The following is a 140,898-nucleotide window of genomic DNA, read 5'->3' on the forward strand; positions in this document are numbered from 1 at the left end:
CCCCGGCACCTCTGGGCCCGGCAGGTCAGAGCCCCGGCACCTCTGGGCCCGGCAGGTCAGAGCCCCGGCACCTCTGGGCCCGGCAGGTCAAAGCCCCGGCACCTCTGGGCCTGGTAGTTCATGGTCCCGGAGCCTCTGGGCCTGGTGGTTCAGAGCCCTGGAGACTCTGGGCCCAGCAGGTCAGAGCCCCGGCACCTCTGGGCCCAGCAGGTAAGAGCCCTAGAGCCTCTGGGCCTGGCAGTTCAGAGCCCCGGCGCCTCTGGGCCCGGCAGGTCAGAGCCCCGGCGCCTCTGGGCTTGGCGCATCAGTTATGAATGTAAAAAAATTGCTTGAGCCCCAGCACCTCTCACTGGAAGTTAAGCACTGATCTCATGGGCGTTCTCCTCCCCTCCCTGTTTAATGGCCAGTGGCCTCTGTATATGGCCTAGGGAAGACTTCCTGCCTGGCTGGGGGGTGGCATGCCATTGGGGGGAAGCACTGTGAGATCTGACACTGGCCAAACGGGCAGAGAAGGGGGCAAGCCTGGCAGTCCTAAGGGATTCCAGTGCCACCCCTCCCGGGGCAGGGACCGCAAGGGGCTCACTCTCGTGGAGGAGCAGCACGGGCAAGGGGCTGGGAGGGGGCTCTTGGGGCGGCCATTAAGAGGTCAGGGGAGGGGAGAGGAGTGGGAGCTTGCAGGAGGGTTTCCGTGGAGGCAGAATTGGAAGGGAGCCCTGGGGGGCTGTGAACACAACTGGGGATTCAGAGCTGGGAGGAGACAGAAAGCTCCTGGTTAGAGGGAAGATGCGTGGCAAGGAGGGGATGAGGCTGGGCTCGAGTGATCGCCTCACCCCAGACCACTGTTCCCTCTAAGCTGTGTGTTGTGCACACAGATCCTAAACCCCACGCACATGGTGAAACACTGCACGCACAAAAATGTGCACAGAAGAAATTTTTCATGCACAGGGCCTGTCAAAAATTAGAGGGATCATTGCCCCATACCTGGGCGCCGGGCTTGGAGACATTTCGCTGCCGTGTTTGGCCTGGGCAGGCCGGGCGCTGATGGAACTGAGCACTCGGGAATCCTCCTCAGGGAATGCAAAGACCCTCGCTGGCTGCAGACTCTCCCTGGGGGCAGGAGAGCAGTGCCTGGAGCGGGGGCACGGCATGTTCCCCCTTTTCTGCCCAGAAATGATGGCCATGGGCAGCACTCAACGGGAGTCAGAGGCAGATGGGGAAGGGGGATCCCCTGCAGACCAGGCCGGGGAGCACTGGCTGGGAACAGCCCTGCGGGGACTCTGGAGCACAGTGGGAGGGTTGTGTAGGGCCAGACAGATCATCGTGCAGCAGGTATTGGCCAGGTGAACCCCCCTCCCACCCACCGGGGAGGGGGCAGCACCACAGCATGGGGAGCAGGAAACTTCCCTAGACCCAAAGTCTCTTTCTGCTTATTGCCCTTGCCCCCCTGCCCTCTGCCTCATGCCCCCTTGGGGATCCCTGCCTCTTTGTTCTGTTGCCCAGGCCAGCCACAGCTGCAGCGAGTGGCCTCCGTATGCCTCTGGCAGCATGTCCTGCCCTGGCAGGCAGAGGGGTGGGCAGGGCCTGGCCCCACCTGAGCCCCGTGGGGAGCTCGCCGGGTAGGGGTGGGGGTGTGCCTGCCTTGCAGAGGCCGGATGGAGTGGAGCTGCGGAGCGTGTGGCCGGTATGTGCGTGGGCGGCAGGCAGGGTGGGGGGAGAAGCGGGGAGAGGAAGCTGCAGAGGCAACAGAGTCTCCTTGATAAGCAGTTTCCTGAACACTTTCAAACCCTGGCGCCCGACCCACTGGTGCACCACTCGCAGCCCTAGTGCTGAGGAGCCGCGGGGCCGGCCCGCTCGGGGCCCCAGGTAAGCGCCCGGAGTGATCCTGGACTCGCCTGCGGAGATGGGGCAGCCAGGGCCCCGAGCTGGGGATGGGTGGGCAGCAGGTCCCGGGCACCTCTGGGCTGCAGCTGTGTGCAGAGATGATGTGTGGGGCGGGTCTGTGCCTTGGTGGCTTCCCGTGGAGCAGGGCAGCACAGATACCATGGGGATGGGCACAGGATTAGGACCTGGACTGCAGCGCCAGGCGGAGGCTATGGTGGGGCCTGTCCCGACATGGCGCCCGGGTTCGCCATGCATGGCACCAGCCGGGTGCTCCTAGCTCAGTGTATCTGGAGATGGCTGAGGGGCTGCGTTGCCATTAGGAGGCTAGTGCCCTTTACCCAGTGATCACACTCCAAGGCTGGACTCCTCTGGGGGCACCCACCCCGGCCTGCCAGTGGGGTTCCTCACACAGGCCTTGGCGGGAGGAGTGGGGAAGGCAGGAATGGCTGGGATGCCAGAACTCAGCCCCTCCCTCCCTTAGCCAAAACAGGTGCACCTGGGGTATGTCACGCAGGGGAACTCCTCCTGTCTCCCTGGGGCCGTTCAGCCAGGCACGGACCCTCTGGCATGGGGCTGGGTATAAACCTGGCAGGGCTGGGTTCCACATTCCACCACAGCATGGTGAGCCACCCTGGCCCCCTCCACAACAGATGGGTACCAGCCATCGCCCCATGAGGCCTGGGCACTGTTAGGATCTGGGTTCGGCTTGGTGCGTGATCCCCAGCTGCCCATGTGCAGAACCTCATCCCCACACTTTGGGACACAGCCTGCTCCAAACCCCATCCCTCTGGGCTGTCCTGCCCTCTAGGCCCCCTTGCTATGGGGAGGTGCCAAGGTCTAGTCCTGCCAACCTGGCCTTGACTTCGTCTTTAATACCAAGAGCGGAGTGCCCGGGGGAGAGGCTCATAGTGAGGCCTGGAGATGGTGGGTCAGATCTAGACTAGCTTGCTAGTTATTCTGAAACTGGCTCCAAAGGAGGATCTGAGCCCATGAAGAGGCTTTACCCAGGCCCAGCCAAGTGGGGCCTCTGGACCCCGCCCCGTGAGAGCCAGAAGGGGCTGCAGGACCCATGGGAATTGGATGGAGAAGGAGAAATATAGACCCCCCACCTCTGATCCTAGCCCCCTAACCTCTGTTCCATACTCCATCTCTCTCCCTCCTGATTCCCCATTGCTGGCTCCTCAGTATTTCGGATCACATGAGGTTGATAGGCAGCCCCCAGCCTTGGGCTGGCTAGTCCCGAACCCAGCAGACTGGGGAAGTAGCAGAGCGACACGTTTTTGTCTGCACAGGAGAGCTGCACCAGGCTAGCTTAGGACTCTCTCCAACCAGGTTAGTGTAACCCCTGTGTGGACGCTCAGATTTCAGGCTAAAAGCAGCGGCTTGCAGTTTGGCTTCAACAGCTTCCCACTCAGCAGAACCTACATTGACCTAAGCCTAGTTAAAGTGGAATAAGCCTGTCCACACAGCCTAGCGCACTGCTCTAACAAAACCGGCCTAAAACCTGATTTAAGTTCAGCTGGTGCAGCTTTCCCTTAGCCAGGGCCCGAGAGCCCGCGCCAGAGCCCGCGCCAGAGCCCGCTTCATCCGCTCCGTCAAAATGGCGGAAAGAAGGAAGCTTGTCCACATGAGAACGTCACTCTGGTTTCATGCAAGTTTCCCCTCTCGCTCCCCTTAGGGGAAGCCTGGAGTGTCTCTTTTGGGGCCGTAGAAGTTACTCCACTGACACTTTAATTATAGGTTTCGGAGCGGTAGCCGTGTTAGGCTGTATCAGCAAAAAGCCCACGAAAGCTTGTGCCCAAATAAACGTGTTAGTCTCTGAGGTGCCACAAGGACTCCTCGTTGTTTTTGCTTAATTATAGGTGCGGCTTTAGAGCCAATTGTGAAACCTGTGTCAAAGACTACACAGATGCTCAAATGTCGGGTTTCCACTAGGCTGATTTCGGTCGAGCTTAGGTCAGCTGCACGCAGGTTTAATCTAAACCCAAACAAGCTGCTTTTAAACTGAAATTGGAGCCCACGCAGGGGGTTGCATTAGCTGAAGTGTCTCGGTTTAAAAGCCAGTCTGTGACTTTGCCCACACACACAAACATCCTGCTGTCGCTCTCCCAGGCGAATGAAAGGGTGGGGTCAGCTGTGCCGGTACAAAGGGGTTTGTCCTGGTGTAAAGGGGTTTACACCGGGATTGCTTATCCCATACAAGAAGGGGAATAAGGCGCCTTTATCCCAGTGTAATGGTGTCTGGTGCGATCGGTGTAGCTAACAAATCCCTCCCGACACAGCCGACATGGCTATACCAGCATAAAACCTGGGTGCAGAGAAGGCCTGAGTTAAACCAGTGCAATTTCCCAGGCACCAAGGCAAGGAAGCAGGGGAGGATCCATCTCCTTGGCCCTTTCCAGCCTGCTGGCACGTCCCCGCTCTCCCTGTGTTTGGCCTCTGGTGCCAGCCCCCACAAGTCTCAGCCCTCCCAGAAGCTGGGCAGCCGGGGTGAGCCCGGGCCCTCCAAGGCTGGACCCTCCGCAGCCGGCGGCCATGCCAGTTGCACCCCGCTGCCCCAGCCAATCAGCCTCGGCGGCCCGCCGTCTTGCTCAACTGCATGGTTAAGCCAGCTTCCTCCAACGGTTGGTGAGGGGGCGGTGGCGGGGAGGGGGCGGGGGATCTCTCTGAGCCGGTGCCCTCTCTCCTCAGAGCTCCCGTGTCAGCCCGGAGGACGGATCCCCATGGCGCTGGAGAGCCTGGCCCGTAGGGCTGTGCTGCCCAAGGCAGAGAAGCCGCACCAGCCCTGCCCATTGCTCAGGAAGCAGAGTGCCAGGGAACGGTCGCTCCCGCTGCTTGCTTACAGCCTTATGCCTCCCCATTGCCTTTACCCCTCTTCTCCCCACCCCAGTCCGTTCCTACCCCTCTATCCTTCTCCTTCCCCGCCCTCCTGATGGCAGGGGGCAGGGAAGTGGCACTGCCCCGGCCCCCGCTAGCATAGTCCCACCTGCAGCTTCACAGAGAGCCCCGATCCCTGGCTGGGGTCACTCGTTCAGCTCTGTTGGCCTGGCTGGAGCGACTGCAACTTACCCCACCGGAGGAGCTGGCCCGGTGGGGGCGTGGGGTGGGGCGGTCACTAGGCTAGTAATACAAAGGGGCAGACAAATCATTGCCGGAAGCTGAACGGGGGAGTGTGGGACTAGCCCGAGCCGTAAGCCACTGCAGCGGGAGGAGGGAAGGCCTGGCCGTAGGAAGGGGCAGGGGTCTGTGAGGGGATATGGCCGTGGGGCACTGGGGGGCTGACGGCGTAGGGCAGTGAGGAGTGTCACTCTCTGGCTAGCTCGGGGGCAGGGTTTGGGGACGGTAGGCGGGGGCAGGAGCGACGCGTGGCTCCGCCTGGAGGGGCAACTGCGAGCGGCATCGGGAGCATGGGGGCGGAAAGGCTGCTGCAGCACCTTGCGGAAGCTGTGACCCCGGGGGCGGAGGCTGCAGCGGGGCCATGCCGGCACCGTGCCCGCCAGGTCAGAGGCTGCAGCTGGGCTGTGCCGGCACCATGTGCCCCCCATGCTCTGGGGGCTACAGATCTGCTCTAGCAGGAACCAGCCAAAGGACTTAGGCCAGAGTTTTCAGCTGAGTTTGGGACCTGTTCCTGGGAGTCCAGCTCCATCCCCTGGGCCTGATTGCCAGGAGCGCTGTGGGCTGAGATGCTCTGCTCTCTGGACTGGGCTGACGCTGGGCCACTTGCCCGCTGGCTATCCAGGCTGCACTGGCCGGCCCCAGAGAGGAGCAGGGGGCCTTGCTGCGCCCCTGCTGGCAGCTGAGCGGGTGCCGTGCTTTGTGTTTTCCAGACGCCTTTCCCCCCATGGCTCATTGATCCGCTCTGAGCCTTGGCCCTCTGGGATCCGTTTGCACCCTCCGCGCCTCAGGGTGAGGGCTCTGCTGCTGGCACAGCATGGTCCAGGACTGCGCGGCATGCTCTGGAGTTCATAGCGCCAGTCTGCCAGGCCGGGCAGCCCGGGGAGCGATGGACGAGGTCGGCACGCCCGGCCCCTCTGCTAGGAGACATGTACGGCTGCAGGAGAGGTGAGCAGCAGCCAGGCCCCGATGGGCCTCCCGGGCCACATCCGGGGCAGGGGGCTCTGAGCACAGCGCACAGGTCGTCAGCAGGCAGCCTCGGGGAGGGAGAGAGCCTCTTGCTGCTCTGAGCCACCAGCCGGCCCCAGAGGGAGAAAGGCCCTGGATTTAGCCCCCAGTCAGGCCTAGGGACCCCCAGCAAATGCGTCCCAGCTGGGCTCAGCATGGGGAGAGAAGTGGCATCCCTGGGGATCCAACGCCCAAGCCGCAGGGCTGCGGGGCACTGGTGCCGGCCTGCAGGAAGGGTGGGGTGCTGCCATCTGCACCCACCACGGCCAAGTGTGGCCGTGGTTTGTGCCCGTTTTATACCCAAAGCAACAGCAGCATGGCTCTTATGTGCGGGTGCCCAGTCTGCTGGTAGGGGGCTGCGGGGCCCGGAGCAGGAGCTGCTGGGGGCCAGTAGGGCTGGGGCCTGCTCCAGGCTGGGTTGCAGGTGAATTGCCTGACTCTAATCCAGGGCCTTGGAGAGTCACACGTGGGTCCCAGATGGCAGTAAGGCGCTCCTCCCGCTCCTCCCGCCCCCCGCCCCAGAGCCTGGGCAGCACCTCCCCTCACATATCCTTGGGGATCCCTGCTCTGCCCCCATGGCATCCTCCCATTAGAGCCCCATAGCTCCACCTGGCACAGTGTCCTCTGCAGAGCTCTGCCCACCGCAGACTGGCACCCCCATGCCTATTGACTCAGCCTGCGGGCCAGGTGGGCGGGGGGCCACAGCTTCATCTTGACAAGCCGCTTTGCCTTGCAGGAGAGGCTCCAATGTGTCTCTGGTGCTGGACATGAGCTCGCTGGCGAGTGTGGAGCCGATCCGCTCCGTCTGCACCCCCCGGGACATCACGCTGCGGTTCCTCAGGACGTCCAGCCACGTCCTGACCAGCGTGGAGCTGCAGCAGCGAGCCAGGAACCTGGCACAGCTCCAGGAGGAGTTCTCGGTGAGACGCTGGCGCCATCCTTCGCCCGCCCCTCCCAGTCTCATCAGGGTGCCCCCCTGCCCACGGTCAGGCCGCTCCCCTCCCACCAGTCCTCCCGAGGGCACTCTGTCAGCCTGGTGTTCAGTACCACACAGGGGAGGGCACTAGTTCTACCCTGCCCGGGGCCGGGAGTGACTGGGCATCCCCGCCTCTGCAGAATGACCTAGGGGACTGAGCGTGGGATTCTCCGGGGCATGGCCATCACCAGCTTCCTGGCAGCCTCAGCAGAGTGGGCCCTGCTGGCAGAGCTGTTCTCCTTCCCCAGGGAGGCAGGGCAATATGGGGGAAGCAGGCACAGTGCTCTCCTCAGCTGTGAATCTGGATCATTAGTATGGGTGGGAAGCGTTCTCTGCCCCCTGGGGTGTTTGTCTCTGCTCTCATTACCTGCCCATGCCATGCAGGTTGTGCCGGGGGTCTCCATCCCTGGGGCAGTGGGAGCAGGTATGGTGCCCAAGGCTTATGCTCAGGTGCCCCGGGCATTGGCTAGGAAGGGCCCTTCCGTAGCCTGGTCAGGAACGAACTCTGCCAATAAGCCCTTCTCAGGAGGGGCCAGAAAACGGGTCCCACCAGAACCCAGTCCTGCGGGCAGTTTCCTGGGGGCAGCAGGTGTCTCTCCAAGCCTGGCCCAACCAGAGCGGCAGCGAAGGGATTTCAGCCGCCATCTCCTTCCCCTTCGCAGAAAATCCCCCCCAACTTTGTCAACCCAGAGGAGCTGGACATCCCTGGACGGGCCGCCAAGGACAGATACAAAACCATCCTCCCCAGTACGTGCTGCTCCCTCCCGCTGTGTGTGTGTGGGTAAGCTAGTGCCCAGGGGCGTCCGGAGAAGGTTCTGCTTGGGAGTGCGCATCCTAAGACAGTGAGGGGTGCACCCTAAAGAGCATCCCCTGGGTTTCAGCCCAGCTGCCCCCTGTTTCTCCTAGACACCTGACGAGCGATGTTCAGCCCATGGTCACTGAGCTCTGAGCATACCTGCGGGTTCCTCGATGGATTTTGCCCCTTGGTGTGAGGGCTTGGGACTGAGCATGTTTGCAAGGGATGGGAGGCCAGGCCGAGGTCAGTACTGCCCTGTGGGCTCCACTGCTCTGGGGCTAATCCCGGCTCTGTCTCCTAGATCCCCACAGCCGCGTCTGCCTCAGGAGAGCTGGCAGCCAGGAGGAGCAGGACTACATCAATGCCAACTACATCCAGGTGAGTGATCTGCCCATCCTGAGACCCACAGAGCCACAGGAGCCGGAGTGCTCCATGAGCCCACAACTCCAGCCCTGGGAACCCAGCTGATCTGATCTGCAGGGCTGGGCTAGGAGACCTGGTGGAGCATTTGGGTGGGCAGGACGTGGTGTCCCCTGAGTCAGTTTGGACCTGCGTGCCAGGGGGTGTTGGCTGCCGGCATGAAACCTCTGATGGGTGCTTTGCATCCACTGTCACACAGCAGCAGACCTGGGGCTAGAGCTGCAGCCATTTCACTCCTGTTCCTTCCAGCGTCCTGCCCCGGCTGGCTCACCCCCAGTCCCTGCTGCAAGCCAATGCACAGGGCCCTTTGCTGCAGATCACCCGGGTGAAGAGACCAGCCCCCTGGCCAGTGCCACATGGCCCGCGGGATCATGCACGCCCCTCGCATCGGACCGTGAGGCAGCTGCATGGCCTCCAGGCGGGTACAGGCAGCCAGCCAGAGTCTGCCTGCAGGGCTGCCAACTCTCACGACGTTCGAGGCATCAGAAAGCCCTAGCTCCTGGGAGCCTGGGATTGTGTGGCAATCTCAGTGTTCATTTAAAAACACTTCCTAGCCTCCGTGGTTGCAGAGCAGAGCTAGAAAAGGTGACCCTAGAGGCTGCTAACCCAGGAGGGGAGCCAAAGATCCTGCCATGTGCTTGCTGTTTTCCTCTGCAAGCCAGTCTCATGGGGTTGGGCACCTGACTCGTGATTTTTAGATGACAGGGTCTGGTGATGTTGGATCCCGGGAGGAGTGAACGGGGCGCCGCCCCCGTCCCATGGGGACACTATGACATGGAGCAGTCGGCTGCCCTGAGTCTACAAAGGCACACGGGCTTAGCCTGACACTGCTTCCCCACTCTGGCTCACAGCAGCCTGTGCCCCAAAGAGGTAGCGTGACGTAATGGATAGAGCACAGGACTGGCACTCAGGAGACCCTGGATTCTATTCCAGGCGGTGCTGCTGGGGCTGGTCGCTTTGGGTTAGGTTCACAAAGGGATTTAGGCACCTAAGTCCAACATTCAGGTGATGCTGCTGCCTAACCTTGCAGGCCCATGCTTCGCCCAGGTGACATAGGCATGGCTCTGTCCTGATGCTGCGAGCAGCTCAGAGCACTGTGACAGGACTCTCAAGTGAAGCATTCCCCTGCCTAGCTTGCCAGCAGGGCTCCATCCCACCCCAGCTCTCCCACATCCCAGGTGACGGCCCCATCTACCAGGCTTTTACCTACAGTGGGGTGGAGGGAGGCTCTCCCTTTGCAGTTGGGCAGAAAAGGGCTGGCCTGGACGCCTGACTTGGGGCTGAGACTTCCCCTGGGCGGCAGGCACCTAGGAGTTAAGGCATTGCAATGCACCTTTGTGAAGCTAACCTTCCTCTGGCTCTGTGCCTCAGTTTCCCCATTTGTAAAATGGAGATCATGGTACTGACCTCCTTTGTAAAGTGCTTTGAGATTTGCTGATGATAAATGCAAGAGAAGAGCTGTGTATTATGATTAATGGGGGAATCCCAGCTCTTTTGAGGTGGTGACCCCTTGGGGTGGACTCTGGCATGGTCTGGCCTGCTCCAGGAATGAGGTGGGGAATCTCCATTGGGTGTGGGGGGAGGACTCAGAGAAGTGGGTGTCAAGTAGGAATTGTTTTATTCCACCTGTTTGATCCAGCCCAGCTAGGCAGTGACTAATGTGCTCCTTGGCCTGAGTGACATGAGTTGATGGATCTCCACCCATCTGGGATTAGGTCCCCAGAACTACCAGCTAAACCAATGCTAATTGGTGTCAGCGATAGGATCCGGGAAGTAGGGAGGTGTGTTTGCTGGTTGGGAGCAGTGTCTCTCTCTAGAACTCTGCTCCCAAAGGGAGGTTCAGCAGACGGAGTTTCCTACCCGGCAGACACACAGCACATTACTGTAACCCGGGGAACATAAACGGGGGAAAACGCGCCAGAACTTTACAGGAGGAAACCCTAATGCAGGAACGCCCTCTGTGCAGTGCGATTTCATACTGATTTGGTGGCTGTGCCCTCTGGTGGTCAGAGGAGGTATTACACCCCCCACACATCCGCGTTGACAGGGTTGTGAAACGTTTCCCATAGGAGCCAACATTTGAAAGCAACAAACAGAGACTTATGGGGTGGGGTGGGGGGTGGGAGAATAAGGGTCAGTTTGTGATCCCCACTGAAACACACCAGGATCAGTTAACTTGGGGGGTGAAAAGAGAGGAGGGTAAAGGTTTAATTAGCACCTCAACGAGGTGAGTGCTCAGTTCACAGCAGCCCCAACCCCACACAGAGCACTTCGGGAACTCATCCCTTGGGTGAATCTGAATGGATTTGCTACCGAGTGAGAGAGGGATTGGAATAATAACACTTAGCAGGTCTCCTCTTCCCAGAGCTTCACAAATACTAATTCAGCATCATCACCCGTGTGGGCCAGATGGGTAAATTGAGGCACAGAGCAGTTAGGTGACTTGCCCAAGGGTCATAGAGCACATCAGTGCCAGAGTCGAGCTTAGCTTAGAGGACTCCTGACTCCCAGCCTTGTGGTTAGGCCACAGGCACCAAGCCTGAGTCTCTTGTAAGGTTGCAAGCCTCATTGATGCAGCTGTCTGAACACAGGCCGCAGCTGGTAAGGCCTCAAAAGGCGTTCAATGGGGCAGTCCAACTGTCTGCGAGACAGAGAGTTGGCTGCGTTTATGTCAGAGCTTGACCCAGCGTAACGCTGCATTGCCGTGTGAAAATGCGTCACGTCACAGGTACATAGCAGTCATGCCATCCGAGTGTGAGATCCCTGCCCAGCCCATATGTGGGTGCACACGTGTGCACACACACACACACTGCCCTTGTGCATACCCTCTCCTTGCACACTTACACATATTTCCATATCTGGATTCTGCACACACAAATGGACACACACACACGTTTCCATATTTGATTTCGGGGTTTCACAAAACCCACTGTACGTCATTTCAGCTTACGCCATTATATAAAAATAGCTGTAACCTAGCAGGGAACTGGCTAAGTTGTCTCATATTTGAATATCTGGCAGGGCACGATCTTTTTTAAAGATCTCTCCAACACATCTGATGACACATCAACCCCCACATGGAAATGAGCCTATTTCCAGATGAGATTTCATGGTGAAAACTCTTTCTGCAGCAAGTAGTTGGTGGGGACAAGAACTCACCTTGGCCAGACCCCCAGGACCTTCGCTGGTTGTCTCCTGTGAGCTGCCAACCTCTGTCCCCTAAAGGATGAATTCTCTACACTTCTCTGACAGAACAGCGCCCTGCAACTCAGCACTGTCAGCGGGTCAGAAAGGGCAAATCCTAGCAGAGAACCCCTCACCCTAGCCGGCAGCTGTGAGGGCGAGAGGCAGTGGATGGACATAGGTCCTAGGGGTAGTAAATCTGGGGCAGAGTCTCTTTTGCAGCCTGCATCCCCATCAGGCAGAGGTGCTGAGTGCACACAGTGGCATCCAGGAGCTGTGGGTGCTCAGTGTCTCTGAAAAGTGAACCTGGGGTCCCCGAAATGGAGATCCTCAAACCCGCTGCAGGCCTGGGTCACACCGGGAACCAGCGGTAGTGTCAGGGCTGGAGCCAACATCTCTCCTGGGCCGGCTGCACCATGCCAAGTGTCCTCTGCAGCCCCTTAGCCTACAGCAAAGAGAGCCCCTTACCCTGCTCACTACCAGCATCTCCCTGCTCCCAAAGCTCAGGGTCCAATGACATAGCTCACAGTTTGCTGAGTGGACGAAAGACTTTCCCCAGCCAGCGCCTGACGGAGCACATTCTTCTCACTGGGATGTGAGGAAAAGGCAGCTTCCTCCCCTGCCTCAGCCAGTGTTCAGTCTAGCTTAGGGGGCAGTGCTGTCCAGTGGGTAGAGCACTGACCTTGGTCTCAGGAGATCTGGGTTTTTTTCCTTGGCTTGCTGGGTGACCTTGGGCAAATCTCAATGCTTCACTTTTCCCGCCTGAGACGTCAGGATCATGACTCTCATTTCCTATCGGATCTGAAGCTGAGAAGAATGTGGGGTTATTATTGGTGGGGCATCTTCCAAGTGCCCCTCAGGCCTCTGTCCCATGTGACCTCTGCCAGCCCAGTGTGTTGGGCTGCTGAGCTCACTCCTGTGTGAAGCCCCACTGCACTATTAATATTGCTAACTTATGAACTATTAAATGCCCTGTGATGGGGGCCAGGTTCTAGTGTAGAGGTGCAGAGCTATTAGACCGATTCACCCTGACAGCTAGATCAGGGAAGTCTCAGTGCAGGATTATAAAAGTCTGGAAATGTCTCTAAAACAAAACAAGGCTAAGGGAAGGGATGGGGGGTCCTACAGGGAGAGCGCCAAAACACAATCAGCTCTTCAGGAGTTCATCCTAAAATAAAGGGAGGAGACAGGCACAAGCCATTTGCTTCTATCATCATCATGATCATTCTTCCCACTCTATCAGGTGCATAAGGCAGAGGTCAAACAGCGCCAGTCATCCCTAGCCTGGGCTCCTTTATCCAGGTCTTCTATATGTAATAATGCAGCTTCAGTCATTGTCATGCTACAGAGTGTGCCTTAGGTGGGCCCCTCCATCTCTTGCTCTGGGTGCCCAAGCCTAATATTGGGCATTCTTAAAAGACATTCCAAATAGGTCCCTCTCTTTGCCTTACTACTTACACTGTTGTAGGTAGCTGTGCCCATTCGAGGGCCTCCTCGTTGCTAATTCTCTCCGTTCATTGGACTTTGCAGACTCCACGCAGACACCTGCATTGCAAGCTGTTCGGGTTGTATTCGATGGACTTACGATTTTGCCAGCTCTCTGCTCCAGTGCAGAGGCTGGTTAGGACGGTGTTTCTACAGAGCTTAAGTTATCATGATTAGCAAAACTACTACCAATCTTCCATATCCACCACAACCCCCACCACAACCAGGGCGCTGTTCTGTTTATTGGCCGAGAGACACAGAGATTCCTGGCTGTTGTCCCTGCAATGCAGCTCGTACCTAGCCCTCTCTCCCCTTTCTGTCCCTCCTAGGGCTATGCAGGGCATGCACGAGAGTACATCGCCACGCAGGGGCCCATGCTGAACACGGTGGTGGATTTCTGGCAGATGGTGTGGCAGGAGGGCGCGCCGCTTATCGTCATGATCACCAAGCTCAAGGAAGGCAAAGAGGTACGGTCCGGGCTGGCTTCGCCCCTGCTGGCTGTACGGTATGGGAGACAGGTGGCATTTAGTCACAGCCCAGAGCTGGTGGCAGTGCGGGCTACAGCTAATGCCTGACGCGGGAGACCATACACAGAATGAGGACGAATCAAAACGGCTGTGAAATTGGAGCTTTTCACACATGGGGCCTGACTGTCCTCTCACGTACACCAGCTGTACACTGGAATGACACCTTTGGCCCCAGTGAGTCACTCCTGACTCACACTGGGGTGCGTGAGAGGGGACTCGAGCCCTGTGACCGTACACTTTGAGCTGCACTTACCGACCCTACCCTGCATCCCCGGTCACGCAGGCTCTCCGCAAAGGGCTCTCTGGGAAGCCGGCTTGCTGGTGAGCTAGTGGGATAAGGAGGCTTAGGGCAGCTGGCGGGAGAGGGAGCAGGGCTGGCAGCAAGCTGAGCCGCTAGCATTCCCCGGGCCTGGCTCTGGGAAGACGCTTAGCCAGCCGGCACAGCCACGGTCCGAGGCAGCTGGCACCATGAATGCCGACTAGGGGACAGTGGCCTGTTTGCCCTAGCCGGCCCCGGGTCCTGGCTGGTTCTGCTGATTCCAGGGCCTTGGCCCTGTTCCGGCTGAACCAGCCTAGACACCATCCAGCCGTCTCGCCAACTTCTGCCCCTGCCCCACTCCAGCCGCTGCTGCTGATTTCCAGGTGTCCTCTGCCTCCCTGCCCTGCGGCTTCTCTCCCAGCCATTGCCTCGTTGGACAGGAGGTGGGATGGCACAGTCGTGGCCGCCTGGGGGGAGCACTGCCAGGCAGGGGGGGCCCTGCACAGAGGCTGCTGCTGGGCCTGGTACCGACAAGGGCAGGAAGGGACATGCAGGAGGCTGGAAGATGGGGGCAGGGACGGCGATATGACCCTGTTCATCATGTGTCCCCATGCTCAGCACTGCCCCCTGCTGCCACCCGTGAGCCATGGTGTCAGCCGCGATCAGCCCCTTAGCGGGTGCCCTTGGCCTCTCCCTCGCCGTGAATCCCTGCCTTCCACTTCCAGAAATGCGTCCATTACTGGCCTGAAAAGGAAGCCATCTACGGCCCGTTCACCATCCGTCTTCAGGGGGTGAGCGAGTGTGCAGAGTACACAGTCCGGGATCTCACCCTCCAGGTGGGTCGGAGCCCCCCGAGCCCAAGACGGAGGGGGGAATGGGGAGTGTGGCGGTGGGGATCTGGGGATTGAGCAGCAGTGACATATGTAATGTATAAGTGGGTAAAAGAATCTGTCCCAGAAGGGAGGGGGAGGGGTTTTGAGGGGGTCTCTCCTCTCCCTGTCTGGAGAAGGAGTTCACCGGCAGAGCTCCTCTTTGGCCTTAATTCCCAGCCCAGCACCAGCCCTCTCCCCACAAGTGGCCAGAGTTAAGGGGAGAGCTCCGGATCCCCAGCCCCTACCCACTCCCTGCTCTCAGTGACGCTGGTGCAATCCGGGGTTTTGCCAGTGAATCGAATGGAATTGGTGTAAATCTGAAATCAGTGGAGTGAGTCCAGATTTACCCTGGTGTAATGGAGAGGAGAGTTTGGGCCATAGCACTTTGGGGTTGAATTTCCTTTGGCAAGTGCACAGCCTGTCAGGGCAGAGGGAGGGGGGCAGGGGCTGAGGATCCCGCCGGGTGAAGCCTCAGGAAAGACCTGCCTGTGTGCATTGTTGGCGATGTCCCCATTAGCCCTGACCCCACTGGCTCTGCCGCAGTCAGACCTTGCTGTCCTTAGTGCTGTCCTTAGCTCCAGTGTCTGGGTCCCTGTCTTTGGGAACAGGAGTCCCCCGGGTCTGGAAGGGCAGTGCTCACACTGTATCCATCCGCATGCCATTCAGATCAAGAACTTAGAGTCAAAGAGGGATTGGACATTTACATGGCTAGCAAGACTAACTAGTGTGTGAGTTAATGCAGACAAAGAGTATTGGAACCGAGAGAAACCCTGGTGCCCGGGGCTTCATCCAGGCTCTAGCTATTAGAGATCAGGAGGAGACCTTATCCCACATCTGCCTGCTCTGGGGTTCTTGCCCCTTCCTCTGAAGCAGCAGTTGCTGGCTACTGTTGGAGCCCGGACACTGGCCCGGATGGGCCTGGGGTCTGACCCAGCCTGGCCAGGCCATGTTCCTATGTTCTTGTTTCTCTTTAACTCCGGTGGCTGGGAAGCTCGAAGGTGAATGTCGCCCAGTGAAGCACGTCTTCTTCCCCTCCTGGCCCGACCAGCAGGCCCCCGAGTCGGCCAAGCCCCTGCTGCACCTAGTGTCAGAGGTGGAGCAGATCCTGCAGGCTGCAGCCAGCATGGGGCCCGTGGTCGTTCACTGCAGGTGAGAGCCTTCCCTGAACCCCAGCTTGGGAGGAGGGGTGTGGAGTCTGCTTCCGCCTGAATGAACAGTGGGGTGGGCTGGCAGAGGTGGCGAGGGGAGCTTTGGCCACCCGGCCGAGCCACTTGTAGGGGAGGAGCATGTGGCAGGAGCCTGCCCTCTTTCCCATTGCTCTCCTTGATGCACCCGCGGGTGTGAACGTTGGTTGGGAGTCTCTTCTGCTCCCTTCGGTTCTGGGTGCAGCGGGTTGGCTTCACGGCAGGACTCTGGGAACCGAGACACATGCAATGGGCTGAGGGCCATGAGCTATCCTGCTGGTTTCCCCATGGATCCCTCCCTAGGCGGGTGATCTCCCCACAGAGCTTCCACGCCCACTCACTAACTCACCACATTACTGCCGAACGAATCCTGGGCCGGTGGAAGGTGTCATGCTGCCAGCCCTGGAGAATGAGGTTCTCGTCATCCCCAGAAGAGAGACAGCCTAGGCTGGACAGGCTTCCACCCCCTTCTTCCGGAGCCTTCAGGGAAGTCGCCACAGCCTAGTCAGCTTTTGGCCCTTCAAGCTCCATGGCCAATTCATCAGCTGGCCTCTCTGGGTGGGAGGATGGCCTGGGAATTGGGAGACCCAGGTTTGAGTCCTGGCTCTGCTACAGACTCCCAGTGTGACCTTGGGTCAGTCACTTTAGCTCAGCGCCTAACTTCCGTTGACATCAATGGAAATCTGGGCCAGAGCCTCCCTGTGTCTCGGTTCCCCACCAGTACCTTGAGGGTAAAAGCACTGCCCTGCCTCCCAGGAGTCTGAGATTGTGAGGGGCTCAAATACTGCAGTGATGGGGGGCCCTAGACCCAAGCGAGACAGGTAGCTGATCCTGGAGACAAGGGACCAGCTGTGATGTGGACAAAAGCAAGGACCATAAGGAACTAGCCTCAGGCAGCTGATCAATCCACAGACATGACCGACCCGGGTCAGGAGGGAGCTGGAGACAAAAGGGTTTGTGCGCCGTCCATTGAGCTTTCCAGTGTCCCGTATCACCCACCCAGCTTCAGTTTGATCTGCCTTCTGTGTCCCATTCAGTGCAGGGATTGGTCGGACGGGCTGCTTTATTGCTACCAGGATTGGATGCCAACAGCTGAAGGCCAAAGGAGAGGTGGATATCCTGGGGATAGTGTGCCAGCTCCGGATAGACAGGTATGTACAGAGTGACAGCAAGGGGCCTGGGCCACCTAGGCATGAGCAGTGGGGCACAGCTGGGACGAAGCGCTTGGTGGTCCCAAAGCACTTGGGAGCTAGCTCTAGATGTAGAGAAGCAAGTGCAGGTGGGGGGATTGCCCTCGCATTAAGGGGGTCTGTGAGAGAAGCAGAGAAGGATTCGGAGCGGGGAAGTGGGATGGGATGGTTTTATACAAACACTGCAGGAGAACAGGAAGAGAACTCCAAGGAAATGATGCTCTCCCTCCTGCACAGCAAAGCTGCCTTTGGATCAGCTGCCCTACTGGCCAGGAAGGAAGCGACGGGTTTGAAAACAGAGCAATTCATTCCGGTCGGTGTCTCGCCGGGTCCTGCCAGTGGCAAGCCTGGTCTCCTCAAATGAAAACCACTTTCCATTGACTTTCCTACTGAGGTAGCTAGACCCAATGTCATTGGGACCACATTACTGGCCAGGCTTTTAAAAGAACCCAGCATCAAAATACGTGGCCAGGTTTGCAGAACAACCCGCCGGGGCATATAGAAAACCTGACTCTAACTGTGATCACAGAGCAAAAACTCACCCAAACTGCCTATCCTGCATTAAGCAGGATGTTCCACTAATGGATCTGACCTGCCTCTAGCCATATAATCATCCTCAAAGCACCGGGAATTGTCTCCAAAGCACAGCCCCGGACGTGTCAGCAGATCCTTGGCATTTCACCCCACCCACCTGGGCGTTCTATACATGGGATGGCCTCTGTGAGACAGAGCTCAGGGCAGCCCTTGCCACTAGGCCAGACAAGAAGCTATTTGGGCTACCACAGTCAGGGACAATGGACCTTAGGGACTTCAAGGTGTGAGGTTGTAGTCGAGTGACTGCTTTAGAGCTCCACAAAGAGATGCTCACTTATTTACACAAAACCGAAGAAGATCCCCTTTCAGGAGGGTCTAGTGCAACCCTTTCACCATCCTCTCAGGGCTTGTCCATTGGGAGGGCCCCACGTCCCCTGCTGGCTTTCCCAGGACACATTGCATCCAGGGATAGCCGAGATGCAGTCTGCTCTAGCTCCCCGCAACCTGAAAGAATTTCACTTGAATTCTGACTTTCTGCACTCCACCACCCCGCATGGAAGGTCCGATCATTATGGTCCAGTTCTAGGTATCAAGGGTTTAAGGCTGTGAGTTTATTTTTCATGTGGCCGCCAAACAGAGCATTCAGATCCCATGTCTGAACACTGCTGTCTGCACTTAGATGCTGAAAAGCAGTATTTACTTGTACCAGTAAGAATCTAGGGCCAGATACTGAGCCCGGTTACAGCAGGGGGATCCTGACTTCAGTGGAGTTACTCCACATTTGTACCAATGGAAAATCAGCAGAATCTGTCCTTTAATCCAGGCCGAGAACCGCCTGCTAAGGCTTCCAAATCCCCAATGCTGCTTAGAGAATTCCAGGTCAGCAAGGTCGTGTTTCACTGTTTGGGAACAGCAGGCAGGGCTGGAATGCCCACGCAGCTGAGAGTTCTCCAAGGAATTATTCGATCAGGCGGCTGCAGTTTAATTAAACCTTACAACTGACCATCTTTTCTTCTTCCAGAGGTGGAATGATTCAGACCAGTGAACAGTACCAATTTCTCCACCACACGCTGGCTGTGTATGCGTCACAGCTCCCTGAGACGACAGGCCCGTAATAATCCCAGCCGTCTGCTGGGCTCTGACTTGCCCCGGGGCGCTCTGAAGTCTCCAGCGTCTGAGCCAACAGTAGAGCTACCAGGAGAGGGCTCCAGCTAGCCCTGGCTCCTTTCTGCTTACATCATGCCACCATGGCAGCATGGGAGGAACTGCGGCACCCTTGAACGGCCGTGGCAAACCCGCCCTGAATCACGCTAATTACCTCACGGCATCTTGTAATTGGGGTAATTAATTAGAGCTGCTTAGAAGCGCCCCAACAAACAGCAATGCGTTGCTAGCACAGGTTGGGTTGTGGGCAGGTTTGAACAATGAGAGGGCTCCAAGCGGGTTTTTGTTGGTGCCATTTGCTATGAGCGTGAGGCCAATTTCACTGATGGAAAAGGGCTTTTGCTTTCTAAACCTGTGGCATTCTAGCCCCGAATTGACCAGCAAACTGTGCTAAGGACCTGGATATACACTAGGAGTTGGAGCATGGTGTGCATTTGAACCCTCCAACTAGTTACATCAAGTGCGGACTGGAGCTGGTTACATTACATTGCAAATAAATAGCACCCTTGATTCCTTTGTGAGTAAACGTTGATTCACAGGAGTGACTTTGCTCTTTGGAACGGCCTGGAGAGTTGATGTGAAATAATTTGAGTCCCAGGGTCCTTGCTAATTGCTCACTTTGACGATTTACTGTTCACAGTGTGTGGCCGGTCACCTGGGGGGGTGGGGGGAGGGAGTGAGCATTGCAGAGCTCACCTGGCCTCTGCTTCATATGTTCAAACCTCGGGAATTTGCAGCAAGGTACTAGGGAAATGGATGCCACATAGTAGGAGAGCCAGAAAGGAAGGGATTCACCAATATAGTGCTTGGGCACTCAAGTGATCTCTCACCATCTCCCTTGCGAATTCCCGTAGGCAAGGGACTGTGCAGGTTCCTCCCAGAGACTTCCACTCCCATGGGGTGCCCCAGGGCTTTTGCAGAGTGCCTTCCACACCCCCAAATTGCCACGCCTCTGGCGGTGTTCATCTCAGGGGGCCTGCCGGAGAGTTTATGCCAGGAGAGAAGCAACCTGGGGCATGCTCCTGGGGACACAGGTCCTGACCCAGATCAAACTGTCAGAGACTAAAACTTGATGCCTATTCAACGGCTGATGTGAACTCAGGTGGGGAGTCTCTCTCCACAGCCCAAAACCACAAGTGTCACTGACCGTCTGAAAAGAGGCTCCAAGAAGTGAATGGCCATGGAGATCAAACTCCCTTCTCAACTCTAGAGGTCGCCTGTGGACAGGGGGAGGTACACTGGAAGAGTGCCCTGCTGCTGCCCATGCTGTACCTGCCCTGGGAATACGCAGATCTCCAGCGCCCTGGGCTGTCAAAACAGCATTTTTAATTGTTTGCATGGCACGCAGCACACTGGGGTTCTGGTCCATGATGAGGGAGCCTCGGTGCTACCGTAATACACCTAATAATGTACAGCACCTAGCACAATGGGGTCTGGTCCATGACTAGAGTTCCTAGGCACTACGACAACAAAAATAATAATACTTTCATTAGCATTAAATTCTCAAAAGGAAAGAAGATCTCGCTCCAGGGCTGTTTGGGTGCAGGTCATATTTGGGTTTAATAAAGCAAGGCTCGCTTCCTGCAGTAGGCATTCCTGGGGAATGAGGATGTGTGTGGGGTCCCTGACCCTGCTGATACAGCACTGCAGGCCTTCTACACCCCTGATCCCGACCTCCGTGTTGTGTAGCCTCATCCTCCCCGGCAGCACTATCCCGCTTGCCCAGCACACCTTGTGCTGAGCTAAGGAGCTGCCTCCAGAGCAGTTCCCAGGCGTGCATAGGGGGAAGGCTTTGGAACGGCTTTCACGGCTTGCATGACCACAGAAGTTTTTTATTTCTGCTTAATCTTGCTGGTTCTAAGCAGCAAATTCAATGGGTCTTCAAGGACAGCTCAGGGAGCATTTTGGTCATAAAAATAGCCAGTACTACAGAAATTTTCATGTATCACTGAATCCTGTCATTCCTCATTAGCTCGTCCCACATGTGCGTGCCAATGCTCTTGCTAGAGTGTTTGCCAGGGAAATTATGATAACAGAGGATATAATATTATTTGCAGTGTTTCTGTAGCTGTGTTGGTCCCAGGATATTAGAGAGACAAGGTGGGTGGGGTAATATCTTTTATTGGACTAACTTCTGCTGGTGAAAGAGACCAACTTTCGAGCTTCTTCCGGTCACAGACCTGACAACGAGCTTGGTGTAGCTCCAGAGCTTGTATTTTTCTTTCACCAGCAGAAGTTGGTTCAATAAGAGATATTAGCTCACCGTCCTTGTCTCCCTGATATAATATTATGTCAATTTCTCGGTTTGTATCATCACGTCCTTGGAGGCAGAGAAGAGTAAAAACCGTATCAGTTCTTTGTAAACAACTTTTGAACGAAAGAGAGAGTCAGCCAGTCACTTCAGCCCTGGAGAGGATAGTCAGCCATTTGAGCCTCTCTGGTTAAATGGCTCTGCGTAGCTATTAAAATCGAAAGTGCCATCAGCACTGTTGGGTCCGGGTTATTTCCTATCCCGTAGCAGGCTACACCTCACACAGAACGGACATTGTCATGTGGACTGTTGCAAGAGATGGCAGTTGTCTGTAACTGTTGTTATGGACTCAGAAGAAGTGTCGGGCTGATCTGTGAGCTAAGCCAATACCAGAAGTTGGATGGTGAATTTAAATGGTTTCTTCTGTGTGTTTGTTTGTTCCTGGTGTGGATTCTAATATTAACACCCTCTTCACAAACACAACCTTATGAAAGCCCAGAAGCTTGTTGAATATTACTCTCCGCTTGCTATGTGTCCTAACAACTGCGCTCTGTGACTGGAAGAGAGATGAAAAAGCCTTGGTTTAATGTACCTTTCACTTAAGATGTGTTTAACAAGGGTTGTCTCTGTAATGGACCATTTCCTTCAGTGTGAGAGACAAATCTCACAGAAACCTCTCCTTCGTCTGGTTGGTTTGGGAGTGGAAATGGCTCAGGAACAGGAGTTCCCTGGAGATCCTGGGTCATTTTTCTTTTGAGTCAGGCCAGAAATACTGTAAAAACAGTCCCGCTGTGCTCTTGGGATGGTTCTGCTTCTGGTTCCAGGCTCTGCAGAGGGACGTGAAACTAGAGGTATGCTTGTTTGAAGGCAGGTTGAGCGTGGGGTGGACGTTGAGTCTGGTTCAGAGGTTAAGGACAACGCTCACTGTATCCATATCCAACTGACTGTCCGTGGCCATGAAAAGAATGTGATCTTTCCATGGCAGTGTCATGGCATGTGATTTCACCACAGGGCTGGAGCAAGAGCACAAATATCAGAAATAAAAGCAAAGAGGACACAGCAAAATACATAGAATCATGGAATCATAGAATCATGGAAGATTAGGGTTGGAAGGGACCTCAGGAGGTCATCTAGTCCAACCCCCTGCTCAAAGCAGGACCAACCCCAACTAAATCATCCCAGCCAGGGCTTTGTCAAGATGGGCCTTAAAAACCTCTAAGGATGGAGATTCCACCACCTCTCTAGGTAACGCATTCCAGTGCTTCACCACCCTCCTACTGAAATAATGTTTCCTGATGTAAGCAGTGTCAGGATGAGCTCCACCCTGACATCTGGTGGTGAGGTGTGGCAAGTTGTGGAAAAGAACTTCAGGGGCCGATCTCATTTGCATAGGCACACCCACCACGCCTAGAATGAGACCATAGCTGCCCAAATGGTCACTTTGGCTGCTGTGGGATCCCCAGTGTCTCTGTTATTGGGGCAGGAAGAATAAATTGTTATTACCCTGATTATGGGAACTTTGCTTGGAACTGTACGTGGCCTTTTGTTATGATGGAGGGATTCACCATCAACTAAGTAGCACTCGCTAGGCAAGGGTCATGGGTTCCAAAACTGTGTGAATGGAGAGAGGCTGGGGACAAGTATTAATACTTGGTGGCATGGGTCCCTTGGTGAGGGCCTTACATGCTGATTGCACTTCCTCCTCTCTCCACTGTGGAATATCAGAGCTAATTTTGATTTCATTAGAAGTCTAGTTATAGGCTGCTGAGCTCACTTTGGGCTGACAGTGCACCAGCACTGGGGCTCCCCTACTATAAGCTGAATTCACCTAAGAGCTGAAATCACTGAGTGTTGTGTTAAGTAGTGGGGGAGCCTGAAGATATATTGTGGAGCAGTTTGCGGGGACGGCTGGTGAAGCAGTTCGACGCGGAGCAGTGTGTGGATGGCAGGAGCTGCTTGTGGGCCGTGGAGCTGAGCGAAGGAGTTCGTGGGGCGGCTGGCGGAGCGGAGCAGAGCGCAGCTGAGCGAAGGAGTTCGTGGGGTGGCTGGTGGAGCGGAGCGCAGCTGAGCGAAGGAGTTCGTGGGGTGGCTGGTGGAGCGGAGCGCCGCTATGGGGCGGTCAGCTTCAGATCATGTAAGGTGCCTCTTACCCCTGTCCCATTTCCACCCAGGTTGGGAGGTAAAGCTCCACAGATAAACTTTCGAACTCTGGGGCCGCCCTGACCAGGGACAGAGACTTTTGGGGCATTGGACTTTTGGGACTTCTGGTGATTTGGGGTTGCTGGACTCAAGAACCAAAGGGAAAAGGGCATGCCCCAATTTGCCTGGGGTGGGGTTGTTTTTGCTCATGGGTTGTGTTATGAATCCTGTTGGTGGTGTTTCCCCAACATAATGCCACATTGTTTCTCTCTGTTATTAAAAGACTTTTGCTACACTCAGACTATGTGCTTGCGAGAGGGGAAGTATTGCCTCTTGGAGGCGCCCAGCGGGGGTGGTATAGATTTGTCCCAGGTCACTGGGTGGGGGCTCGAGCCGGTTTGCATTGTGTTATTGGAATGGAACCCCTAGATATTGAACCCGGCCCTTGTTGCTGCCAACTCTGATGGGCAGAAGGGTTACACTAATATCCAACCTAGACCTCCCCCACTGCAACTTGAGACCATTGCTTCTTGTTCTGTCATCTGGTACCATTGAGATCAGCCGAGCTCCATCCTCTTTGGAACCCCCCTTCAGGTAATTGAAGGCTGCTATCAAATCCTGCCTCATTCTTCTCTTCTGCAGACTAAACAAGCCCAGTTCCCTCAGCCTCTCCTTGTAAGTCATGTGCCCCAGCCCCCTGATCATTTTCGTTGCTCTCCACTGGACTCTCTCCAATTTGTCCACATCCCTTCTGCAGTGCGGGGGACCAAAACTGGACGCAATACTCCAGATGTGGCCTCACCAGTGCCAAATAGAGGGGAAGAATCACTTCCCTCAATCTGCTGGCAATGCTCCTACTAATGCAGCCCAATTGCCATTAGCCTCCTTGGCAACCAGGGCACATTGCTGACTCGTATCCAGCTTCCAATCCACTGTAATCCCCAGGTCCTTTTCTGCAGAACTGCTGCTTAGCCAGTTGGTTCCCAGCCTGTAGCAGTGCACGGGATTCTTCCGTCCTAAGTGCAGGACTCTGCACTTGTCCTTGTTGAACCTCATCAGATTTCTTTTGGCCCAATCCTCCAATTTGTCTAGGTCACTCTGGACTCTATCCCTTGCATTGGTGCCTTTTAATTTATTTTTTTCCCCATGTTTCTGCCAGAGTGAAAGTCTCTGAAACCAGAAGTGCAGGCTTCATTCACTAAGAGTTATCACTTAATGGTTGAGGAAGCAGGGTCCCTTCTAGGCCATCTCCTTTCTCTGAGGAGGGACTGTAAGAGCCGGTGAGAGCAACCATGCAAAAACCTTCCATTGCCACTTGGTTCTGCTGCTGACCCACCTTGACAGTGGACAAGCCCCTTCATCTGTAAAGAAGACTCAGTCTACACTATGGCTGCTACAAGACACAGCTATGGAGCTGCAGCTGGAATGTAGATGCTTCCTGCATTGACAGGAGGGCTTTTCCCCATCCATTAACCCACCTCTCCAAGAGACGGGAGCTAGCCTGCTGGAAGAATTCTTCTGACGACCTAGCTGGTCGATTAAATCCACCTAAAGGAAAACCCCTCCCACTGAAGTGCTACAGCAGTGCAGCTATGCAGCTGTAGCGTTTATTTTCAAGCATAGACAAGCCCTGTGTAGTTAGGGCGACCTAATCCCCAGTGTAGATGCAGCGAGGTCCATGGAGGAATTCTTCAGTCGGCCTCGCTACCACCTCTTAGAGAAATGAACTAACTACACCAATGGCAACCCCCTTCCATTGCTATACTAAGGGTCGGTGTGACAGCTGCAGAGCTGCACCTATACCCTGAGAAGGGCCCAGTGTTATTACTGATTAGAGTCTTATTTTCTGCCCTGCTTGTGGGTTCTGCCATAACTAGCGGCAGAATGGGTGGTGACTTGGGCATTGGAGATCAGGGTCTATGGCCAGTTCTGCCAATAACCTGCTGTATGCCTCTGTTCACACACCTGTCCTTGCTGTCTCCTCTATTTACACTGCAAGCTCTTTGGGATGGGGATTCTCTTACTAGGGCCTTGTCTATACTACAAATGCTTAGCTGTTATAGCTGTACTGTCGGAGCCGTCTAATGTAAACACAGCTTATATTGCCAGAAGGTGTTATTCTGCTGGCATAACACAACCTCCCCGAATGACTCTAGGGGTATGTCTACACACTACAGGGCTAGGGCGACAGAAGAATTCTTCTGGCAATGTAACTGCGTCTACAGTAAGGGTTAGGTTGAGCTCACAGCCCTGAATGATGTAGCTAGGTTGATCTAAGTTTTAGGTGCAGACCCTGCCCAACTATGTTAACAGAGGCAGGCTGATGTTGGTGTCCACACCAGGGGTTTTGCTGGCATAGCTCTGTTGGCTAGGGGGGTGTTTTTTTCACATCTTTGACTGACATAGCTCTGCCAACAAAACTTTGTAGTGTCGAGCTGCCCTCTGTGTATGTTCAGCAGCAAATACAATGGAGCCTAGAGGTGCTACTGGAATACTGCTACTAAAAAATAAAGCAATATCTGCAGACTGTGCCAACAGCTGTCATTATGAAATACAATTATGTACTGGGGACAGAAAGCAGCCAGCCAGACAAAATATTGGCATATCACAGCATCAAGGAAGGCATACACCCACGTTGTATCCTGTCTCTGCAACTATTCAACATATACGTAGAAGGGATAATGAGGGAAAGTTCTGAAGGCATTCACTAGGGTGTACAGCTCAAGGGTGTGTACATCAACAACATAAGATACATAGGATCCGAGCAGCTCACAATCTATAATGTAGTGTTGTGGGTTGAGTTAAAACCTCCTTAAAACTGATGAGTGTAACAGCTGCATTTCAGTCAGGTTAAGCGTTAAAAAAGCACAGCAGGCTGTAAGTGTATGTCTATACAGCAATCAAACACCTCTGACTGCCTTTGTTAGCTGACTCCAGCTTGTGGGACTTGGGCTATGGGGCGGTGTAACTGCGGTGTAGGTGTTTGGGCTTGGGCTGGGTCCTGGAACCCTGTCCTTTCATGGGGTCACAGAGCCCGAGCTCCAGCCCAAGCTTGGACGTCTACACCGCAGTTAAACAATCTGTAGCCCGAATCCCACCAGCCTGAGTCAGCTGACACAGGCCAGCTGCAGGTCAGCCTGGACAAGTACAGTGTGGGACCCTGATCCTGGGAGAAGCCCAGAGAGGGGGCTGGGGCTGGACTAACTGGCTAATGAGACTATTGTTTGGTTCCTCCTGTGTTTGTGGAAACAGGACTTTGGCTATTCTTTGTTGTGGTGGGGTGAGAGAGGCCCCACGCTGGCAATGAGGGGGTTAAGGAGGCTGACTGGTTCCCCACTGGCAATCAAAGGGTTAGGGAAAACTTGTGGACCTGTCAGGCAAGTGGCCCCGCCCCACTACACCTGCAGCAAGTGTCAGGCCTGGAGAGGGGAGATAAAAGGAATGGGCCCAGCACTGTTTGAGTGCTGACTAAGAAGGCAGGTGGAGTTCTGTTTCTTGGGGAAGAAAAGCCCAGTTCTAGCCCTGAGATGGCATTTGTTTGTCAGCTGGATCAATCCTCCTGGAGGGGATGACCAGATCCTGGGAAGGGAATTGGCAGAAGCACAGACTGTTTTGGAAACAAGCCCTGAATAGAAGGGTGAGGTCCCAGTGAAGGTCTGTGGGATGACCCTGGCTTTGAGTGGTTTGTTCTTGTTCTTTAGTATCTTTGAATGTCAATGTCCTGAAAGGGAGGCTTTGGCTGGAGGGCTCCAGTGCTGCTACCCTGACCTCAGAAACAGACCAGGGGAGACTTGCAGTGGGGTGAGTTTTGCCCTGAAGGGTCCCAAGGTGAGAGCTGCCCTAGCAACCCTAGTAAACAAATAAAATTGCATCAAAAATACTAGACTTCATCTTCATTTTTTCCTTCTAGCTGGAACAACCCACAGGACCCCAAATTTAGGTAGCTGTTTGGGTTAAAAGCACCCCTCTGTGTGGTAGGATAGTGCAGAAGGGACAGAGGCCCTGATCTTGAAATCCATAATTTTAGGTCCCTAATGCCTAAGTACCTATGAGGATCTGAGCCAGAGTGCCTAAGTGACTTGCCCAAGGTCATACAGGAAATCTGGAGCAGAGAATTGAACCTAGGCCCTAACCACTGGGTCATTCTGCCTCTTTCTTCCCTCTGCCATAGGAAAATCAGGGGTCACAGCACTTGAATTTGTAATGTAAAAAAACAAAATTAAACCCACCCCAATCTTTAAATAAAAAGAGGGTGAAATCCTGGTCTCACATCAATGGCCAGATCCCTATTGAATTCAGTGGGGACAAGATTTCACTCAAGGCTTTTCTAATCCATTGTAAAGATTCAAGAGAATAGAATTTTTTTTCCCTTTGAAGGTCACTTTAATTACAGGCTTCCCTTTATTGTGCATGTGATGTACATTTTTTAACTGACCACAGAGGAGCAGGAGGGGCTGGGAAGGAGACAGAAGATTGAACTAACAATGGAACCTGCAAGTGAACTGGCATGAATAGTCTCATGGCTGAGATGGCTGGCTAGCAATGAGAAAAGGAGTGAGGCAAAGAACTCTCATACTCACAGCTACACCCATGCAATGCTGCTTGTATAGATGGACAGACTTGAATCACATGTCTGCACCTGGAGGGCAAAATTCACTACTTGGCAGAGGGTTAGCACAAGGCTTAGGCTATACTTAAATTCCATGTAAGGTCTACAGTATTTTGAGAGCTTAATTGGGACTTAAATGGTTGATAATCCTTGGTCTGGCCTTCTGTATGGGGTTAATTTCAACCTCTGTATACTGGCTGGCTAAGTGATAATGCCCCATGCATTTACTGGGTAAAAGTCTGAATATGTGAAGCCTGAGTTCTAATCTTTGCTCACCCTGGGTATAATCAATGTGGTATCATATGCAGTTGTGGGTTAGTACAGTGTGCCGATTCATGTGGGTTACGTGCCTAATGGATTGTATTTTGTCAGGAATAATGGAAGAATCTGTTTGCTGCTTTTTTTAAATCTTAACAAAACTAATCTAGTCTAAATTCAAGGAGTGGAGAGATGGGGAATGGGTCTTCTAGCCAAAAGGCAATATATATCCCCATCATAGACAAGGGAATCAAGTAATAGATTGAAAAAACCTTTAAACTATGCTGCAGACACTGAATATATGCAGAAATCGGGACCAGTTCACAAACAATTTAGTACCCAGAAGATGAGCTAAATTTGTAATGAAAACTTCTACCAGCTGGGTCTGGTGACTGGGATGTTCTGGGCCACACTTATTTAGTAAGGAAAGGGATGGAAGGTTGGAACCCAAAAAGTTCTGTGTCGGTTGGAAACGAGACTGAGAACTGGAGTCCAGTGTCTGTGTGAACTTCCCTTTTGGGGGATAGAGGGTGAGATGGGGAGGTTAGAGGGGGCAGGGCACAGCATGTGATAAGAACATCACCAGGGACCGGAGAGTGAGCCGAATAGAGAAATGGGGATGGAACAAAAGAATTAACCATCACGACCAGGAAGAAATAGCAGAGAGGTGGTCTATAACTGATGTGTCGAGCAACCCCAGCAGTTAAGGTTGCACAAGTGTTTTTATTTCAAAGGGTCTCTTTCATTTCTTGTAACTGTTAAAGTTTCACCTTTATAGGATGAAATATTCCAGGACTGGTCTCTGCCTGGGGATTTGTTTTTATTTGAGCAAAACTGTCCAGCTGGCTTAAACTACAAAGCAATGGGGTGGAGGGCTGTGCACAAATTACATAACATATTGGGGCTGGGAGGAGATCCTTAATTTTGCATGTTTGCTTCAGTGTTAAAAGGGGTGTGGGTTGGTCTCAAAAATCACCCAAAAATGTGTAATGTAACTTATGGACCACCTGTCGGTGTGAAGAATGTGATACGCTTTGCCATTGTAACAATCTTGGTAATATTTTTTTAAAACAGCCCTAGTGTTGTCATGATTTGGGGTATGGAATCTGAAATTTGGTAGAGATGGTCCCTGTGCTGCACATGCTCATTTAAGAGGTGAGCAAAATCTTTTCTAACTCCTTCCAAAAATAAGTTCCTCTTCAGGCAGAAACTCACACTGGGAAACTGTAGCCAAAGTGTGTGGCTTTTTCTCTAGCATGCAAAGGAGCTACAGTGGTGTAGTCAAATAAACAACCCTATGCTTTCAGCCCAAAATTACGTATTTAAAGTCTCCATATGACAGAGCAGGAATTTCCTCCTCTCACTGGTTGCAGCAATTCTGAAAACAAAATGGCTGTTGTCTCAGAAAACCAAGGCAGCTTCATAGTGACTGATGCCACATAATGGAAATGTTTTTTTTTAACCTTAACTATAGCAGGCACTGTAGAATCCGCACTCTGATGCAAATACTGACAATTCAGTTTCTTTACCTTCAGTGAGTACACACCTGTCGTTCAGACAGCTAGCTGGCTCTGTTATGGCATAAATGAATTCAGGATTCTGTAGTCTAATGGCTAGGAATGCACCATAGTCTGGGGATATGGGTTTGCAGCCACCTCTTCTTCAGGTAGTTCCTCTTGGTCATCCAGCCTGAATTATAAACACACCCACATTTAAGTGTAGGGCAATAACTTATCTAGTAAGTTTCACTTGTTTGGACTGGCTTTGGGTTGCCACAAGGCTGATGGACAACAGGATTTTCCCTCATGTGAGGCCAAAGGACAGAAATCCTGTTGTGGACTGAGATGTTAGGTTTGGTTCGGAGTTGTCATGATCTGACAAAAGAACGAATACAAGTGAAAACGCTTTTTGCAGCCATCAATTTACAAAACGGCCTCAGTACCAATTTGACCAGAAATTCCAGTTGCTCTAGCATTTATTTACTGAAGTAGTAAATGAGCTTCTGCTCAAATGATTCCTGTTCATTTTACATGCCCCTTGTGGGCTCATGAATCGTGGAAGGAGATAGAATATCGGGATTGGAAGGAACCTCAAGGGGTCATCTACTCCCACCCCCTGCTCAAAGCAGGACCACTCCCCAATTTTTTTCCCAGATCCCAAACAGCCCCCTCAAGGATTGAACTCACAACTCTGGGTTTAGCAGGCCAATGCTCAAACCACTGAGCTATCGCTGGGTTTGGCTGATCCCTGAGAGACTAGGTGTGAGCCAACATTGTTACTATATGAAATCTAAGTGACAAAGTCTGCACTTCTCTAGCACCTTGCATTGAGGTTCACTGAATATTTGCAAAGCGCTCAGAGTCACAACACCCTTATGAAGTACAGAAGAGAGATTACTGAGATCACTCTGCACGGATATGGATTGCAGAAGTAGTTTAACATCCCATGACCCTGTAGGGCAGTAATAAATACCTGGCTCAATTTCCCAAAAGTGACTTGAGATTTGGGTGTCTCGGTTTCAGTGTTACAAGGGTTGGGGTGGTCTTGAGCACCCACTCTCTGAAAACCAGGCCCATTTGAAGTGTCTCAAATCACCTGCCACGTCTAGACAACTTGGTCTTAGCTCTTATAGTTCTAGATGGTTCTAGTTTTTTCATCCACAGATCTCAAAACACTTTACAGATGGGGGAAAATGAGGCAAAGGGGAATGACTTGCCCCAGGTCACACACGCAGACAGTGGAAATACAAGCCAAGTCTGACTCCCAGTCCCTTTGCCTTAGTCATTAGAGGCACTGGGGAAACACATGGATCACATTTAGTAGCTGCCATGTCAGGCAGCAGTAAGAACTAAACTGGAAATCTGCGTCAGACAGGTCTGATCCCTCTGCAGAAATTGACACACTGAGACTGAGGAGAGTTGAAGTTACTAACTCAGTCCCCAGCCCGTTTAAACGCTTTCTCCTTTTATTTCCTCAAGGAGGTTGTTAGATGTGGGGGGGGTAATATCTAATATTCAACAGCCAACTCGCCTCTTCGGGTACAGGTGCAGAGTATCTCCTGTAAGAAGGCGGCTAAGCTGCAATGTATCCGAGCCCAAAGCCTGGAGGACACTGGGCACTTTCACTAAATGCGATACAGTGACATCTTGTAAAAAGAAAAGGAGTACTTGTGGCACCTTAGAGACTAACCAATTTATTTGAGCATGAGCTTTCGTGAGCTACAGCTCACCAAAGCTCATGCTCAAATAAATTGGTTAGTCTCTAAGGTGCCACAAGTACTCCTTTTCTTTTTGCGAATACAGACTAACACGGCTGCTACTCTGAAACCAGTGAAATCTTGTGTAAGCGAAGCTTGGTTATCTGGAGGGGGAGGTGGGGGAAGGGGTTAGACCTTGGGTCACATTGTGTATGTTTGGGGGGGCCCTAAGTGTCTAGAGGGACAGGCCTGGCGGGGGGGGGGTTAGACTCTTGAGTGTGTGTGTGTGTGGGGGGGGGGGATTAGACCCTGGGATGGGATGGGCAGGGTGGACCCATGAGTGTGTGTGTGTGTGTGGGGGGGGGGGATTAGACCCTGGGATGGGATGGGCAGGGTGGACCCATGAGTGTGTGTGTGGGGGGGGGTTAGACCCTTGTGTGGGGGAGGGGCAGGGGAGGCTAGACCCTGGGATGGGAGGACCCCTGAGTGTGTGTGTGTGTGGGGGGTTGTTAGGCCATGGGATGGGAGGGGCAGGGTGGACCCCTGAGTGTGGGGGGGGGGCGGTGGACCCGTGTGGGGGGGTTTAGACCCTGGGATGGGGGGGGGTGGACCTAGGAGTGTGTTTGTTTGTGTGTGGGGGTGTGTGTGTGGGGGGGGTTAGATGATGGGGTGGACCCATGAATGTGTGTGTGTGTGTGTGGGGGGGGGGGTTAGACCCCGGGATGGGAGGGGGGCGGGGTGGACCTAGGAGTGTGTGTGGGTGTGTGTGTGTGTGGGGGGGTGTTAGATGATGGGGTGGGGGGTGGAGTGGACCCATGAGTGTGTGTGTGTGGGGGGGGGTTAGACCCCGGGATGGGGGGAGTGGACCTAGGAGAGAGTGTGTGTGTGTGTGTGGGGGGGGGGGGGTGTTAGATGATGGGGTGGGGGGTGGAGTGGACCCATGAGTGTGTGTGTGTGTGGGGGGGGGGGTTAGACCCCGGGATGGGGGGGGTGGACCTAGGAGTGTGTTTGTTTGTGTGTGGGGGTGTGTGTGTGGGGGGGGTTAGATGATGGGGTGGACCCATGAATGTGTGTGTGTGTGTGTGGGGGGGGGGTTAGACCCCGGGATGGGAGGGGGGCGGGGTGGACCTAGGAGTGTGTGTGGGTGTGTGTGTGTGGGGGGGGGTGTTAGATGATGGGGTGGGGGGTGGAGTGGACCCATGAGTGTGTGTGTGGGGGGGGGGGTTAGACCCTGGGATGGGGGGAGTGGACCTAGGAGAGAGTGTGTGTGTGTGTGTGTGTGTGTGTGGTGGGGGGGGGAATAGGCTCCGGGGACAGGCCCGCTCTAGGGGGCGGGCGGGGCAGGCCCGGCCCGGGCTGTGGGCGCGGGGTCAGTCAGGCCTGGCCCGGCCCGGCGCGCGGTCAGCCAGGGGCAGGCCCGGCTCGGCCGCGCGCAGCGGGGCCTCCCGGCCGGCAGGCGGCGCTAGCGGCGGGGCGCGGAGTCTCCTCCCTGGGCTGGGCCGGGCCGGGCCGGCGGCGCGCGGAGCGGCCCCACCCAGCGCGAGGCGAGCCGAGCCGAGCCGAGCCGAGCCGGGCGGGCGGGCAGGATGCTGGCGCTGTTCACCAAGCTGCTGGACTGGTTCCGGGCGCTGTTCTGGAAGGAGGAGATGGAGCTCACGCTGGTGGGGCTGCAGTACTCGGGCAAGACCACCTTCGTCAACGTCATCGCGGTGAGCGGGCCCCGGCCCCGGCCCGGCCCCGGCCCGGCCGGCTCTGGCCGGCAGCCCGCCGGGCCGGGGGCGGGGGGCTCGTGTCTCTGAGGGGGCGGCCGGCCCGCCTGCCTGCCTGCCTGGGGGGAGGGGGTTGACCCGGGGGGGTTGACGGGGGGCGGCCTGCCGGGGGGGAGGGGGTTGACCCGGGGGGGTTGACGGGGGGCGGCCTGCCGGGGGGGAGGGGGTTTGCCGGGGGGGGGGGGCCGGCCCGCCTGCCTGGGGGGAGCGGGGTTCGTGCAACGTGTGTGCGCGCGCGCGCTTTGGGGGGCGGGGGGGGAACCGCCTCTGCTGGGCTGGTGCCCCTGGGCTGTGTGGGGGCATCGCGGGGTGTCACCCGGGCGGGTGTTGCTTTTTTTGGGGTGGGGGGGTGACAGCCTACCCGGAGATACAGACCGGACCGGGGGGGGGGGGAAGACGGTCTCACCCCCTGTGCGGGATGGTAATTTCATCTCCATCCCCTCCGATCAGTACCGCCCTTGGCAGGGGAGGGCCGCCGGAAAGCTCTGGGGGGCTCTCTCTGCAGGGTGGGTGTAGTTTTGCTGTGGGGGGTGTTGTGTTGTTTTGCTTTTTTGTAATTAATGGGGTTTTCTGTGACTAATTTTTCAATACAGAGTCCGAGGAAAGAAGCAAAATCCTCGTAGCAGAGAATTTCCCAGCTGGAAAGATCTGATTTATTCCAGCCTGGGTGGTGGTTTTCTGTGTAGTCTGCAGTAATGGCTTCGGAGCGTGCATTTTAGGAAGGAGAATAAAGCCTTTGATAGCACGTGGGTAACTAAATGGATAGGGAATATGGATATCCAGTACGTGCCTATTTAAACTGTCAGGATGGAACTTAGGGTGTATAGCGGGTTATGCAGTTGATTTAGTATGAAATAATCTGTAGGGTTTGATCGTTTTGTTAAACTGGAGCCTGTCCCATTTTCTTCCTTCCTGGAAAGAGGGTTGCAGCCTGACACAGGCCAGAATCACAAGGCGCCTCCTCAGAATGCTAAGTAGTTTGTCAGCAGAGGGAGGTAGAAGGGACTGAAGTGGCTGGGCCAGCCTGTTCCCCTCCCCATGTCTCTCAGAAGTCTGACCCATCCTCTCTCAAAAGCCTTTCGTCCTGCCGGGCTGGAGATGGGGATAGCTAGGGGCAGAACCAGAATCTGAGTTTACTTGGCTGGAAGCTTGCTTTGTTGTGGCTGCCTGTTTTATTTCATTTTCAAAGGGGATTCATACTATATAAATCTATCTGCACCAGGAAATATTCTAGATAACACTAGTCATGCCCTACTTCAAAGAGGTTTTTTTAGCCAGTTGAAATAAGACATGGCAATTTCAGTATGGTTTGATGGGGTGCCGCACAGAGGGACTGCAGGTTTGTAATGCAATCCTGAGCAAGGTACTTAGGGGTCCTTCGTAGCCTTTTGTTGGTGGCTAAGGGTGGGGTAACATATTCTGTTTGTTTCTGTATACAGCCATAGCAACAGGAGCTGGCAATATGGCAAGATGTAGGCTGCTTTTTGGAAGAGCTGCTCTGTCATTGGCAACTGGTTTAGCAGTGTGTGCTGGACAGAGCTGTGGGCCTGATGCATGGTACACACTGCAGGTCTCGATCCGTGCACCCTCTTGATAGTCTGCCATCAGGGTTCACAAGCCACTCCCTATTTTCGCTGACTGTGTATCATGCCATCCAGGGCCTTGTGATATGAATTGTGGTTGGAGGGAAATACCTTGTAGTAATGTAGTTGTACTACCTTGTAGTTGTTCATGATGTAACATTAGCTGAAATGACTGGAAATGCCAAGGTCTGGGTGGTATAAAGGATGTGGAAGCTTTCACTTCTTGTTGGTTCAGTCCTCTCGCAAATCAGTGGTAGCAATTTAAAGTTGCAGTTATCTGGTGTGTGGTGGTGGTCTGTGTTCACTTCCTAGCAGACACCCTTAAAATTGGCACTCTTGTTGGCAGCCAACGTAGCCAAAGACTGATTGGCCAGAGGGCTTCGTCCCCTTTTTCGTGTAGAAACGGTCCTTTCTATGCCTGGGATGACTCACTGGAGTAAGGAGGAAGAGCTTTCACTGCACTGGATAAACAGAAGGCTTTGGTCTCCAAGGTGGCCATCTGGCATCTTCCCTCCTGGGCATTGCAGCATATGGTGACCCTTTCTGTTAGGGTCCCATGCCCCTGAGCTACGTTAGGCTTAGTAAACAACCAGCTTGAGTGAAATTATCCATTCTGTTTGCTTGTAATGTAATATTAATTAGACTAGGTTCTTAAATACTGTAACACTCAGGCTGTCCTACCTGAGGCAGCTTGTGCAGGGCAGCTGCAGACATGCGGCCAGAGGGATGCACTGCTAGCTCCTCTGAGTAATAGCACCCGAACGGTGCCAGTTCATCTGCAGGGATGCACCATGCAGCTCCACAAACCCTGGTACAACAGCAAAACTCATCGGGGAGCAAAGACAAACCAGCAAGTTTTGGAAGTCTTGGCTGAAGAAAAGGTCAGCGGTGGAAATGCTGCTCATATGGAATTGTCCTCACAAGCACACACTTGTGAATAAAGTCTTTTGGTAAGAAGGCATCCCCATCTGCTTCTAGGCTTTGTCCTTGCTATGTTTGATTCCCCCAGTGCTTTATTTTGGAGAGGACAGTTTGGTTTCCCTTATTCTTCCTCCATCTTTTCTTGATGGTGAGTGGATGTGGTGCTGTGTTTGGGCAGTCGGTGGCTTCTTTCAGAGTCAACACTAATCCATGGATCAGTTGTCAGGGGCCAGAATTAAAAAGGCAGCAGCACTACAGGGTCTTGCCTCCTTGATGAGGCTTAGTTTATTGCTGCCACAATGTCTGAGAACTTCATTGTCCTAGGCTGAGAGGAGGCCGATAGACTTAGATCTCTTGCAAGTGCAGCAGTACCTCTGGGGTATGTCTGCTTACTACTTCCTGTATGGTCTGTGCCATGTGTTTTTTCTGAGTCGGTTATCTTTGATCTGTAAAGCATTCAATATAGACATTGTTTATTCTCAAAAGACAGTCACGGCACCAGCATGCTTGTTCTGCCCAGTACATAGTTTAGAAAGCTTCTGTAACAATCACAAACGTTTGTTTGGATGTTATAGCTCTTTTCCAAGCCCCCTTGCCCTTAGCAACCATCATATAGAGGAGGGAGGGGGGTCTCCCTTGACGCTGGCAATGCAGAAACAGAATACTGTGACTGAGACCAGTTCCTGCCCAGTATTGTGGTGATGTCCACATCAAAGCTACCTTACGCTGTAAGCACCAAATACTTCTCATTCTGAAAATGACTCAGATTATTTGTCTGGTGCTAAAGGTGAATTGAAGAGGAGTTGAGGTTGTGAGGCATAAAGAAGGCTTTAACATCTAAATGTTTAATTTTAGAAATATCAGGAATGTCAAGTCTAGTCTTTGTTTTGGTGGCAGTCACCTCCGCTTTCTGAGCGCTCTCAATTACCCATTCTACAAATTATTATTCAGGTATTAGAGTTGAAGGGACATTGTCAACTTGAAATCTACTCAGGCTTGTTTCTAAAAAAACATGAATTAGAAATAATTTGAGGCTACTCTTGTTGAGTCCCTCTGCTAATGTTTGTGGTCTGAAAGGGTCCTGTTTAACTATAAAATATTTACCCGCACAATCAGGAAAACAGACTACCTATGGTGCTGTCAAATAGGGAGCCTTTCTATGCCCTGTTATGGGATTCTTAGAAGTTACTTTTAACAATAGCAAGTAAAGAGAAATTTCAGACCTGTGTAAGTTGAAATGTCCCTTTTTAAATAGGTATAAACAAAACAATTTTAACCAGGCCAAATATAATAACTTCTTCACCTTTCAGTAGTTAGTCAGGTTTCTGTTTTGGTATCTGATGTTATCCAACCAGTTGTTCATGGGCTTCCAGGAGAAACAAGCTAGACGAGACATGAATTTCAAACAAGCAGAACCTCTGAAAAAACCTTTTAGGCTGTCTTTATGTACAATAGCTAGTTAAGCACTAGACCATGGCAAAGCAGGAAGCAAGAGCTGTAAGATGACTGTACAGCTCTTATCCTCCCCCCCACGCTTCCAGCTCTGTTCTGGGGGTTTGTGATGGCCTTAGTTATGGCATGGGAAACCCATGCTGCTGAGCTTGGTTGTGTCTTGCCAGATAAGTAAAAGAAGAAACAATTTCTTGCTTTTGTTTTATAATGTGTATATTTATAAGTGAAGTCTGAACATCTTTTTAAAGAACTTTTTAAACCTTTAGGGCCAGATGGAAAGTACCTCAGTGAAGCAGTCTGCACTGGGAACTTAGAGTCGCTACATCTCTCTGAGGGTATGAAAAATTCACAGCCCTGAGAGATGTAGCTATGCTGACTTAGCCCCCAGTGGAGACAGTGCAAGGGTGATGAAAGAACACCTCCTGTCGACGTAAGTAGTGTCTACATTGAAGCGTGACAGCGGTGCAGCTGCAGTGTTTTAAGTGTATATGTACCTGGGACTGCAACTATCAAATGAGATCTTGTCTGCAAGATGGCTGCCAGCAAGCAGGCAGCTCCAGAATAGTCATCGTAATTAAATCCTTAATTGTTCAAGTCACATCTGAAGTGTGTGGGTTGGGAAGGCAGTAGAGACCTGAGGCCGGCAAGATTTTTTGATTGGTTTTGTCTCCCAACAGGTGAAAAACTTGCTTAGCAACAATGGCTGTTAGAGTAGAAATGCTGAAAGAAAGGACAGCAGTGTGGTGACGAAGGCACAGAGTTTTTGGGCGGGAAAACAATGTCCTTTTCAGATCAGACTCTTTGATGCTGTTAAATTTTGTGAATTAAAGTAGAAATTCAAAAACCGCTTTACATAAACAACCTTAACTCTGTTTCCTTATATGACCCTTGTATTCCTACCCTCTGTCTTGAAGAGCTCTTTCCAGATGCTATCAGGACATTTCAGGTATATCATGAGTGATGAGCTGAGATCATCAATTATGCACAAGGTGCTGATTTTCTGTTATGTCCAGTCCCCCACCCCCTGACTTGTCTGTTTTTTTTTTCACATGTTGCAGCTTGTTATAATATATAATAAAGTAAACATATGGGAACTTACACCATTAAAAGTGTTATCCTGTAGAACCTGAAGAGTTATGAACACAACAGTCAACCACACACCTCATTTGGAACCAGAGGTATGCAATCAGGCAGCAGCAGAGACGGACAGACAGACACACAGCAAATACAGTGCAATACTGTGTTAAACATAAACTACTAAAAAAAAAAAATTGACAAGATAAGGAAACTGTTTTCCATTTAAATTAAGATGGTTAAAAGCAGCATTTCTCCTGCACAGTAAAGTTCCAAAGCTGTAGTAAGTCAGTGTTCAGTTGTAAACTTTTGAAAGAACAACCTCCCTTCCCGAGGTGTTTGTAACTCTGAGGTTCTACTGTAGTAGCGTTCAAATCATATACTCTACACTCTGATTTAAGGTCGTTACGCGCTCTGCTCGTGAACAGCTTTACGAAGAGTCATGTATGCTAGTGGAGCTTATAACATCCTTACAGTGGAGTAGTTCAGCTGTCTGAACTTGGGCTTATCCACTACAGGTGTGTACCAGCTGAGTTTTTAAAGTCCACCGTACATTTGACAAAATCAATAAAGTGGCTTGAATGGTGGTTTGGACGTTCCAAATTCCATGGCAAGTATCTCTTAAAAATAAGCACCTGACCTTTTCAGAGTCCTGGGCACGAGGTCTTGTCAAGGACTATTAAATAAACCACATTTGAAATTTCTGGGACATGCTGTGTTTGACGTGGTGACACACAAGCTGTGGGACGGTAGCTGTAATTCAGACTTTGAAAATGATTCTGAGCTCTGTACTTCAGAAATGGCTTGTCTTATTCACCTTCTGTATTGCCAAAAATCTCTTCTGACCCAGACCACACAAGTGAAGTTTGAAATGTAAAGCTCTCTGATGGAGTAAGGACCCAAATCAGATTTACAGTGGAAAACTAGTCCCAACTTTTAATTACGTGGTCAGTACTGTGATTCCATAATACTGGAAGGTTATAATTCTATGTAAAGAAGGGATTATGACAAAATGGCTCTTGAATATGGAGCTTCTTGGGATAAGAACTGGAGAATAGGCCGTGAAGAATTTTCCCAAACTGGCAGCTGTGGGGGATAGACCAGAGTCATTCTTTAGGCTTTCCTAAGGTCTTGCCTACCTTAGGATTTTAGTCCGGGGCACAGCTGCACCAATGGAAGCCGTTAGTGAACAGTTGCATCTTATCCGATTTCAAGGCCATAGTTGGTCTTTTGTGGCAGCTCAGACAGGTGGAGCTGTCTTCCCTTCCAAGCAGGTGGAGACAGAAGGCAGGTACTCCTCAGGTGTCTTCTGTGTCCAGCAGGTGGAAGGTTTGCTGGCAGCTCCTGTGATGATAAGAAGGCCTGTTGTAGCCTGGCTGGAGTGGAAAGGGTGCATTCCACCTCCAAATATAGCCTATTCTTTGCCACACCAACTGTCTTTCCTTGCCTAGCTGCGGGGAGTTGAGGTTCAAAGAAGTATGTGTAAAGAAGGTCTGAAAAGTTTTGCAAAACAAATTCTGATTGGCTTTCATAAGAAATTCTAGTCTTGCCTACCCTGTTTTTCCTTGGAGAGACTGTGGACAATTGGAAAACTAGCAGACTTGGCAATAGATACACAAGTAAAATTTGATTGAGGGGGATTTAACTTGTCTTCAGACCTTAAAAGATACTCAAATGCATAAGACACACTTGGAAGAAGAAGGGTTAGGTTTTTTGTTAAAGCTTCAACCCTTCTTTCAATTAAGGGCTGAGAAATTTTCCAGTTTACATTAATGTGTCCTCCAAGGGAGATCTCTAGCGAAAACTCTTCTTCTTCTTCTTCTTCTTCTTCTTCAACTGCTGGAAGCATTGACGCAACATGGAACGATGGGATTTCAGCATCTGGAGCTTGGTATTTTTACCACAGGGCTCAGTGTCATAGATTCCACGGCAAGACAGGAACCAGTCTAGTCTGACCACCTGCATAACACAGGCCAGAGAACTTCCCCACATTTGAATAGTCTCTTTTCATTAAAATGGGCTCATTTGTGGACCGCTTGAATGGATGTTCATGACCTTCTCTTGTTGCTGGAAACCCTGTGTAGAGCCACCTTAGACTATGGTAAGGTTGACCATCATGTGTAATGTTTTCTTTTCGTAAATTACTGGTGGGTTGAGGCCTATATCTGTACTTCCCTGATCCCACACTTGAAGAACAGTGTTGCTCAGCTTTATCTAGAGATCTCAAAATACCTTAAAAGTTTGAGATTTTAGATTGCAAAAAAATCCCCCAAACTGCACCCCAGACAACAAAACGAGCTGCTGTACAAATTGTGTCCCTCTTTCTTGTGTGTTTCCAATAAGGGGTGAATAGGTAACAGTGATGTTTAATATCATTAGGCATCAGGATTAACACCCCAGTTATTTGATTCGAATAAGAGAAGTTTGCACCTGTGAGCTGCTGTTTCAGGTCATCAGCGGACATCAGACAACTGCATCGGCCCCCATTTTGAAGTCTTATCTTTGCAATCAGGTGGCTAGAGATCTTTTTAAATGAAACTTGAATTCACTGTCTTGCCTCGCTGCAGTGAGCCCACCCAATTTGATGTCAGCTAATTATATACATTAGTTGCAATGCCCATAAATAATAATCTCGTTATGCAAAAAGAAATTTTTAGCAGGGAGTTCAATTGACCCGGTCACTACATGGGTCAGTGGCAGAGTTCAGCTAGAAGCCAGAATTCCTGAGTCCAAGTCTCCCTTCTCTAATTGCTGAGTCATGAACCCTCCATGTTCTGAGGTGGGTTAATAATGTGCAATGCACCTAAATCTGAAGTTTTCAGATTCTCATTTGTATGCCTTGGCGCAGCCCTGCACAGGGATAATGGCAGGAATAGGCAAGTGTAAGCAGTCTAGACGAGATCTTGAATTGAACCCAAATAATGCATTTTGCTCAAACTATTCTGTCGATGTTGTGTTTTTCGCGGGTAAAGGGGGAAGCTCCCTGCACTGATATCCAAAGGTATCTGTGAAGTAGGATAAAAGGGTTTTTTTATACATTAGCTGAGGAAAAAACCCTTTTATCCTGTTCTGGAGACACCCTGAGAGGGCGGTCCCCAGTCTCTCCCACTAATAACAAATAATATAGATATTTTAACAGTGTCAGCTTTTCTTAATTAAACAAAGTTCTAAGTTGTTTGTGAAATCCCAGAAAAGTGCAAACATCAATAGCTGTAATCTTGGCCAGTGAAATTAGTGCTGCATGTTGAACTAAGGATTCAAAAGAGGGCCATAAGGATCCCGCCAGAAAAGGGAAGGGTCTGAGGTGGAAGGGCAGGCTCAGTCAGTCTGCCCTGGCAGTCGAGATTTGGAGTGGGGGTACTAGGCACTAGGACCCTGTGGCAGCAGTTGCTGCAGGGAGGCAGCATGGAGCTTCACAGAAGAGGCAGGGACCTCTGCTCCAGGGCCCAGGGAGGCGTGCGGCAGGGGATGGGGGCAGCAAGTAGGGGCTGAGGGACACCTGGGGGAGGCGCAGGGAGGAGGCAGGTGGGGCTGGGGGGGACACCGGACCCAAATATTGATGGAGTTGGGCCCCTGGGCTCTGAATATTGCTGGTGCTAAGGCACCACTTGGAGATATAACTCGCTGCCCCTGTCCTTGTCTCTCCCAGTGTCCCTTGCTCGATGCTTCAGTTACACACTTGCTGCTCCTCTCCTTTCTGCTGCATCTGATCCTTACTGTCTTCTGGCTGTCCATCAGAGAGCATGTGCTGCTAGGATAGGTGGGAGAGGATGGTGTGCCATTGGCTGCTTTCTGCAGCCGGGCTTCAGGTGCTCCTGGGGGCATGCTGAAAGTTGCAAAGAGCAGGGAGGAAGGTAGGCAAGTGGCTTGTCCAGGAGCAACCTGCCATTTACTCATAGCCTCAACAGTGAATTTGTACTGGTCGCAGGGCTGTATCGGAGCTTTTCCTGCTGTCCCCTCAGTTTTTTCCCCTTCTTTCCTTTTCCTTGCATTGTCTGCTCCTCTGTCCCCTGCTGGACTAGACTGGTTTCCCGCCCTTCATCCGGTTTGAAAAGCCTTGAATTAGGGAGACTTGAAAATGAATGAAATTTGAAGTCTCATTTAAACAAACAATGGAGCTCTTCAGCGTGGAGACAAGGCCTGTTGCCAGCATATAAAGAAGTGTGGGACACTTGAGAAAACGAACACTGCTTGCTTGTAAAGTAACCCACTGCTTCTCTAACTTTGTCAGATTCTCTCAAGACCCAACATCCTCCCATCAGTCCAGTCTCTCATTCTTGTTTCTTCATTTTTCTCATTCTGTGGAGCACAGTGGGGGGAAAAAATACCAGTTAACGTAAAGCAGAACTCCATTCTTCGTAAAATGACACGTACATGTTGAAATTTACCTTAATGTAAGGTTTAAATCTGCTGGCTTTCTCTTTCAACTTGTATCCAGAACATGTTTCTTTCTCCTAATTGCCCTCACTTACTAGAAATGACATTAAGTAGAAATGTTAAAGCTTCTACAGGTATTTCTTAATATCTGCTTTAATTTTATTTATCTTTACAGCCTTTAAACTAAAGGGGAATTCACTGATTATCAATTTCACACCTAATGCAACCCACCTCTTGCTTCCCACCGACCCCCAGGCTCCCCAGTGCCTCCAGAATGGAGAGAGAAGTAAAAGTACAAAAGTAAATTCACTGGTCTCAATGGTCCCTGTACACCAGCTAGTGACTAAACTGGAGTCAATACTTGCAGATAATACACATCTTCCATGCCTGCCCTCGAACCAAGAGCCAGGGAGAACCTGCTCAGGCCATGACATTGCTGAATAGTGCTGCTATCAGAGCTTGTAGCTGTCTGAAACCATTTTATGTATGCAGTGGTGCTGTAGCTGTGTTGGTCCCAGGGTATGAGACACAGGGTGGGTGAGAGAGTATCTTTTATTCAATCAGCTTCTGCTGGCTATAGAGATGCTCAAAAGCGTACATCTCTTGCCAGCAGAAGTTGGGCCAGTAAAATATATTACCTCACCCAGGGTGTCTCTCTGTACCCATTTTAAACAGAGCCTTACCATAGTCCCAAGCGGTTGCTTTTAGAAACAGTGCTGTATAAACTTCCTTGTAGTAAATCTCAGATTTTTACTAGCATGTTTGGGTTTTTTTAATCTGTTCACCCAGTACAGAGAGAAGTGTGCTGTACTCAGCCATATTGGAACCCAGTTACAAAACCTTGTTTTAGTAGAGCCATGTTTGACCACTGTATGAGATGTGTGGCAGGGTGTCTGTGTGTACCTGGCTGAAATACTGCACTGAAAGGCTCTTGTTACTGTTGAGAAGGCTGGCTGGCCAAAAAATGGAAGCTCCCTGGAAAGCTGCAGTAACTTGTGGTGAGGGCTTAATAAAATTGTTTCTAGTTGGGAGCATCAGTGATTTCATTTTTGGCCACTGTCAGAAGACAGGATAGTGGGTTAGATGGACGTTGGTCAGATCCAGTCTGGCCGTTCTTATGTTATGTTCTCCATCCTCCTAACCCTTTTCAAATGATGATTCTAACACTCGAAGAGGCTTGTTTTTCTTTTGAAGACAACTTGCTCCATTAAATCTATAACTGAACGAAATTCAGATGCAGTTGGTGCCAAAGTAATTCACTTATTTTTTTTCCTCACTTGGTCTCCTTTCTCCACCCTGTGATCCTTCCCTTCCTTAAAGGCCACTTCTTTCCAGATTATTTCCTGAGCACAGCAGGGCCACGTAACTGACGTCATCTGGGTCAGTTCCATTCGCTGGAGAAATGTGATGAGCTACAAAGGGGCCAGTTTTCAGCCAGAGCAAGGGAAAGGGGACTCTGATCCACACCTCTTTCTTTGACTCCAGATATGTCTTGTAGTATTGGAGCTCCCCAGCCTGCTTTTGCTTCAGCTACACATTGTTCTTGTCCCTCCTCAGCAGGATCAGCAAAGTGAAGCTGACCAGGACTTGTCATGTGGGATCACTATGTAAGGGCAGTGGCTCCAGTGTGATCTTCTATAGTGTAGTTCCCTAGACTAGAGAATGTTGGTAGCGTGCTTTCAATCCTGCTTCAGATTTAACCCGCCACATACCAAGTGTGTTGCATAGGTGCTTTTGTTCTCTTCAGAAATAGCTATGAAACTCAGCTGTCTGCAGAAGTCCTGATTTTTCCAAAGTGCTGAGCACTCAGAGCTCCACTAGGTGCTGCAGGTGTTTAACATCTGTTGAAAATCAGACCACAACTGACTAAGCTTCACACAGGTGGTGACCTTCAAAGGCACTGTGTGAGCACAGAGACAGAAGCCAGGAGGATGCTGTCTGAGTCAGTAATTCACTGCAGCCTCAGGTGAATCATTTGACCACTGCATCTGTCACCTCAGCAGGAGAGAAGCTCAGGCAGCTCCCTGGAAATGGGGCTCAGCTGTCTAAGCTGAAACTCCCTAAGGGGAGGCAAATGATAGTAAATTCATAGCTGGTTAGTGACGTCTGTAACAGGCAATAATGTTTGCTCCCTCCTCATCTGTCTTACTAGGGTGCTCTCGCAACTTGCTCTTCTAGGAATGACAAGGTGGGTGAGGGGATATTTTATTGGACCAACTCCTATTGGTGGGAATTGTCTGGGAATGGCTGGGTGCTCAGCAGTTTTGAAAATCAAGTCTCTTTAGTCTCCCAAGCCCATATCTTGGCACGGGAGACTAAAATTGGTCTATTTGTAAAACAAAACAAAACAAAAAACCCTTGTCTTTACCTTTTTCCCCACACCGAATCCATATTTCCCTACTTGGATAACTCATCAGCTGCATGGATCATCCCCAGACTTCACCTTTGGGCTGAAGCTGAAATGTTAAGAGTGAGTGAGGCATGCACACATGCGTATGTGTAAGAGTTTTGTTACAGCATTAACTGTGGCTTTCACAACTAAAATAATTAAGTTACATAAGACCATCTGTGATGGCGGGCAGTTGTAACTGCAACCTCGCTGCAATAGCCATGTGTGAGACTTCTTGTTTCTTACAGGCCTGCAGCATTGAAGGTTAGAACTGATATTCACTGACCACTGTTACACACAAAGTTTATACTGACAGATGATTTGAAAGAAGTTTTAAATTATTTAAGAAAACGCCTGACTTCCATTTGCTCCTCACATTCAGCCCGTTGGAGGAGGGTACCGCAGTAATGGTGCCAAATGCTGCTGCTGTGCTATTGTTCAAGTGGTTGTTTTAATAATGGTTTTTGTAGAATTCTGCTGGTGGAGTGTTGTTCTTTAATTGGAGTGGTTTTGATCTTTGGCTGTGTTTGCCTCATGGGTGTCAGCTGGAGGGGCTTTCCTCTTTCGTTTATGTGGGTCTTATTTGAAAGAAATAGTCTTAAAGAAGTTTCAGAGTAGCAGCCGGGTTAGTCTGTATTCGCAAAAAGAACAGGAGGACTTGAGGCACCAAAGAGACTAACCAATTTATTTGATCATAAGCTTCCGATGAAGTGAGCTGTAGCTCACGGAAGCTTATGCTCGGATAAATTGGTTAGTCTCTAAGGTGCCACAAGTCCTCCTGTTCTTAAAAGAAGTGAGACACTTTGGGCACTATTGTACATAAAAATGTTAGAAATCTGCAGACTAATAATAGAGGGTCTCGATCCTGAAGAGCTGAGTCTCAATAGCCATCACTCCCACCTTCTCAAGGTCTTGATTCCCAGCCTTTTGCACCAGCTAGGTGCTGGGCTTGACATTGTCCGGATGCCTTGGGTACGGTCTCAAACAGGTATACCTATTGGCTACACAAACTCAGCCCTGACTGCTCACTTACCTTCCCCAAACTCCTCCCTTTTTTTTTAATGTAAAAATATAAGCACAAGTGCCCGCAAAGTAATAGCTCAGGTAAGACTCAGTAAGGGCTAGTCTACACTGGCAACGCTAAAGCGCTGCTGCGGCAGCAGCTGAACGTGCCTTGTGTGGTTGCGGAGCAGTGCTGGGGGAAGAGCTCTCCCAGTGCCCTAAAAACCCACTTCCGCCAGGGGCGCAGCTACCCGCGTGGGGGCGCAGCTCTCCCCGCTGGTGCACTGTCTGCACTGGTGCTTTACAGCACTGAAATTTGCTGTGCTCCAGGGGGTGTTTTTTCACACCCCTGAGCGAGACAGTTGCAGCGCTGTAAATTGCCGGTGTAGGCAAGTCCTTAGTTTTCAGACACCAGCTTTTCTCGAATGCAGCCACCAGGGGATTTTTCTGCAGCCAGGACAGCCTCCTGGGTGGAGAGGGGGCTGTGGGTGGGGGGCGCAAAAGCACCCAGCTGTTGCTCCTGGCTGCCTTGGTGTTTGCTGGCATTGCCAGCAGGGGATCAGCAGCCTGCACCACACACCCTCCTGGGGGCTCCGGGCAGCACCTCTGGAGACACATGGGGCCAGTGTGTATGCTCAGCAGGTTTCAGCCCCTGGGCTCTGGCTCTGGCCTTGGGTTTGGAAAATGTTCAGAGTGGCTGCAAGTGAGGGTTGGTGGCCACACTCTCTCTGAGGACACCAAAGAAAGTGTTCTGAGAACCCCTGTCCTAGATTGAGATTGATATGAAAGAAGAAGGGAGGGGGTGTCTCTGCCAATGAGATCCCTGGGCAATGTCATGTTGAGAATTCCTGTCCAGTCTTCCAGCTGCAGGAAACCTACCATTGGATGCTGCTTCAGGACTTCACTTCATCTTTCATATCATCCCCTGGGTAGTCAGTGTCTTATAAATTTGAAATGCCATCCAATAGCCTCACTCTGCTGCCTGAATGTTTGTGAAGTGGGAGGGAAAAGGTCTCCCATCCCTTTCTGTCCTCCCCATGTCTCTGTTTTTCCATCCTTATCTCTGGTGCTCTGCCTCTGCCCGGATTGGGGAATTCACAACCAATAGTACGAAACTGACATTATTTTTGACAATTTCACTTTTGAGCACAGGGTTTTGAATAGGAGTAGAGAGACCAACAAGAATCTTTTTAATTTCATGCAGCAGCCTGGCAAAGTGGTGAGCACCAGAAGAGACACTGGTGTCTGCCTATAAACCTCATGATGATGGGTCACTTTATTTGTTTTAGGAGCCTGTCTGCATTAAGGATATTGAAATTGGTGTAACTACATCAGGATGTCTGTGCAGATGTAATTTTTTTAAGTGTAGACAGGGTGTATGAATGGGCACATAGTAAAGACTAAGTGGGGGTGGCAGGAGAGAGAGATTTATTTTACATTCTTCCCAGATTTCAGATTCTGCTCCCCCACCAGCCTGGGTGAGTATATAGGGGACATATCCTCCTGCACACATCCCCAGTGAAAGCAAAATGAAAGCCTGCACTTCCCCGAATAGGCACTTCTCATTTCTAAAGAATAGAGAGATGTCCCATGTTTGGGGTTGATTCTCCTTTCTCTTCTCCACCCCCCCCCTCCCCGGGCTTCCCTCAGGTTCTACCCAGAAAGGTCTCTTCTGGCTCTGTTGGCTTGGCTCTGTGCTGTAGTAATAGCCCCAGGGTGTTGATGGAAAGCTAAAGTCCTCCAGCCTCCTTGACACAAGGTCATTTTTTAGAGGCTATTGTTAATTGATTTCTCCCCCCTCCCCCAACCAGCCATGCAGTTCCCTTTAAGAATGGAATTGTTCTTATCTTATATGGGTTCTTCTCTTCTCTCCCCTACCTCCCTCCCGTCTTGATACTTCATTGAGTAAAATGTAAACATGCACACTAGAGCAATACTGTCCTAAGAATCATTGTTTCCCATTTGTACAAAGAAGCTCTCCTTTCATCAGGGATGCTAAACCCTCAATTTGTAGAAATCCGCCTCAACTGAGTATGATTTGGGTAGCTGCAGTCAGCACATCTAGCAAGACTGGCTTGACCTCATTTACCCCACAACAATGACCAGTGAATTATATGGACATAAATGCAGAGGAGATAGGGTCAGAATGAACATAATTCAGTTATATTTTCCTAAATGAGGAAAATGCCTAATGGTCTCCATTAATTCAACCCAGATCAGATGCGGAGTACTCATGGGGAGCAGATCTGTGGGGAAAAGGTAGTGCCATCTTAACATCGCCAGTGTTTACAGATTGCCCTTCAAGGTTGGAGGATATCCAAAACGGTGCCCATTTTATTGCTGTGCTACAAAATAGGGTCTGAATCAGGTTCCTACTGAGAATTTCTGAAATCTTGGGGACTGTTCCAAGCTACTAGATCCATAATTTGTAATAAACCAAGAACCATGACCTCGTGCTGTCCACATGCATAGTGCTTGACAGACAAACCATATCGTCCCTGCTCCCACGCGCTTGCACGCTAAGGGCACGTCTTCACTAGTAACGTGAAAGTGCTGCCGTGGCTTGTGTAGTTGTAGCATAAAAAACCCACCTCCCCGAGGGGAATAGCTACCAGTGCTGGGAGCACTGTCTACACTGGCATTTACAGCGCTGAAACTTGCAGCGCTTGGGGTTGGGTGTGTGTGTATGTGTGTATTTTTTCACACCCCTCAGTGAGAAAGTTGCAGCGTTGTAGAGTGCCAGTGTAGACAAACCAACTCTTCATAAGAGGGAAGAGTGCCGGGGTTATTGATGAGAGTTTATAACTCTCTACACTTCTCTTTGTACTAGAATGTAAGAGCAGGATTTCTGCAGAAACTTTCCTCTGCTTCTTTGTAATGTGTGATGCAGGGCAGGAAGGAATCAGAGAGTCAGTAGTACATCCACAGTGAGGACTGGATTACTTGCGGGACTGACGAAGGGATATACATACTCCTTCACCAACTCTAAGTTGAGCAAGTCTAGGCTAGGTCTGCCATGATTAAAAGTTACCATGCGATGGCCCCTCTCTGAAATGCCTTTGGTCTTAGTCCAGTTCCCAGATCACAGAAACTATTCCCATAACTGTCACTGATTGGATTCCTTGCTTGCAATCTTAGGATGCCAAGAATGGCATAGGTCATGGAAATTATAGCTTTAATCATAGAAGGTGGATTAACTTTGGAGCCTTTCACTATAGCTTTATTTTATGAAAACTTGGAGCACTGCAGGGTGTATAAGGTCTGCAGGGTTCCTTGCTAAGATTACGTGGGGATTCTAAATTCTTTAGGAGCACAAAGACTTAATGGATCTGGGAAGCATGTGGATTTTATAAATTCCTCAGGATCAGAGAACTGCCTTATCCAAGGCCATTACTCCTTCTGCACACTGCATTATTTATAATAATAATAGGCTGCAGAAGCAGAGAAAGTCTTAGCTATGGTAGTAGCATGTTGAGACCCCAACAGAGATAGACCCTGCCCTGAAGAGTTTAAAATCTAAATAGACAAGACAGATAGAGGGCGGGAGAGAGGGAAAAAATATCATCCCCCTTTTACCAATAAGGCAGAGAAATAAAGTGACTTGTCCCAGGTTACGTAAGGAGTTGTCAGATACAGGGACTGAATCCAGATATCCGGAGTCCGAATCCAGGACCTTAACCACAAGACCATCTTTCCTTTCTAAACTTTTATAGAGTCCCCAAAGAGTCTGCCCTGCTTGTTTGTAAACTCTGTGGAAGCAGAGCCAGCCACCGGTGCCAGGACTTGTGATGAATGTATTAGATGTCCAGGATCAGGACTGCAGTCAGAGCTGCTGCTTTGCAGTTTCCAAGGTCTGCAGCAGAGTAGTACCTGATGGCCTTTCACATGCCCTCCAGTCCAGACTGTTCATTTTTGCATGCTTTGGGATTAAATGCCCAAAGCAGGTAGTCATGCTAGCTACTGCTTGCTAGTAGGGTATGTGCACCTCCGAAATTTGAGAGTCCTTGATATTTAAAGACAAGCTAGGGGTGTTGGCTTATAACCAAGTGTGTAAGGCAGTAAGAGGTGGTTGGTTTTAAAAATGCAACAATTCTTATAAGGGTTAGGAAGAAGGAGAAATCTCTTTACAAGGATTAGTTCTCCTTTTTTTTAAAAAAAAAAGGAAATTCCCAGCCAAAACACGTGATGTGTGGAAGCTGTACCTTAATACCATCCGTTCAGTATGGCTGGGGCTGCTCCGGCCCGGCGTGACTGGGGTTAACGGTTAGTGTGGGTCAACTGGTAAGACTAATGCTTATCAGTTAACCATTTAACTGTTTACTATTTTACATCCCTAGTGCAGACAAGCCCACGAAGTAGAGACTGGAGGCCAGATGCTCTTCGCTTTCATAAAAAGGGCCAGAGAGCCTATCATTTCACACTTCTCCTCTACGCACAGTTCATGCAAGACCATGTTCACTACAGGGCATGCTATTCATCCTCCCAGTATTGGCCAGAGCACCAACTCCATATACAGAGAACTGTTGTCCCCTCTGAGCGTACAGTTCGTACCCCCTCTTCCCGCCACCCTCCATACCTGATCCTGTTTTAAAATCCAGCCATCTTTGGGGTGAGACGCAGTGTGTGTCTGACAAACGCAGCAACAGTTTAGGATGGAAAAAGGGAAATAATCTGCACTTCAAGTGACATGGGTAACTTAGGTTGGCAGAAGGTTCTGTGTAATTACCCCAGCTGGACTTTAGCCAGGACACCAACGCAAATGTTCATTCTTGCTAGTGGTGCCTTGGCAGCTGTAGATAGCACAAGTGAGTGGGAGCTTGTTTTAAGTTTGGTGCAGCAGCCTTTTGCTCAGGCATTTGCATGGGGTTGGGGGGGAAGGGGTGAGAAAGAAAAGGCGCTGGAGCGCGGTGGGGTGGGGTGCCAGTGACTTGCAGGGAGGTGGGAGGATACAAAGGCAGGGAGTGAGGCAGCCTCTGGCCCAGAAATTTCCTCTGTTTCTGCTCAAGGAGGAGCTCCTTTTTGATGAAGGAGGAGGGGGACTCTGCCAGAGCCCGTGTCTCACTCCATTGCACAGCTCTCCAGATCCCCTGCAGCCCCACTGCACCTCCCAACCCCCCAAAGGGAACAGAGACTACAGGAGAATCTCAGAGCTACAAACTGAGCAGTCAACCACACACCTCTTTTGGAACCGGAAGTACACAATCAAGCAGCAGCAGAGACAAAATAAATACAGTTCAGTGCTGTGTTAAACATAAACTACTCCAAAAATGAAGGGAAAGCAGCATTTTTCTTCTGCACAGTAAAGTTTCAAAGCTGTATTAAGTCAAGGTTCAGTTGTAAATCTTTGAAAGAACAACCGTAACGTTTTGTTCAGAGTTAGGAACAACCTCCATTGCCAAGGTGTTCGTAACTCTGAGGTTCTACTGTAGTTGTCTTTGACAGCCATTTCATGTATTCATTGAAGGACTTCTCAAGGCTGCGTTTTGAAAACGTGACACTTTGGCAAAGCTTTAACTGAAGGACTACTGGTTCACTGCAAATAGTGTTTGGAGGATCCCTGGGATGAGCGAGGGATTGCCAAAGACACCTCTGCTGTCTGGGAGCTTGGGAGTTTCAAAAAAGCAGAGCCAGCCCCTAAGGGTGGGGAAATTGGGCAGTGGGGCCCTTTCACGCCCCTCCCCTGCACTGCTGAGTTTATCCCCTACACACACCAGCTCTGACCCACATGTCACTCCTCACAAAGACTTGTCCATGTAGTCTTCTATGGAACAGGGGTGCCAGGTGGCCATTCCTCTTCCACTCAGCTTCTGGGGATGCCCAGATGGGCCACCCCTCTCATCTTTGTGCTTTAGGGGTGCTTTCCCCAAATGAGAGTGAACATCTTTGCATGCTGGGTCCCAGGAGGGCCCTCAGATGAGAGGGCTTCTCTTATTTGCAGATCTGCAAAAAGGGAATTTCTGGGTCTAGGAGGCAGGTCTCAGTGAGGGAGGATCTGTACTATCTATGGCAAAACCCTCCATCATGGGGAATTGCTGCCTCTAGGGGACAGGTTCCCCTAGAACGTACTGAAGGCAGGGCCAGAGCTAAGCAGACTCATTGTGGCTGGCCCCGGACCCCAGTGGGGGCCTGTTCCTGGCTCAGCTCTGCACACCTCTCTGTAGAACCAGAATCAACTCCCAATCCCTCTTTAATTACACTAGAACTCCCTTTATCCAAACCTCCATTATCCGGCTGACAGGATCAGTGGAACCCCACCAGCGCACACACAGGATCAGTACGCGAACTGTTACTCCTAGTAAAGTGTATAGTGCCAGTTTTTAAAAATGCAGAAATGATAAACTCAGGTAACTCCCAAATAGTACAGGACGGCTGCGGTTGCAACTTAAAATGGTCATTTCTGCATTTTTAAAAACTGGTACTCTTTACTAGAAGTAATAATGTGTGTACACTGTAAATAAGGATGGTGTGCTTGAATGCTTTTATGGGCGGGGTCGCTAGTTTAAAAGCAACTCTGCATGTTAAAATAACAGCTAGATAACTCTTTGCCCATTCTCCAGTTTATCCAATTTTTTGATTATCCGATCTGGCCTTGGTGCCCATGAGATCAGATAAACGGGGTTCTGCTGTGTTGGATTTTGAAGCTGTTTCTGTGTGTTGAACACTAGCAGAGAGCAGGGGAAGTTACTAATGGCAGCTTAGTGGATTCTGCCCCAAGGGTTACCCCACAGCTCTGAATAAAAAACAGTGAACCAGTTTTGGATGGGCTGTATCTTGGGAACCACTTGATCTAGTGGTTCCCAAAACTTACACCACTAACCCTATATCTGGACTAGAATAGCATGGTGCATTGCTTCTTATAACAGAGCTGCAGTAGTAAAAGGGTGTAGGAATGTTGCTTTTGCCTGGGATATTACTTCCCACTTTTCATGAATACCAGAATTTGTCTTTAAAAATATAAAAGAGGAAATAAAAAAGAAACTGCATCTATTGCAAAATCCTTGTGAGGAGATTTGAAAATCCTCAAGGTTTGCTAATATGCTATATCTAGAAAAGCCGATGACTTTTTAAAAGCACTACATTCTTCTGATTGCAGAGTTACATAAATTGTCTTCACTGACAGTAGGATTTTGCGGTGTAGCTAGAGGCTATGAGCCCATAACCCCCCCTTCCCTCAGTCCAGATTAAAACCAGAAAAAGTTTTCGAATAGTGGCAATTTTAAGATGCTCAATCACTGGAAATATATAACAGCAGTGGGTGAGCTCTTCTGCTGGACATATTAATTTTGAAGTGCTTGAGACATTCAGCAACCAAATGCTGAACAGTACAATGTTGTTTCTAAAACAAGGACCTCGAGCAATCGAGCCCCTATCCCTGCTCAGGGAGGGAGAGAGAGAGAGAGCGCGTGTGTGTGTGTTGCTTTCTAGTAAAATGTAGCGGGAGTTTTCTCTGTGCTTTAACTAGCTCAGTAGAATGTAAAATCTTTCTTCAAGAGAGCCTGACTCCCTTGTCGTTAGTTTGAGTTAAATAGGTGCTAATGAAGACAAAATGATTTTAATCAGTTGGACAAGCTCCTTTCCCTCTTCAATTGTTTAGGTTCCCCTGGTTTGTTACCTGAGCGGTGATGTTGTCATTAATTTTCCGTAGAGTCTTGAGGGAAATTGGGCTAGTAAGACTTAGATTCTAATGCAAAAAATAAGGAACAAAAACAACAGTATTTGCCAACCATCTTCGTTCAACCTTAAGAGGCAAAACAGGATGTGAACGCCCTTTGTTGTTGCAGTCCACCTTGAATGATTTGAGATGCACAGTAGTGACGGGAAGCTTTGGAGGTGTACCCCAATTCCTTCATTTTCTGCAGCTTTCTGTGCTTGGGGAAGAGTGTGCGGCATTACGGAATCCTAATGAAAGAAGCTGGAGAGCTCATGGGAGTAGCAATGGGCTACAGAGGCCCTTTCCTCTAGACCACCAGTTTAAATCTCGCACAGGCGTCTTGCGACTGACAGGTGTAGTTTTCTGATGGCCTGTGTATAAAGAGTAGGTGTTTCAGGCAAGTTCCCAGGGAGTCTATCAGACGTGGCATTCACTGGTCCTCTCGCTGACTGTTTCAGCAGAGGCTGAAGACTGAATGGGCCGTGGAGACTGAACTATACATCCCCCACAAAGCAATGGCTCGGTCTCAGGGTTAAGCACGTGAGTGTGGGAGCCAGTGTGGGGATGCTCGTGCTCCTGCTATTTGTGCTGTATCTGTTCCATGGAGAGGCTCTAGTCTTCCAGGCTGTCAGTTCAGCACTAAAATATGCCCCCAGCAATTAGAAAAAAAGAAACTCTCTCACCAGGGCCCTGTTTTTCTGTGCCCTCATCCAGAGAGCATCCTCAGAGTTCAGCTAAAGCTAATGAGGAAGGTAAGCTTAGAAAACGTGACCAGAAGAGAGAATGTCCAGAGGGGGGAAGAGTGAGACAAATGAGGCAGCAATAGTGAGAGTGACCCCGCAGCTGAGGCACGTGGCAGGGAGGGAATAGAGTGGGGAGTGGTCAGGTGGATACAAGTCTGTCGGTTTGTCCATCTGAATGTGCCTCACTCATCTGTGGTACTGGAGCACTGTGGGGGCCATGGCTGGCAACCAGACCATGGAGAGCCCAGAAAGACAAGTGGGCAAATGAGGTTGATTAAAAAATAAATGAGGAGGGATACAAAGTATGGAGCAGCATTGGAATGGAGCCTCTGCTTTGTTTCTGCTGCAATGCCAGGACAGGCACTGGCTTCCTTGAGAGTCTGCTGCCTTCCCTTCCTGCTGGGTCGGCCATGTAAGTAACGGGGGAAAAACAGACAAGGGACTGACTGGCCTGGTGGTTTGTGCTCACCGCTGTGGATGGAGGCCGGCTACATCAGGATTCCAGAGGTGTGGAATTTGCCACTCTATTGCGCTCCTGAATCAAATCCTTCATTTAAAAAAATTTTTAAAAGTTTCTAGCACTGATGGTTGCAAAGAAAACCTTGTGAACTAAGTGTCCTCTGGTGCAGTTCCGTCTTCCTGAACCTGCAGATACCCTGAAACAATAGGTCTGAGATGTGAATGGCATGCTAAGTAGAACGCGTGGGGATGGCCAACGTTGAAATACATCAGGTGGGCTACAGTATTGCTCATTCAATTTCATGTATAATTAAAAACCTACTTGAAAGCTGGTGCACCTGTCCACGAATTGTATAAGGGGAAATAGCGCTCCAAACAACTGCACCATTTCAGTTCCCTCTCTCAGGGCTGGAACGGAGAAACAAAGACCCAGAACAAAGCAATCTAACATGCAGTGCTCTACAGGTTCTTATCCCTTTCCCCAAGGCCTTCCCAGTACCCCTAGCTAGCTCCTGATCCTGTATGTCTCCCACTAGGCCTTCCCGCCTCAAAGGTCCAGCCCTGACCACAGTCTCTCATAAGAGGCAGGACACCTTACGTGCAAGTTCCTGTAGGGCTTATGAATAGCAACTGGCATATGACTTACAACTGTAGCTCCCAGCTTTAAAGGGTCCATGGCACCCGAAGGTGCAATGCCTGCTTACACCTACAAGTTGAACAGTGTAGATGTGGCTGCTGCAGGTGTAGGATGTACCTTCTGCGTAGCAGTGGGCAGACTGTCCTCTCCAGTCTCTTTCTCCTTGGACCAGCAGGGAGTGGAGAGTAGGGAACTTACCAGTGCTCAGACCTTTGGGCCCAGTGAAGGAGCACCGGCTAAGGGGCGTCCGAATCCTGTCATACCTACAGCTCTAAAGATGGGGGCTGTGTCACAAGGACTCTCGTATAATGGAAATGGAAAATCCACAGGTTTCTGGCATAGATAGAAAGGACCCATCCACCCCCAATACAAAAAAGGTCAAAGCTAAATTTCTAAACCTAGCCCGCGGTTTTGGTTTGTTCAGTTTGAGGTGCCCAAATTAAGATAAGCTGGGACTGATTTTGAGAGGTGTCCAGGACCTGTAGTTCCCACTGACTTCACTTGGTATTTTGGCTGCTAACCACCTCAACTTGGCATCCAGAATCAGTGGCCACTAATCTGGCCTAAACTATCAGCGTCCTTTAAAGCGAAGGATCAGTGCTGTCTGCCCCCATCCCGAGCACAATGGCGGGGGGAGGGGGAAGGAGGGTACTAATGGACCTGAATCCCTACCTGCAGTACTTTCTGCTATTCCAGTCCTGGGTTTCCATACTGTGCTGCTGGTGTGTGCCATTTCCCACCCACAGCACCCCCTGTATGGGAATGGAAAATCCGTAAATCGCAGGGGATTGGCCTCTGTAAATACCTTGCAAGTGGGTGGGGCCTAACTAGTAAACTTTAGTGGAACATAAGTTTTCATTTTTTAAAAAAAATACAGCCTCTGTGGTCATGACAGTAACCTTCCAAATGTGGCCTGAAGCCATGAAGATGCATTCAGGCTGGAAATAATTTTTTTTAACAGTGGGGGTAAATTTTTAACACTGAGGGTAATTAATCATTGGAATAATTCATCAGGGTTTGGGATAGATTCTCCATCACTGGCAGTTTTAAAATCAAGGTGGGCTGTTCTAAAAGATCTGCTCAATTTCAAACAGGAATTAATTCAGGAACCTCTTATGCAGGAGATCAGACTAGGTGATTGCAATGGTCCCTTCTGGGGCCTTCGAATCTATGATGCCTTTCTGAGTCTGTGAAGGAGGGGGCTGCAGAGAGGACCTGTGGTACTTGCTCCTGATAGGTTTGACAAGGCCAGTCAATTTCAGTGCTGCTATTCAGAATCTATGGACAACATTGATGCTGCCAGAAATCCATGTCAATTTCATGCTGCTGCTGTTTGGCAAATCTAAGATTGGTTGTGCTTAAAATCTTCCCCTCTCCCACTCCTTGCAATAGCCAGGTTTTAGGGGAGTAGCAGAGAGCTGTTCACATCCCCATCCCATCCTCACAGCTGTCAGAAGGCTTTGGTGGGAGCAGAAAAGACCAACAGCTGCTTCCAGTCGCTAAAGGAGCAAGAATTTCAAATTGATCAGATACCCGTTGGGTGGAGCTTGCAGCCCATCTCACATGCTTGGTTGCAGCCAACAAAAGCAACATTGATGCCAGGCCTATTAATAGCCTTTGTTTGGGGAGAGAGTGACCTACAAACGGGAAGGTTTCAAGGCCACCAGGTTTGGGATTGCAGGGCTAATTCCTCCCCTCCCCTCCCACCCCACAGGTGCAGTGGTTTAATTCACCCATTTAGTCAGCAAGCAGGAAACCTTGATTTAAATAATCTATTTAAATCTTTTTTTAGTTCTTTTCCTAAAGAATGGTTGATGTTGATTCTCATTGCTTGGCAGCCATTAAAACATGTCAATTGGCAATTAAATATAGCCTTTACACTAAATTTGGTGCTTCTTTTTGCTAACCAGGCAGATACTTAAATACGGATAGATTTAGTGTAATTGTATAGCTTAACATACATTTATTCAGATTCTTAATTTTTACATGTTTTATGTTAGGAATTGGTGAATGATGCATTTATTATTTAATAGATGATTAATTTTTTATTCATGATTTGCATCAAGCTGTACTTAGATGGAAATTGGAATTCAATTGAAAATTGAGAAAACTAGCATTTTAAAATTGTTTTCAGTAGTTCAGCAAAACTACCTTAAATGTGCTGGATGCATATCACAAAACATGTTTTATATTTACAACTAACTGATTTATTAAACAAAGGAAGTATTAGTGAACTGAACAGAAAGTTTCTGGTCATCGCGTCTTTCAGCCTTAGAACTAGTAGATCTCGTCCTCTTGCACCTCATTTTATTCTTAGATTGGAAGCGGAAAACATGCTTTCCTGCTTTTTCAACTCTCAGTTGGTTTCTTAACTTTGAACAAACTAGTCATTGAACTGAACTAGCTGAATAAACTGAAATGAAGATGATACTCTCTCAGCATCTGCAGAAGAGGTTACTGCTGTCAAAAGCTGATTTAGCACTTCAGTGCAAACTGGTTTCAAGGGCTTACCCAGTGACTTCCACTAGATGAGCGTACTGCTTGCATGTTTTTTATTTAAACTATTTGAATAGATTGTAATAAGTTTAGGTCTTAACTTAGGTTGTAATAGTTTCAAGTAGGTGGGGTTTTTTTTAATTTAATTTTTTTTTTTTTAGTATTGATTTTTAATCCACCCTGCAACTCCCTAAAATGAGTTAGCGCAGCATAACTTAAGCCAGAAACCTCTGTTTTTCTGTGTTGCTGGAAACATAACAAGTAGGCATGATTTAATTATAGGAAGATCTTGAATTTTTATACACCCTTTCAACCCAGTTGGAGCCCCAACACCAGGGGTTAGACTGGAGGAAAATAGATGAGGATATTCTCCCACAATTCCCCCACTTCTGATGCCAAAATCAGTGGCCATTCACAGTAGATCAGGTTATGAAGATCTGCACTTCTCCTTTATGTGCTTTAGTCAAAAGTGAAATAGTCTAACAGTGGTTACATCTGAATATTCTTCCCTAGGCTTCAGAGTTAATAGCTCATTGAGCTGGAGAACTATATCCAGTTCTGGGTGTCACACGTTAAGAAAGATGTGGACATATTGGAGAGAGTCTAGAGGAGACCATCAAAAATCATAAAAGTTTTAGAAAACTTGACCTGTGAGGAAAGGTTAAAAAAACGGGCATGTTTAGTCTTGAGAAAAGAAAATTGAGAGGTAACCGGTTTACAAACATGTGAGGAGCTGTTATAAGCAGACTGTGATCAATTGTTCTCCATGTCCACTGAAGGCAGGACAAGAAGTAATACATTTAATCTGCAGCAAGGGAGATTTAGATTAAATAGTAGGGAAAACTTTCTAACTCTGAGGGGAGTTATGCTCTGGAACAGGCTTCCAAGGGAGGTTATAGAATCCCTGTCACTGGAGGTTTTTAAGAAAGGTTGGACACACACTTATCGGGTGGGCTAGGTTTACCTGGTTCTGCATCAGCACACAGGGCTGGACTTGATGACCTCTCAAGGTTCCTTCGAGCCCGACATTTCTATGATCTATAGCTATCAACTAGTGCATATTGGCAGTAATGGCCTTGTCCTGTTATGAGAGGAGTTCCTCATGTGGGCCCAGAAGTGTGCATCCCACTCCTAGCCGTTGGGCAGTATTTGTTCCTTGTAGGATACCTGGTTCTGATTTGCGCTGTTTTTGCTGCTGGCATTAGCCATGACCAGGGGTGTGACCAAAGGGGGTAGAATATTTGGGGCATATTATAGGACAGTCTTTGCAGAGCATCTTGGTTCACCTCCAGCTAGGACTTAATAATAGCTACAGTTAAGTCTTGTTCCACCACAGTCTGCCCAGTGTCATCGGGCTGGGAAGTTTAGATGCTTTGTGCCGGCCAGAGGGTTTGCAGGTCCCCAGCCCCGTGATACGGCTGACTCAGTGTGGTTTGTTCCTTGCAGTCGGGGCAATTCAATGAAGACATGATCCCAACGGTGGGCTTCAACATGAGAAAGATCACCAAGGGAAATGTCACCATAAAGGTAAGATGCAGGCTGTTGGATGGGGAGATGGAGTGGGGAAAATCTAGAGATTCACATGTTCTCGTGCAGCAGGTTATTGGAGTGCAAATAATACTGACTAATGCTTCAGTCAGGAGACTTAAAAATAGACCTGCCTCCACACTAGTTCAGTCTGGAAGGTTTTAGATTGCTGCAGCTCCCCTAAAGGGGGGTCAGGTGTATTGGGATGCAGGTTATTCCAGGCTCCAGCAGGAAAGGGCTGCTGGCCAGGCTGCAGTAACATGGGATTTCCTGATTGCATTCATCCTGCCCTTGGTATTTTCCCCCAGGCTAGCACGGGCAGTTAACTTTGTCCATGACAGAGGCTGGAAAGGTAGTTTGCTGAGAAGGGAAGGGAGAGGCTGCAGGTCCTGGGGGTAGGAGCCCATTGGAGCTGTAGGGCTACAGTCCATGATTCATAGCATTTGTGTCTCGGCAATGAGACAAATAGCACATGCTTTAGCCCTCCACTCCTTCAGATCCACCTGGATGGAAAACCAGAAAATAATCTTGAGTTAGTCAGTACTTCCCATCACTCCTTCATTATAAAGATTCTGGCCCAGGTTGTGCCTTTGGTTGCTGCTCATGCGTTTTGGGGACAAAATGTGGTTCTCAAAACATGTGAACTCTTCAGTGAGGGGGAAATTCTTCCATCATCCTAGCATGGCGAGCACAGAGAGAACTCCTGCAGGCTCCCTGGGACACTGGGTCTTAGACTCCAGCCCTTGCAGGAAGTAGCTTTGAGTGGGCAGAACATTCTGGGTAACTGCGTACCAATGAACAAAGCTCTGCACCCAACTGTGCTTATGAATTCCACAAACCTGCCCGCCATGGAGCAAGGTGACACCTTTTTGTAGGGCTCATCAACAAGGGGAGAAGGGGTAAGAGTTTCAGTAGCAGTGTGCAAAGTCTCTCTTTCAGCTTGGCTCCAAGATCCGCTTCTGCTTTTTGATATGCCGCCTTCCCCCCGGTCGATGTGCTTCCTGACTCTGCCTCTCTTTCCCACAGCTCTGGGACATCGGCGGTCAGCCTCGTTTCCGTAGTATGTGGGAGCGATACTGCCGTGGAGTCAGTGCCATTGTGTAAGTACCCCCCAGCTGTGCGCACTGTCCATCCCGGACGTTCCTGGGCTGCTGAGCACTGGAGATCCTTTAATACAGCATGGGGAAGTATTAGAGAGTAGGCTCTCAAACAGAGTCTCTTGGTTGAGGTTTGGCAGGACCTTTGGGGCTGTGTCCAGTGGGTTTTGTACTCTCCCAGGTTGAGTAAATTGCTAATCCTAGGGTGCAGAGATCCTCTGCTGGGAATCAGGCCCCTAGCAGTGAATTAGCTCTTCCCAGCAGCTTACCCAGTGCAGCTGGAGCCCTGGGAAGCGCTGTTGCTGTGCTTTTGGTACCCAGCGTCTGGTGTAAGAGGTTCTCATCCTGGGGATAGGAAGTCGTGGGAATGTGTCTGCTTAGTGCAGGAATCCCAGTGTTCTGGTGGTTTACCAGTCTCCACAACCCACCACGGACTGGTGCCCTAGGTAGCAGAATTACTCTTCGGCTTGATGTTGTCCCAAATAACAGGCTCTTGTGCTCCTGACTGAAGAGTGGTTGTCTTTGTTGATGCTACTGGATCCTTTTGTTCCTGAGGTGCTATTCGCCCATTTGAAGGTGGACCGACTAGACTTGGGTGGCTCAGCTCATTCTGTAGGGTGGTCCCAGGGGACAGCTATAGGCAGTTGATCTTCCTTCCCAAGGCCTCTCGTACTGCTTGGCAAATTCTGTATTTATGAGAAGCAGCAGCCTTCAGTCGATCTTCATTCCCGGTTGTAAACAAATTCCCTTTGCCTGAGTCTACGCCCATTTTGTGGTGCTGCTTGTGAACATTTTGGGGATTGAGTTTACTGGTAGCAATGTCTGTGGAAACAACAGGCATAGCAGCCTATTCATGGTGAGCACTCCTGAAAAATGAGTCCAGTCAAATCTACACAGATGTTTCATATCCAATACATGCAAACTGTACACCAGCAAGCTACAAACAGGAGCTATTCACAGATTGTAACAAATGCTGTTGAGAATCTCAATCCACGTAAGATGTCTGTAAGCAGAAAGAGGTGTTCGCTAAATGCGAGGACATCCATTATTTGCCCAACTCAAGTCCCCTAATCTTACCACGTTCGGTATCATCATTTACGTGTGGCTGCTCTGAAGAGTTTGGTGACATAAGCTATGGTGTCATAAATATGCGGATGACATTCAGCTCCACCTCGTTTCATCAGACAGGAATGGAATAGACTCTTTGTTCTTCTGCTGTCTGGCTGAGACTGAGGCCTGGATGAAAGCCAGAGTTTAGCAGATTTAGACTCAGACCAGATAAGGCAGAGGTGATACTGATTGGCACAGAGAAGCACCTTGAGGATCTGAGGAAATTTATAGTTTTTCCCTTAACTAAAAGTATCTTGTTAGTTGTTGCTTGGTTTGCAGCTGGAGCCAGAAATGCCCTCTGTCATTTACGTCTGCCTGCGATTATGCCATTCCCTCTCTGATAGACCCTCCACCTATCATCAGTGCATTGCTACTTCTAGGCTGGATTACTGCAGCACGCGCTGTCTGGGACCAACATCAAAGGCCACTCAGACAGCACCCTTCCTGTGCTCTGCAACCCCAGATGGGTTTTGGCAGGAACGGGACAGCAGTTGTTTGTCCCAGCAGGCTCTCCCTCTGGAGATATGACTGAGCCCAGCCTGACCACAGTTAGAACTTGATAGCTGTCATTTATGTCTCCTGGCTGTAGACTCTCTGGCATTCAGCCCACTGTCTGGGCTTCCCCACCTCTGCAGTCAGCTATCTGGATGCTGGATGGGGTTATGGAACACGGTGTATGCTGCTTTTCTGGGAAAAAGCATGGTGAAGTGCTCCCAGCCACAAGGGTGTTAGATGCTGTAGGAATGCTGATAAGAATCTAAAAGAGCAAGAGTCACTTTTTGTAGGGCACCCAAATGCAGTGCGCTGTTCCCACGCCCACTGGCAAGGCTGAGGTTGCATCTGTAGCAGAAGGTGCCGGGTGAGTTGAAGTTCTTGCTATGCCCATGAGGACTCCTGGCTCTCAGCAGGGGAAGAGTTAATGACTGGCTTTGCAGTCTTGAGGGATGGATGTGGCTTGGCCCCTACAAGGACCCATCGGGGCTTTCCCAAGGGTGCTAAGAGCCCAGAGGTGGGAAGGGAAGGGTGTGGGTCGTTGACACACGGCGAGTACCAGGGGACTAATCTGAAGCGCTTCAGAGAGAGAGCGGTGACTCTGATTTGCTTCATAGCATAGATTTATACTGATGGGTCAGGAAACTGTCCCAGTGGAGAGTAGCAGCTCTCTAAGGAGGCCTGAGCACTTGGTAATGGAGAGCGGTGGTTGGGACACTGGTTGTTTCGCGCTCCTCAGGTGGGATTCATTCGATCTTCCTCTTCCAGTGGCCTAGGCTCAGTGATAATGTTCCCTCCCCATTCCAGGTATATGGTGGATGCTGCAGACCAGGAGAAGATTGAGGCCTCAAAGAACGAACTTCACAACCTGCTTGACAAGCCACAGCTCCAGGGCATCCCTGTAAGCACTCTCCAGTCCAGGGGTAGTGGAAGACAGTGTGGAGCAGACAGATCTCATTGGCTGGTCCCCAGTCATTAGGGTTGCTTGGTCATACGTGCAAAGCAGGTTCTGTGATGTCACTCATTCGTGTGTAGAAGTAGCTTTGTAAGGTTATGATCTCCAGACTGGGGCTGGGCTGGAAGGTGACTTTTTGGGAAAATTTGAGGAAGATCTTGACGCAGCTTCCCATAACCCTACAAGCCATCAAACCCCCTGGTCCCATTGGTGGGCCCACCAGAAGCTCTGAAGTTGCTAGACTGGAGGCGATGAGTGTAGATAATGACCTGTCCATCGCCTATGGGGTGGAGGGATTGAGTGGGGATTATAAGTGATTGACGCACCCACTGAGCGTGCTCAAGAGGGAGAGCTGCCATTTGGAACGCAAGTCTTGTTTGTGAGCTCGCAGTAAGGTTTTTGACTGGCCAGTAGGACTTAGGGGTGCTGCTGGGGCAGTTTGCAAGAAGCAAATTGTAATATCTTCACCCTGACATGGGGATTGATGCTTCAGAAATGCAGAAGGGGGTGCAGCTCCACACAGCACACAAAGCACGTGATCTCATCCCAAAAACTGCCTTAGCTGGGGCAGGAGAACATCACAGATTCGGCTATTCTGGAGGATCTGTGTGACTTTTGCTGCCTTCTGCAAATTCTGAGCTTTAGTTTAAACTAAACCAAGTGTCTGTTCCTACACAAAACACTTGTAGCCACTGATCAGTGGCCTTGAGTGCACGTAATCTTTCAAGAATATTAATTTAGGAAGAAAAAGCACTCAAGTTAGCAAAGCAGGAAGTGCAGAGTTAGGGTTACCGTTAAACAAGGCTCTGCCTCACTCCGAGGACCTCCACAACCCTAATTCTGCCCTTGTCTAGCAACAGCTATGACGCATTCTCCAAAGGAAGCAGAAAATATTGTCCAATATTATTTTCTGTCGTTGACATGAGCAGAAGAAAGACTCCATCCTCTCTTGCTTTCTCCATGAATGACTAGAAAATGACTTTAAAAATGAAAGTTGCCATTAAATATTTCCTTTCTTTAGTTTTAGTCCGATCTGTATGTCAAGGGTGTGAATGTTTTTAATCTCTTTGGGGCGGGGACCATCCATTTTCCTTTGTCCACAATGACAATATGGGTGTGGTAAACAGGCTGCATAGTGAAGGAATATGACACCCACCTTGGTTGTGCTACAGCCCCTCTACTTGAGCCTGCTGCTGAGCAGTCCACAGGTGGAGTGGAATTCGGATAGACATGTCTGCACCTGTGACCCCTTGTCTCGGTCTCTCCGAGGGCAGAGTTAAGGTGGTGCTGCTCCTTTAAGTGTAGGTCATTGCTTTGCTTGAAACATGCAACCTGACCTCAGCATTTCTGACTTGCTGACGTCTGAGGGGTTTATTCTAGGGGAATATGCCCTTGCAGGCACACATCAGTGGTTCAGCTCTAACTCCACCTTTGTGATGGTTTCTAGATTGGAATTTTCTTAATTCCTTATCAGAGGGGTAGCCATGTTAATCTGTATCACAAAAACAACAAGCAGTCCGTTGGCACCTTAAAGACTAACAGATTTCTTTGGGCATAAGCTTTTGTGGGTGAAAAACCCACTTCTTAATGGGTTTTTCACCCACAAAAGCTTATGCCCAAAGAAATCTGTTAGTCTTTAAGGTGCCACCGGACTCCTCGTTGTTTTCTTAATTCCTTAGCTAGCTATAACCTGAGACTGCAGAATGAAGAACAGACCCACGCTGCTCCCATTACCCACTCTCCTTTGTGCCCACCCTGCCCCTGATGTCTCCTCCTGCAAACCAAAGCTATTCATGAACACCCTCAGCTCTTGGCAGCCCCCAGATGCTTCTCAGCCAATTCAGCCCCAGGTGCAGATTAAAGGACTCCCCTAATCTATGTCCAGCAGCCCCATGGGGTATAGGGATGTGCGGGCCTTGCCTCAGTTTCCCCATCAACTCCTCCACCCCAGCATATCCTGGGAGAGGAGCGCTTGGGCAGGTGAAATAGAGCTGGCTTTCACAGGCTGTCAGGAATTCCCTAGGAGGCAGTTTTGATTCCTTCACACCAACGAATTTTCTGTCGCCAAAACTATAGTTAGGTTCCCGGACTCCCCGTCCCCCACCCTGGCCCGGGCACAGTCAAAGCTGGCTCGGTGTGGGTCTGGGACTGAGAGTGCTGACGCTCTTTTCCCCCCTCCAGGTTCTAGTGCTCGGGAACAAGCGAGATCTTGCTGGTGCCTTGGATGAGAAAGAGCTTATTGAGAAGATGTAAGTACGACTCACTTCCCCCATTCTGGCGGCAGGCGTTGTCAGTCTGACTCCGGCTTCCTGTACCTCTCAGCAAAGGTTGGGGTGGGATGGTAGCAGAGGTTGCTTTGGGGATGCCGCGTTTCTGTGTATTGCTGAGTAGGAGTCTCGGGGGTCTGATCCAGGTGGCTGCTAAGGGGTTAACGAAGGTGCCCGGTGCATGGGTTTGCGGGAGCTTCTCCCAGGATGCTGGAGAGGCCTTCCCAGAGCAACAGCAGAGAGGGATCCCCCACCATGGAGTGCAGCAAGCCTTGCTCCCCAAAATGCCCCCAGCCCCATGGCTTCTCTGTCCCACTCCCTAAAGACATTACCCCTCCGCCAGCTCCCACCCCACAGCATGGCCATTGGCGGGGGAGGGGAGACGACTGCTGTAACCCTCTCTAGCATGTGCAGAGTCCTGGTCCCTTCCTGCTAGTTCACCGCTGGGGAGTTGCTCTGCGATGGCCTGTCAGCAGGAGGCGCCATTGTGAAAAGGAGCGTGGGTTTCCTGCGCTGCCCAGGGATGCTTCTGCAATCCAGCAGTGCTGGGTGCTGCCCCTTTACATGGGTCAGGGCCTGGAAGCCTTTTGAGCAGAGAAGGTTTGTTCATCTCCACGATCCCTTCATGATAACAGAGCTGTGCCGAGCCTCCCCAGCCTGGGTCCTGCTATGAAGTCCTCGCATCCCATTTGTGACACCCCAGGCAATGGGGCAGGCTGTGCAAAGGCTCGTGCTGCGGGGGCTGAGAGGGGGGAGTTGGCAGCCCAGACAGTGACCAGCGAGGCAGCTGGTTTGGGGAAACATGTCCTAGGTGCTCTGCTTTGCTCCTCTACAGTAGCTTTTTCGCTATTACATCAGCCTGGTTTTTCTTTTGGATCTACACTTCTCCACGCGCCACAGACCTGGGGAGGCCTCGTTACCCAGTGCCAGCAGCTGGAAAGGGGAACCGCGGGCCCTGGGTTCTGTCCTGCCTTGGCCACACCCTCGCTGTGTGACCGTGGGCCGGGCCTCAGCTGTAGAATGGGGCTAATCTCCAGTCTGTGTGGAGCTGAGGGGCCCTTGGCTGAAAGTTGCTAGATCAGGGTGAAGATGGTCATTTTCCTTGAGCTTTTCTCAGCTTCGGCCACATGGTGGCGCCAGAGCCGCAGCTTGCTCTTACTACAGTGCTTCATCTCAAGGGTATGTCTACACTGCACAGTAAGCCTGGGTGATTGACACCTGGGTCTGAGCCCCCAGGTTAGCGGGGAAAAGCCCTACCCACTTCACTGTGTCTGCACTCCCCCGTGCTGAGCTGCTCGAGGGTTCCTGCCCAGTCCATTGCAGGAGGAGTTGTGGGATGGACACTGGAGGTCACGCAGCACGTAAGTGGTTTTTGCCTGCATCCTCGCTGCAAAATGGGCAGGTTCCAGCCCGAGGTAAAGCGCATCCTGGGCTCTAACCCTGCCCCCTAGCCGGGTCAGCTAGCCTGGGCTTAAGGCACATTCAAATCCGGGTCCAAGGTGTTTGTGTGAATGAGGTAGTTTACAGGTAAGAGAATATGTATCTTCTCTTACCTGTAAATTCAGCTAAGAGCCTGGGTTAACTGTAGTGAAGACGTACCCTTAGACTCCTGCATCTGGCTGGAGCCCGGGTCCTGCAGCCCGAGTGGTAGGAGAGCGTTTCCACAGGCTCTCACCTCGGGACACAGCACAGCCAAGGAGCTCTTTGCAAATGGCCAACGAAGTCCTTCGAAGGCTCTGCTGCTCTGTCGGTGGGGTTGGAGCCCGGGCCATGGCACAGAGCCCTCCTGTGCCCACTGCCGTGGCAGTGATACTTATAGTCCTGGTTTGGATTTGGAGGATCTTAAGCATTTGATAACGGTGGGTCACTCTTGTCCCTTTTCCAGTGGGAAGCTAAGGCAGAGAGGGGAAGTGCTGGCTGAGTCTGGCTTGGTGCCGCGGGTAGGACCCTGATTCTTGTTTCCTGTATGGTTGTGGAACAAGCTGGGTAATACACAGCCCGCCCGGCGTGCTCATGGTTGGGGGCCTTGTTCCATTTGTCAGGAAGCTTTTCTTTTCAGTTCTTTCATTGCTGAAAGACTGTTGACTGGCCCCATCCTGAGCCAGCAGCACCAGAAGGTTATAGCAGGGACCTCCGAGGGAGGGTGGGGTGCCCCCTAACGGAAGGGACTCTGCTCCCCGAGCCCTTTAGACAGGCTGACTGGAGCAGCTGGAGTCTGCAGTAAGCAGTCTGTGCTTTCACGGCTCCATCTCTCCACAGGAACCTGTCTGCCATCCAAGATCGAGAGATTTGTTGCTATTCCATCTCCTGCAAAGAAAAGGACAACATTGGTGAGTGCTAGGCCATGGTCTGCAGGGAGCCGGAGGGAGGGGACAGTCTGGGCTCCTTTGGGAAACACCTGCAGTTTCAGGTTGTGCAGTGAATTCAGCCCCTGGTATTCTGGCTCCTAAGCCCATTAAGCTCATGACGAGGCAAAATGGGGCAGAAGTGTCACTTCTCAGCTGTGAGTGGCCTACACTCCCCATCCCAAAGGCAGGCTGTGGGCAGTGCCCCAGGAGCTGGGCCCAAGGTTTCCAGGCCGTGGGGGACACTGCTTCAGAGTAGTGGCTGAAATGCAGCAGTGAACAGCTGTGTTAGAGAAGGTGCCGGTCTCTAATGCCCCGCCGACCCCTTCCCCTGAGCCCTGTGGAGGAGGGGGCACCGTGCCCTTTGCGGGCGCTAACTCTGTGCATTGCCTTTGCAGACATCACCCTACAGTGGCTTATTCAGCACTCAAAGTCCAGGAGAAGCTGAGAGCCCTGAGACCATGCCTCGGAGCGAGGAAGATGCCATTGTCCAAGCCCCCCTTCTCTCAGTCCCCTGCTCTCTGTCCCTCTCTCTCTCTAGATGGGTATTTTTAGGGGACCCGAGGCTCTGCTCCTGCTGAGACGGAGCTCCTGTTTTTATTGTAAAGAAGCTGTCGGACTCCTCTCTCTCTCTCTCTCCCCCTCTCGTTTTGGCACTGTTCTGTTGTGGTCGATGTGTACACAGTATATATATATGTATATATCTATTTTAATTTAAGCAATTACGCTGTTACGAAACTGGGCTCTGTGACCTGTAGAAGTGCTGGAGGTGGTTGAGCCCCCAAGGCAGTATTGGGAGGGTGTCGTGGGAGCGGAGCAGCTTGGCTGGACCATTCCATGCTGAATGCAGGCCCCCATGGGGGCGTCCCTCCAACCCTGAGGCCTGTGGGCCCCTCTGATATCTTCACTAGGTCCGGCTCTCCCCCTCCCCGCCCCCCCACCAAAAAAAAGCCTTTAGAGCTCCCCGTGCCCACCCCCGCTCTCTGTGCTGCATGTGGACATGGCCCTGGGGGGCAGGGCAATGGGGGCTTTTGAGGTCAGCAGTCTTGACCAGGCTGTGGGGAGTCAGTGCTGTGCCCGTCTACAGAGCCACCCCTCCTGCTCCTAGACCTCTGCCCCTTCCCCAGGCATTCGGCCTTTCGATCCCATGCTTAGGCAGGGATTGGGCGCTGGCAGGGGCAACTCCCTCTCTCCCTCCCTCTCCGCTTCCCTTCCTGCAACCCAGGCCCCAAAGTCTCCACAAGTGACTCACTTCTGCCCCCTCCCCTGGCTGTGGAGGAAGGTGGGGGCACTCTGCCATTCCTCCAGGTTGCTTTGGGGAGGTCTCCAGCTCCTTAGACGCTCTCTGGGTGGGGCGAGCTGTGCAGCATGGGGGTCAGGGTGAGCTGGTACCTGCGGGCCAGCGACCAGCGCCTTGGGAATGCTCTCTGTGCCCAGAGCTAGGGAGGGAGCCGTGGCACCTGCTAACCCAGGTCCTGCCGAGGCCCGTGCAGAGGGGTGGTGTGCAGCACACACTCACCTGTGCTCTCGTGACCTGTCATTGGCTCTGCCGTGGGGTTAGGCCCCCCTTCACTCAGGGGAGGGCTCAGCGCTGTTGCAATTGCTGTAGAACTGAAGCCAAGGACAAAGCTCCGAGGAAGGCCTTTCCCCTCTCCCCATGCTCCAGCATCCGGGAGCAGGGTTCCCCTCATGCTGCAGCCCAGGAGGGGGTGTCTGCCCCAGCTCATGTACCCACCTCATACCTGGGAGATCAGGGGCTCAGGCTCTGGTGAGCCAGAGATGGGAAAGCCCCTTCCGGCCTCGTCCCGCCCTGGGCCCACGGAGAGAGATTGTGCCCTGCGGTGGGGCTCTCCACCTTGGCTTCTGGGTCTAGGGGCATGGCTCTCCCTTCCCCAGGAGGGTCTGTGTGTTGAAGGCTGGCAGCCAGAGACCCCACCCCACACCGTGTGAGTCCAGGAGCTTTAGATATCTCTGCCCCCTTCCCACCCCCCACCCCCCGGAAGTGAGGCGGGCTTCCCTGTGCTCCAAGTTCTGGCAGTGGGGCTGCCTTATGTCCACCCCCTGCAGTGCTGGGTGTGGGCTCCCCCTTGCTTGATGTGCTTCCCCCTCTAAACTGCTCCCTTCCATTCCAGTGATGTGCATGTTGGGAGGAGGGCTGGCCCTTGTTGGGGCGGGGGAAGGTGTTTGCAGCAGGATGGGGCATGTCTGGCTGCCCACAGTCCCAGCACAGCAGATCTGCTCTGGAAGATGCCAGGGCTGCTGTGCAAAGCTCCCCATGACTCTGTTCCCATCCCAGGGCTGTTCACTCAGGGCTCTCGTGGACTAGAAACAAGCTGGCCGGCTGTGTCACACTGCTGCCCCCAGGTCTGTCCCAGCCCCAGAGGGGGCACAGCTGAGAGTGCTGGCACAGGGGCACGTCGAGGGGGTGTTGGCCTCTCTCCCAGTACGCAGGGGCCAGAGGAAAGGCCTGTCTCCATGGAACGGCGGGGCTGATGGGCCCTGTGTGATGTCAAGGTGGAATTCCTTGCCCTCTACAGCCCCGGCTAGTAGGTCTGGTCTCCAGCCAGCCAGCGGCAGGGAGGGGAAGTGGCAGCCAGGCCTGGAAGGAGGGGAAAGGAGCACCAGTGTGCTCCAGCCCATGTGACTTCTGTGCAGTGCTGGAGCCTGCTGATGGAGCCTGGAGGTGGCCCGGAGCCGGCTGGGGGCGAAGCGGCAGGACCCGGGGAAGGACCATGAGGCAGCTGCTGCGCACAGCCTGCCTCTGTCCGGCTGAGGGCAGCTGCCTGTAATCCAGGCCCAGCCGCATCCCCCCCGTCCAGTGTGTCAGCTCGGGGCGGCCAAGAGCCCTGGGCTCCTTCCCTGGCCCCCCACTCTGCACGGGGCGGGGGCGTCCAGCCTGCTTTGTTCTTCTCTTTTCTCGTTTTCGCAGAATTGCACAAGGAGCCATTTCCATGGTTTATTTAATGAATTGTAAAGTGGTGTCATTTATTCCTTTTTTAGGAGAGATTTTTTGGCTCATATTGACCTTCTCTGTTGGGAAATGATTCTTGTAACTGTACAATTTTTTTTTGGCCTCCTAATCATAATAAATTAACAGTTTTGTGTTGCGGGGGCGTTTGCTGTGGTCTTGTTTCCTCTCCTCATCTCACCAGCCTGTCAGGGGTCTTGGCACATGGTCCATCTGCCAGGGACGACTCGCACCCTTGCACAGTTAAACCAGGGCTTTCTTGGGCACTGCCCTATTGCCCGAGGGCGAGAGCAGCTGGGGCTTGATGTCAGGGCTGGGGCTTGTCATTCTGAGCAGGGGCAGAGGCTGGCAGTGGGGCTCATCCCCCATGTTCACCCTCTCATAGCCCACTCGACTTAACCCCTTCAGGCATGTAACTAGGTTGGCAGCCGAATCGTCAGCTGGGCAGCAGCGTCAGCTCTTCCTGCTGTGGTAGAGATGACGGAGAAGGTGGGGGGGGGGGGAGAGAAGTCTCCCAGGGCCTCGTGTCCTTGACCCGCAAGGTGGGGCTGGAGGGGGGGTAGCGTTCGTCACCCCCCAACGCTGCTCTCCAGCTGCTCCGCGCCGCACTCCTCAGTCTAGCCTGGTCTCACCGCGTGGGGCTCAGGCTGTCAACGTGGCGGTCGATGTTGCAGGCATAGATCTTGCTTTTTGAGCCTGGGAAAGGGCGTTTAGCCGGGTCGAAGATTGAGATGGCCGTTCTGGGACGGTGGCACAAAGCCCTCGGCTTAGGGCGGCTCCCTTGCCTTAGCCTTGTTGACACTGGGCTGTGCCCTGCTATGGGTCTGGGCTGTGGTGGGTGGAACGCCTCCAGCTCCCTCCCCCTGCTCTCCTCACCCTCCGCACCAAGGACAACTCCTTGCCCTGTGCAGACTTCTGAGGACCCAGCCCTTGCTTTGCACTATGTCCTCCCTGTCTGTTCAGGGTGAGCCCTACGGGCCAGGCCTGGCCCCCAGCAGCGGGAGAGGGATACGCTCCCTTAAAAGCAGGCTCTCTGCCAGCCCACCAGCCCCGGGCTGCCTGTGCCCTTGTGCCCCTCCTCCCGTGCTCCTTTCCCTGCGCTGCTGGCCTTCCTGGGCTCTGAGTAAGTGTTGGCGAGGTGCCTAGTGCTGCTGGGAGAAACTCAAACAAGCTCCGGCGGGCCCCCTCTAAGCATATCCCGTCCTGGATTAGCACAGTGAAGGCACCTCGAGGGGCAGAGCGGGCTGGGCGCCAGAGCGAGCCACGCCAGCAAGTCTTGGGGGGGTGGCGAACACAGCACTCAAGCCCCAGCCAGCACTAGGGGAAGCCTTTCCCACCGTTGAAAGGCCGGGCTGGGGCTGTGTGCTCCTCTCTGCTGTGCATGCCCAGGGCCCACCCATGCCCATGACTCTCCACGCGACAGTGGGGCCTCCTGCCCCTGCCCTGTTGCACACCTGGGATTTCAGCAGCAGGTGGTGGCCTGGGGGGCAGATCACCGGGGGGGGGGAGCTGTCCCGAGCTGTGAGGGTGCAGGGCCAGCATGGCTCCCGCCTACTGTGCTGGGAAAGTATCTGCTGCAGGCTCCTTCCCCCTCTTGCTCTGAGCTGTGGCCTCTCCAGGCACCTGGCTGCTCCCCACTCGTACCCACCTCTCCACGCAGTTGCCTCCTTCCAGTTGGCCAGGGCCGGGTGCAGCCTTATACCCCCCTCTCAGGTGCGGGCTCATGGCCTAGGCACTGGGCTAGTTGCCAGCAATGAAGGAGCGGGGGGTGGGGGGGTTGCTGATAGAAGCCCCACTGGGGCAAATGCACCCCATCCTACCTGGTGACCAAAACAGGGCAGCTCCCCCTGCTGCTAATGTGTGTGTGTGTGTGGGGGGGGGGGGTTCTACAGGTTCTTGGGCATTTGCATGCAGAGGGGTTGGCATCCAGGGCCCCCTCCAAGGGCACTGAGACTGTGCCATGGAGGGAGACCCTCTGGTGAGGCAAGACCAGGGCCTCCCTGCTATGGGAGAGAGCGAGCGTGTTGAGTGGACGTGGGCCCGAGAGGCTGGTGGAGCAAAGGGGGGACGTGGAGCATGAGACTCCCCCTCCCCCTAATAGGGTGTCCCCTGACTGCCCTACCCGGGATGGGCATGGGATGCCAATGCGGCTGAATACCATACTCCAGCCCCCTCCTAGAGACAGGCAAAGCCAGGGCCAGAGATCCCGTCCCCTGTGGGGTGTGGGGACCCTTGCTCAGGGGCAGGGGCGCTTCCCCCAGCAGCTCATTACCGCAGTGTGAAGGAGCCCGTCTCCCCTCCTGCCGCACTGGTTTCGGCCCCTTTCTGGTCTCCATCCTACCCATGGGGCCGTTGGTGGCCTGGGGCAGGTGCCCCCCTGCGCTGCAGGTCCCATATGCTACTTTCAACCCTGTTTGCACACTGGCAGCCATCCCTGCCTCCGGCTACCCCTCCTCGGCTCGCTTTTCTCAGCCTCTCCCGCCAGCCAGCCTGCCAGGCTCCGGAACAAGCCCTGCATTGTTCCCCCTGGCCCCAGCTCAGGACAAACCAGCACAGAATGAGCCACACGAAGGCAGCTCCCCCCGCCCTGCAGCCCTCGTCCTGCATGCGAGTCACAGCAGCCCCCAGCCAGCTGGCTGAGCCCCCCGCCCCCCAGCCGGGAACGCACCCGGCCATGGCGTGCGGGAAGGACTGTCCGGTCCAGCGGCTCCACTCCTCCCGCACCATCGCTCCCGGGCACCAGCCCTGTGGGACCTACTCCTCCAGCATGTCACCAGGGCAGGGCGGCACGTGGAAGGGAGTGAGGGGGCTGCAGAAGGGCAGGCCCCCGCCCCCCTCCCGGCTTCCATCATCTCCCAGCATATGCCATGCAAGGGCTGGGATGCTTGGCTAGCGAGGCGCTGGGGGTACGGCATGTACACCCAGGCAGCTGCAGCTTGGCTCCGCATGTGGACGCTTCCCCCCCAGCCCCCCCATCTATCCATGTAGGCATTTACCCTGCGCTCATCACACCCCTGTGGCCCCCCATTTCCCTGGCCGCCCCCACTCCCGCTGCTTCCCCTAGAGTCACATTTTAATACCCTGAGCTGGAGCTGGTTGCAGAGGCCAGGGCCTGAAGCCTCCATCATCTCCCCCCACACATGCACACCCTTGGGGCGATGAGGGGTTGCTGGGCTGATTGATGGCCCCTCGAATGCCAGGGCTGCCCCCTGCCTGCACAGCGAAAGGAGCGAGCGGCCCAGCCCGCCCGCGAGGGCTGGTCTCCTTGGGAGCTAGCGGGCATGCACGGCTGCCAGCGGGACCTGGTGCCTTTACTGAGTGGGGGGATGCGGGGGGGGCAGCCTTCATGCTCCCGAAACAAAGACAGGGGCTTTTGTCTCCATGGCGACAGGCCCAAGGGAAACCGGTGGGTGTCATTCCCTGGACAAAGCCCTCGCTGAGCTCCTGGTGCTTAGCAACCACCTCCCTCGCCCCGGACTGGGGGTGGCTGCCGAAGCGCAAGAACAAAGAGCTTTAACATCCCTGAGCAACCGGGGGCCAGGAGGCTGAGGTGGGGGTGGGCAGCAAAGCCGAGCCAGCCGGCTCGGCCCGGGCTATGGGCCTGCGTCCCCAGTCATTGCCGCCGAGCCACCAGGAAAGACCGGCTGGGCCCATTCACCAGCTGATTGCCCCGGTTCAGCCGGGCCTCCCGGCGACTCAGCTGCTGTCTAGAGACCAAGCAGGTCACGGGACCACGGCCTCCGTCACCGGGCCTGGGCACAGATGTGCCATGTGGGAACAGAGGCCAGTTTTCTAGCCTATCAGTTTCTCGTTCACGCCACCTGAGCTGAGATTTCTCCGGCCTGCCCCGGCCCTGGCAGGCTTTCCTGGCCGCTGAAGGGTGTGATCAGAGACAGCCTCTCACACACAACAGGATCCTGGGGCAGAGCGAAAGCGGGGGGCTGAGGAGGAGGTGTTCCCCGAGCTGCCTCAGCAAAGCGGCCCGTGCTACCAGTGACTGGCGCAAGCTTCACGGCGCTGGCCCATCCCGAAGCCGGGGCTGGGGACGCCGCAGGGTCGGGGGTGATGGCTGTAAAACACTCGGGCAGCCGTTGGGTAATGAGCCCTTTGCACTCGGCGCATTCTCGGCCTGAGATCTCAAAGCGCTGGGTAAGCTGCAAGGCGGATGGGGCTCCATCATGCCAGTCCCCGACCCGCTCTGCACTGGACTTCTCCTGGGACGGGCTGATTTCTGACACACCCTGGTTCAGACGTGCCAAGAGAACAGCCTCACTCCATGTGGCCATATCTGTCCTGCTGGAAACCGGGTGGGGGGGGGGGCATGTGGGGCTGGGCAGCATGACGTTGACGCAGCAGTTTGCTGCCCTCTTCCAGAGCTCCCAGCGCCTGAGCTCAGGCTGAGCGGGGGGTGAGGTTTTAGGCTGGTTCTCCGTGCAGCTGACCCAGTTTCCCTGCCAGTGCCGGGTAAAAGGCCCAAACTCTCCTCGCCTGGGAAGCCAGTGGTGCAAACCTGGGAGCCCGCCCTGGGGACAGTCCTGCAAAGGGTGGTGCCGTAGGGATTCAGAACCAGGGGCAAGGGAACCGTGGCCCTGAGCCATGTGCCACGCTGCTCGGGGCTGAGCTGGGCGTCACTATTAACCTGGGGACATTACCTTGCTGGTGTGCATTGGGGGGGGGCTTGCCAGGGCCTGGCCAGCGGGATCAGAGAGCATGGGCATGAGGGGGATGCCAGCAAAGAATGACTTTCGGGGGTCACAGTTTCTCTCCCCTGCCTGGGCACGGAGATGGATTCTTGCCCATTTAGGGATATTCAGAGGAGTTTCTTTGCACATTGGTTCTTCTAAGCTGCCAGGGAGCTGGTGGACCCAGAGCTGGGTTGTTTGCCTCCTCCTCCGGCTGCTGGGTGCACAGAAAGCCTGCTTTGTGGGCACGTGCGCTGGGCCCCGGCTCCTGTTGGCTCCTTTCTGCTTCACAAAAGGCCCAGGTGCCATGTGAAGGCAGCAGCCAGCAGAAACAGGCTCTCTGTGTCGGTGCCGAGGGGGGAGCGGTGCCAGGCTCCCCGACAGGCTGAGACCCTGAGCTTGTGCCCTACTCCCCTCCCCACCCCCACTGGCAGCAGCCTTCCGGGTAAGGCCGGGGCTCTCCAGGACTGCAGCCTAGCCTGCAGCTGCAGAGCAGGAGCTGGGCTGGGGGGCTGCGCTTTGCCCCAAGCTCACTGTGCCCTTCTGGGGATCTTCAGGGGCGAGGCCAGCTCTTGTTCTTGGGCTTCGGAGGGGTAAGGGACTCGCCCGCGCACTGGGATTAGGGCTCAGGATTAGCTGGCGCTCAGCCCGGAGCTAAAGGCCCCACACGAACATGATTTCTGCTAAGGTGGGAGCCTGATCCTCGGGCCTCTTCGGGCTGCTTTGTGCCACCAGGGCTGTGCCCCGCAGCCAGAAAGCAACGCTACCGATGCAGTGCCTCAGCTACAGGGGCATCTCCCGCTGGCGTGGAGCCAGCCTGGGGTATAGCCAGCATGGCACCCCCTGCTCCCTGCCCCTCTGGTGCCAGGGATGGGTCAAGGTGAAGGACCAGGGAGGAGCAGCACCTTGCACTTGAGCCATCCACCACTGGGAGAACTATCCCGCGGGGCTGATTCCTGCCAGCGTAACTTAGAGCAGCCCCAGGAATGTGGGAGAAGACAGGCGACTTCGTTACCTGTCCCCTGCCTGCCTGTGCACGGCTCCCCTGGGCCCCAGCACCTGGCCCAGCAGGCTCAGTTGGATTGTCTCCAGTTACACAGGGCGATGACACTGATCTAAATGACCAGCCCTTCCCAGCGTCCAGCCCCCCAGGATGGGCCGTCGCCTCCCCATGCCTGGAGTGGAGGGAAGCACTGCGTGGGAAGACACTGATCTAAATCCGAAAGAGCTGGGCTGGCAGCCCCAGGCCGTTGGATACACGATGGGCAGCTCAGCAAACCCAGCCTGCTGCCCTGTGATACTGCATCAAAGAACCCGCCTAGCTGGAGGCCCTTCGTTCTGTCTAGTTAGTGATTTATTGAGGACAGGGTACTCGTACAAGGGGAGAGTTTAGATCCTACAGGAGTCTTTTCACTGCAGCTGCCTCCCGGTTTGGGGGATGGGCTGGGGGAGGAGGAGGAGGATGGTGAGAACCCAGGGTACGTCGGACAGGTTAATAGTCACTACGTCCTCTAGGAGACACTATGGCAACTCTCAGTCCTTGAAGTGCTGCAGATGGGACCTTTCCGAGACATCCCCTCACCCAGGCCAGCAACTCCTCGGAGCCGTGCCAGGGAACTGCGACTGGAAGGTGCCCGTGGCCTTGGTGACTCTCCAGCAAAGGCAGGAGAGCTCCCTAAGAAGCCACATCGGCCGGCAACAGCACTAACGTCCTTGCTGGGTATCAAACAAGCCCATGGCAGGCATGAAGATGCCCCGCTCCATCTCATGTGCAGACACAGGCTAAAGTAACAACATTTGGTCTTGGGAGATGCCAAAGGAACAATCTCTACTGCTTCCCTCGGGGCTGGTGGAGTTTAGCAAGGCGTGCCCAGGGCCACGATCTGGGGAGGCGACTCCCTGGGCTTGTCGAAGAAGATGGAGGAGGACATCTCCGTCTTCAGCTTGCTGTCTGAGCTGCTGCCCTCGCTGGAGGCTGCGTCCTGGCTACACTCCTCACAGCAGCAACAGCAGCAGTCCATGAAGGCCTGCCCCAGCGGCTTACAGAGGCAGAGAAGCAGCACGGGGGTGACGGAGCACTTGAAGAACAAGAAGAACTGGTTGATGAGGCTGAGCAGGTCCAAGGTCTGCTTGGACATATCCGGGGACAGGTAGGCCACCACGACGTTGCAGATGTTCTCGGGGATGGTGCACAGGCCATAGATCACCGTCAGGCCTATGACGGTGCAGTTCAGCTGCCTCTCGCACTGGCCGTGTTTGGACCCCCGGCACTCCGCCTTCTTCTCGGTGTTGCTGATCCTTCGGGTCACCAGCTGGCAGCTCACGGTGAAGAGGATGGGCAGGCAGAAGTAGCAGCCAAAATACCACCACATCCTGGCGTTTTGGTAGGTGAGGACCAGGGAGTAGACGGACTCCGGCAGCTCCAGTGAAGGCTTCATGGTGCAGTACTCGGTCACCAAACCGGAGACTGGCGACGTGTCCTGCGTCAGCTGCCAGAGGAGAATCTCAGGCACAGAGAGGGTCATGGAGCCCACCCAGATGACCGCCAGCTTGGCAATGATAGACTGGCACTGCTCTATGGGCCGCATCTTGAGCTGAGGGCTGGTCGCTGCGTGGAACCTGTCGATGCCCAGGGCACAAAGGCTGAAGGTGGTGACACCTAAGGAAGACACCTGGGGACATGGAAGAAGAGACAGGCTGGGGTCACTGTGTGGCACTAAATGGAGACAGGGTTGCATTGGCCAGAGACACATCAGGCCTTTACAGCTGGTGAGATGGAAGTTTGCAAGGCGGCTCTTTGCTGGTCAGTGAGAACACTACTGAGCCAGAGTTTAAGGGGGTTCCCAGGGCTTGTGCCCCAAATCTGACCCACCTGCCAAAGTTTGACCATTTCCCAGATTCCAAAGCCCTGCATTTCTAAAGCAGCCGCCGAGGAATTAACAACCACACATCACAACAGTTCCCAGCCACCCGACTGTTTGTTAAGGGGCCAAGAACACCATTTCCTGCTTCTTCTGCAGCAATGGGGAGCACTCTGAGGGCAGGAGCAAGGGCTGCAGGGGAGGTGAAAGTACAGCTACAAACCCAGTTTACACACACATTCCTGTGAGTGACTGTGCAATGCAAGTGCCTAAGAGGTGCCTGCAGCCGGAGACATAACTGCACCTTCAGCGCACGGCACGGACATTACATGGAGCCTCACCGCACCTGGGAAGGAGCTCGAGCTGCCCCCAGGAAGTAAACTGAGGCAGAGGGATTCAGTGACTTGCCTGAGGCTGCCCAGGGAGTCCAGCGGCAGAGCCAGGAGGGTTTGAGCCCCTGTGCTCATCCCTCCAGGCCAGGGCTCTCCTCCTTTTTCACCCGCTTGACTAGAATGCCTGTCCCGCGCGCCCCTCCCATAACATCTCCAAAGAGCGCAGATGAGGGGTTGGAAGCTCACTTAAGCTCACTTGACTGTGTGCTTGATTGGTTGTTTGAAAAGGGTGGGAACTGGGAGTGCTTTGTTCCAGGTGAGCCTTAAGTGGGCCTGACTGTATAAAAAGCCAGTCAGCTGCAAACCAGCTGAGCAGCGAACAGCACAGCAGCTAACAGAAGGAGTTGGCCTGGGGAGAGCCCGTTTAGGCTTACACCTTGCCGGATTCTCTGAGTAATTACTACAACTCCTGAGGAAGCTTGTATAAGGAAGGTAATATGGATGGGGGGTGTTCAGCTGTTGTGACCTGCACTGGATGTGCCATGTTTGTCTTTCTTCCACAGGACAGATGCGACTTTGTCTGTACAAAGGGCAAGCTGGTCTCCATACTGGAAAAGAAGGTTCAAGGTCTGGAGAAACAGGTATCGACCCTGCGTTGCATAAGAGAAACTGAAGATTTCCTGGACGGACATCAGAATATGCTTCTACGGACACAAGGTTCTGAAGATTCAGAGCCGGCTGCGCAGCGAGGACAGGAGGACGGTGAAGAAATTTGGCATCATGTGACCTCCAGAAGAAAAAAGGGGAAAGTCTATGTACCAGCAACGCCGGTACAGATAAGTAACCGTTTTCATGTTCTCTCCACAGGTAATAAGGTGGAGAGTGGACCAGATGATACGTCTGAGGGAAGGGAACAGAAGAAGACTCCGCCGATTGGAAGGCATGAGATGCACTGTCCTAGGGATGGGGGTTCCACGACCACCGCTCCCAAGAGAAGGTCGGGGACTCTCTCCTCAGGGGGACTGAGTCATCTATCTGCCTCCCCGACCGGGAAAACCGAGACGTCTGCTGCTTGCCAGGAGCTAAGATTCGCGATGTGACAGAGAGACTGCCGAGACTCATCAAGCCCTCGGATCGCTACCCCTTCCTGCTTCTCCACGTGGGCATCAATGATACTGCCAAGAATGACCTTGAGCGGATCACTGCAGACTACGTGGCTCTGGGAAGAAGGATAAAGGAGTTTGAGGCGCAAGTGGTGTTCTCGTCCATCCTCCCCGTGGAAGGAAAAGGCCTGGGTAGAGACCGTCGAATCGTGGAAGTCAATGAATGGCTACACAGGTGGTGTTGGAGAGAAGGCTTTGGATTCTTCGACCATGGGATGGTGTTCCAAGAAGGAGGAGTGCTAGGCAGAGATGGGCTCCACCTAACGAAGAGAGGGAAGAGCATCTTCGCAAGAAGGCTGGCTAACCTAGTGAGGAGGGCTTTAAACTAGGTTCACCGGGGGAAGGAGACCAAAGCCCTGAGGTAAGTGGGGAAGTGGGATACCAGGAGGAAGCACGAGCAGGAGAACGCGAGAGGGGAGGGCTCTCACCTCATACTGAGAAAGAGGGACGATCAGCGAGTTATCTCAAGTGCCTATACACAAATGCAAGAAGCCTGGGAAACAAGCAGGGAGAACTGGAAGTCCTGGCACAGTCAAGGAATTATGATGTGATTGGAATAACAGAAAGTTGGTGGGATAACTCACATGACTGGAGTACTGTCATGGATGGATATAAACTGTTCAGGAAGGACAGGCAGGGCAGAAAAGGTGGGGGAGTTGCACTGTATGTAAGGGAGCAGTATGACAGCTCAGAGCTCAAGTATGAAACTGCAGAAAAACCTGAGAGTCTCTAGATTAAGTTTAGAAGTGTGAGCAACAAGGGTGATGTCGTGGTGGGAGTCTGCTATAGACCACCGGACCAGGGGGATGAGGTGGACAAGGCTTTCTTCTGGCAACTCATGGAAGTTACTAGATCACAGGCCCTAGTTCTCATGGGAGACTTCAATCACCCTGATATCTGCTGGGAGAGCAATACAGCGGTGCATAGACAATCCAGGAAGTTTTTGGAAAATGTAGGGGACAATTTCCTGGTGCAAGTGCTGGAGGAACCAACTAGGGGCAGAGCTCTTCTTGACCTGCTGCTCACAAACGGGGAAGAATTAGTAGGGGAAGCAAAAGTGGATGGGAACCTGGGAGGCAGTGACCATGAGCTGGGAAAGCAGCAGAATACAGACCCTGGACTTCAGAAAAACAGACTTTGACTCCCTCAGGGAGCTGATGGGCAAGATCCCCTGGGAGAATAACATAAGGGGGAAAGGAGTCCAGGAGAGCTGGCGGTATTTTAAAGAATCCTTATTGAGGTTACAGGGACAAACCATCCCGATGTGTAGAAAGACTAGTAAATATGGCAGGCGACCGGCTTGTCTTAACAGTGAAAGCCTTGCTGATCTTAAATACAAAAAAGAAGCTTACAAGAAGTGGAAGGTTGGACAAATGACCAGGGAAGAGTATAAAAATATTGCTCAGGCTTGCAGGAGTGAAATCAGGAAGGCCAAATCACACCTGGAGTTGCAGCTAGCAAGGGATGTTAAGAGTAACAAGAAGGGTTTCTTCAGGTATGTTAGCAACAAGAAGAAAGTCAAGGAAAGTGTGGGCTCCTTACTGAATGAGGGAGGCAACCTAGTGACAGAGGATGTGGAAAAAGCTAATGTACTCAATGCTTTTTTTGCCTCTGTCTTCATGAACAAGGTCAGCTCCCAGACTGCTGCACTGGGCAGCACAGCATGGGGAGGAGGTGACCAGCCCTCTGTGGAGAAAGAAGTGGTTCGGGACTATTTAAAAAAGCTGGACGTGCACAAGTCCATGGGGCCGGATGAGTTCCATCCGAGAGTGCTGAAGGACTTGGCGGCTGTGATTGCAGAGCCATTGGCCATTATCTTTGAAAACTCATGGCGATCGGGGGAGGTCCCGGATGACTGGAAAAAGGCTAATGTAGTGTCCATCTTTAAAAAAGGGAAGAAGGAGGATCCTGGGAACTACAGGCCAGTCAGCCTCACCTCAGTCCCTGGAAAAATCATGGAGCGGGTCCTCAAGGAATCAATTCTGAAGAACTTAGAGGAGAGGAAAGTGATCAGGAACAGTCAGCATGGATTCACCAAGGGCAAGTCATGCCTGACTAATCTAATTGCCTTCTATGATGAGATAACTGGCTCTGTGGATGAGGGGAAAGCAGTGGACATGTTGTTCCTTGACTTTAGCAAAGCTTTTGACACTGTCTCCCACAGTATTCTTGCCAGCAAGTTAAAGAAGTATGGGCTGGATGAATGCACTATAAGGTGGAGAGAAAGTTGGCTAGATTGTCGGGCTCAACGGGTAGCGATCAATGGCTCCATGTCTAGTTGGCAGCCGGTATCAAGTGGAGTGCCCCAAGGGTCGGTCCTGGGGCCGGTTTTGTTCAATATCTTCATAAATGATCTGGAGGATGCTGTTGATTGCACCCTCAGCAAGTTTGCAGATGACACTAAAGTGGGAGGAGCGGTAAATACGCTGGAGGGTAGGGATAGGCTACAGAGGGACCTAGACAAATTGGAGGATTGGGCCAAAAGAAATCTGATGAGGTTCAACAAGGACAAGTGCAGACTCCTGCACTTAGGACGGAAGAATCCAATGCACCGCTACAGACTAGGGACCAAATGGCTCGGCAGCAGTTCTGCAGAAAAGGACCTAGGGGTGACAGTGGACGAGAAGCTGGATATGAGTCAACAGTGTGCCCTTGTTGCCAAGAAGGCCAATGGCATTTTGGGATGTATACGTAGGGGCATTGCCAGCAGATCGAGGGACGTGATCGTTACCCTCTATTCAACAGTGGTGAGGCCTCATCTGGAGTACTGTGTCCAGTTTTGGGCCCCACACTACAAGAAGGATGTGGAAAAATTGGAAAGAGTCCAGCGGAGGGCAACAAAAATGATTAGGGGACTGGAACACATGACTTATGAGGAGAGGCTGAGGGAACTGGAGATGTTTAGTCTACGGAAGAGAAGAAGGAGTGGGGATTTGATAGCTGCTTTCAACTACCTGAAAGGGGGTTCCAAAGAGGATGGCTCTAGACTGTTCTCAGTGGTAGCAGATGACAGGACAAGGAGTAATGGTCTCAAGTTGCAGTGGGGGAGATTTAGGTTGGATATTAGTAAAAACTGTTTCACTATGAGGGTGATGAAACCCTGGAATGGGTTCCCTAGGGAGGTGGTGGAATCTCCTTCCTTAGAAGTTTTTAAGGTCAGGCTTGAAAAAGCCCTGGGTGGGATGATTTAATTGGGGATCGGTCCTGCTTTGAGCAGGGGGTTGGACTTGATGACCTCCTGAGGTCCCTTCCAACCCTGATATTCTATGATTCTATGATTAAGGCAACGCAGCAGCTGAAAACAAGGGGGAGACCCAGGCTCACGAGTGGCCGCATGCCTTCGGACCACCCCCAGGCTCCTTGCAGGCCTTCCCGTCCCTTGTTATCCGCTCCCCCGTGTGCTGAACAAGCCCAAGCTGTTGTTGTCCAAAATCAGCCCCTGGGCATTTCCGCTGCATTGAGAAACCCAGGAAAAACGTCTCCCTCTGCCAAAGGAAGAGGACACAATTGGTTGGAAAAAATGCCAAGTTCTGGGAGGGTTCCGAGTGAAAATAAACACCATCAGCCACTCTGCAGCCACCGGGCCAACACTGCCCACTCCCTCGCAACCCCAATCCCACAGCCCTTGTGCGAAAGACACGGTCACTGTCCGTTCACAACTGTTCACACACACGTGCGCTCGCTGGGCTCCACCGTTCCCCAGAGTCCTAGATCCCAAGGGACCATTGGGAGCAGCTAGTCTGACCCCTGTACAGCGCAGGAAAACCAGAGCCCATCCCCGAACTAACTGCTTGTGGAGACAGAACAGATCTTTTAGAACAACATCCTGTCTTGATTTAAAATTTGCCAGGGAAGAATCCACCACAGCCCTTGGTAATTTGTTCCAATGGTTAATTATCCTCCCAGTTAAAAAATTACAGTCTTTATTTCCAGGCTGCATATGTCTAGCTTCAACTTCCAGGCATTGGACTGTGTTAGACCTTTAGCTGCTAGGCTAAAGAATCATAGAATCATAGAATATCAAGGTTGGAAGGGACCCCAGAAGGTCATCTAGTCCAACCCCCTGCTCGAAGCAGGACCAATTCCCAGTTAAATCATCCCAGCCAGGGCTTTGTCAAGCCTGACCTTAAAAACCTCTAAGGAAGGAGATTCTACCACCTCCCTAGGTAACGCATTCCAGTGTTTCACCACCCTCTTAGTGAAAAAGTTTTTCCTAATATCCAATCTAAACCTCCCCCACTGCAACTTGAGACCATTACTCCTCGTTCTGTCATCTGCTACCATTGAGAACAGCCTAGAGCCATCCTCTTTGGAACCCCCTTTCAGGTAGTTGAAAGCAGCTATCAAATCCCCCCTCATTCTTCTCTTCTGCAGGCTAAACAATCCCAGCTCCCTCAGCCTCTCCTCATAACTCATGTGTTCTAGACCCCTAATCATTTTTGTTGCCCTTCGCTGGACTCTCTCCAATTTATCCACATCCTTCTTGAAGTGTGGGGCCCAAAACTGGACACAGTACTCCAGATGAGGCCTCACCAATGTCGAATAGAGGGGAACGATCACGTCCCTCGATCTGCTCGCTATGCCCCTACTTATACATCCCAAAATGCCATTGGCCATTGCCAAAGAGCCCATGATCAACTCCTTGTTCCCCGTGTAAGGTGCCACAAGTACTCCTTTTCTTTTTACAGATCAAGTCACCCTTCAACCTTCTCTTTGTTCAGCTAAATAGCTGGAGCTCCTTGCATCTCTCCCTATAGGGCAGGTTTTCTAATCCATCTCATAGCTTTCTCTGAACCCTCTCCAATTTATCAACATCCTTCAACAGCAAAATCCTGCAGACACCAGAACTGGACACTGTAAACCAGCAGTGGGCAACCCCCTGCCAAGCACACATGGCCCTTTCTGACCTCTGCAAGGGAAGTTCTCAGTGCTCAGCAAATATCTGACATTGGTCCCTTTTTTTTTTTAAACCAACTTTTAACATTTAAAAAAAGTTACTCTCCTGGGGATGCTGGCACAGGCCCTTCTGGGGATGGCAGGGTGCTGCCCACCGCCATCCTGTACTCAGCCCTCACTCCAGCATGTCCACACTATCCGGGGCGCTCACCACCCCCGCACTGGCTATTGCATCATCAGCAGAGACACAAGGACGTTCCTTCTGCAGCAGTCCCTTCCTGCCCAGCAGTCTCACCTCCGCCCGCCTCCCTGCCTGCTTACATCAGCATCCCCTCACCATGATCCCAGCGCGTCCCCTGGGACCCCTGCCTGGGTCCCTCAGCATTGCTATTGGTATTCTAGTGGTGTCCACAGCAGCTCATGGCCCCGTTGCGCCAGGCGCTGCACACACAGAGACAGTGAGAGCTCGCAGTTGAACTCTGATGCCGTGGGAGCTCATTTTGAATGGAGGGGTGGAGCATCGGGGCAGTGGTACAGAAGGGGAGGTCAGGGTGTCTCTCTCGCCGGGGACAGCTGCTGCCAGCCCCGATTCCACCACCCCAATTCCTTCCTGCTGCCTGGCCTGATCCCACATGCTCCAGTCACTCCGGGCATGGGGGCAGAACACAGATCACAATATTTCCACTTGCGGGTGCTTCCCCTCAGCCTGCCACCCCCCCAGTTCTGCCACCTCTGGTCTAACTGGACAAGAGAAAGGATGGGTGGTTCTAAGCTATGGGGCACCGAGAAATTAAGGGCCCCTCTATTCAGCAGCTGGGAGGGCGCTACGCAGTGCGGGAAGACAGACCTGTGCTAGGTGGAGCAATGCAACCACGGTAGCTCACAGGAGCTGCCAGGTACGTCCCCGCGGGTCGGGCAGGATTGGACTTGGATGGCTGGCCAAGTGGCACGCGGCTAGTTTTAGGTGCTAGCTTAAGCGGAGCTGGTGCATCTGGACGTTTACCCGAGCTGGGCAGATGTACCTTTAGGGACTGGACCAATCTCCAGGGATGCAGCCCGGCTCTTGGAACTCGGCTACAGGAAAGAATGGCCCCAGCTGGGCTAAATCAGTGTGAAACTGGATTGGGGTACATCAGTGCAGCCCCCCATGTGGACATTCTTAAACTGGAATAAGAGCACCCACCCCCGGGGGGCTGTATCGGCATCAGAACCGATGTAGTCACAGCGGGGCCACTTCCTTCTGCAGGCAAAGCCTTTGCCCCAAGAAAGCCGGCTACGGAGCACTACGCTAGGGAGAGGAAGAGGTTCTTGGCTGCTGGGACTGTGGGAGCCCCCCTGGCCTGGCCTGCACCCCCAACATGCCCTACCCCTCCCATTGCCAGGGCCTGACCCTTCCTCAAGCCAGGAGGCAGGAGGGCAGCTCCTGAAGGTGGCCATTCAGCACTCCAATCCAAGGGTGGCTGCACCTTGTGTAGACACACGCCAGCTGGCTTTGAGCTAGCTAGGGCCAGTAACCCAGCCACCCGAGTACAGACCCAGGGTCCGGACGGACTCGTCCAGCCCATGCTGCCGTGGCCTCGCGGCTACTGTTTTTGGCGCTAGCTCGGGGATGCCAACCGTGGTGCAGTCACGCCGCTGGCTGCAGCGTGGACCGACCCAGAGTCTCTGTGGGGCAGGACATGCAGCAGCCAGGATCCAGCCTCCCGGCGCGGGACCCACTGCAGCACGTTCCTGGGCTCTGGGCTTCTGAAGGCTAGAGGAGGTCCTGGGTTGAGCCCGCTCTAGCTGCCTCACTAAGCCTAGCACGCTCCCGAGCCATTTGCTTCCAAACCCAGCAACCACCGCGCCTCCTGCGGGCCCCCCCAACCCCCGAAAGGACCAACACTGGCCAGGGACTGAGCTACGCCCCCCTCCCCAGGCTCTGAACCCTGCACCCCTCTGAACTTCTAGCACAGAGGTGGGCAAACTACGGCCCGCGGGCCACATCCGGCCCGTGGGACCGTTCTGCCCGGCCCCTGAGCTTCTGCCCCGGGAGGCTCGCCCCCCGGCCCCTCCCACGCTGTTCCCCCTCCTCCGCAGCCTCAGCTCTGGGCGGGGGGGGCTGCGAGCTCTTGCCGGGCAGCGCAGCTGCAGAGCCCGGCCTGACCCTGTGCTCTGTGCCGCGCGGTGCGTCTGGCTCCAGCTGGGCAGCGCGGCTGCCTGTCCTGGTGCAGCCGCCCCCCCCAGCCACCGGTGCTCCAGGCAGCACAGTAAGGGGGCAGGGAGCCGGGAAGGGGGGTTGGATAGAGGGCAGGGGAGTTCGGGGGGTGGGGCAGGGGCCGGGGAATGGGGGGGTTGATGGGGGCAGGGGTTCCGGGGGCAGTCAGGGAGAAGGGGTGGTTGGATGGGGCAGGGGTCCCGGGGGGGGCAGTCAGGAAGGGAGGAGGAGTTGGATGGGGTGGCGGGGAGCAGTCAGGGGCCGGGGTTCCGGGGGGCGGTCAGGGAACAAGGGCGGTGGATGGGCCGGGGGGGCAGTCAGGAAGGAGGGGGGGGTTGGATAGGGTGGCGGGGGGCAGTTAGGGGTGGGAGGTCCGGGGGCAGTCAGGGGACAGAGAGCAGGGGGGTGGGGTGGATGAGGCAGAGGTCCCGGGGGGGGCAGTCAGGAAGGGGAGGAGGAGTTGGATGGGGTGGCGGGGAGCAGTCAGGGGCCGGGGGTCCGGGGGCGGTCAGGGAACAGGGGCAGTGGATGGGCCGGGGGGGCAGTCAGGAAGGAGGGGGGGGGTTGGATAGGGTGGTGGGGGGCAGTTAGGGGTGGGAGGTCAGGGGCAGTCAGGGGACAGAGAGCAGGGGGGGTGGATGGGGCAGAGGTCCCGGGGACGCCATCAGGGAACAGTGGTGGTTGGATGGGGCAGGAGTCCCAGGGGGGCTGTCAGGGGGCGAGAAAAAGGGGGGGTTGGATAGGAGGCGGGGGCCGGGCCACGCCTGGCTGTTTGGAGAGGCACAGCCTGCCCTAACCGGCCCTCCATACAATTTCTGAAACCCGGTGCGGCTCTCGGGCCAAAAAGTTTGCCCGCCCCTGGTCTAGCAGGTGCTAGGGTGACCTAGGAGCAATCTGGAGGCCAACCAGTGAACCTGGCCAGCTGCAGCTCTCGAGGGCCGGGGGGCGGGGGAGCCCCAGCAGCACGTTGTTAAGACACGGCCCATGGACACAGCCCCAGCCCCCAGCCTAGATCCCCCCAGAGAGAGCAAGTGGTGACCAACGCAGCAGCGCCTGGCTGAGTGCATACTACGCCCCCCGTCAGACTGACACTGCCCAACACCGAGGCCCATTATCCCGGCTGCCTCCTCCACTGAATGCACCCTTACAGCAGCCTGACCGCAGGGGGCTGTGCCGGCTGCATCACTTGCAGCTGGGCGCACCACCGGGGCCGCTCCCCGCCCTCCCGGAACAGCCGCCAGCCCCCAGCCCGGGACGTACAGCATGAGGTGTCCGAGCACCATTCGGCAGGGATGGGATTCCTCCCAGGGCAGTGGGCCCAGCATAACGTCCAGGCCCGCTCAGGCCCCGGGGGAGCCTCGCACCGGCCCCTGCACTGGGTGTATTTCCAGGTATTTCCTGCTGTGACGAAGTGGGACTGTTCTTAATGTTTCGTCTGAATAGTGTGGGGTGCCTCAGTTTCCCCTAGGCAGTTCTTAAATATCTAGCTGGTGGGGTAAGGGTGTGTGATCCTTGCAGAGCCCTAGAGGGCAGGTGTGTGCAGGGGTCTGGACACAGAGAATGGCTGACACCCTGTTTCCTGGCAACTGATGGCCTGGGCCCTTTCCCCCTGCAAGGTGAGAGCTAAAGGGTTGGAGAACAAAGGAATCCGGTGACCTCCTTGCCTGGGAAAGGAACAAAGCCCAGAGGAGGAGGGGCTGGAGGGAGTTTCAGTTTGGGGCTGGCTGGGACATGGAGTAAAGGGCAGACGTGGTTGTCTGGCTCACTGCCCCCCAGAATGGACCCAGCTGAGAGGTCCTGTTCTCTGCACCTGCAAGCTCTGTGTTAGACCATGTTCCTGTCATCTAATAAACCTTCTGTTTTACTGGCTGGTTGAGAGTCACGTCTTACTGCGGAGTCGGGGGCAGGACCCTCTGGCTTCCCCAGGACCCCTCCTGGGCGGACTCGTTGTGGGAAGCACACGGAGGGGCAGAGGATGATGAAGGCTCCGAGGTCAGACCCAGGAAGGTGGAAGCTGGGTGAGCTTTGTGTCCCGAAGACAGGCTGCTCACAGGAAGGAGACTTCTCCAGAGTCCTGCCTGGCTTCATGGGGAGCAGACCCAGAGCATCGCCCGGGGACTCCGTGACACCCGCATTGCCTTGCAGCACATTATTGCACGAGGCAGAAACTACAAAGGCCACCCGCCGCCCTGGCCCCGCGGAGCCGAATAGGTGCTGGTTCGTTAGCCATTATGAATTATATTGCGTTCCAGCCGCGCATGTCCAGGACCACACTGTGAGGGCTGGACAGACGCAGCGCCCGACGCCAGGCCCCGCCACGCGCAGGTCAGTCGAAGGGATTGGCAACCTGCAGCAGTTGTGGAGATCCAGGTGCCGGGTGGCTTCAGGAGGGAAGGGATGCTACACCAGAGCATTAATTTCCTCGCCTGGCTGACCGGAGGAAGGGGCATCGGGTGGCTACCTACCAGCTGCCTTCACTTGCTTTCTCGGTAAACCCTGATGCTGAACAGGAAAAGACTGGTTTTCGATGGAAGAGGAAACAGATGGTTGCAGACGTTTCCTGACTCCAGTCTAACCCTTCTGTGCCTCTGGCACTGCCGAGGCAGCGCTGAGATGTCTCCCACCATGGCAGCGAAGTGCTGGACTCTCCTGAACAGGGACGCGCGGGAGGTTTTTGGAGGCTGCGTTTCGGTGAGGCTGAGACCAGCGGATTTCACAGCGAAGAGCAGCAGAGAGCTCTGGGGAATGTGACCAACTTCCCGGCCTGCCATGCACCAGGCACATCCAGCAGCCTGCGGCCAGTCCCGAACTGACTCCTCGGGACAGATCTCCAGCCGGCGCACAGCACCAGAGCTCCACTGACACCAGGGCGGCGACGGTCGACCCACATCAGCTGGGGATCCGGCCCGTTGACTCCAATGGAGCTGTGGCCGATGCCCAGGGGGGCAGTCAGGAAGGATCCGGCCCCCCATGCGCAGTCCTCTGTTCTCACTGACACCAGCTATCTATGCCAGCTGGAGATCTATCTAGCCATGCTATCAGAGTGAGGGAGGGGAGACTCGGACTCCCCGGCTGCAGCAGGTCCAGCGCCAAGCTCCCGGCCCCCAGACTCACTTTCGAGCCCCCCTCCCCCATGATCTCAGTGCGGCTGGCAGGGGCCAGGAGAGGCTGAGCGGGGGATGGCTTTTCCTCGGCTCGCATGCACGGGTTCTCCAGGGTAACCTCCCTCACAATGCCCCTCTCCCCACCCTCCCGCCTTCATCCCTGGGGTGGCCCAGGCAAGACACTACCGGCAGCTCAGCTTGACTCTTTGAACTAGCCAGAGGCACAAGCCCCCAGCCCTTGAGCAGCCCTGCCAGGACCAGGTACCCTGAGGCTGTGGGGTCTGCCCTGCCGAGGTGTGACTGCAGAGTGTGCAGACATAGCTGTGACCTAGCGAGCTGGCATACTGGCAGAAGGGCAGCTGCAGGCTGAATAATTTCCCAGGGTCCTGGCTGGGCAGGTACCAGGCCCCTGGAGGCTGGGGAAGGGGCAGGTTGCCCTGGGCCCCCTGGTTGAGAGGGCGCCTAGGCCGAGTGGCATTGTGACCTAGTGTGCAGGGTCACAGGGCCACTCAGGTTTGGCCTGGCTGCCCCTCCGGGGTGATGGCGGGATGGCTGGGCTGGGATACACCTGAGGCCATCAGGTTGTAACACCTGGAGCAGGGAGCTGGGCCCAGCCTCGCAGGATGGGAGCAGCTGTTGTGGGGTGAGCGTGAGGCTGCAACCCCCCCCCTCCCCGACCCCCTTCCTCAGTCATAAGATTTTTGGAAGGGTTGGGGGGGTCTGGGTTTCAGATTTTGCCTCTGTCCCCCCAAAACCTCTGTGCAGCCCTGGCTGCAGCCCATGGTGCTGCAGCTTCCCTGCCGTGGGTCATTTCTCTAGCTCGATCAATGCTAGCTCGGGTCTGTCTATGGCCCGACCCTGCGTCAGCTTCTGTCTCCCCCAGCAAGGACACAACCCCCACCCCAGCTCTGAATCCAGCTCTCCTGACCGCGCGGAAGCTGGGACAGAGGCGCTGCGGCTCCAGCTCTTTCAGGCCAGCCCGTTTTCCTGCGTATTGGGCGAGCGCAGACGGGGAGAGACGTGACTCTGTGAAAATGGCACCTCAGTGTGTCGGTTTATTCTGAACACCAGGTGCTGATCTGGCCCACATCACTGTACTACACCCCTGGCTCAGCCTGCCCTCCATGAGCGACAACTCCGCCTGCCCTCTGGCTCGCCACCCGCACACCCTGCCGCGACACAGGGCCTGGCACTAGCAGGCTGCGAGCGTGGGGGGTAGAATGGGGGGCCACTCGTCCCTAGCTGGCAGGGCTGGCAGCAGTCCAAGCCACTGGCTACAATCCCGCAGCTGGGGTGCTGAGAGCCAGGCCCCTCGCTTTGGGTGCCCAGATCAGGGTGCCTGGTTTCCAGAGGGCTGGTGTGGATGCCCCGCACCACTGGGGACCAGGCCACTTATTTAGGTGCCAACTGTTAGGGGACCAAGAGCGAGGAGGTCTCTGCTGTGTCTCTGGTCTGTTAGCAAAAGCAGACCCCTGGGCGGGAATGAGGGAGGATTTTAGAGTCCCTTTTCTCACTCTACATAGCCCATGTGGCTCTGGGAGCCCCAGACTACAGCCTGACGGGGTGGGGTGACCAGACAGCAAGTGTGAAAAATTGGGACGGGGGTGGAGGGTACTAAGTGTCTATATAAAACAAAACCCCGAATATTGGGACTGTCCCTATAAAATCAGGACATCTGGTCACCCTGCAAGGGGACTGGGGCTGTGGTTGCTCCATACAGGGCCTGTCCCACACTCGCTGTCTGAACCCAGATGCCTGGGCCCCAGGCAAGGCTTAAAGTGCTGGGCCATATGGGGGAACTACACCAGCACAAGCCCGGAGGGGTGAAGTGGCACTCAGAGGGGTTGTGCTGGGTCCCTGCACCAGGTGAATGGCACTGCGGGAGCGGGCATACACCATCTGCCGGAGCCCCCGCCGGCCCCTTACCTCCATGAAGGGCACGATGCGGCAGGAGATGTCCCCCAGAAGCCTCTTCTTGGTGATCTCGTTGAAGATGACCATGGGGAGGCAGAAGAAGAGGACGAGGAAGTCCCAGAGAGCCAGGCTGGCCAGGATGGAGTTCCAGGCGCTCTTCAGGTAGTAGCTGTGCCAGACGATGCACATGACCGACAGGTTGCCGATGATGCCCACGGCGAAGACGATGAGGGAGAGGAACATCACAGCGTAGGCGCTGTAAGAGTTCTCCGTCACCGGGTACAGGGGGTTCTGGATCTGCAGACGCTTGTCCGGCGCCGTGGGGAGGTTGCCACGGGGGTCTGTGCCTTGCAGGTCTGTGTGGGTCCCGTCTCGGTGCTCAGCAGGGTCTGTGCTGGACGGCACCAGGGGCTTGGTTGGCTGTAGACTGGCTGGGTTGATGGGCCGGGGGAACTCCACCCTTATCCCCGGCATGTACTGCTGGACTGACTTGGAGTCCTCGTCCTTGGTCCCTCTGCGCAGCCGCTCCCTCGTCAGCCGTTCTGAGGCTGGCGGGACCTGGTGACCATCCCGTGGGTGCCACACCTTCCCAGGTGACCCCAACAGAACATCGTCTGGTAGGTCAGGCCCCAGACCACCTCCTCCGTCCCCGTGCTCCTGCCCGGGATGTGCACGGCGTCCCCGGATCAGCGGGGCAGTGCCCAACGTCGCCATGGCCCCTGAGGTCTGCAGCACCAGCAGTGAAAGCATGAGAGACCAAGGCAAAGGCATCGCTCCCTTGGCACCAGCTCCACCACGCCTGCAAAGCAGAGGTGACCCCAATCCCGGGGCTGCGGAGAGACGGAAAATTCCCCAACTTGAAGGAGGAGTGGAGGAGGCGCGTGGGGTGAGCCGGGAGGCAAGAGAGGCTGCAGGCTGCTCTCCCAGCTCCGACCGCCGCTCTGGGTTCTCCGCAGAGCTCTGGCCAGAATAATAAGAGTTTCCCGCAGCCAAACCGGCCCTTGCCAGAGCCCCGGGCCCTCTGGTGGCCGCAATGCAACTCACCAGAGCAACCGACCAACACCCCGACCTGCCCCACCGAGAGGGGGGCTCTGGGATCACAGGGGGCTGTAGCTGTGGGGACCGGGGCGGGGGGAGCCAGGCCCATGCCGAGTGCGCTCTCCATCCAGAACACTGCCCATTGCCCAGACAGATGCAGAGTCACGGGCCAAGCTGCCATCCAGCCGCCTGCGGTATTGCCACATTCGGGATTAAAATGCAAGTAACTCTACAGCCCCTCTAAGGGAGCGACGTGGGGAGGAAGAAGGAAAAACCTAAAAAACCGAGCAGAAGGCCAAGGCCCACTCCCAAGGGTTGGGACAGCTGGCAGGTGCCCAGGGGATGGGGCTGCTATTCAGAGGCGAAGCAGAGCAGGATGCCAGAGTGGCTCACGAGGGATGTTGAGACCCCTGAGGCACCCATGGCCGGGCAGACAAGGCTAAGACGCGACTTGACCGCCCTGCGCCTGTCGCTCTCCCAGCTCCCTGCTCTCGTCTCGTGTCTCCCGGTTCTTCCCCGACCCTCATCCCCCGGGGTATCTGAGCCCGTGCAGACAGTGACGTGACATGGCTCCTGGCTGGCCCACATGGCTGCGTCTCTCTCATCCTCCTCCCAGGGGGAGAGCTGTGCATGCCGTGGTTTGTTTTGGGAGGGTAGTTTTTGGTTCTGCGCATGCTGCTACCTGGCCCCAGGCCTACTCCTGCCCGCCCACAGGGTGGCGCCTCCCCCTCGCTGTTTGTTTGCCTCTGACGCTGTCAGCTCTTGGGGGCCAGGACTGCCAGCGCAGAGTTGTGCAGCTCCTGGCACAACAGGGCCTTGACCTGGTTGGTGTCTAGGTGCTACCACAATAGAAATGCTAAATAATAAAACGGACAGCTGATGGAAGGAGACCTGTGTGCTCCAGTGGATGGTGTCACTGGCAGTACGGCCTATGGGGCGGAGCTGGAATCAGGACCCGAGCAGGGCTGGAGCCAGGCTGGGAACAAAGCAGGAGCAGGGCAGGCACAGGAGAGACGGTCCCAGCAGCAGATAGACTCGGGCACTTCCTTGGCCAATCGGGCAGCCCTGCTGTGTCTTGGCTGTGCTCAAAGGCTGCCCGGAGCAGGGGAAGGTGCAGCTGCAAGCCGCAGGGATGCCAGCTGCCTCTGGGGCTGCCCCGTTCTTACCTCCCTGTTGGTTACCACACTGCAGCCAGTGCCCCGTTGTCCCGGCAGGTCAATGCACCACTCCTAAGAGTGGGGCTGGCTCCACCGCTGGAGCATAGCCAATGAGGGTCACAGACATGCCCAAGCTCTGAGCCCTCAGACGTCAGAGACACGGGGCTCCGGACAAACTCCACTGGGACAACTCCTACCCCACCCCCAGCAGGGTTTGACTCACCCCAGACAGTGCCAGCCTGAATCATAGAATGATAGATGATTAGGGTTGGAAGGGACCTCAGGAGGTCATCTAGTCCAACCCCCTGCTCAAAGCAGGACCACACCAACTAAATCATCCCAGCCAGGCCTTAAAAACCTCATAGGATGGAGATTCCACCACCTCTCTAGATAACCCATTCCAGTGCTTCACCACCATCCTAGTGAAATAGTGTTTCCTAATATCCAACCTAGACCTCCCCCACTGCAACTTGAGACCATGGCTCCTTGGTCTGTCTTCTGCCACCACTGAGAACAGTCTAGAGCCATCCTCTTTGGAACCCCCTTCAGGTAGTAGAAGGCCGCTATCAAATCCCCTCTCACTCTTCTCTTCTGCAGACTAAAGAGGCCTAGTTCCCGCAGCCTCTCCTCGTAAGTCATGTGCCCCAGACCCCTGATCATTCTCGTTGTCCTCCGCTGGACTCTCTCCTATTTGTCCACATCCCTTCTGTAGTGGGGGCCCCAAAACTGGCCAGATGTGGCCTCACCAGTGCCGAATAGAGGGGAAGAATCACTTCCCTCCATCTGCTGGCAATGCTCCTACTAATGCAGCCCAATATGCCGCTGGCCTTCTTGGCAACCAGGGCACACTGCTGACTCCTATCCAGCTTCTCGTCCACTGTAACCCCCAGGTCCTTTTCTGCAGGGAGAGTGCTGGGGTGCAGCCAGCTTGTGGGCTCCCCGGCATCAGACTCTCTGATGCTCTATAATGCCCACTGCCCTGCACCACTGCAACCTCCCCCGCAGAGGGAGCCGGGCCTGGCACAGAGCCTGCTGCACAGAGATTCAGGGACACATTGTCCCGGGCTGGAGGGCAGGAGCAGAACCGGAATTTTCCTAAGGAGGGGCCCAGAGCCCTCCCGCTGCTGCCCTGCATCCAGCCCCCGCCCCCGCCCCCCAGCTACTCCTCCCCACTGCTCTCCATCCAGCCTCCCACACGCCCCCTCCACTGCCCTGCACCCAGCCCGACACCCTCCCTCCTCCTGCCCCACACCCAGGTCTGAGCTCTCCACCCAGCCCCCAGCCCCACGCTCTCAGCCAGGCGGCGCTGGGAGGGTGTGGTGTATTGAATGCTGCGTTACAATTATAAGCTGTCACTTTAAATGTCAGGGCTCTCCTGCATGCAAGCTAGGGGGCGCCGTGGGATTGGAATCAGTCTGCGCTGCAGAGCCAGCCTGGAGCCGGGTGGGCGAGCTGGGCCTCTCTGCCCTGGGGAGCAGCCTGCTTTGTTGCTCTCTGGTTTTCTGTCCTTGTGTGTTATCAATTTGGAGCCTGGCAAATAAAGTCGTGTGATGCTGCAACCTTCCAGCCAGGCAATTTCTGGTTTTGACTCACTGCTCTGCATGTGCCCTTCGACCTAACAGAGGGGTTCGGTGCTGACTGCGCTCAGGGCTGCGCGGGACCAGTCTGTATCTCCCCTACCTCAGATGCACCCCACGTCCTTCAGCACCAGCACCGGCTTCCTCACTGCACCCCATTGAGTCATGATCTGAGAGGCCATTCAGAACTACCTGCTAGGCTTGCAAAGCTCTCCATGGCCTCGCCCCTCCCAGACCCCATTGTTCTCTCTGCCCCACTGATCCCACCCCCTTTCTACACTCAACTCCACCACCCCATACCCCCAGACTCTCTCCCCTCCCCAAACGAGAGAGAGGACAGGAAGAAGATGGAAAGGGACCCCTGGGGGAGGGGATGACAGAGCAGGATCTCCCATGAATCAGGCTGGGGTCCTTGCTGGTGCAGCCATGATGGTCAGGCATCCCTGCTGGCGTGTGACAGTCTGGGTGTCTCTGTGGCGACCGCAGGGGTGGTGGTAATTCCTCTTCCTCCCACTCCCACATCTCTTTGTAAGGGCCCCCGAAAGGGGGGATGGGCAGACGAGCCTTTCCCCTCATTATTCTGTCCACCAGTTAGGGCTAATTTCCAAAGCACCAATTTTGGTCCACTGACAGGAGTCCTCTATTCCTCTTGTTCACCTGTCATCATCCTACCGCCGGGCCTCGGGCGGGACCAGTGAGCCCTCTGGTTAGATTAACTCAGCCTGGCTCCAGCTTACAGCTCTCCCAAGGCCATGTCCTACAGCGGGTCATCACGACAATTCAGGAACCTTTACCCACACGCCACCAGTTAGGCTCACAACTGGTCGGCCTGCTGGGCCCCGCTTAGTACAACAGCAATTTGCAAAAAGTCACTCACAGAGTCTGGGGCGGGGCGGAGAATCCTAGGTGGCTCTCGAAGACCTTAGGAGCACGTCCTAACCACTGGGCTATCCTTCCTCTCCTAGGAGCTAGACCAGGGTTCTAGTCCTGGCTCTGCCATTGACTCGTGGGGTGCCCCAAGGAAAGTCCCTTCCCCCCATGAAAGGGGGATCAGGATGCCACCCTCCCTTGGTGGGCGGCTTTGGGCTCCGTGGCTGAAGGGCTCCGCTCAGTGATGTAGTCCCTGTCCAGTGACGCGTTCGGGTGACTTTCATTGTTCCAAGAGTGCTGCGCTGTGGGAAGGAAAATTGAAACCAATGTATCCTTTGAACAGGACTCGGTGCCTTTAATAAGTTGCGGGGCAGCACCAAGAACCCCTTTGCCTCCTGCCTGCCGGGTGGGGTGAGGGGCAGATGTGCCAGCTGCCAGACCCTTGTCAGAGCTGAAACTGAACCAGGAACAGCAGTCCCAGGAGGGCCAAGTGCCCTATCCTGTATTCCCCACCTGTCTTGGCTCTGCCAGGGGGAAGGGTCCCCTGGCAGAAGCTGCCACGGTGCTGAGCCCGGCTGCCCCAGGTGTGCCCGTGGGAGGTGTGGCACAAGAGGGGCTTTGGCACAAGCATGGCTGGAGAGCAGCCTGATGCTGCCTGTGAAAGGCCAAACACAGCAAGGACACAGAGAGGGGCTGGGTTAAATACATGGCAGCATTCACAGCGGAGCAGGGCCGTGGGCATCGGTGCTGGGGACGGAGGTGAGTCACAGCCCAAAAATCCACGCCGGCCTCTCCGTGACCTCGAATACTCTGAGGGGGCCCCGGGAGCTCTCCCAGCCGCTCCAAATGACCCTCGTTGCTCGTGGGACTAGCTCACCGGACCATGACCCAGAAATTGTGTAACTCTGCCACGGTAATTTCCTGTAAGCGAGAGGGCTATTTTTAGCCTCATGTCACGTGGTTACACAACAGCTTGTCGTGTCATGGAATTTCTCTGAAAATAACAACTGCCCACGGCACGGCAGGGCTGGCTGGGGGCAGGTGACATTTCGGTGGCTCAGCATTACTGGTCCCAGCCCCGGCCCGAAATTCCATCGTCAATGGATGTCACGGATCAGGGGATCAGTAATAAAGTCAGAGATGAGCTAGTCACACCGGGGTCCTTGTGAGTTTCTAGCACTGGCTTTTTGGTTATTATGTTCCCACCTGCCCTATTCAGAACGAGCCCTTATGTGTTCCCAGGTATATTGGGGTTTTTTTGCTACAGTATTGCCCTCGGCTGTTGCAATGTTTGATGGGACGTCACTGAATGGGACCTAGCTCTACTATAGCATGCTGCATCAGTAGATCGCAAAGCGCTTTACAAGGGAGGCCAGTAGCATTATCTGCTTTTACAGATGGGGAAACTGAGGAACAGATTGAGGCAGCGATGTGCCCTAGGTCACCCAGCAGACCGTTGGTCGAGCTGGGACTAGAACTCAGGTCGCCCGAATCCCAATACTCTCTCCCATTATTACTTAGATCTTCTTTGGAGCAGTTGCTGTAGGTCACAGCGGATCACATTCCCGTGTCTTTGAATCTTCCACAGCCCCCGGATGTGAGCAGCCCCCTATATAGGCTCCGTGGTGCTGGGCACTAAAACTCCTTTCCTGTGGAGTCACACATCCGGTCAAAATCAAACCTCCTCACCTATGTGCTCCTGACATTATTTTCTTGAGCCGCCTGTAATGTGGGAGAGGAAGGGGCTGGTGAGTTAAAGCACAGGCCGAAGAGGCCAAAGATTTGCATTTGACTCTTGGCTCAGCCACTGACTTCTTAGGACAAGTCACTGACCCGCTCTGTGCCTCAGTTTCCCCCCATAAACGGGGGGTGATGAGACATACCATCGGGGGCCAGGGGAGGAAGGGGCCTGGGGCTGGGAAATTTAACTTGCGGACCGTGGTAAGGCACTTTGTGCTCCTCTAGAGCCACCCCCTTCGGGTTTCAGCGTGGTGTCTGGTTCATTCTCAGCATGCTGGCCTATGTTCTCTCTCGGCCAGGGGGCAATGGTAACCTGCTCCTCATGAAACGTGAGACCACAGCTGGCAGCTGCTGCCGTGGGCCCCTGTAGAAAACGATCCCATCCTCCCATGCCCTGGCTCAGTCCCGTACAGAACCACTGAAATACGGCACTACAGCTTCACAGCTCACCATCCGGATGGTCCGCCGGTGTGGGGGACGGTCACCAAGGCCTGCAGAAAAGGAGGCTTCAGATCAGAGCTGGCTCCATAGCGCGCCTGGCCAAGGCTAAGGGGTGCCTTCAGAAAGGAACTGAGTCTGGGAACGCTCAGCCAGGGGAGCAGCCCCCGTTGGCTCAGCGGTGTCGGAGGCGGGGGGAGCCATGCATGCAATTTCCCAGCCTGCTGCTGTACCACACCTTCCTCTGACACACCTGGCGGCGGGCCGGGCAGAGATGATGGGTCAGACTGGCTCTCCCTCTCCTCTGACTGCTGCGCTCCTGTGGACGCTATCCTCTCCTGCCGCTGGTCCTGAGCCACTCTTCTTGCTGGAGCAGCCGCTCACGGCATGGAGTGGCTGCCCGGGGCAGGGGCTGAGAACGGCCTGTGGCCCCCAGAACAGTCCCTTTCACACGGGGAAGGCCGCTGTCTTGCCTACACAAAACGCCCATGCTTCGGTAACCCGACTGATGCTCGTCTGCTCCTGTTACAGCAAGCGGGGTGGAGCTGTGGCCACTCAGCTGCATTTCTCACAACCCTGCCCCCTTGTGCCCCCACGGTGTGCACCCCGCTGTCTAACCTCGTTCAGCCCAGTGCACGCTGGGGAAATAGCGGGTAGCTATCCCAGACTGCCTCAGCACCGGACAGGCTCCACTCTGGAGCAATGCACTCTGGGGTGGCCTCCTGCCCAGAGAACTGGGAGGCAGGAGGACTGGTTGAACCTGCCACATGGGCCCTGTGCCAGCCAGGCTTGTGGTTAGTGCCATGGTTACTACACTGAGTGTGGTTGTGAGCCCGCCCCGGGAGTAGCCATGGAGCAGGCAAGCCCTTCGGCTGATGCGCTCGGGGCGAATCTGAGCCTGCAGGCTCCCAGCTCAAGGACGAGGCGCACTGTGAGATTGGGTCGGACGCCTGCCTCGATCTCCACTGCGACCCTAGATGATCACACGATCAAAATCGTGTGACGTTTGCATTTTTTTCCTTAATCGACACCGTATTGCTTCGATCTGCTACAGCCTGGTGCTGGGGTTTGGTAGGTTTTCTAAACATATCCAGACTTTGATTTTTTATAAAACATTAGAAAAAAAATCATTTTATACGGTAGCACTTCCATGGGGACACATTTACCTCCCTGCAAAGTTGTTTCTTGTTATTATTATTTATTTTGCTGATGCCTTTTCCCAAAGAGCCATACAGCTTAGGGTGACAATTGTTAAAATACGCATTAGCCATTAACAAGGATGATTCGATTGCAAGGTTACAGAATGGCAAGTTACAAGTCAATATTCATTGTGGAGCATATGCAGTAAAATGATAAATGCAAGTGAAGGACAATATACGAAGTGCAAAAATAAAATGCAGTTCTGAGGTTTAGAACTAAAGTTGTCTGGCTTTTCGTTTGTTCGTAATTTAATTAAACCTTAAATAGTATCATGTGGCTCCATGGCGAATTCTGGTTATTTAGGTTACAGCTGTACGTTGCAGGAGAGTTAAGTAGTATTTTAATTCCCCCGCCACTCTGGCCTTGGCCGCCCCCCATGTCTACAAAGTTTCCAGCACTTTTGAGTAGTGGATCCTGTCTGGGTCCCTGGGGCTGTCCAGGGCTCTTTGGGCCTGGAGCCTGCGGTCCCTCCCCAATGCAGGCTCTGTTCAAATATGCCTCTGCAGGTTTCCGCGCCAGGCGCAGTCAGTGTCTCTCATTGGGACCCCTCTGGCTCTCTGCCCAGCTGCTCCCTCATAAAACCCCACCCAGGCCTGCACCCAGCATCCCACCTCTGGCTCTGTCCATATTCCTGGGGCTTCTCTTCAGCTCCCAGCTTCCAGGTGGCTCCCACTGCTGAACAGAGCCCTGGTTCAGGGCCTTTCCCCTTCCCTGGCAGCCAGTGGAAAGGGAAGTGCAGTGAGGAGGGGGCTGAATCAGATGGGCAAATGTGGTCCTTGCTTAGCCAGGAGGAAGGGATGTACAATGGGGTGGGGGCTGATGGGAGCTGTAATCCCCAGCTCCGCCACACTTGTGTTGAGGTCACTTGGCCAGTTCCCCAGCATCAGTTCCTGCTGTCTGTACAAGGCACAGACGTGGACCGGGAGCCCCTCCCACAGCTCTCCAGATCCTCCAGGATCTGCACAGATGCTGGGGAGATGCACAGATCCCTGAAACAGTGCTGGGGGAACGAGGGGGCCCCATCAAACCCAGCTCTCCTCCAGCTGGCGGTTCAAGGGATAGACACTCTGGGTTTCACATGGGGAAAGGTGGGGGAAGACTCACTTGATGCTGGATTTAGTGACTTTCCCCCCAACCCATCCCATTTTTGATGGTTCACCCCTTTGGCCTTTCCCTGGGGCTTCCCCGGCGATTTGCCACCACTCAGGGCTGTCTGCAGCTGGCTCGGTGCACCTGCCTGGGGAGCAGGGCGAGAACGCAGACCCTGCTGCCAAAGCACAGACCCCTGCCACAATCCCCCTCTCACATCCGATGTGTAAATTAGTGGCTTTGGTTCCCTCCAGTACAGGGCCAACACACATGCACTTGGCCAGCTCATTACGCTGCTTAATCTTTCCTGGATTCCAAGGCCAGAAGGGACCTCTGCCGTTGTCTAGGCCGCCCTCCTGCATAGCACAGGCCAGAGACCTGCCCCAAAGAATCCTAGAGTAGATCTTTTAGAACCGCATTTTACTGCCTAACCGCACAGCATTAGGCCCATCCCAGCTCAGAGGGCAGAGCGTGGGTAGGAAGGTGAGCGGGGAGGGGGGGTCAGTTTAGATGGATAGCTGCATCCCTTGGATTGACACCTGTGCAAATGAACTTTAGCGCCCAGATGCAGAGCAAAAGTCGCTCACTTTGCTACGGTATCAGCCCCGCCAGCCCCAGGGAAGGCAAAATCATGAGGCCGGCCCCCAACATCATGAGATCGGTTTAAAAACCACGAGATTTTTTTGTAAAAAACAGCCAACGTCAAGTTCTTTGTTTTCCCTTCTGGCTTCCGACCCTTGAGGTTTATGCTCAGGTCCCATTTCCAGGTGCAGCTTTTCTCTGCAAGAGGGCTAGAAATATAGGGTACGTCTGTCTGGCTGGTTGGAGGTGTCATTCCCAACACAGGTAGGCAAATAGCAGTGTGGCCTCCCCTCTCTTACCCTTCCCTTGGATAAGCTAAAGAGAGTATACAGCTTCTTTGGTCTCCCGCTAGAAGGCAAGTCTCTGCCCCTTTCCCCACCCCAGCCTTGGCCATGCAAACCGGTTGGGTGGAGCTGCAACCACGAAATCTGAGCAATTTGTTTGCATGACAAATAGAACAAAATGGTGTCTGCCAGAGGAGCTGGGGTGGCGGGGGCCCAGTGGGTCTGAAGGTGTCCTGGGAGCCTGGCAGGGGATTTGCTCAGAAGAGAGCCTGCAACCAGCCTGCCTTTGCCAGACAATGCACATGGTGGGTTCCAAAAAACTTCCCAAATCTTGGTGCCTACAAATTATCCAGCCAGCCTAGTGCATGCAGAATAGCTACAGTAGCCCTCTGCCCTTTTCCACCTATTGCCTAGCGGTTAGAGCACTCAGCTGAGATGTGAGCGGCACAAGCCCCTCTCTGAATCAGGCAGGCCAGAGATTTGAACCTCGCTCTCCCACGTCAGGGGTCTAACCACTAGATTCCAGAGTCAGCCTCTGGCTCTCTCGCTCACAATTTGTCCTGTTGGAGCTGATCCACTTTGTATAAATAAATAAATATTCACTAGCCAAGCAAGGCAGAAGGGGTGTGACTACAGCCTGGTGGTTAGGGCACTTATTGGGGCTCAAACGTACGGCAGGAAGGGACCCTGGCATGTCATCAAGTCCAGCCCCCCGTGGTGAGGAAGGATCAGATATCCTAGAACAGCCCTGGCAGGTGTTTGTCCGCTTCGATTCTTAGAAACCTCCAGTGATGGGGATTCCACAATGTCCCCTGGAAACCTGTTCTTAACTAGCCATAGAGTTAGAACATTTTCCTAACCTAAATCTCCCTGGCTGCAGATTAAGCCCATTATTTCTTGTCCTGCCTTCAGTGGACATGGAGAACAACTGATCACCATCCTCCCTATAACAGCCCTTCACAGATTTGAAGACTGCTATCAGGTCCCCCCCTCTGACTTCTTTTCTCAACACTAAACATGCCCAGTTTGTAAAAAAAAACCATGGATGACCAAATTCCCGCTCCAGATCGGGCCTGGTGAGGATTTGAATGGTGTCTCCTACATACCAGGTACCTCCCCTGACCATTGGCCATTCGAATGCCTCTGTGAACAGAAATGCCACCGCAGACCTGAGAAACTCTCCCAACAAAAGTGTCGTCCCGCAAAAAGTTTCGGCTTTAACAAATCAGCATTTTCTGATGGAAAAAACTATTTCATCCAAAAACTCCCGATCGGGCCTAGTGGCGCGGGGCCGTGGGCAGGTAAGGGCCGTGGCAAAGGAACATGGGTCTCCACACACTTCACATTCCTGCAGGGGTGGAGAAAACCTGTTTAGGGGAGTGTGCCAGCAGACCCTTGTCCTGCTCCTGCAGACAAACGCTGCGGGCCCTTTGCCGTTCCCAGTGGATCGGAAACCCCATGAACTCAGGTGCCATGTCTGGGGCACGTCACCAAGCAGGGCGTTTGCAGGGCATTGGAGACGCCAAGCGTAATGGCTTTTGCGTTTGGCCTCTGATGACTTGGAACCTCCCCATGATTCCAGAGAAGGGCGTGATTGGGAGGCTCGGGGTGGGGGTGGGGGTGGGAGTAATTAACAAGGTCTGTAATTATCAGGGACGGTTACTCCCTGCCCTCAGGGAGCACAGACTGCCTTGTTGTGGCTTGGTTCTGCAATGAGCCCTTGTCTGTCAGCGGCAGAGAAATGCCCTTTGCTTTTCAGGGGAGACAGGCCGGGATGGCTCAGTGCTGCAGCCTGCCTGCGCTACCCCATGAGGAAGCCCATGAAAGAAATCCTTGTCAGATGCCCAGGACCACACGTGGCCTGGATGGGCTGCCCCGCTGCCCTGGGCCGGATCAGGCCCAGACTCGGAAGGAAATGGGGGCAGCTGAGGTGCGAGAAGTCCTGGGGGTGGTATGGGGCCACGCCCTGCTGATACCCGCAGATGGTCCCTGCTGGCTGATCCTGGGAAGGGGAGGGAAGTCCCCAACATGCCATTGTGAAAGGCGGGGTATCACCCCAGACGTTCATTGACACCCCCTTCCACTACCCCACCAATGCACTTTGATCCCAGCTGCCCTGTCAGTAAAGATCTTGGCCCAACATCCTCCACAAAGACCTCTCTGGAGGCACCTATGCCTGGAGCGACGGCCTGTTCCTGCCCCGAGAGTAAACAGCCCCTGAGTGGAGCGGGTGGGGGAGCCTGTCTCCCCCCACAGCCAGCCCCCAGAAACCCACCTCCTCCCCGCCCCAGCCGCCACCCTCCAGCAGCAGGCACAGCAAAGGCAAAGATGGTTTCTAGCTTTTCTTGTAAGCAGGGGCAGAGCGTTGTAGCCCATCCTGGCTGCAGCTTAATTGCAGGCTCAGTGCATGGGGAGCAATGTTTGTGGCAGATTGTAGGACATGCCGCGACACCCGAGGGAATTATGCGATTGTCCCAAGGATGATCCTGCAGAGACTTCAGTGCTGGCTAGGGTGGGGAATAAGGCAAGGGTAGAGATGTGGCGAGGGGAAGGCGGAGCCATACCAGCATGGGGACCTGCGTGACACAGCACGTCAGCTGGAGAACCAAAGCCCAAGTTCTGGAAGCATAACATTGGATTCTTGAGTGTAAACCGTTGTGACTCTGAGAGTGCGCTCACCGGGCTACGTCCTTCCCCCAGCTCACCCTCAGTCTGCTCTGAGCCTCTTGGCTTTGCAGAGAATTTGGGTCTCTTGATATCCTAACAAACGGTGCTTTCTCCAAGACCCAAGACTCGTCTCAGGCTGTTCTTGAAGACCAGGCAAGGGAATTCTCCATCCCAGGGCCTGGGGATTGGATTCTGAATAGTATTTTTAACTTAATCTCGTTCAGAACATGCCAAAAAACTTTGAGGCATGAACCCAAAGTTAATGCCTTGGTGGTTTGCCAAACTGATTCCAAAAATCAGAGATGAATGTGTTCAGCACATCTTTGCCCACAATGGCCCATGTGTGGCCACCAGAGGGAGCTGCCCGAAAGGAGACATCTCACAGAGTCAAAGGACCCGTTTTCCGTCACCCAAAGCGGTTGTCAAAATCCAAACGTTTCGCTGGAACACGCTGATTTTGACACACACAAAAGCGTAAAGTGGGAAACATGATTCTCATTCGGTTCGACAGCCAGTCCAGCTGCAGAGTATTAAACGTTCCTTTTTAATGTATGAGCCAGTGGGCGCCCAGCGACGTTTGTCAGAATTTCTTTTGCAAGAAGTTTCAGCTTTTTTCCGACTGGGAGTAAAAGTTCTTTCTGAGATGTTGGGATAGAATTGCCAATCCTGGCCCTAAGAGCCACTTTCTTTGCCTTCTCTTCCCTTTCCCTTGCCCCAGGTGCCACGCAGTGTGGCTGAGAAGGGATGGAGTGCTGTCATATGTGGCTGGCACAGGCCAGGGCCAGGACTTACCAGCCCAGAGCAATGGGGAAGCAGGGAGGGACTGATGCATCAGGCGGTGTCTAAGTCACATTGCCTCCTGCTGATTCCCCTGGGTAGTGCAGCTGAAACAGGTGCCCTAAGTGTGATGGTTTCTTGCGTAAGCAGGAAGCCTCCTCAGACTGTGCCTTTCTCCAATTGATTTGGGCTTTCCTGCTCCATAAGTCATTGTGGACGTTGGAAGCAGAGCCGTGCTAGCTACAGCTGGGTTTAAGGCCCTGATCCCACAGAAGGAGCCACCAACACAGACCCTTACCTATCCATGGAGCCCGGCTAAGTGTAGCAGGGGCTTTCCCAATCTCACTTCAGGGCCAGCCCTGTGACCCTAAACAAGACCCTAACCCAAATGGCCCTGTCTGTCCATCCCAGGGCTTCTTCCCATGTGCCCAGTCTAGGCACCCCCTTCCTGATGCGCCCCTCCAAAGTCTTCTTTTTGTGGAGATGTCCCTGATGGGCTGCAGGCTGCCGATATAGCTCCCTGCAGGCCAGGTTCTGCCTCACACGCACCTGTCAAATGATTCTCATGCAAAAAGTCTCTTGTAAGGTATCATTACAAAGCTTATAATCTACTGAGTGTGGTCATCCTATTTGTATGAATGTATTGTTCTTGTATCTGAAATGAGAAATATGAAATATAACTCTGAGGTTCTATTGTAATTATTGAAAGTGTGGGTCATTAATGGTGGTTTGGTATCTTGATGGCTCCTATTAACCAGGACAATTGGTTGTAAATGGCTGTTTACGTGCAAGCCTTCCTGTGAGCCAGACCAGGAAGAATGAAGGCTTGGGGTCATCCAGTACATGTGACCATGTCATCTGTTACTGGAATCCATCTTAAAAATGGTGCTTTTCAATTTAGAAGGAGGGGTGGGGACCCAGAGAGACAAAAGATTCCTGCCTTGTGCCAAAGCCATATAAGGAGGTGGAACAGAACAAAGGAGGTTCCAGTCATGAGAAATCTCCTAGTTACCACCTGAGCTGGAGCTAACAAGGACTGTACCAGGGGAAAGGATTGGGCCCAGACTAGAAAGGAGTCTAGTCTGTGACAGAAGCTTATTAGAACATCTCTGAGGGTGAGATTTACCTGTAATCAGTTTCTTAAATGTATTAGGCTTAGACTTGCATGTTTTGTTTTATTTTGCTTGGAACCACTTAAATCCTACTTTTTATACTTAATAAAATCACTTTTGCTTATTAATTAACCCAGAGTAAGTAATTAATACCTGGCGGAACAAACAACTGTGCATATCTCTCTATCAGTGTTATAGAGGGTGAACAATTTATGAGTTTACCCTGTATACACTTTATACAGAGTATAATGAATTCATTTGGGGCATTGGGAACTGGGTTTCTGGGTGCTGGAGACAGGAGTACCTGCTAAGTGTTTTTCAGTTAAAACCTGCAGCTTTGGGGGACGTGGTTCAGACCGGGGTCTGTGTTTGCAGCAAGGCTAGTGTGTCTGGCTCAACAAGGCAGGGTTATGAAGTCCCAAGGTGGCAGGGAAAATGGGCTCAGAGGTAGTCTGCACATCAGGTGACAGTCCCAAGGGGGTCTGTGTGACCCAACCCATCACAACAGGATCATCACGGAGCACCCTGACCTTGAACAGGTGCAAGCAGATGGTGCCTAGAGTGACAAGGTGTGACAAAGTGGGACTTTTCTTAATGTTTCCTCTGAATACTGTAGGGGTGCCTCAGTTTCCCCTATGCATTTCTTAAGTCTCTAGGTGGTGAGATAAGGGGGTGTAATTGTTGCAGAGCAAAGGGCCAGGGTACATAAATGGCCGATACTCTGTCTCCTGGCAGCAGATGGCCTTGGCCCTTCCCCCCTGCAAGGTGATAGCTAAAGGGTTGGAGAACAAAGGAATCCGGTGACCTCCTGGCCTGGGAAAGGGACAAAGCCCAGAGGAGGAGGGGCTGGAGGGTCAGTCAGTTTGGGGCTGGCTGGGGAGGAGGAGTGAAGTGCAGACATGGTTGTCTGGCTCACTGCCCCCCAAAATGGACCCGGCTGTGGGGTCCTGTTCTCTGTACCTACAAGCTCTGTTTAGAGCGTGTTCCTGGAAAGGGGAGCTTCCATGTACCAGCAACACAGACACACGTAAGCAACCGTTTTCATGTTCTCTCCACAGATACTAATGCAGAGAGTGGACTAGATGATACATCTGAGGGAAGGGAACAAAAGGAGTCTCCACTGATTGGAAGGCATGAGATGCACTGTCCTAGGGATGGGGGTTCCACGACCACCACTCCCAAGAGAAGGCGGGTGTTGGTGGTCGGGGACTCTCTCCTCAGGGGGACTGAGTCATCTATCTGGCATCCCGACCAGGAAAACCGAAAAGTCTGCTGCTTGCCAGGAGCTAGGATTCACAATGTGACGGAGAGACTGCCGAGACTCATCAAGCCCTCGGTTCGCTACCCCTTCCTGCTTCTCCACGTGGGCACCAATGATACTGCCAAGAATGACCTTGAGCGGATTACTGCAGACTACTTGGCTCTGGGAAGAAGGATAAAGGAGTTTGAGGTCCAAGTGGTGTTCTCGTCCATCCTCCCCGTGGAAAGAAAAGGCCGGGGTAGAGACCGTCGAATCGTAGAAGTCAACAAATGGCTACGCAGGTGGTGTCAGAGAGAAGGCTTTGGATTCTTTGTCCATGGGATGGTGTTCCAAGAAGGAGGAGTGCTAGGCAGAGACGGGCTCCACCTTACGAAGAGAGGGAAGAGCATCTTTGCAAGCAGGCTGGCTAACCTAGTGAGGAGGGCTTTAATCTAGGTTCACCGGGGGAAGGAGACCAAAGCCCTGAGGTAAGCGGGGACGTGGGATATCGGGAGGAAGCACGAGCAGGAGCGCATGAGAGGGGAGGGCTCCTGCCTCATACTAAGAAAGCAGGACAAACAGCAAGTTATCTCAAGTGCCTATACACAAATGCAAGAAGCCTGGGAAACAAGCAGGGAGAACTGGAAGTCCTGGCACAGTCAAGGAATTATGATGTAATTGCAATAACAGAGACTTGGTGGGATAACTCACATGACTGGAGCACTGTCATGGATGGATATAAACTGTTCAGGAAGGACAGGCAGGGCAGAAAAGGTGGGGGAGTTGCACTGTATGTAAGAGAGCAGTATGACTGCTCAGAGCTCCGGTATGAAACTGCAGAAAAACCTGAGAGTCTCTGGATTAAGTTTAGAAGTGTGAGCAACAAGAGTGATGTAGTGGTGGGAGTCTGCTATAGACCCACCGGACCAGGGGGATGAGGTGGACGAGGCTTTCTTCCGGCAACTCACGGAAGTTACTAGATCGCAGGCCCTGGTTCTCATGGGAGACTTCAATCACCCTGATATCTGCTGGGAGAGCAATACAGCGGTGCACAGAAAATCCAGGAACTGTTTGGAAAATGTAGGGGACAATTTCCTGGTGCAAGTGCTGGAGGAACCAACTGGGGCAGAGCTCTTCTTGACCTGCTGCTCACAAATGGGGAAGAATTAGTAGGGGAAGCAAAAGTGGATGGGAACCTGGGAGGCAGTGACCATGAGATGGTCAAGTTCAGGATCCTGACAGAAGGAAGAAAGGAGAGCAGCAGAATACGGACCCTGGACTTCAGAAAAACAGACTTTGACTCCCTCAGGGAACTGATGGGCAGGGTCCCCTGGGAGAATAACATGAGGGGGAAAGCAGTCCAGGAGAGCTGGCTGTATTTTAAAGAATCCTTACTGAGGTTACAGGGACAAACCATCCTGATGTGTAAAAAGAATAGTAAATATAGCAGGCGACCGGCTTGGTTTAACAGTGAAATCCTTGCTGATACGAAACACAAAAAAGAAGCTTACAAGAAGTGGAAGATTGGACAAATGACCAGGGAGGAGTATAAAAATATTGCTCAGGGATGCAGGATTGAAATCACGAAGGCCAAATCACACCTGGAGTTGCAGCTAGCAAGAGATGTGAAGAGTAACAAGAAGGGTTTCTTCAGGTATGTTAGCAACAAGAAGAAAGTCAAGGAAAGTGTGGGCCCCTTACTGAATGAGGGAGGCAACCTAGTGACAGAGGATGTGGAAAAAGCTAATGTACTCAAATCTTTTTTTGCCTCTGTCTTCATGAACAAGGTCAGCTCCCAGACTACTGCACTGGGCAGCACAGCATGGGGAGGAGGTGACCAGCCCTCTGGGAAGAAAGAAGTGGTTCGGGACTATTTAGAAAAGCTCGGCGTGCACAAGTCCGTGGGGCCAGATGCGTTGCATCCGAGAGTGCTAAAGGAGTTGGCGGATGTGATTGCAGAGCCATTGGCCATTATCTTTGAAAACTCATGGCGATCGGGGGAGGTCCCGGACGACTGGAAAAAGGCTAATGTAGTGCCCATCTTTAAAAAAGGGAAGAAGGAGGATCCTGGGAACTACAGGCCAGTCAGCCTCACCTCAGTCCCTGGAAAAATCATGGAGCAGGTCCTCAAGGAATCAATTCTGAAGCATTTAGAGGAGAGGAAAGTGATCAGGAACAGTCAGCATGGATTCACCAAGAGCAAGTCATGCCTGACTAATCTAATTGCCTTCTATGATGAGATAACTGGCTCTGTGGATGAGGGGAAAGCAGTGGACGTGTTGTTCCTTGACTTTAGCAAAGCTTTTGACACTGTCTCCCACAGTATTCTTGCCAGCAAGTTAAAGAAGTATGGGCTGGATGGATGCACTACAAGGTGGGTAGAAAGTTGGCTAGATTGTCGGGCTCAACGGGTAGTGATCAATAGCTCCATGTCTAGTTGGCAGCCGGTATCAAGTGGAGTGCCCCAAGGGTCGGTCCTGGGGCCAGTTTTATTCAATATCTTCATTAATGATCTGGAGGATGGTGTGGATTGCACCCTCAGCAAGTTTGCAGATGACACTAAACTGGGAGGAGAGGTAGATATGCTGGAGGGTAGGGATAGGATACAGAGGGACCTAGACAAATTGGAGGATTGGGCCAAAAGAAATCTGATGAGGTTCAACAAGGACAAGTGCAGACTCCTGCACTTAGGACGGAAGAATCCCATGCACCACTACAGACTAGGGACCGAATGGCTCGGCAGCCGTTCTGCAGAAAAGGACCTAGGGGTTACAGTGAACGAGAAGCTGGATATGAGCCAACAGTGTGCCCTTGTTGCCAAGAAGGCCAATGGCATTTTGGGATGTATACGTAGGGGCATTGCCAGCAGATCAAGGGACCTGATCGTTCCCCTCTATTCGACATTGGTGAGGCCTCATCTGGAGTATTGTGTCCAGTTTTGGGCCCCACACTACAAGAAGGATGTGGAAAAATTGGAAAGAGTCCAGCGGAGGGCAACAAAAATGATTAGGGGACTGGAACACATGACTTATGAGGAGAGGCTGAGGGAACTGGGATTATTTAGTCTGCAGAAGAGAAGAATGAGGGGGGATTTGATAGCTGCTTTCAACTACCTGAAAGGGGGTTCCAAAGAGGATGGATCTAGACTGCTCTCAGTGGTAGCAGATGACAGAACGAGGAGTAATGGTCTCAAGTTGCAGTGGGGGAGGTTTAGGTTGGATATTAGGAAAAACTTTTTCACTAGGAGGGTGGTGAAGCACTGGAATGGGTTACTTAGGGAGGTGGTGGAATCTCTTTCCTTAGAAATTTTTAAGGTCAGACTTGACAAAGCCCTGGCTGGGATGATTTAGTTGGGGATTGGTCCTGCTTTGAGCAGGGGGTTGGTCTAGATGACCTCCTGAGGTCCCTTCCAACCCTGATATACTATGATTCTATGATCTAATAAACCTCTGTTTTACTGGCTGGCTGAGAGCCACGTCTGACTGCGGAGTTGGGGGGCAGGACCCTCTGGCTTCCCCAGGACCCCGCTTGGGCGGACTCGCTGTGGGAAGCGCACGGAGGGGCAAAGGACGCTGAATGCTCCGAGGTCAGACCCAGGAAGGTGGAAGCTGTGTGAGTTTTTTGTCCTACAGACAGTCTGCTCACAGAGAGGAGACTTCACCAGAGTCCTGCCTGGCCTTGGAGACAGCAGTTCCAGAGCATCGCCCGGGGACTCCATGACAACTGGTGGCAGTGGTGGGATGTACTGCACCCCACGGATGGCGCTTCCTGTAGTAAGTGACTGGGGAGCAGTAAAACGAAGGGGGGCTAATGAGGACCAGGTGTGCTGAAGGCTCAGAGAGGAGCAGTTTCGGGGGGTGGAGGAGCTACGCTTAATCCCTGGGAGTGTGTGACCAGCGAGAAGGACTGTGCAGTAATTGGGTCCCCTTGGGGACTGCAGTGAGCAGTCTCAGGGGCGGAGGAGCCTGCGGCTTGGCCCTGGGAGAGAGAAGGACTTTTGCAGTAACTAGGTCCCCTGGGGATTGCAGCGAGTGGTCCCAGGGGTGGAGGAGTCTGCAGCTCGACCCTGGCAAAGAGGTGGTGACCTCAAGAAGGGCTGGCACACGAGGGGTTCTCCCTGGAAACCGTGGGGAGCTGAGAGCACACAGGCCTGTGAGTCCACAACAACTTGGGAAGAGCGGAGTGATGGCCTGTCACCGTCTCCTTAAGAAGGACATTGTAACTCTGTGCAGAAAGAGAGGGTTGAGCATTGGAAAGTTCACCAAGGCACAGTTAATCGTGCAGCTGGAGGAGGATGACCGCTCTAAGGAGCAGATTCCTGACCCCAAATGGGGCTATCGCAGGATCTGGGAGCAGCTGGAGTGGGAGCCAGGCATCCCCAAGACTCCTGTCCCCGACCAGACGGGGGTCTTCACGATCGGGTTCCCCATCGGGGGATCGGAGACGGACGGGATTGGAGCTGAGTCCGAGGGAGCAAGAGGACTGTGGGAGACAGCGAGAGCCCGAGAAAGAGCTGCAGAAGCAGCAGCAGCATGAACTGGCGGTGGGGGAGCGGAGAGGCCTAGGGGACCTCCCCGGGGTGAGGGGGATAGATCCCGGGGGGCCAGTTCCGCAGGGAACCTCGAGACTAAATTGCTGCCCCTGGTTAAGGAGGGGGGGGGGATGTGGATGCCACCCCACTGCCTTTGAGCAGGCTGGACATTTGAGCCAGGGGGACCCTGTGGAAAAGCTCCAGTGTCTAGCTCCCTTGCTGGGTCCCAAGGCCATAGACTCCATCAGCCAAATGGGTGGGGAGGTGGACAGGCTCCCACTCCTGACCCCAACCTATATGTCTGTGTGGAGTCTCCTGGGGCCAGGCCCCTCGGACCTCCAGTGGGAGCGGAAGGTGATGGTCAATGGGGAAAAAGAAAAGGAGTACTTGTGGCACCTTAGAGACTAACCAATTTATTTGAGCATGAGCTTTCGTGAGCTACAGCTCACTTCATCGGATGCATACCGTGGAAACTGCAGCAGACTTTATATATACAGAGAATATGAAACAATACCTCCTCCCACCCCACTGTCCTGCTGGTAATCGCTTATCTAAAGTGATCATCAGGTGGGCCATTTCCAGCACAAATCCAGGTTTTCTCACCCTCCACCCCCCCACACAAATTCACTCTCCTGCTGGTGATAGCCCATCCAAAGTGACAACTCTTTATACAATGTGCATGATAATCAAGTTGGGCTATTTCCTGCACAAATCCAGGTTTTCTCACATCCCCCCACCCCCATACACACACAAACTCACTCTCCTGCTGGTAATAGCTCATCCAAACTGACCACTCTCCAAGTTTAAATCCAAGTTAAACCAGAACATCTGGGGGGGGGGGGTAGGAAAAAACAAGAGGAAACAGGCTACCTTGCATAATGACTTAGCCACTCCCAGTCTCTATTTAAGCCTAAATTAATAGTATCCAATTTGCAAATGAATTCCAATTCAGCAGTTTCTCGCTGGAGTCTGGATTTGAAGTTTTTTTGTTTTAAGATAGCGACCTTCATGTCTGTGATTGCGTGACCAGAGAGATTGAAGTGTTCTCCGACTGGTTTATGAATGTTATAATTCTTGACATCTGATTTGTGTCCATTTATTCTTTTACGTAGAGACTGTCCAGTTTGACCAATGTACATGGCAGAGGGGCATTGCTGGCACATGATGGCATATATCACACTGGTGGATGTGCAGGTGAACGAGCCTCTGATAGCGTGGCTGATGTTATTAGGCCCTGTGATGGTGTCCCCTGAATAGATATGTGGGCACAATTGGCAACGGGCTTTGTTGCAAGGATAAGTTCCTGGGTTAGTGGTTCTGTTGTGTGGTATGTGGTTGTTGGTGAGTATTTGCTTCAGGTTGCGGGGCTGTCTGTAGGCAAGGACTGGCCTGTCTCCCAAGACTTGTGAGAGTGTTGGGTCATCCTTCAGGTTAGGTTGTAGATCCTTAATAATGCGTTGGAGGGGTTTTAGTTGGGGGCTGAAGGTGACGGCTAGTGGCGTTCTGTTATTTTCTTTGTTAGGCCTGTCCTGTAGTAGGTAACTTCTGGGAACTCTTCTGGCTCTATCAATCTGTTTCTTTACTTCTGCAGGTGGGTATTGTAGTTGTAAGAAAGCTTGACAGAGATCTTGTAGGTGTTTGTCTCTGTCTGAGGGGTTGGAGCAAATGCGGTTGTATAGCAGAGCTTGGCTGTAGACGATGGATCGTGTGGTGTGGTCAGGGTGAAAGCTGGAGGCATGCAGGTAGGAATAGCGGTCAGTAGGTTTCCGGTATAGGGTGGTGTTTATGTGACCATTGTTTATTAGCACTGTAGTGTCCAGGAAGTGGATCTCTTGTGTGGACTGGACCAGGCTGAGGTTGGTGGTGGGATGGAAATTGTTGACAGACAGCCCCGCAACCTGAAGCAAATACTCACCAACAACCACATACCACACAACAGAACCACTAACCCAGGAACTTATCCTTGCAACAAAGCCCGTTGCCAATTGTGCCCACATATCTATTCAGGGGACACCATCACAGGGCCTAATAACATCAGCCACACTATCAGAGGCTCGTTCACCTGCACATCCACCAATGTGATATATGCCATCATGTGCCAGCAATGCCCCTCTGCCATGTACATTGGTCAAACTGGACAGTCTCTACGTAAAAGAATAAATGGACACAAATCAGATGTCAAGAATTATAACATTCATAAACCAGTCGGAGAACACTTCAATCTCTCTGGTCACGCAATCACAGACATGAAGGTCGCTATCTTAAAACAAAAAAACTTCAAATCCAGACTCCAGCGAGAAACTGCTGAATTGGAATTCATTTGCAAATTGGATACTATTAATTTAGGCTTAAATAGAGACTGGGAGTGGCTAAGTCATTATGCAAGGTAGCCTGTTTCCTCTTGTTTTTTCCTACCTCCCCCCCCCCAGATGTTCTGGTTTAACTTGGATTTAAACTTGGAGAGTGGTCAGTTTGGATGAGCTATTACCAGCAGGAGAGTGAGTTTGTGTGTGTATGGGGGTGGGGGGATGTGAGAAAACCTGGATTTGTGCAGGAAATAGCCCAACTTGATTATCATGCACATTGTGTAAAGAGTTGTCACTTTGGATGGGCTATCACCAGCAGGAGAGTGAATTTGTGTGGGGGGGTGGAGGGTGAGAAAACCTGGATTTGTGCTGGAAATGGCCCACCTGATGATCACTTTAGATAAGCTATTACCAGCAGGACAGTGGGGTGGGAGGAGGTATTGTTTCATATTCTCTGTGTATATATAAAGTCTGCTGCAGTTTCCACGGTATGCATCCGATGAAGTGAGCTGTAGCTCACGAAAGCTCATGCTCAAATAAATTGGTTAGTCTCTAAGGTGCCACAAGTACTCCTTTTCTTTTTGCGAATACAGACTAACACGGCTGTTACTCTGAAACCGGTCAATGGGGAGACATTCCTGGGGTGGCGAGACCCTGGGACAGAGAGAACTGTTGTCAGGCCCCGGGTGGTGCAGCCTCAGATGCTGAAGGGCTGTGTGAGCTGTGTGAGGGTCCCAGGGATGAAGCCCCTCGCCCTGCCTATGGCCCAGATTCCTGTGCAGACCCAGGAGGGGTGGGGCTGGCTGGTCGTTGGTGTTCTCCAGCATATCAGCTGTGAGACCCTGTTGTGGGGTGACTGTGTCTCTTTGGGACAGGATCCAGGCCCTGCTTCTGTAACAGCCAAGGGTTTGAATTTGAATCCAGGGAACCAATTGGTGGAGAGGGAAATGGTCAGTGAAAATGCAGATGACCTGGCTGGCAGAGGGGAGGAGCTGTTAGGCTCGGGATACCTGCCTGCCTGTAACCAGCTCCCTGGGGCTGGGTGGGACAGAGAGATGTTCCCTGCCCCCCTGCACACCAGAGAGGGGGCTCACACTGGCTCTGATGCTGTAAGGAGAGCAGAGAGCTCGCTGCCTACCCCCACTGGAACAGCAAGGGCAGCGCTGAGCAAGGGGGGAGATAAGACCCCAGCTGAGGGGGGACCCACAGGCAGGGCAGGTCGGCTGCCAACCAGGTTTGCCTTGTCCAGAGGCGCTGCTGGGAAGTGAGTCCACGGCAGGGAGGGAGTGACCAGGGACAGGGCTCAGTGGGGCTGTGACCCCAGTCCCAGCCCACGAGAGGGAGCAGGTCCCACTCCCTTCCCCAGCAGCTGAATCTCAGACCAAGCTGCAGAAGGATCCCTCCTTGGAGGAGCTGAGGGGACTTGCTGGCCACAGGCTGCAAACCCCCTTGGGGAAGGTTGCAGGGACAGATTCCGGTGGGAGAAGGGACTCCTGTACCGGGAAGGGCCTCGCCCAGGGGAAATGGGACTGTGGGGGATCAGGAGGCAGCTGGTGGTGTCCCAGAAGTATCGTCGCAGGCTATCGTACCTGGCCCATGATGTCCCTCTCTCGGGACACCAGGGGATACAGGGCCCCAGGCAGCGGCTGCTGCAGAACCGTGACTGTCCCAGAGTCTGGGACGCAGCCCGGCAGCACGGCAGGTCCTGTGACCCCGGCCAGAGGGGGGGAAGGCCGGGATAAGGGAGAAGCTCCCTTGAGACCCCAGCCCGTCATAGAGGAGCCTTTGCAGAAGATGGCCATGGACATAGTGGGGCCCATCAGCAAGGCGACCTGTGCAGGGAAGAAATACGTCCTGGGGGTGATGGATTTCGCCACCTGCTACCCAGGGGCGGGGGCTCTGTCCTCCACCAAGGCAGACACCAGGGCAGACGTGCTGCTGATCATCTTCAGCCGGGGGGGGGGGTCCCCAGCGGGGTCCTTACAGACCAGGGGTCCAATGTCCTGTCAGCCCGGCTCCGGGGCTGGTGGGAGAAATGGAAGGTCTGGCCCACCTGGGCCTCTGCAGGTCACCCTCCATCCCACGGGCTGGTGGAGAGAGTTTATGGGACCTGGGGATGATGCTGAGGACTTTTATGAATCAGCATCCGCAGGACGGGGACAAGGACCTGTCCCACCTGTGGTACGGGTACGTGCCCCAGGAATCCACCGGGTTCTTCCCTTTCGAGCTGCTGTATGGGAGGAGAGTGAGAGGACCCCTGTACCTGGTAAGGGACGGTTGGGAGGAGAAGGGGGAAGACCCCCTGGTGGATCTCTTCCCTGAGGTGGGAGCCAGTCCTCCCATCAGGCGTTCCCCATTCAGAGTCACTGGGAAAACAGCCCAGAACCTGGAGAGTGAGGTCAAGGACATGCTGGCTTTAGAGGCGATCCAGCCGTTCAACAGCCTATGGGACTCACCCATGGGGCTGGTCCCCAAGACAGATGCGTCGATCTGATTCTGTGGGGACTATCAGAAGCTTAAAGCCACCACCGTGTCTGATGCCTACCCCAGGCCTAGGCCTGGTGTGATTCTAGACAAGCTGAGGGGGTGCAGAACTTGGCCCTGGCGTACATTAAGAACATCTGTGTCTTTAGCCAGACCTGGGAGGAACACGTGTCCCAGGTGAAGAGGGGGCTGGCCTGCCTCAAGGAGGCAGGACTGATGGTAAAAGCTGGAAGATGTAAGGTGGGGATGGCAGAGGCTTTGTACCTGGGCCACAAGGTAGGGAGCGGCTGCCTAAGCCCAGAGCAGGCCAAGGTCAAGATGGGGGCTTTTAACCAAGAGAGCCCGAATTGCAGCCCTTCAGACTAGAGCACTGGGAGAAGACCCGATCTCAGTTTGAACCCCGGGGTATTGGGGTGGCAAAAGGGCACGGGCAGCATAAACCTTCCCACATGCGGCCTGCAAGTGCCATCAAGCACACCCAACCTAAGGGAGGGTGTGAAACAGGAAGGGCGTAAAACTGGAAGGGCCTGCTGTAACTCCCACCGAGGAATGGGAGAGATGCTGGGGCATCCATGGGAACGTTGGAGGGTTCAAACTTCCCCAGGTCACCGGCTAAAGTGACCTCACTCAGTTCGGTCTCGAAGGGGGGAGAGATGTGACAAAGTGGGACTGTTCTTAATGTTTCCTCTGAATACTGTAGGGGTGCCTCAGTTTTCCCTATGCATTTCTTAAGTCTCTAGGTGGTGGGATAAGGGGGTGTAATTGTTGCAGAGCAAAGGGCCAGGGTACATAAATGGCCAGCTGATGGTCCGGGCCCTTCCCCGCTGTAAGGTGAGAGCTAAAGGGTTGGAGAACAAAGGAATCTGGTGACCTCCTGGCCCGGGAAAGGGACAAAGCCCAGAGGAGGAGGGGCTGGAGGGTCAGTCAGTTTGGGGCTGGCTGGGGAGGAGGAGTGAAGTGCAGACGTGGTTGTCTGGCTCACTGCCCCCCAAAATGGACCCGGCTGAGGAGTCCTGTTCTCTGCACCTACAAGCTCTGTTTTAGACCATGTTCCTGTCATCTAATAAATCTTCTGTTTTACTGGCTGGCTGAGAGTCACGTTTGACTGTGGAGTTGGGGGGCAGGACCCTCTGGCTTCCCCAGGACCCCGCCTGGGCTGACTCGCTGTGGGAAGCGCAGGGAGGGCCAGAGGATGCTGAATGCTCCGAGGTCAGACCCAGGAAGGTGGAGCCGGGTGAGCTGTGTGTCGTGCAGACAGGCTGCTCCCAGAGAGGAGGCTCCCCCAGAGTCCTGCCTGGCTTCGTAGGGAGCAGTTCCAGAGCATCGCCCGGGGACTCCATGATACAAGGCCCGTGGCTAGTGGGTGAGGCTCCAGGGCACAGGCAGGCTGCTGTTGGCATGGCAAGCCTTTCACAGTCTTTGGAACATGCATCGTTGTCACCAGCAACTGCCAGGTGATTGCCAGAGCTACTGCCACATCCCTAGGGAGGCTGTCGGCAGTAACGGGCAGTCGCTGCAGCTCAGGGAGGAAGCTGCAAAGCGTGGCGAGATCGTTCCCGTCAGAGGTATCTCTGGACACTGGAGCACAGTGGAAAGGAGCATCGCCCCAGTTACGAGGCAGGTGTGGGTTTGGCAACTCTGGCAGGCGGGACAGTCCAGTGGATCGGAAAACAGGGCATGGAAATTTCTCCTGAGCACGGGGCCCAGGGAGCCTGGCAGAGAATGGGAGTGTATGGTAGTTCTCTAAATCCATTCTTTGCTCACACTGGCCTTGGGGCAGATTCACACCCCCGCGCCCCGCCAAGCCAGACCTGCATAGTGTCGCCCCTCTGCTATGTGGGGACAGATATCAGGGCAGGAGCACCAAAAGTTCCCTAAAAGTGGGGTGGTCACTGGCACCCAGACTGTGGCCCCTCCCACTGCCCCTGCCCTCCCCTGTGGCTCCACCTCCAGTCCTCCCCAGCTCTGCCCCAAATCCCCTTGCTCCACCTCTTCCCCCAAGGCTCCGCCCATCTTCACCTCTTCCGGCCCCCGCTCTGCCTGTTCCCCTGAGGCCCCACCCACTCCTCGCCACCCCTCCCCCCATCACTCATCCTTAAGGTGATGGGGCCATGGCCCCCTGACCCTCATGTTCTGGCCCCCTTGTATTGGGGCCTTGCAGGTTATGTTGGGAACAGTCACAGAGTCTGGGCATATTTTTTGTATAGCTCATTTAGATACATGCGTATACACTCCAGTCCTGGAACAGAGGTGGTCACAAAGGATAGGCAATCCCAGCTCTCTGACCTCTCAACCCAGACAGCAGTGCCCAGTTCCCAAGGAGCCACTGTGCCCCCAGAATCAACTTGAGTTAGAGAGGTTAAGGCAGACGGCAAACTCTCCTGCAGCTTGCCACAGCTCCCCCGCAAGCTGTCTGCATCCCCACCAAACCAACAAGCCAGCAGGTCTTCAACGGCTGTCTGCTGTTCACATGCTAAGACAACATGCTCAGTGCCGGCTGCTGGCTCCCACCAGACTAGCAATACTAAACCAAACGAATGCCACGCTGCAGCTGGGTGGGAAATCCCATCCCAATTCAGGACAAAAGGTGAAAATCTCGACCATTTCTGCTAACCAAAAAATCCCTCAAAATGTCGGTTCGGGTCAATCGATGTTTCATTTCAATAATTTTCGAACCTTTCATTTCTATTTCAACCTTTTCAAATGAACATTTTGGTTTTCGGATCATTAGATCAAAGGTCAAAACAAAAGTCATTTCCTAGTGCAAAGCCAGAAGTTTACCTTCCGGCCGTTTCATGTTTGTTTTCACAATGTTTTCGAGCTGCAAGAATGGTTGGTGCCTGGCGCCCGCCCTTTCCGCCAACGATCCGGTTCCAACAAACTGGCAGTTTCTGATGTAAAAACGCTCTGCCAAAAATTCCCAGCCACCTCTATGCTCCACCCAGCGTCAGCCCGGTATGGTCTCTTCCCCTCCCAGCTGGGTGGCCTTTGTCTGACCCGAGGCCGCCATTGAAAGTGAACTCCTGTCAACTGATTGACCTTCCCACTGAGGAAAGACTCAGGCACTTCCTACAAGCCGCTGATCACGCCCTTGGCTGACCATGGGCCCCGCAGCCCTCAGCAGGTGCTTGTTTACAGTGCAAGGGGAAGCCTGCTATCTGCACTGTGTGTCCTTTCTATTTGGCAAGGGCTGGTTACAACTGAACAGCGGGAAGCAAAGCCCACGCCACTGATTTCCTGAGGAGGGCTTAAGGGGGAATGTCACCAGCACTATAATGAGAGGTGTCCTGAGGTCTCCATCTGGGCTTTCCCTTCCTGGCCATTCTCCCGGATGGCCGGATTTGCCAGGAGGTCTGTTTGACTGCTGCCAAGCACAAATATAGCTGAGGGGGCTTTGCTCCAAGTTTCCAAATGAATGGGCCTCTTTGGACAGAGACCAAATGCAGAATGTCCCAGCCCAAAGCCAAACCCATCACGAAAGGAGGGGCCAGTGAAACCAGGAGGTGACACTGGGAACCAGGCTGTCACTTGAACCAGAGGGGCAGGGGCCAAGCAAGGCCACGAGGAGTGCTTGTTAGCCTCCTGGGACAGCTCTGTCTCCGAAAGAGGGGACCTTAGAATCATGGAATATCAGGGTTGGAAGGGACCTCAGGAGGTATCGAGTCCAACCCCCTGCTCGAAGCAGGACCAACCCCAGCTAAAACCTTCCCCTCCCTCAGGCAGGACTTGGCATCCTGACACTGTTCATGCTCAGAGCCGGGCGCCGTCTGCTTTCTATGCAAACAGACCACACCATATTGTAAAAAATGAGTAAATCTGTGCAGCATTGCACATTGTGGGTCACACAGCAGAATGCGTCATGCGCTTTGTGTGAGAATGTGGGTGGAAGGTGTGTTCTCTGTGTGTTGTGCAGATGTATGAGCACGTTGTGTGTCAGCTGGGAGTGTGTTGGGCAGGTCGATGTGCTCTGGGCGTCTGTGTTGTGTTGGTGGATGTGTGCTATGCGTGTGTGTTGCGTAGGTGGATGTGTGCTCTATTTGTGCATGTTGTGTTGTGTGGGTGGATGTGTGCTGCGAGTGTCTGTTGTGTGAGCTCTGTGCTGTGAGGCTGGATGTGTGTTCTCTGTGGATGTGTGTTGTGCAGGTGAATGTGTGCTGTGTCTGTGTGTGTGTTGTGCGGGTGGGCGTGTGCTCCGTGTGTGTGTGTGTTGTGCAGGTGAACGTGTGCTCTGTGTGTGTGTGTCTGTGTGTGTCTCTGTGTGTGTGTGTGTGTTGTGCAGGTGAACGTGTGCTCTGTGTGTGTGTGTGTGTGTGTCTGTGTGTGTGTTGTGAGGGTGGATGTGTGCTCTGTGTGTGTGTGTCTGTGTGTGTGTGTGTCTGTGTGTGTTGTGAGGGTGGATGTGTGCTCTGTGTGTGTGTGTTGTGAGGGTGGACGTGTGCTCTGTGTGTGTGTGTCTGTGTGTGTGTGTGTCTGTGTGTGTTGTGAGGGTGGATGTGTGCTCTGTGTGTGTGTGTTGTGAGGGTGGACGTGTGCTCTGTGTGTGTGTGTCTGTGTGTGTGTTGTGAGGGTGGATGTGTGCTCTGTGTGTGTGTGTTGTGAGGGTGGACGTGTGCTCTGTGTTGTATGCAACGTGTACAAACGTGTACAGTGTATTCTGTTGCCTGCTACACAAACCTCTCCCCAGCGTTTCTTGCCCACGTGTTCCCCCCCGCCCCGCAGAGGCCCCTGCGGGCACAGCTCCATGTGACATGCCTCTGGGCACGTCAGGGTTCCTCTGTGCCCGAGAGTGATGGGCGGGGCACCACGGGCATGCTGCGCGCCAGGGCATTCCCTCCCCCAAGGGGCCAAGGTCACTGACAGAACATCCGGCTGCTGCCACCACGGGAAAACCTGGGAAATTCCCTGCACCCCATGCATGCAAATAAAGCCAAAGAGTCAGGGGCCCCCCAGGTCCAGCCCTGCTGCTCCTGGCAGAGTACTCTGGGGAAGGCATGGCAGGGAGCAAGGTTGTAGTTGGGGGACACAAAATCTGGAGGGAGATTTCCCTGACCCAGGCTTGCTCCCTGCTGGATCCTGGAAGTGGCCAACTCAGCCCCACTCCTCCTGTGAAGGGGTGGGAGGTGTATTGACGTCTTTGGAGTAAATCCTCCCATTGGGCTGGAGGGCTTGGGGCCTCTTCTCACCTCGCTCTGACGCATCCACTACAGGCCGGGGTCAGAAGCAGGCTCCTGGATGCGACTCCTCGGTTTCTCCAGCAGAGCCCATCGGGTGTGCCAGGGGCTGGCTCTCCTGGGCATTCATCGCTGCCCACGGCAGGGGTGCTGGGGGACAGTAAAGACTGAGGGGCATGGGGCTGGGGGCTGTGATCTGCTCTGAGGGGGAGAAAAGGACCCCTCTCTGCTATGAATGGGACACGTTACCCCGAGCAGAACAAGGCGGAAGGTCCTGAGGGCAGAGTCCTGGCCACGCAGGGTGCTCCGACCCTGGGGCCAGGTGACCCCGTTCCAGAGACAGGGGAAGCTGCACATTTGGGGATGAATGAGCATAATAATAATAATGCTGCCGATGAATACGCAGCGTGTAAGCTAGGCCAAGATTTCCCAAAAGGGGGCAGATCTTCGGAGGAACTCAGCCTGCGCATAATAATCACTCCCAGCTCTTATATAGCTCCGTGCATCAGCCAATCTCAAAGGGTTTTCCTAAGGAGTCAGTATCTTAAACCCCATGGGAATGCTTCCCAGGGAGGGAAAGTCACCCAGCAGGCCAGGGCCGTGCCAGGAATAAAACCCAGGTCTTCGGAGAATGAGCCACGAGGCCACGTGAGTCCTTGACAGGCTGACCCAGAGGTGAAAATAAGCCGGTACGCCCGGTACGCCAGACCAGACCGGCTTCCCCAGGGGGCAATTTAAAGGGCCAGAGGCTCCCAGCAGCGGCCAGAGCCCCACCGCCGGAGCCCCCGGGTAGTGGAGGTGGCCGGGACCCCTGGGGCTCCGGCGGCGATTTAAAGGGCCCGGGGCTCCCAGCCACCACTACCGCAGCCGGAGCCTGGAGCTCTAAAGGCCCCGCCCCTTCGGGTTGAGGCCCCGCCCCCTGCTCAGGACTCCAGAGTACCGGTAAGTCCTTTAAGTTACTCTCACCCCTGGCTCCGGTAAGCCCTTTAAGTTACTCTCACCCCTGGGCTGACCCCACACGTGCAAAGCAATGTACTCCCCATCTTCTGCCTCTATAGACTAGGGAGGTCTTTGGCTGCTTTCACAATTTGCCTTCCTGGGGGCTGAGTGACCTTGGCATGGCTTCTGTCCCCCTTGGCCCTGCGAGCTATGCTGTCGGTAGCTTTGCTGTCAGTTGGTTCTCCCAAATTGGACAGGTCAAAGGACAGGGGTCAGACTAAGCTGCACTGCACTGGTCCCCAGATTGAGGATCGGGGGTAGCGTTAACATCCTTAGCCCGTCAAAGGTGCCACTGTTAAGAAACTCTCAAATAAGCCTCGGAAAGTGACATACGGTGCAGCATTTCCAGGCTCGGTTTCTCTGTGTCTTTCTAACATGCCTGTCACCATGTTGCACGGGGGCCATGAGATGCAGCAGAGGTGCTGGGCTGCCCTGCCCTGCCCTGCGTGGCTTGGCATGGCTGCCCACTCCTGGATGGTTGAGGAGGGTCTGGATGCTTTACGAGGCTGCATTGCCAAGGGAACATTTTGTTTCCATCCTGCGGGGCCTTGTCCCATGAGCAGTGTGTCTGTCAGCACGGGGGTCACTTCCCCACACAGCCGCCTGCCCCGCAGGGTCAGGAGCGCGTGGAAAGCCCGGAGTCCCTAAACTCTGGAATAAAGGTAGGGTGTGCACTTTCTGCCCTGCCCCCTAGAAAAGCCAAGTACCAGGAAGACGTCGTCTCACAATAGCTACTGTTTGTGAGTCACCAGATGACGCAGCCGTGCACTGCCAGGCTCTCCCTGGCACGGTGCCCACACCACGTGGAGTTGGAGCCCAGCCACCCGGTGGCCACCAACGACATGCCAAGATGGCAGCCGGTTGGCCTGCGAAGTTGCCCGTTACTCACACTGCTTGGGCAATTGCCGAGGTGCAACTCGGGAGAGACACCTGGCAAGCGGCAAGTGGGCGGCGAGGAGGCAGACATATCGGCTAGGGCTGCGGGGCCCCATTCCCTGTTCCCAACGGGTCAGTCCTCAGCCAGCGGCTGCTCAGCGAGTCGATGTCCCTGACAGGACTGGTCTGTAAGACCCTTCCGACTCCCTGGCCCTTCGCCAGCAGGGAACACAACCTCCTTCACTGGGATGCTGCTCCAGATGCCCGAGGGGGCCCGTCCCGCTGGACAGGTGAGATCTGGGGCCTGGCACAGAGTTGCTGTGTGGGGTCAGCTGCAGTGTTGGGTGCTTGCCAAATGCCCAAGCACCCGCTCCACTGGAAATGGACAGGAAGATAGGAACTGCCAGGCCAATCAGACCTGGGGCCCATCTAGCCCGCTATCCTGTCTCTGACAGTACCCAGCACCAGCTACTTCAGAGAGGGGTGCAAGAAACACTCTCCAGTGGACAATTATGCTTTCACTGCTCATCAACGTAATGTATGTATCAATGGTGTCCTGTGTCAATGAGTTCCACAGGTCAGATGTGCCACATACAAAAGACCATCAAGGCAGGGACCATGTTGTTCTCCGTATTTGCACAGTACCTAACACAATGGAGGCCCCGATCCTGATGGGTGATTTAGGGCATTAGCAGAATCATAATATATAGTAGGAAGAATAGTGATGATAGGTCACTAGTGGGAGCCAAGCCTGATTAAGCACTGACCAGGAGCTCCTGTGTGAGACTGGTGGCTGTTTGGTGGTTTACCTGGACTGAGGCTGGGGTGTGTGTGTGTGTCTGTGTGTGTGTGAGAGTGAGAGTGTGTGAGAGCGTGCATGGTTGACTGGTTGTTCCCACAATGCACCTGTTCTGTCCACAGGGCATGCCATTCACCACCTGCCCAGAATGCAAACAGGCCAGCACCTGACACCAGCACTAAATTCAGATAAAAACTCCATTTAGAAATAAAGAGACATGCTAAGGTAGTCAGTCGGGGGAGCAAAGGGTTTATGTGAGCCCTTGGCAAGAGCCCTTTCAGGATTCTGGACCATTATCTCCAAATGGCAGGCAGGGGCGACTCTACAAATTTTGCCGCCCCAAGCGGTCGCCACCGAATTGCTGCCACACCCGGAAGAGCGGCGAAGCTGCCGCCGACTTGCCACCGTGGGACAGGGACGGCCGCCCCATTCTAAAGGCTGCCCCAAGCACCTGCTTGGAAAGCTGGTGCCTGGAGCCTGCCCTGAGGGCAGGGAACTGATTGATGACCCCAGCCAGGGACCAGTGCCGCATCCTGGGGAGGGAGGCAGAACCTCCCCAAGGTCATTGCCAATCTGAGCTGGGAGAAAACTCCTTCCTGACCCCATGGATGGCGATCAGTTAGACCTTGAGCATGCGGGGGAAGAACCAGCCAACCAAGCATCGGAGGAAGAGTTCTTTGTACTGCTTCAGAGCACTGGCCCACCCCGTCCAGTGTCCCATCTCCAGCCATGGAGACGTGTCCCACCTCCAGATGTTGGGAGCATCACTAAACTATCTTTACATTACTAAGCTTGTGGCACTGGGGCCCAGGATAGTCAATGACTGGGTTTATTTCAGTTGGCCCAGAGATTTCTGATGCAAAAAGTCCCATTCCCTTTCAACAGAGCAGCCTGGGGAATGGATTTCCAGGCCGTGTAGCAATGAGGGCCCACATGTACCTGAGGGGAGAAACAATCCCTTGCCATTATCGTGGGCTGTACAGGGCAACTGACTCGGCTACACACACAAAGCTGCAATGTACAATAGACCAAGTTGCAAAATCGGCATGTGGATGACGTCAGGCAGTAATTTCCCCAAGGCTCCTGTGCAGTTTGTGTTTACCCCGAACTTTGTTCTCCCCTGTGCAGAATACACGCCTCCCCAAGTGCTTTCCGACCCAGCCAGCCTGGTGTTGCACGCATGTGTTGCTCCATTGCACCAGCTCTTAGGAAATCCAGATATTGTCTAAGAACCTTGAGGCTGTGGTCAGATATAATTTTCCACCTGCTTGGCTTTTTGTTCTCGCAGGATCTTGTGTTTGCTCAGAGGCCAGAGGTTAGGTCAGGAGAGTCAAGGTGCAGATTTCTTAAAAACTGGTCCTGTGAGCGCTGTCTGAGTGACGGATGGCTTAACTTACTCACCACTTACCTCGTAAGTAAGGAAACTCCTTGGTTGCCTGATTCTGTAAGACGCTGAACTCAGTCAGGAGCGGAGGATGCAGAGCATAATGCACCTGCCCCAGTCACTAGTGGAGTTTGCATCTACGAGCTTTAGCCCACAAAGCACGCCTACTCTTTGACCTACAGGAGAACTCTTTCACTTGGGAGTAAGTAGCAGCTATTTAAATTAGTGGGGTCAGCCACTAGAGGGAGAGGCTCACATGCGCTACGCCAGTGTATTACCCGTATCCCATCAAAGAAGTGATCAGCATGGTACAGAATCGGGCCTCGTGTCTTCCCAGGCTCAGAAGAGGCGCTCTGCAGTAACGCTAAAGGCTGCCATTCCAGAAACCCGTCCCTGAATCCCACATGACGAAGCGCACTCCAGAGGGGTCAGGCACTTGCTTGCTTTGTGCACAGAGCTAATTCAGACCATCCCCCAAGGAGGCTGAGTGAACGGCGACAGAGCGGTTTCTATAGAGTGGGTCCGCAAAGCACACTCTAGCTGGATCGGCGTGTGGGAAAGGGGACACACAGCTGCCCTTGTTTTTGGCTGACGAACTTTAAGGGCCCAGTACAGGTCTTACGAGAAGTGTTGTCCTAAGGTGACAAGGACCCCGGGGGAGACCTGAGCAGCCTAATTTCTGACAATAAAGGCATGGGAGCGACCCCTTTTCACAGCCATTGAAATAAAGCTGCTTTCTGATTGGCCCAGAGAGCAGATGTGTCCTGAGTTTAAGCCAATCAGAAGCAAACAATCATAACATGAGGCTTTGTATTCAAAATACACCTTTTGAAATGTAAAAATTAGCAGCTGATTGGCTGAAATTGAAACAAATCCACCAAAAGCCCTTTGTTAGCAAAGGAGGCTCAGCCATCCAGCACCAGGACTGTCTGAGGGAGGCTTCCTGGAAGGGTGAAAGATACAATAGCTCTTAGGAGATGAGCACAGGAGAGTCTGAATGTAAAAACTAGGCACTGATCTCAGCTCTTCCTGCAGGACAGGTCGTGATGCCAGCTGTCAGAGCTAGGTATGGGTGAGAAATATATTGCCCAATCCACAAATTGTTTTGAGATAATGAAAAATTTTTCCCATCCCAAATTGGAACAAAGAGTTGAAAATTTTCACAAACCCCCCAAACTCCCTTCCCCTCCCCCCTCAAAAATTGGATTTGGATCAATTGAAAAGTTTCATTTCGATCATTTTGAAGCCTTGCATTTCAATTCTAGCCATTTCTTATTTTATTTTCTTACATTCATTTTACTCTTAAATTTTGAAATGAAGAGTCATTTTGAACCAGACAATGGGAGCTTTCATTTTGAAAATGTGGAAACAAAATGTTTAGACAATTTCTAAACTTTTTTGCCCCCAAAAGTTTTTCAAGTTGAAAACTGAATCTTTCCCATGAACTGAGTAAATCTGCCCTACTGACCTGGTGGTTAATGTTCTTTGGGTCAGCCCCCTCTCACTCCTTGTGTCAGCTGGGGATGAGCCCCCATGAAGGTAACAATCAGTGCCTCATTTTCAGCAGGGGCACTGTGAAAGATCACATGCAAATTTCAGGCTGAAGATGGTTTCCTACCTGAGATCTTTCCCTGGGACCACTGGCCAGAGGCATGGACACCTACATCACTGATTCACTGTCAGGATCCTGATAAGGGCAGCCAGGACCAAGGGTCAGAGCAGGGTCACACCTGAGGCTGAGAGTCACACGGTGGAGTTCGTAACCAAGTTCTGGGCCAGGGTCAATACCAAGGATCAGAAGCTGAGTCAGGTTTCAGGGTCTAGGTCAGAACATGATGGCCGAATCAAGCCGAGAGTGAAGCCAGGAGTTCAAGAGCAGAAACACTATTAGAATCATAGAATAACAGGGTTGGAAGGGACCTCAGGAGGTCATCTAGTCCAACCCCCTGCTCAAAGCCTGGACGCTTCCTGGAAAGTCCCTTTATATAGGGTGGAGAGTCAATCAGGAGCCATGAGGCTACTGCTTGTCAAACCCCATGAGGCGGGACTTCCTATGGTCTGTGTCTGTAGCAGGTCATGGGCAATGGAGCAGGAGTAGCTTATGGCTGCTGCTGGGTGGCCGTGTGGAGGTGTTTGCCACCTGGTAGCTCTGCATGCCTGTGTTCCAGACCCGCTGGGCCTTATGTTCATAGTGCAATGGCAGGACACATAGTCTATTATAGCTCTCATGAATGCACAGGGAAGCTTCACCAGGGGAATAGCTTTCCTGGGGCTGTGCAGGGAGGATTTATATATGGAGTGGACCCTAGAATAGGGCAGGTTCTGCCACCCACACAAGCCTCTGTGCCTCAGTTTTCCCATCTGTGAGATGGGGGTAATGATACTTCTCCATTTTTGTAAAGCATTTTGAGACCATCAGATGCAGGGAGTTATTGTCCAGAAGAGCAAAGGCTTAATATCATTATTGGCAATGCCCTGCAGTGACAAGGGCCTGCTCCCCACAACAGAACTATTTCAGGCCAAAAATGGTCCTTTCAGATAGACAAATAGATAGACGCAGCGTATGGGGATAGATAGATAGATAGATAGATAGATAGAGTGGGGGTGTATGGGGTAGATAGATAGATAGATAGATAGATAGATAGATAGATAGATAGATAGATAGATAGATAGATAGATAGATAGATAGACGCAGCGTATGGGGATAGATAGATAGATAGATAGATAGATGTGGTATAGGCAATTCACCACCCCCGATTCCATAGTAACTCATCATTGTTTCTCCCGGGCAGCTGTGTACTCTCAGCAGTACAGGTGGAGTAGGCAAAGTGAAACTTTGTCCCAAATCCCCGATACTGGAATGAACCTGCTGAAGGAATGTGTTTATTACAGGAGGAGGCTACGTAGCTCAGAAACCGTCCAGCACCAGCCAAGCTGGAGGGGATTAGTGCTAGACAGGTTGAGACACATTTGGCTAGATGGTGAGGAGATGGGGAGGTGCTGAAAACCCAGTGAGAGGGCTAGCCCCAGGCAAGGATCACTGAGTGGAAAGGCGGTTTATTTGTGGATCTCCTCTCAGGGCCCTTGAAATCAATGGGATTTGTACTCCTAGCTTCAACGGGCCCAGGGTCCGGCTCCTTGCTGAGCTGGCCTGGTCTGCTGAGGTCAAGTGTCTCGGGTGATTTCAACATGTGTGTAGAGGATTATTCTCAGGGGTTAGCTCCAGCTTTCATGATCACCATGCAAACCACAGGATTAGCACCGGTAGCATCTGGTTCCCCAGGCCTGAGGCTGGATTTGTTTCTAGGATGCACCTTTGTTCCCACTGGGCAGAAACAGTCACGTCGATGTAAATCCACAAATAGCTGTCGTGCCCACCGAGCCGGCAGGGTCCCGGAGTGCTCAGCAGGGACCTGTGGAAATGGCATCGCACAGACCAGCAGGCATGGCTCTTGGAGAGATCTGCTGTGTTTCTCCCCCCAAGGGGTGTCCACGATGCGTGGCTATGGGATAGAGAGCCTCCCTCCAGGAGCTCAGCCCCTGAAACTCAGCACCCCATAGCAGCTTAGGGTTGCCGACCGACTTTCTAACTGCAGAAAACCGAATACCCTTGCCCCACCCCCTGCCTTATCTGAGGCCCCGCCTTCCGCTCACTCCATCCCCCCTCCCTCTGCCATTCACTGTCCCCCAGCCTTGCTCACTTGCTCATTTTCACGAGGCTGGGGCAGGGGTTTGGGGTGCAGGAGGGGGTGAGGGCTCTGGCTGGGGGGGTGGGCTCTGCAGTGGGGCGAGGGATGAGGGGTTTGGGGTACAGGAGGGGGCTGGGGCCGAGGGGTTCAGAGTGTGGGAGGAGGCTCTGGGCTGCGGCAGGGGGTTGCGATGCAGGAGGGGGTGAGGGCTCCGGGAGGGGTGTGAGCGCCTGGGAAGTGGCCGGCTTGTCCCTCCGGCTCAGGGGCAGCCAGGGGGCTCCACGTGCTGCCCGTGCCCGCATGCACCACTCCCACAGCTCCCGTTGGCCGCGGTTTCTGGCCAATGGGAGCTGCAGAGCCAGGACTCAGGGCAGGGGCAGCATGCAGAGCCCCCATGGCCTCCCCTGAGCTCACGCTGCCCCTGCCCTGAGCCTGCCAGCCCCACTGCCAGGGAGCCTGCCAGCCCCGCTGCACTGCCAGCCAGACTTTTAACGGCCCGGTCGGCGGGGCTGACTGGAGCTGCCAGGGTCCCTTTTTGACCGGGTGTTCCGGTCGAAAACTGGACATCTGGCAACCCTATGGTAGCTGTGGCTCTAGGCTCAAGCTGGTGCCAAAGCTAAGCTGTTAGGAAGCGCAGCCCCTGGAAGCTGGTGAGGTGCCATCCGATTCTGCTCTGTCTTTTGGTTTTCAGAGCAGTTAACATTTCTGAAGGCTGAAGCTGTCAAGAAACACTGACTGGCCTCTCCAACTGGGCCCCTAGCCACGCAGGCTGAGGACCTGGCTGCATGGAAATCCAAGCAGGGGTTGACATACTTCGGTGAACATGGCAAACAATATCAGGCCAGCTCCTCCACTGGTGTAAGCCAGTAAAACTCCACTGGGGCTATGCTGATTTACTCCAGCTGTGGATCTGCCCTATGGATGCAAGAGCACTCCAGGATGCCGGGCACTTCTCTCAAGTGAACAGGATGCAAAGGTTGCCCAGGCTCAATGAAAACCGCTTTGGGAGAGAGGCCGTCGGTCTGGTCTGTGTTCGTCTGCCGCCTGGTCCGTGCTACCATAACAAGCCTGGCACAGAAGGCCCGGTGCCTAGCACGGGGGGGGTCCTGCTCCATGACAGGGGCTCCTAGACACTACTGCAAAACAAACACAAGTGATAAAAATCAAGGCCTGGCCCAGATGCAACTTCCGCAGCAGTTTCCGGGCAGCACTGTCTGTCTGCATTATCTCCTGTTCCTCCTCATTGAACCCGTAGCTCTCACCACCTGATTGCGGGAAGCAATTTGCAAGGCAAGGCTGTTTTTCACCTACAGCTGCCAACCTGTATGAGCTGAAGGCATTAGGGCCGGTATAGAGCTTGGTACAGACCAGATCAGTTTTGCTGCTCTGCTTCTCCAAGTGTCACCCACCCAAGAGACGCTGGTCAGCTGCTCCAACCAGCTCTTACTGATGGGGCTGGCCCGGCTGCCTCGCTGTTCTCCGGCGGGAGCTGGGGAAAACAGACACTTCGTCTCCCTAGCAGAAGGCACCCAGGGAGCAAGGTGCCTTCTCTCCCAATGGGTTACATTGCAGACCTGCAGCCCTGCCCACTGACCTTCCCCAGGGGAGCAATGACAGTAGCTCCAGCCTGTAACGTGAGTTCTCACCTGATCCGGAGGGCAATGGCACAGATCTAGTTTTGTAATCAAGCCGGCTGGCAATAAAAATGTAAGGCCCCATAACATGAAACCGGGCCCTTCCCACCAGCTGGCACAGGGGCCATGCATGAATCATGCAGAGAGCTGACAATAAAGCGGGCTGCATAAAGCCAGGGCACATCCGTGTGCCTGCTGGAAAGTCCTAATCACATGGCTTTGGAGAGAGGTGGGGGGAGCTGGAATTGCCATTTTCTGGTGCAATTTGTGATTTCAAAATCTGGATTTGTTCCAAATTGGGACAAAGAAAGAATTTCAAAATTTCCCTCAGTACGAAACCTAAAACAACAACAACCTGGGTTCTGGGTCTCAGTAAATGTTTTCTTTCAGTTTTGGCTTTTGATTGATTGGAATTATGATATGATATTATCAAATTCAAAATGAAAAGTCGCTTCTAATCTAAAAAAATGGAAGGTGCCAATCCAATCCCGTCGAAATGACAGCACCAAAATGCTTGGTTTGATTTTGTTTTTAAAAGCAATGTCCTTGAAAGGGACACATCCCCGCGGAAAGTTTCAATTTTGACCAAATGACTTTTTTGGATGGAAAAATGTTCCATTGGAAAATTCTGGCCCAGCTTCGGGGGATCTGTTCGGCACTGGCTGCCCATCCCAGCACTGCTACCGCCAGCCCTTGCTGCTAGACAAGCTGTCCCACTCTTGCCTGCTAGTCTCTGTGGCCACCACTTTCCTTTGCTAGTAATGGGCCCTAAGCCCTGTCCCTGCCTGGGCCCAGCATATGGCCATTGCCAGCTCACAGTTCATCTTCAAGTGCAGGAAACAGCCGGGGTGCTCCTCACTAGAACTGGCAGAGAAGCTTCAGTAGACCCACATTCCAGCTGAATACGTGCTTCTGAATACGTGCTTGTTTCTTGACTTTAGCAAAGCTTTTGACACGGTCTCCCACAGTATTCTTGTCAGCAAGTTAAGGAAGTATGGGCTGGATGAATGCACTACAAGGTGGGTAGAAAGCTGGCTAGATTGTCGGGCTCAACGGGTAGTGATCAATGGCTCCATATCTAGTTGGCAGCCGGTATCAAGTGGAGTGCCCCAAGGGTCGGTCCTGGGGCCGGTTTTGTTCAATATCTTCATAAATGATCTGGAGGATGGTGTGGATTGCACTCTCAGCAAATTTGCAGATGATACTAAACTGGGAGGAGTGGTAGATACGCTGGAGGGGAGGGATAGGATACAGAAAGACCTAGACAAATTGGAGGATTGCGCCAAAAGAAATCTGATGAGGTTCAATAAGGATAAGTGCAGGGTCCTGCACTTAGGACGGAAGAACCCAATGCACAGCTACAGACTAGGGACCGAATGGCTAGGCAGCAGTTCTGCGGAAAAGGACCTAGGGGTGACAGTGGACGAGAAGCTGGATATGAGTCAGCAGTGTGCCCTTGTTGCCAAGAAGGCCAATGGCATTTTGGGATGTATAAGTAGGGGCATAGCGAGCAGATCGAGGGACGTGATCATTCCCCTCTATTCGACATTGGTGAGGCCTCATCTGGAGTACTGTGTCCAGTTTTGGGCCCCACACTTCAAGAAGGATGTGGATAAATTGGAGAGAGTCCAGCGAAGGGCAACAAAAATGATTAGGGGACTGGAACACATGAGTTATGAGGAGAGGCTGAGGGAGCTGGGATTGTTTAGCCTGCAGAAGAGAAGAATGAGGGGGGATTTGATAGCTGCTTTCAACTACCTGAAAGGGGGTTCCAAAGAGGATGGCTCTAGACTGTTCTCAATGGTAGCAGATGACAGAACGAGGAGTAATGGTCTCAAGTTGCAGTGGGGGAGGTTTAGATTGGATATTAGGAAAAACTTTTTCACTAAGAGGGTGGTGAAACACTGGAATGCGTTACCTAGGGAGGTGGTAGAATCTCCTTCCTTAGAGGTTTTTAAGGTCAGGCTTGACAAAGCCCTGGCTGGGATGATTTAACTGGGAATTGGTCCTGCTTTGAGCAGGGGGTTGGACTAGATGACCTCCTGAGGTCCCTTCCAACCCTGATATTCTATGATTCTATGATTCTATGATTCTGTTGAAACTGAACCACTTCACAAAACCTGGGTCGATTTTACCAGAATTTCGCTTGGGGAATAAAAAAGGGGGGGAAAGGTTCCAACAATGTCAAAAACCTCCCGTTTGCATAATCGTGCGTTATATTACAATGCTACACCCGGCTCATGAGACAGCTCATGGTGTCTGACACCATCAGGTGGTCCAGAGACATCTACATGGAACACATCACGGGACACCGCCAGTACCAGGTCAAGTAACCGAGAACCGACCAGGGAAATAACCCACTTTCTTCCCTGACGAACCGAGTGACACACCCCACCCACGTACTTATCCTCTACACCAATACTGACTTGGACTCTTAATACATTCCATGGGTGGCACACCTGCGCCCACTTGTCCATTGACGCTTTAAAAACTCCCACACCCCACTCTGGATCTATGCTGGTTATGTAATATGTATATACCTCGTGAACCTTGTAACCAATACTCACAATCCCCCATAACCCAAGCCTGATCCCAGATGTACAGAACTTTCCCTCGTAACTTGTGTAAATTGGATTTTGTACATTAACTTTAATACAATTTTTAAATCTGCTGTTACAGCATAACACAAAACAAAATTAAAAGTCCAAAATCTCACTCAAATGTTTCGAGTGACAGCAAATGCATTTTTTTCTTCTCAAATTTTCCTTCTTGGATAATTTCAAAATGTTCAGGTTTTTGCTCCAATTCAGAAACCAGATTTTGAAAGCTCAGAATCCTTCATGAAACAGAACTTCTATGCTCTGGCCCCCTGGGAGCAAGCGCCTCTGGGGCATGGAGCAGCCCGCAGCTCCACGGCAGGTCAGGGTACATGCGCGGGAACCTGGCCTGGCCTGGCACCGAGCTCATTAATATTGGCAAGGATGGGGTCGCTAGCTACAGGGGAAACAGTAGTAATAACTATTTATACAGGTTTCAGAGTAGCAGCCGCGTTCGTCTGTATCCGCAGAAAGAACAGGAGGACTTGTGGCACCTTAGAGACTAACCAATTTATTTGAGCATATTTATTTATTGAGCATAATATTTATTTCGTGAGCTACAGCTCACTTCATTGGATGCATGTATACAGAGCGTTAAATCCAGAGCTTTGAAAATAGTGTACTATCTGGGTGAGGCTGTCTCTAAAGAGGAAGGCTTGCCTAGTGGTTAGGACATAGACCTAGGCCTTGAAGACCTGGGTTCGAGACCCTCATCTGCTACAGACTCCTTGGGGCAGTCCCTTATGCTGCCAGGGCCTGTACAATGGGAACAAAAGCCCTGCCCTACCTGTGAGTATGTGAAAGATTGTGAGGTGCCCAAGGTACCAATTTTGGACTCTGCCACAGTCTCCCCCTGAGCTTTGCGGCCACCTTTTCAGCTGACTTTAGCTCTCCGACTGGAAAGCAGATTTTCCCGCAGAGCGCTGGCCCTTGGACATGCCATGTCTCAGCTCCCCGCAAGCCCTGATCTCAGGAGCGGTCTGCAGGTGTTACTGTTCAATAGCCTTTTCGAGATGGAGAAAGGATGGCAAACAGAGGGGCGGTGACTCACTGACCGAGCCGGGAATAGAACCCAGGTCACTGCCTCCCAGTCCACTGCATGGGCCACCAGGTTGTATAAGAGCCGCATTCTCCACGCCGGGTGTCTCCTAGCTGGCACGTGGGCGAAGGCACTGCAAAGGCTGGGCTGGCTCTGGCTGCCACGCAGTACCCAGATACCTGCTGCATGGGCCCCTTCCCAATACACAGGCATGAAAAGCTGCACTTGGCATGGCCTCGGCCTCGCCCCTGGCCCCAGGGGCAGAGTCACCTCTGCCGTTCTCTTGCTCCCAGGGTCACAGAGGGCCCCAGGGGCAGCCAGCCCGGCTCGGCCTCACGGGCTGCCAGTTTCTCTGGTCCCAGGCCACAACGAATGTGAACAAGTGCCCCAAGCCCCACCAGGTGAAGAGCACCTAGGCAGTGCATCCCCGGGGGGGGGGGGGGGGGTGGTCTGAGCACAGGCCTGGGCCCCAGGAATGCATGTGTTTTAGTCCTGGAGCTCACCCTGTAGTCTCGGACAAGCCACAGCCCCTCCGCAACCTCAGTTTCCCTAGCTCTAGCAAGCAGATGACAACACTCAGCTACCTCCAGGGGCGGAACAAGGATGACTCAGGTCGTGTCAGTCCCAGGAGTGATCTGTCAGAGAGGGGGAAGGCTCGTCAGCCCAGTAATATCCATGTCGGCTGGGCGGGGCGGGCAGGAGTTCCCAGCCAGTCAGCTCCCTCACCCTGCTGGAGGGATGGACTGTGGTGACCGAGTCTGCGCGGCGGGGGTGGCCCATGCATTCATGTCCAGAGCACCCAGGGACTCGTCAGTTCAGTCCCTCATGTCTTGTGCTGCTTTCCAGGCCCCTTTTCGGCCTCTTGGTTCCACTGTCCCAGTTCACCCAGTAATAAACATGAGGAAATCCAGTGGGGACTAACTGGGAAAGCTCCCCTGCTCTCTAGGGCCTGATTATATGTCTCCTCAGCTGCAAGACCCACTGGCACTGCTGGTCCGTGGGGAGGACTCCCTGCCCCCGACCAGCCACTCAGGGGCTGCTGCTCCCGGCAGGTTGTATAAGAGCCGCATTCTCCACGCCGGGTGTCTCCGGCAGACCTGCGTGGGCCGGGGAGCAAGCACAGGGAGATTTACCAGGTGGCAGGAAACAGAGGACAGAATAGACGGGGAGATCGGGCGGAACAGGGCCCCGCCCAGCACCTTTCCGAAGAGACACGAGAGCAGTGACCTGGTGCTGACCCAGCCCCTGGATCAGGTTCCCACTCGGCAGCTGGGAGCCAAGTCATGTCCTGAGTAACGCTGCAGTATATGTAGCTTGTTACACCTGCAAAGCCTGTCACAGAGCAGGCAGCGAGGGCTAGTGGGTTCTCCCCCGGCTCAGCCACTTGCCTGACCCGCGGCAAGTCAATTCTCCGCTCCGTGCCTCAGTTTTCCCTTCTCTGTTAAGACTGTAAGTGCTTCGGAGCAGGGGCTGCCTCTCCCTGTATGTTTGTACCATGTCTAGCACATACCAAAAGCAACTACAGCATTTGCTCAAGAAACTTCCTGAAAAAGCACAAGATCAAATCCGCACAGACACACCCCTGGAACCCCGACCTGGGATATTCTATCTACTACCCAAGATCCATAAACCTGGAAATCCTGGGCGCCCCATCATCTCAGGCATTGGCACCCTGACAGCAGGATTGTCTGGCTATGTAGACTCCCTCCTCAGGCCCTACGCTACCAGCACTCCCAGCTACCTTCGAGACACCACTGACTTCCTGAGGAAACTTCAATCCATCGGTGATCTTCCTGATAACACCATCCTGGCTACTATGGATGTAGAAGCCCTCTACACCAACATTCCACACAAAGATGGACTACAAGCCGTCAAGAACACTATCCCCGATAATGTCACGGCTAACCTGGTGGCTGAACTTTGTGACTTTGTCCTTACCCATAACTATTTCACATTTGGGGACAATGTATACCTTCAGATCAGCGGCACTGCTATGGGTACCCGCATGGCCCCACAGTATGCCAACATTTTTATGGCTGATTTAGAACAACGCTTCCTCAGCTCTCGTCCCCTAAAGCCCCTACTCTACTTGCGCTATATTGATGACATCTTCATCATCTGGACCCATGGAAAAGAAGCCCTTGAGGAATTCCACCATGATTTCAACAATTTCCATCCCACCACCAACCTCAGCCTGGTCCAGTCCACACAAGAGATCCACTTCCTGGACATTACAGTGCTAATAAACAATGGCCACATAAACACCACCCTATACCGTAAACCTACTGACCGCTATTCCTACCTGCATGCCTCCAGCTTTCACCCTGACCACACCACACGATCCATCGTCTACAGCCAAGCTCTGCGATACAACCGCATTTGCTCCAACCCCTCAGACAGAGACAAACACCTACAAGATCTCTGTCAAGCTTTCTTACAACTACAATACCCACCTGCAGAAGTAAAGAAACAGATTGATAGAGCCAGAAGAGTTCCCAGAAGTTACCTACTACAGGACAGGCCTAACAAAGAAAATAACAGAACGCCACTAGCCGTCACCTTCAGCCCCCAACTAAAACCCCTCCAACGCATTATTAAGGATCTACAACCTATCCTAAAGGATGACCCAACACTCTCACAAGTCTTGGGAGACAGGCCAGTCCTTGCCTACAGACAGCCCCGCAACCTGAAGCAAATACTCACCAACAACCACATACCACACAACAGAACCACTAACCCAGGAACTTATCCTTGCAACAAAGCCCGTTGCCAATTGTGCCCACATATCTATTCAGGGGACACCATCACAGGGCCTAATAACATCAGCCACACTATCAGAGGCTCGTTCACCTGCACATCCACCAATGTGATCTATGCCATCATGTGCCAGCAATGCCCCTCTGCCATGTACATTGGTCAAACTGGACAGTCTCTACGTAAAAGAATAAATGGACACAAATCAGATGTCAAGAATTATAACATTCATAAACCAGTCGGAGAACACTTCAATCTCTCTGGTCACGCAATCACAGACATGAAGGTCGCTATCTTAAAACAAAAAAACTTCAAATCCAGACTCCAGCGAGAAACTGCTGAATTGGAATTCATTTGCAAATTGGATACTATTAATTTAGGCTTAAATAGAGACTGGGAGTGGCTAAGTCATTATGCAAGGTAGCCTGTTTCCTCTTGTTTTTTCCTACCCCCCCCCCCCCAGATGTTCTGGTTTAACTTGGATTTAAACCTGGAGAATGGTCAGTTTAGATCAGCTATTACCAGCAGGAGAGTGAGTTTGTGTGTGTATGGGGGTGGGGGGGATGTGAGAAAACCTTGATCTATGCAGGAAATAGCCCGACTTGATTATGTAAAGAGTTGTCACTTTGGATGGGCTAGCACCAGCAGGAGAGTGAATTTGTGTGGGGGGGTGGAGGGTGAGAAAACCTGGATTTGTGCTGGAAATGGCCCACCTGTTGATCACTTTAGATAAGCTATTACCAGCAGGACAGTGGGGTGGGAGGAGGTATTGTTTCATGATTTCTGTGTGTATATAAAGTCTGCTGCAGTTTCCACGGTAAACATCTGATGAAGTGAGCTGTAGCTCACGAAAGCTCATGCTCAAATAAATTGGTTAGTCTCTAAGGTGCCACAAGTACTCCTTTTCTTTTTGCGAATACAGACTAACACGGCTGTTCCTCTGAAACCTGTCATTATGCAAGGCACTGCATTTAGCCGTATGGAGTGGAAATCTATCAACTGCATGAAGAAACTTGTACAGATACAGACAGACATCATCTTCCTTTCCAAATGCAAACAGATGGACATCGTACCAAAAGGACTGAAGGTCAAAAATCCATTACAATCTACATACCACACAGACTATGCTGACAGCTTGTGCCTCACGCTCTCAAAGAAACTGCGGAATCACCTGATCAAGATCCTCTACAGCAAACAGGGAAAGATTAAGAATGAGCTCTCAAAAATGGATACTCTCATAAAGAACCAACCTTCCACACAAACTTCCTCGTGGCTGGATTTTACTAAAACTAGACAAGCCATTTACAACGCACACTTTGCTTCTCTACAAAAGAAAAAAAACACTAAACTTTCTAAACTACTACATGCTACAAGGGGCCACAGCAATGGTTCCCTCACCCCACCTAGCAATATTGTTAACCTATCCAACTATACTCTCAGCCCAGCAGAAGCAGCTGTTCTATCTCGGGGCCTCTCCTTCTGCCCCTCCACCCCCACGAACATGATACAGTTCTGTGGTGACCTAGAATCCTATTTTCGACGTCTCCGTCTCAAGGAATATTTCCAAAATACCTCTGAACAACATACTAATCCACAGAGGTCTCCCTGCCAACACTACAGAAAGAGGGATTCTAGATGGACTCCTCCTGAAGGTCGAAACAGCAGACTGGACTTCTACATAGAGTGCTTCCGCCGACGTGCACGGGCTGAAATTGTGGAAAAGCAGCATCACTTGCCCCATAACCTCAGCCATGCGGAACGCAATGCCATCCACAGCCTCAGAAACAACTCTGACATCATAATCAAAAAGGCTGACAAAGGAGGTGCTGTTGTCATCATGAATAGGTCGGAATATGAACAAGAGGCTGCTCGGCAGCTCTCCAACACGAGTTTCTACAAGCCATTACCCTATGATCCCACTGAGAGTTACCAAAAGCAACTACAGCATTTGCTCAAGAAACTTCCTGAAAAAGCACAAGATCAAATCCGCACAGACACACCCCTGGAACCCCGACCTGGGATATTCTATCTACTACCCAAGATCCATAAACCTGGAAATCCTGGGCGCCCCATCATCTCAGGCATTGGCACCCTGACAGCAGGATTGTCTGGCTATGTAGACTCCCTCCTCAGGCCCTACGCTACCAGCACTCCCAGCTACCTTCGAGACACCACTGACTTCCTGAGGAAACTTCAATCCATCGGTGATCTTCCTGATAACACCATCCTGGCTACTATGGATGTAGAAGCCCTCTACACCAACATTCCACACAAAGATGGACTACAAGCCGTCAAGAACACTATCCCCGATAATGTCACGGCTAACCTGGTGGCTGAACTTTGTGACTTTGTCCTTACCCATAACTATTTCACATTTGGGGACAATGTATACCTTCAGATCAGCGGCACTGCTATGGGTACCCGCATGGCCCCACAGTATGCCAACATTTTTATGGCTGATTTAGAACAACGCTTCCTCAGCTCTCGTCCCCTAAAGCCCCTACTCTACTTGCGCTATATTGATGACATCTTCATCATCTGGACCCATGGAAAAGAAGCCCTTGAGGAATTCCACCATGATTTCAACAATTTCCATCCCACCACCAACCTCAGCCTGGTCCAGTCCACACAAGAGATCCACTTCCTGGACATTACAGTGCTAATAAACAATGGCCACATAAACACCACCCTATACCGTAAACCTACTGACCGCTATTCCTACCTGCATGCCTCCAGCTTTCACCCTGACCACACCACACGATCCATCGTCTACAGCCAAGCTCTGCGATACAACCGCATTTGCTCCAACCCCTCAGACAGAGACAAACACCTACAAGATCTCTGTCAAGCTTTCTTACAACTACAATACCCACCTGCAGAAGTAAAGAAACAGATTGATAGAGCCAGAAGAGTTCCCAGAAGTTACCTACTACAGGACAGGCCTAACAAAGAAAATAACAGAACGCCACTAGCCGTCACCTTCAGCCCCCAACTAAAACCCCTCCAACGCATTATTAAGGATCTACAACCTATCCTAAAGGATGACCCAACACTCTCACAAGTCTTGGGAGACAGGCCAGTCCTTGCCTACAGACAGCCCCGCAACCTGAAGCAAATACTCACCAACAACCACATACCACACAACAGAACCACTAACCCAGGAACTTATCCTTGCAACAAAGCCCGTTGCCAATTGTGCCCACATATCTATTCAGGGGACACCATCACAGGGCCTAATAACATCAGCCACACTATCAGAGGCTCGTTCACCTGCACATCCACCAATGTGATCTATGCCATCATGTGCCAGCAATGCCCCTCTGCCATGTACATTGGTCAAACTGGACAGTCTCTA

General features: G+C 53.1%; 3 protein-coding genes across 3 annotated transcripts; 2 read left to right on the forward strand and 1 right to left on the reverse strand.

The window, feature by feature from the left end:
• The first annotated feature begins 1,726 nt into the window (after positions 1 to 1,726).
• Positions 1,727 to 19,165, forward strand: PTPN7 (protein tyrosine phosphatase non-receptor type 7). The gene is made up of 10 exons (XM_073320077.1): positions 1,727 to 1,863; positions 5,709 to 5,943; positions 6,740 to 6,923; positions 7,642 to 7,726; positions 8,077 to 8,153; positions 13,193 to 13,330; positions 14,375 to 14,485; positions 15,513 to 15,670; positions 16,743 to 16,856; positions 18,451 to 19,165. The coding sequence occupies exons 2-10, from the start codon at positions 5,813 to 5,815 to the stop codon at positions 18,542 to 18,544; spliced, it is 1,092 nt and encodes a 363-aa protein (XP_073176178.1). The 5' UTR covers positions 1,727 to 1,863; positions 5,709 to 5,812; the 3' UTR covers positions 18,545 to 19,165.
• A 13,370-nt stretch (positions 19,166 to 32,535) lies between these two features.
• Positions 32,536 to 70,499, forward strand: ARL8A (ARF like GTPase 8A). Its single transcript, XM_073320356.1, has 7 exons — positions 32,536 to 32,755; positions 59,046 to 59,126; positions 60,153 to 60,226; positions 62,633 to 62,726; positions 64,962 to 65,029; positions 67,307 to 67,377; positions 67,791 to 70,499. The coding sequence occupies exons 1-7, from the start codon at positions 32,633 to 32,635 to the stop codon at positions 67,838 to 67,840; spliced, it is 561 nt and encodes a 186-aa protein (XP_073176457.1). The 5' UTR covers positions 32,536 to 32,632; the 3' UTR covers positions 67,841 to 70,499.
• Positions 70,500 to 76,378: 5,879 nt separating this feature from the next.
• Positions 76,379 to 92,546, reverse strand: GPR37L1 (G protein-coupled receptor 37 like 1). The gene is made up of 2 exons (XM_073319845.1): positions 91,522 to 92,546; positions 76,379 to 77,714 (listed from the first exon to the last, which is right to left on the reverse strand). The coding sequence occupies exons 1-2, from the start codon at positions 92,278 to 92,280 to the stop codon at positions 76,899 to 76,901; spliced, it is 1,575 nt and encodes a 524-aa protein (XP_073175946.1). The 5' UTR covers positions 92,281 to 92,546; the 3' UTR covers positions 76,379 to 76,898.
• Between the last annotated feature and the right edge of the window lie 48,352 nt (positions 92,547 to 140,898).

This window comes from Lepidochelys kempii, chromosome 21, assembly GCF_965140265.1.
Source record: "Lepidochelys kempii isolate rLepKem1 chromosome 21, rLepKem1.hap2, whole genome shotgun sequence".
NCBI classification, from domain to species: domain Eukaryota; kingdom Metazoa; phylum Chordata; order Testudines; family Cheloniidae; genus Lepidochelys; species Lepidochelys kempii.

Coding starts and splice junctions, on each gene's coding strand:
- GPR37L1 (XM_073319845.1), bottom strand. CDS start 92,280: ATGCCTTTGCCTTGGTCTCTCATGCTTTCACTGCTGGTGCTGCAGACC. Junction 77,715..91,521: donor GCATCGTGCCCTTCATGGAG/GTAAGGGGCCGG, acceptor CCATGTCCCCAG/GTGTCTTCCTTAGGTGTCAC.
- PTPN7 (XM_073320077.1), top strand. CDS start 5,813: ATGGTCCAGGACTGCGCGGCATGCTCTGGAGTTCATAGCGCCAGTCTG. Junction 6,924..7,641: donor AGCTCCAGGAGGAGTTCTCG/GTGAGACGCTGG, acceptor TCCCCTTCGCAG/AAAATCCCCCCCAACTTTGT. Junction 14,486..15,512: donor TCCGGGATCTCACCCTCCAG/GTGGGTCGGAGC, acceptor GTGGCTGGGAAG/CTCGAAGGTGAATGTCGCCC.
- ARL8A (XM_073320356.1), top strand. CDS start 32,633: ATGCTGGCGCTGTTCACCAAGCTGCTGGACTGGTTCCGGGCGCTGTTC. Junction 59,127..60,152: donor AGGGAAATGTCACCATAAAG/GTAAGATGCAGG, acceptor TCTTTCCCACAG/CTCTGGGACATCGGCGGTCA. Junction 60,227..62,632: donor CGTGGAGTCAGTGCCATTGT/GTAAGTACCCCC, acceptor TCCCCATTCCAG/GTATATGGTGGATGCTGCAG.